General features: G+C 44.4%; 1 protein-coding gene and 1 long non-coding RNA gene across 3 annotated transcripts; one reads left to right on the top strand and one right to left on the bottom strand.

Annotated features, from left to right (window-relative positions):
* Positions 1-62,787: 62,787 nt before the first annotated feature.
* LOC310844227 lies at positions 62,788-128,958 on the bottom strand. Its single transcript, XR_014564015.1, has 3 exons — positions 128,841-128,958; positions 83,552-83,763; positions 62,788-62,960 (listed from the first exon to the last, which is right to left on the bottom strand). It is a non-coding gene; the product is annotated as an uncharacterized lncRNA (long non-coding RNA).
* Positions 128,959-129,210: 252 nt separating this feature from the next.
* LBX1 (ladybird homeobox 1) lies at positions 129,211-132,791 on the top strand. Of its 2 annotated transcripts, XR_014563998.1 has the most exons (3): positions 129,211-130,217; positions 131,026-131,937; positions 132,374-132,791. XR_014563998.1 is itself a non-coding variant. In XM_083738050.1 (2 exons), the coding sequence occupies exons 1-2, from the start codon at positions 129,893-129,895 to the stop codon at positions 131,511-131,513; spliced, it is 813 nt and encodes a 270-aa protein (XP_083594176.1). In that variant the 5' UTR covers positions 129,211-129,892; the 3' UTR covers positions 131,514-132,791. The 2 variants fall into 2 exon arrangements, 1 of the variants encoding a protein (XP_083594176.1); XM_083738050.1 differs by having other exon boundaries at positions 131,026-132,791.
* The last annotated feature ends 11,388 nt before the right edge of the window (positions 132,792-144,179 follow it).

Genomic DNA, 144,179 nt, shown 5'->3' with positions numbered 1-144,179 from the left:
ATAATTAAAGCAACCTTCAGCCACCCTTGGATTCTCCAGATGTTTTGGACTACAACTCCCATCAGCCCCAGCCAACCACACTTTGAAAGGTAATTTGGGCTAGATAGATTAGGCACTCAGCACTCAGACAGCTGAGAAGCACAAGGGGTGACCTTGGGTCAAGGAGAGCCCACGACACTACCTTGGCATCTGAAGATTTTACCCTATGGTGGTTTAAAAATATAATAATAAACTATGGCTGCAGTCCTAACCCCACTTACCTGGGAGTAAGCCCCATTGAATTCAATAGGACTTGCAGCACAATTCTATGTTATTAGCACTCCCAGACACAGCTCCTCCTGCCTGATGAGAAGGGCAGCCGTGCCTTGAGAGAGCAACCATCACTCGCAGAGAAGGAAAGCGAAAGAGAGATTGCAGAAGCCAGCACTTTGGAAGGGGGGAAAAAAGTCTAGAAGTCATCACTTAAGGGGAAAAAGCTTCACAGTTGGGCTTATCGACTCTGCCCTGCTGCTGTTCTGTCATCTCTAAGCTGGCTCCAGGTGAGATGTGCAGTGCTGGCAGATGACGCCCCTCTCTCCATCTGGGGCAGGTAAAAGCCGGAATAACTCTCTGGTGTTGCTGCGCGCTGCTGAGCTGTCATTAGTATGCAAAGAATGTGAGGGGAGTGAAAGAGAGAGAAAGTGAGAGAGAGAGGGAGCCAGTTGTTTTATTCATGGCTGGTGATATTACAGACTGAGTGAAAATCACATTATCGTAATGGGAAAGTTAGAGTTGCTGAGACGATGCCCTGAAGCCTGCACGCTGATTGGGGTGTGATTGCTATCTGTATTTATATGTAGAAAGCAAAGTTCACTCTCAGTTCAAGATGGTGGCGCCTGCTTCCCTTCATGCTACATAATTCTTTTGCAGGGAGAAGGCAAGAAGAGAGAGGAAACATGTGAGTGCCTAACCAGCCGTGTGTGTGTGTGTGTGTGTGTGTGTGTGTGTGTGTGAGAGAGAGAGAGAGAGAGAGAGAGAATTTCCAGAGTGCACAGCAAACCCCTCCCTTTCCTCCCCCCCTCCACCATTCCCTCCCCAGCCACCCCAGTTCAGGTATACTTGTTCAGGTATACACACCCACCCCAAGTGGTAGTGCAGATCATCCTTCAAGGCAGCAGATGGTAGAGGAATGCTGGAGAGAGAAGAGCAAAATTATTATACAGCAGTTCCTGGAGAGGTGTTTGGACACATTATATAGCTAGATGCAACTCTGAGGCAGGATGCAAGTGGTCTACCCTTGATACTTTCTCTGACAAGAGGGTCCTGCTCAAACTTCCACAAGGGGCATTATCGCAAATCAATATACAATGGAGACTTCATAGAGCCTTCTCTGCCATCGCCTAAAAGTCATCCATAGGTGTAACATTCCATACTGGCCACCTCTGAAACCAAGAACTGTCACCTGAAGCTAAGAGCCAGGAGAAGCAGCTCTGTTTTCTGTCCAGAAGAGGGCACTGTGGCACTAGGTAGTCAGGGTGTGGCCATATAAGAATAGCCCCTCACACAGAGGTGACAAAAGACTGACTAGCATCACAAGGTTTGTATGTGATGGAACTGAGAATGTGGTCTCTTGCTTCGGCTAGGACTTGCACTAGCAGTCCTGGTATTCCCCACAATACTGCTTTTGTTACCTTCAAGTTCAGGTAACACGCTGACTAGCATTTGTCCACCACTAAACACCCCACTGCTGCCTATTCCCACTTGTTAAAGGAATGCAGGGACGGTGAGAACACAAGGATGATGGAAATCAACCCAGGTTCATTTTCCTGCTGCTCCGGAGGAGAAGACCCAAACCAATGGATTCAACTGGCAAGAAAGGAGTTTCTGCCCAAACATTAGGAAAGACTTTCTGATGGTAAGAGTTGCTGGACAGTGTTAACAAAGTGCCTTGGAAGGTGGTGGACTCTCCTTCATTGGAGGTTTTTAAGGAGAGGTTGGGTGGCCATCTGTCATGGGTTGTTTAGCTGTGATTCCTGCATTGCAGGCGGTTGAATTACATGACCTTTGGGGTGTCTCCCAACTCCACAATTCTATAGGTCTTGCACGAGGCAGAAACATTTTCCCCTGAAAAGAATCCATATAGCCTCCTTGCAGTATGCCTAACACTACACTTTAGTGGTGAGGAAGGCAGCAACCGGCATCTGTACCCACAAACACCAGCTCTTTCACCAGATGGGTTTCTCACCCCTTGATAGTGCAGGTGCAGGGAGCCTGCAAACAACCACCCACATGGGCCCCTCTAGGTGTCTATTTCCGTGGTGTATCCATAATGATTTGTGATCATGATGTCCTAAGCAATGGGTAGTCCCAAGCAATGCCACTTTCAATATCGTTTGTGCCTGCAAAAGTTTCAGGGTGGACTTTCACGGGGGTATTTCATGCTAAATCACCCCTTTTGTGTGCAACCCATTTATACCATTGTTGGGGGGGGCAAGCCCTGAGCAAGTACAGGATCTCCAGATAAGGACATAAACAGAGCCCTGCTGAGAGCCAGTGTGGTGTAGTGGTTAAGAGCGGCGGACTCGTAATCTGGTGAACCAGGTTTGCGTCCCCGCTCCTCCACATGTAGCTGCTGGGTGACCTTGGGCTAGTCACACTTATTTGAAATCTCTCTGAAATCTCACAGAGTGTTTGTTGTGGGGGAGGAAGGGAAAGGAGAATGTTAGCCGCTTTGAGACTCCTTAGGGTAGTGATAAAGCAGGATATCAAATCCAAACTCTTCTTCTTCTGCTGCTGGGTCAGAACAAAGGCCCATCTAGTCCCGCATCCTGTTCTCACCGTGGTCATCCAAAGGCCTATGCGGAGTTTGCAAGAGGGACCTGAATGCAACAGCTCTCTCTCCTCTTGCGTTTTCCAGCAACTGGTTTATAGAGGTCTACAGGCACCAACAGTGGAGGCAGAACATAATCTTCATGGCTAGTGGCCATGGATAGCCCTGTTTTTCCATGAATTTGTCTAACCTCCTTTTGAAGCCATTCAAATTGCCAGCCGTCACGCCTCTTATGGGAGCAATTTTCATGGTTGCCCTGGGCGGAGAAGTACTTTCTTAAGTGTGTCCTGAATCTTCCAACATTCAGCTTCATCAGGTGGCCCCAGGTTCTAGTAGTATGAGAGAGGGAGAAAAACTCAGTTTCTATACATTTATAGTCCTAAAATGAGAGCATTGATGACTTAGCTTTTACAGTGAAAGCTGTTCCTATAGACACCACCTTGGGCATGTTATCCATTTCCGCAATGGTGCATTTCACACGGGCTGAAACCAGGTCCTGGAATCAGTTTGCTTTTGCACCAGCCAGTGGTAAATTTGTATCAGAACAAGCCAGGTGGGCAGTGTGCATTACGGCACAGGCAACCATGGGAAATCTGCATGACTGAACACATGGAAATGCATGCAAATTAGACATGGCTAAATACTTCCTCTCATCCCTCTCCCTCCCTCCCTGTAGGGTGGCAACCCTAGCTGTGTGCAGATGGGGGATAAATGTGGATAATGATTAACCCTGTCTGTGCTGGAATGTGTTAGCTCATATTAGTGCCTTGAGGTCTGCATTCTGTTAAAGCCTATAATCACATCTCCCTATCATAGACTATTTTAGCCATCGATCATGGACTTTTACTAACTTGCTCCTGAGCGCTCCATGCAATGTCTCTTTCTGATGGTTTCAGTCTTATGGTCAAAGTTGTACCAATTCATCTTCAAACCTTACTCTGCCTCTATGGTATGCAAGCAAGCAAGCAAGCAAGCAAGCAAGCAAGCAAGCAAGCAAAGAGAGACATGTGTCTGGCCACCACAGTATTGAACAGTGTAGATGTATCTGTGTGCACAAAGGTAGCAAAAAGCAGGGCATCCTGAGCCAGTCCCTTGGTATCCTAAAAGTGCGGAGGCGAAGAATGCAGCAGAGCATGGTGTGGCTCCAGTGGCTGACTTCTTCTTCTCCTGCTGTCGAGGAGAAGTGGGGTTGAAGCAGCCTCCCGCTGATGGCAGCACCAGAGGAGGCAGAGATGGAGCCAATGAAGCCATGTGGCCACCACCCCAGGCTCTGCCGCTGGCTCCTTCCAACATCCTGATATGCACGCAATGTTGTGCACAACATAGCCCTTGCAAGCTGGCATCTCTAGCACTCATTATACAGCAGTCAAACTTTAGAGGGACCATGTGAAAGTAAAAGGCAGATAAGAAAGGTGATGGAGAAATGAGAATGCAAGAAGTACAAAGCTATCGGAGGGAAACTGGTAGGCAGAGGAGAGCATGATGAAACTATACTGGGTTGTTTCACCAGAAAAACCATGGATCTCCAATGAATGGTGCCAGCTTTCTCATGCCAGTGAGGCACAGGTTTGCCTGCCCCAAACCACCTTGTGATTTTTCAATTGATCCAGGATCCAGGACAAAGTGCTGCCTTTTGGAAATTCCTCACAGCCATCAATTTCACCTTTGAAATCCTGGCCATGTCCTGGAAAATCCGGACATATGGCGGCTGTGGCTCGGGCTGCATCTACAGTAGACACATCAAAGAAGCATTTCACATTTTAAACTTGTACGAGAAATCGCATTGGCAAAAACAGAACTCCATAGCTCCATCTAGTATCACAGTGTTATAATGCATACACAACGCATGTAAAACACTTTTTCTTTACCAATCTAGCTGAGTCCTAGGACTCTCTGAGTGGAAGCAGTATGAGAAAGGGGATCAAATGATTGACTAAGTTAATGTGGCTCCTATGGTGGGAGGTAGTTCCATGCATAAGGAGCAGGGCAAGAGAAAGGGCAGAACCTGGAGGAAGAGGTCTTTAGAAAGTTCAGGCTGGCAGGGAAAGACGAGTGGAAGCCACAGGGAGAGGATGTGTTAGGACTGACCAATGCTTTTTAGAAGTGTATTATGGCATTAAGCTGTAAATAAATAGAGTGGAGAGTTAAGGCAAGTAAAGATGAGAAGCTTGTTCAGGACCTGGGGATATGAAGCCAGGGTAGTGATTTAAAATTACAGTACATATTATATACAGAGTAGCCAATGGAAAAAGAAAATACCTAGTTATGCATCATTTCAGCAAGGGCCCATTTCACCAGGCTACATTGGAGGAATTAAACTTGTGCTTGTACACATTACACTTTACATACGTGCACCATGCTAATTCACATACAAATTTAACAAAGAAGCAAAAGAAAATAGGAGTAGAGAGAGGAATGGAATAGAAAAACAAAACAAAACTCCAATCAGCTCACATTAAAAATATAATAACCACCAATACAGCCCTTTTAATTTAAACATATAAGTTGATTTAAGCCACCCACATGTTCCTATAGGTCATCAAAGCTTGATGTTTATATGAAATATGTTCAAATATAGCAAGGGTGTTAGTGCTTTGAACTATTGTGTAATAGATGGTGGGTGTTTATCCTTCCTACCATGCTAATTCCTGCCATGGATTATGTACCATCTGCATCTGTATTTTGTAATGTGCTAAGCTGCCCTCTGAACATATATCTTACTAAGCCCAAATACTACAGAAATATCCCAGCTATAACTGATTCAGAATAGGTGTTATGGTGAAGCAACAAGATGCACTGTAGCTCAGTGGCTCTGCCTTTCCCCAGCTTACCTTTCCAAACAGCCCATCCATAATGTTAAAGCAAAAACTGAAACAATTTACATGGAGTTTAAAAACCACAAAGCACTTTACGACCATTATCTCATCAGTCTTCACTCCTTTTGCCCCTTGGAGTATATAGTTGCCACCTGGCTGGTTTTAGGCTAGCCTGACTGAGTCTCTCCCCTCCCCTTTTTTTGTAATTAGACTTATTTTTTTAAATCACTGTCTGACTGCTAGGCCATGGGCAATTTTAAATGTGCATATGTTTAAAGGAAGTAGCATATACAAATGAGTTTGCAACCCTATTAAAAGCAGACTCCGGGTGCTTCCAGACGACCTGTTTATTGAACATTCATCTGGATTTGTTTGCAGGGAGATTAAATGAAGTTGGCTATTTAAGGAGCATTCACTCTTGCAAACAAATCAGTCTGCAGGAAGGCTAGATGGCTTTGTGGCAAAGCAAGTGCTGCTTTCTAGTGTATTTTTCCTGTCATTTACCTTAACACAAAAAGTCCTGATATTTGGGGAAACAGGTTTGTTGCCAAAGAGGGATGGAATGCCATGCGTTCTCCCAGGAAGGGGATTCAATCAGCCCATGGTGGTTGTTTTCCTTTGTCCCATGTGGCAACATTAAGATAGCAGTGTCTTGAACAAATGTGAGCACAAACTTCAGGCCACTTTCAGATCTGTTTAATTTTTTTCTAGGGAAGGGCCTATATCAGGGGTAGCCAATATGGTGCCCTATAGATATTGTTCAACTCCCAACATTCTCAAGTCTATCGGCCTCGCTGGTTGGGACTGATGGGATTTGGAGTTCAGCCACACCTGGAGAGCCCCACGTTGGCTATCCCTGCTTATACATTACAAACAGACTTGCTGCAAATCTTTATTTTTTTGTCACCACCTGCAGCTTTTAGAGGAAGATTGCTGCCCGCATGGTCCAGTTGAGGCAAAATAAGGTAAAGGGCACATTGCACTTCTGTGCCACAATGCACTTACAGTGGTACCTCAGGTTAAGTACTTAATTCGTTCCGGAGGTCTGTTCTTAACCTGAAACTGTTCGTAACCTGAAGCACCACTTTAGCTAATGGGGCCTCCTGCTGCCGCCGCGCCGCCAGAGTACAATTTCTGTTCTCAACCTGAAGGAAAGTTCTTAACCAGAGGTAATATTTCTGGGTTAGTGGAGTCTGTAACCTGAAGCGTATGTAACCTGAAGTGTATGTAACCCGAGGTACCACTGTATTTTTCAGACAACCTCACCCACATCTCCAGTTTGCTACTGGAGCACTGAAAGGCAAATTCCCCTGCAGATGTGCAACCGTGACGGCTTCAACTCAAGCCTCTGACTTTGCTCCGTCTTTTGCAGGGATCAACCAAACTCCCCCAGCTTAGCTCAGCGGGCACCCCCCTCCCCACTTCCCTTCTAACTTCTTCCCTGGTTTCCATGGTGTAACCAGACTCAGCAGCTTCTTACACCTGCTGCTACCTGCTTCGCTGACTCCGCTGGAGCCCACAGATGTGCGCACGTGATTAAATGTGAGAAATGTAAACTTAGTGGAGAAACGCCACTGAGGGGGCCCTTATGGTTGTGGAGCAAGCACTACAGCTGGAATGAGATTTCCCCCTGCTCTCCTCACTGATTTGCATGATCACTAGAGGGTTGGAGGAGGGAAGAGGGATATTAAAGAGGAAGATGCTAAGTCAACTTGGCATGAAAGAAAAAGACACAAACAAATGTTTTGCACTTTAGCAAAGGATGGCCTGAGTTATTCCAGGTCAGTGCAATATCCTGCAAGGAGTAGAACCTGGAAATTAAACTGTGCTGTGGAGGGAAAGAGCTGAAGTTAATAATTCCCAGACTCACTCATTAGCAAATAAGTCCTACTGAACGCAGTGGGACTTGACTTCTGCATAAACATGCTTATGATTGAGTTGCAACCAAAGGTTCCAAGAGAAATCTGTGTCCTGTTGTGGAACATTTGGCAGAGTGGGGATGGGGCTTTTAAAGACATTGTAAACTAAACTAAGGGGCTGTTGCCCCCCTGACTCTTGCAAGCTACACTACACTCATATACACAGTGACCTGCGAGTCCATCCCATTGAACTCAATGGGAATGTACATCAGAGTAGACATACCTAGGATTGCACTGCAATTATGCTTAACATTTAAAATTGCATTTAAGAACATTCAAATTGCACCACATAAATTACCTTGGTGCAGTTTGTACAACAACCCAGTATCCTCCTCTTGCTCCTAATGCTCTCAGAGAAGCTCACAAACAAGTAAAAGCAATAACATATATAAATCAATATAAAACTTAATACAAAGAGCACAACTGCAGCTGTTTTAATTTCTGAAGTTTTGTTTTTTTAAAAAATAGGCGGGAAATCTAAAATGTCTGGGTGAATAGAAATGTCCTTGCATGGCACCAAAAGGACATCCAATCTAGTGCATGACTAGCATCTCTGGAAAGTCAGGACACTCCGTGGAAAAGAACCAGTCATCACCTGCCTCGCCTTCAAAGACAGGTGCATTGGGGCAGGTTTGTGTGAACACCTTGCACATGGGAAGACAGAGGCTGAAAAAAGGTGTGTCTTACAAAAGACTTCATAAGCGAGCTCGTGACAGCGACAGAATTCATACTGGAGACTTCCAGATTTGTGCCTCAGCCTCTTAGGCTCAATGCTTCACCGTCTCTCTTAGCCACTGGCATCATTCTTTGTGACTGGTCCAATTGTGTTGTGCGGCACATGGTTCACCAGACAGCCAAAGAACGTGCTAAGCCTCAGCAATGTACATGGTGTGTCACAAGTAGGATGGAGCGCTGGTGGTGGTCAGAACCCATGTTTCTTCCGTGGGAAAGGTGATGGAAGGATGGAGAGGTAAGGGAGAGAGAAAGGTGCTAAAACAACAGAGAAATGGGAGGAACAGGAGAAGCAAGGGTAACAAGGTAATTGCCGCTTGCAAGAGGACTGGATAGCCAGTGGCTGCCACCAGCAGCCCCAGAGAGGAAGCAATAAATTGCAGAAATGATAAATAGTTTAATGTCCATATGTCTGTGAGCATATGGCTTCAGAATTCCCAATGCCACACACCTGCTCCCCCCCCCCAAGTCCTCTCCTTACCTCATTAGCAAAGGTTATGAGTGGGGGGTCAGGATTATGTATCAAAATTCAATAAGAGATTTTGAGGGTGGGGATTCAGACACGATCCCAGGCTCCCACACTCTTTCCCAACCACCTTGGGAAAGGCCATGAAACTGGCAGGTCCTCTATTAGGCTCATTCTGAGAGCCTCCCCCTCTTTCTTTTACTTATTTTATTTGGGAATGGTATGTGACATTCAGGTTCCCTTTTATTTCCACAATAATTAAAATGTCCATGTCATGTCATCACCTGACGAATATTTCAAAAACTGATTTGGTGATGATCTCTGTGCATGTACTTCTCCTCCAACATCACCCACGGTCCCTTCCGAAGAAAGTAAGCAGAGATCCTTTATAAGCAGCTGCCAATCTGTCATCTATCTGTACAATTACTGTAGTGAGATGTTTTCTTCTATTGGTTTCTTCCTCTCTTTAATCCCTGCAAACGCCCACACAAAGTCCTTCAATTTCCACTAGCTTCAGGTGCCCTTCTGCTTACACCTTTTAGCATGAAAAGTTATTAAGCTCTCTAATCTGCCTCCTCCTCTCATCTCCTATGTCCTGCATCTTCCCACCCTACCATAAATCTTAATTGCATCTGTGATTTCCCCCCCCTGCAGCATTAATTAATCATATTTAGGCCTTTTACCAGCTGTTGCTACAAACCAACCTCCCCCCAGCCCAAGGCAGGTGCCTATTACTTTGCATAAGCCCAATCAGTGTGTGTGTGTGGAGGGGGTGCACTCTCTCTCCCCCCCCCCCACTAATTCATCCACCTTACTTGTTAACATGCTGTCTTCTCTGTCTTGAGATGGGTCCTCTACCTTCAGTCTGTTCACTCAGGATTTCAGCTCATTTGACCCATTTGGAAAACACAGCAGTGGAAACAATACCTTTGTCATAAGAGCAAGTGCTCCAAATGATGGAAGCAAGGTTTTGAGTGGCACAGAACTCCTCTTCAGGTGTTCAAAGCAGATAAATAGGGCATGGGGGAAGGAGCTATCACATATTCAAACTAATGTTTACCTGGGTAAAGTGAAGGATTTAAAATGTTTTAATGTTTATAGCCAACAGAGTGCACAATCCATCTGGCTTTGCTGGAAGGAAAAGTTTACATCCTTTCACAAGGAAAGAAGGGAGCAAGCAATTTCAACAAGAAAATAGCACGAAAACAACCAGTTGAAACAACCACATCTGCTGAGAGTGAAGGCAGAAAGATTCCCAAGACTATAGATCTGTGCTTTGTTCCCTTTTCCATATATCCAGCTGGAAATTATTACAGCCTTAAAACCAGCCTTGAAATGTGTGTTGCTGTGATTGCAAAATCTAATGACTCCAGAACCCTGTGAATATCTTTCTTTTGGCCTGTAACTGTCCTGACTGTCCAGAAAGCCCTGAAACTACATGGTTGGTGCCTGCTAACATTGTAGAAACCAAAGAATGGGTAGTTGGGGGCAGCGGGGGCTTCAATAGTTGGAGAGTCTATCCTGATGACTCCAGTCCCTTGCAGCTATGCTCCTCTGCTCCTGAATATTTGGTAAACTTATAACTGCACTGAGATGCTGAACAGAGGGAGCTATGAGTGTTTGGGACTTTAAAAGGTAATGGAGGAAGGTGGGTTGAACAGATGGAAAAGCAATGTTCTTAAGCAGGGCTGGCCCACCCATGAGGCAAGGTAAGGCAACTGCCTTGGGCGGTAGGATCCACAGAGGTGGCAGTTCCAAGGAATGCATTGCCTACTGTCACCACACGCTCCTTGGAGGCCGGATCTTCCACCTCCACAGCATCCTCTCAGTGAATAGGAGGTGCTGCTGGTCTCACCCCACCCCTAGAGAATAAATGGCGGCGGCTGCCCTCTGGAGTCTCCTGGACTTGCCTTGCAGGATTCATAATGGGCACATTCCCCCCTGCAATGGCCTTCGATTCCCAGTTCAACCATTGGGTAAGGATGATTTGATTCCTTGCTTTTTCCTGATATAGATCTTCGCTTCCCCTTCTTCCCTGGCAAAAGGGGAGAGCTCCACTTTGTGGTTTGCCTCAGGTGCCAAAATGCATTGGGCCAGCTCTGTTCTTAAGTCACAACAACCTGTCTTTCCCGATTTGTAGTGTACCAATCCTTGGAAGAAATGATAAAGCCAAAGCTTTGGGGAAAAGGAGAAAATCCAAGTTTGTCTACTGGGACAAAACTTAGGAACAAACAACATTTGCACAATTTATTTTGGTGACACAGTTTGTAGTTTCCGACTGCCAAATGCAGAGGTTTGGACGAGGAATTTGACATCTAGTTAGAGATCTTCATATGAGTTTTCTGTGTACTAGACTCTTGTTGCATCCCTGGATTTAAATTCATAGCAGTTCACTCTGAGGCAGGCATGATATCCTGAAATGCATCCTGTTTACACCCCCGTCTAGCTCAGTGCATAATCCTTCCTGCTCTTGGCTGCTAATATGCTATAAGATATTTGTAGCCTGCTGTCATATCCCACACTGACTCATTGTTCCCATAAGCAGTACTTAAAAAATAAATAAGTCTATCTTTGTAAGTTATCCTCTCCAGCCCACTCATCCACTATATGATCTCTTCACTCCAGCATCTCTCACTGTGAAGGACACCAAACATTTGGCAAATCTGTACCTACCCTAGAAATGTGGAGAGTTGAGAAGTGGGTTGTGTGGGTTGAGAGCTATCTGTGAGCAAAAGGGATTTTTGAAAGGTAATTAAGGAAGGTGATTAGAGCTGTCAAAAGGATGGACAATCAATGGATGCTTTCCCTCAAAGCGAGTGGAGCCAGTAGTAATGCGCTGGCATCTTTCTGGTAAACAGCATGGAATGCAACCCAACATTCTAAGTTTAGCAACAGGGAGGCTTAGGGAGAGGCTGGGGAAACCCAGCCGGATGGGCGGGGTATAAATAATAAAATTATTATTATTATTATTAAAACAGTGTTTGTAACATATGTGTGGAATGCTCTCCCCAAGGAAGTTCGCCTGGCACCTTCATTATACACCTTTAGGTGCCAGGCAAAAACATTCCTCTTCAACCAGGCCTTTGGTTGATCTGATTTACATCCTACACCCTTTTAAAGTGTGCTTTTTTTGTAGGGGGAGATATTGTGTTGCTGTTTTTATTTTTATTATGTATTTTGTGGTTTTATATCTTGATATTATTCTGTGAACCGTCCTGAGACCCTTGGGTATAGGGCGGTATATATTCAAATAAATAATAATAATAATAATAATAATAATAATTATTATTATTAATAATAATAATAGCAACAACAACAACAATGTATTTTGCTTTAAAATTCTAGAGCAGCTCTTGTGCACTGCCTCCCTGTGTTTTGCTTCAAACATTAAATGTTTTATGGCTACATAGCAAAATGTTTTATGTGGTTCTACAAAACTGTAACCCATGCGCGTGACAAAGGTCTGTTCCCCACATGCCACCACGAGAGGTGGCTCTTAAAAAGTATGAATTAACACTGGTTAGAAATTTGTTGCTTTAGCTATAGGTCAGAGCATCAGAAAGCCAAAGAATACATGCTGCAAAATGCAAGATAGAAAGTACACAAATAGCAATAAGAGTCCTATCCATTAACGGTGGCTTGTTCTGTTCAATAGAGCTATTGAAGCTGTGAGTGCAGAGGAGGCAACATTAACATCATTTGGAAGGATAAAATACAAAGGCTGTTCACCAAGCGATGATTCACCATTCAAGCACTGAGGGCAGGAAGAGAGACAAATGGCTCTGCTGCTTTCTTTGAGAGCGAAAAATGGATGAAAAACCTCTTTTATTATTTTTTCCAGCACTGGCATGTACTCTTAGACATATACTTCCATGAGCACAACACTCAAAAGAGGGATCCTGAGAAGCAGAGAGATTGGCAGCTGAGTTCTTGGCAAGTCTTGGTTCCAGGGGTTTTGGACTTTATAGAGTGCAAATGGGAGCTTTGTGGTTAAGGCAGAGTAGATTTTTAGCGTTCTAGCATTACAGTAGTTTGAGTAAGCTTATTCCCTACAAAATCAAAATGCTCTATTCTACCAGTATGAAATCAGATAAGATGGTGGCATTTATTTATTTATTGATCACTTGATGTATATACTACATTTTAGCTGAACTCGAGCTATTAAAACATCAGCATTATATAACTACTCTACTGAGGCTTGGGGTCCCAGGGGAAGTGGCAATAATTGATTACAAAGACCTTGCCAAATCAGGACCTGGCATCTCCCGCTACCAGCTAGGTTAAGGGAGATGCTGTTCCATTTGGGGACCAGACCTATTTAAGGGTTTAAGCAGGCTGGCAGGGCCTTCTCTTCCAATGACTTCACCCCCTTAAAAGTCCTATAAGCAATACTTAAGGAGCCCATACCCTATTTTGCAGTAGGATGTGCCTGCACAGAAGTGGAGCAGGAGAGACTGAAGGGGACTCTGAAGATGATGGGGAAATTCTGTCTTCAGGCCAGGGCACCAGAGATGGTGATGCTAATGACTCCTCTCTTTAGTGCTGCAACTAGTGCATCATCTGAATGGGCTTTAAAGAAGACTGCAGTGCCTTCTGAAGATCAGTTTGGAGATGGAGACTCCTCTGGGTTGCACCAGTATGAATTGATGGGAGGAGGATGCTGTGTCGCTTGACTATTAAAGTTGAAGACGGTTTTCAACAGGTCTCTGAGCTTTAAATGAAGTGGATGTGCTGCCTGGAAGATGAATCTCATTTTTCAAGGTAGAAAGTGCCGTAATTTGAGTGTTGGGAAAATGCAGTATTCCTACATACAAAGTGTGACCTCAAAGGATTGATGTGGGGATTATGTGCAACAAATTGGTTGCAAGTGTTGTATAAAATGTCCCATGTGGAAAGGAGCCTGAGCAGGGTTCCACTCCAGCCCTTGAAACTGTGCCACACTTGGCCTCCTCCAGCCCCTCAACATTGAGGGGGCTTGGTCTCATGCCAGCAAATATTAAGGGGGGCCCTGCACCCCGAGGAGTTGGTGCGCCTAGTTCCCAGTAAACTCAGACAGGCCGGGAGAGTATCCTGTTGAGCCTCTCCCAATCTGTGCAGACAGTACTAAGCTAGATGGTCAAGTGGTCTGACTCTGTACAAGGCAGCTTACTAGGTTTCCTATGCAAGTGTGGTCAGGATTGCAGCCATGGCTGTCTTGTTTTTGTGTGTGTGTGTTTTGGAATATTTTATTAGTTGAATATAAGAACAACATATAATCAAATATAAGCAATCAAATACAGTTTTCCCCTACCCCCCCAAAAAAAACAGCCCCAGCTGTCTTGTTTTTAACTGTTTAACCAGCTAATTAAAATATTACAGCAGTTAAGCCAATTTGACATTCTGAGGCTGTTAAATAAAGGCTGCAGTTTCTCTTCACTACGTGACACATAAATTCGTTGTGTGAACAACCATCTTAAACTGTGTTGCCTGACTCAAGGTGCGAACCTAGTTTGTTTGTTTGTTTGTTTGTTTGTTTGTATACTACTGTGTCTGAATGGAAAAAACTTTTATTGGGGGCAAGTCGAATTAGAACCTGAATAAAACTGGCATTTTAAATTTGTGGTGAGTGTGTTTAATCAATAAATATCACTAGTGAATAAATAATTCGAGAAAGGTTCTGTCAGTTTCCATCCATATGACACATAGCTCTTCAATGCTGCTTGTGATAAAATATCCTGTTTCACATTATTCAAAGCATGCTGGCTATGATGACTATGCAACAATATCAAGTGCAGAACTTGGTGGGTACAAAACACCCAGGATAGGTTCTAAAGATGTGACAAACCAGAGTATCAATATCAACACAGCTGCCATTTTTGGATGAACTCTGAGGAACCAAGTCTGTTTGGCAAAGAGTTTTCAAGCCTACTTTGCTGGCAGAAGACAAAAGTTAGTGATCACACCCACCCACACCCCTTGCCTATTGTTTTTGTGTGTGAAAGTATAGCTATATTCTGGTCCTAATGTAGCTGTCATGTGTAGACATGGTTCATCTCTCCTAGAAACCTACAAATCACTGTCCTTGAATTCACCCTGAGGCAGTGAATCCTTTTAGCTAATTAACACAGAGTCTGAGAAAGTAAAACCTGCTAATTCACTTCATTTTTGTACAGAGATCTGCTCCTCAAAGAGCAGGGATCAATGGTTTTTGTTATGACCAGATACTCTTGAGTCTTTTTAGGCACAAGAACAGCAGAGAACAGGATGGGCATTGAACTGATCCAGCAGGTGCTTCTAATGTCCATATATTCTTAAGGAGAAGTTTGGGTCAGTAGGTGCTGTGGAGAAGGGACTCAGCCTGGATCTGTGCCACGGGACTGGAGTTTTAGGGGAGTGTTGAATCTCTGCTTATGGACACTGGAAGTATGGCCAGAGGCAGTCCCTTAGTCTACTGCCCCACCTTTAGCAGATTCTACATTTTCAGCTTGTTTCCTTCAACCAAATGTACTTTTCAAAAGAATGAAAGCAAGACATTCCTGCCTCTCTGAAGTGTACTACGCTCTGTGGTTGGAAGATTGATTCTGTGTTTCACGATGTGATTGCGCCAACATTTATTTCTAGATTTCCCTGCCAATAGTATCTTGAGGACAGGGCGATGTACAGATGGAATGGTGGCGGGGTGACTGATGACCTTCCCGACTTGACTTGTACCACTGTGGGCAAAAAGACAGGTGTGATGACAGGGAGCTTAGATGAGAGGGTGGCAGGGACATCAGAAAGGTAGGAGATGATAGACGCTGGTGTCATCACCAACTTTTCCTCTTAGCCTCTTGCTGAACCCAATTACCTTAACTGAAAGGAACGTGTTGTAATATGACAGAGTTTTCACTTTGATTAAAGACCTCCAGCCTCTTTTGCAGGTGGCACATCTCATAATTCATGGCGGAGATGGCTGAATTCTATAACCAATGAAAGGCTGGGTTTGTTCTCCTCTCATTCCCTCCCTCCCTCCTTCCCTCCCTCCCTCTCTTTCCCCTCCTTCATCCACTTTCCAGTCAAGACCAAACTGGGTTTAACTAGGCCTGAATAATTTAAGAGAGTTATTATGCTCCTGTGTTTTTCCCTTACTGTCAACTGTAAAATCCATACAGTAGCTTCAGGAAATGGGGGTAATTTGAATTGATAATAGGAAGCTCTAGAAAAAGTCATCTATTGCCGCGCAATGGTGGAGCAGATGCGTGCTAAATCTTGTATAATGAAAGAATATGCCGATGTCAATTATGTAAGAAAACGACTTTACAGTGGTTTGAGGCAATGGGTTAGCATTCTGCCTGATATTATCACATAAAGAAACACCCATCAAAACCTCTCATAAATATGGAACGGCAAGTAAGATTACATTATAAATTTGAATGTTATGAATGTGTATGAGCAAGACAGATAGAGGCAAGGAAGGAAGCCCACCTCACAACTGAATAGTAAAGGAGGGCTGTATTTCAGAATTTACATAGAGGCATTAAGAAGAGCACAGAGGAGACAGCAAAAACTCCAGTACTGCGATCTTCCAGCACTACCAAAATACATTGCTTAAAGTTGGCGTCTTTAAATAGACTGAAGTCGCACCTTGGTGGCACATGAGCAAAAAGTAGCAGGAAATTAACCTGGCGAGCACCATTGCTCAATTAGACGGATGTCTGAATCCGACTTCCACTGCTGGTGTTCCCTTTCTTTCATTTTAAAATGCTCTGACATCGCCTTTCATCACATTGGCAAATCGCTGAGGAACTTCTCTGTTGGTAGAACCAATCTTTCAATGCAGGAAGTTACTTTCCAGGAGGGAGAGGGACTGTGTACTGCTTGACGTAATGGCTGAATGTTAAACTGATGCTCTCGATGCTCTCGCGGTGCAATGCTGTGTAGGTTTTCCTGAGAAGTCAGTCCCACTGCATTCAATGAGGATTATTCCCTGGTAAATTTACATAGCACTGCAGCTTTAGGTTGCTGCAGTGTAGCCTCTTAAAGGTAAAGGTAAAGGTACCCCTGTCCGTACGGGCCAGTCTTGACAGACTCTAGGGTTGTGTGCCCATCTCACTCTATAGGTCGGGGGCCAGCGCTGTCCTCAGACACTTCTGGGGCACGTGGCCAGCGTGACAAGCTGCATCTGGCGAGCCAGCGCAGCACACGGAACGCCGTTTACCTTCCCGCTGATAAGCGGTCCCTATTTATCTACTTGCACCCGGGGGTGCTTTCGAACTGCTAGGTTGGCAGGCGCTGGGACCGAGCGACAGGAGCGCACCCCGTCGTGGGGATTCGAACCGCCGACCTTTCGATTGGCAAGTCCTAGGCGCTGAGGCTTTAACCCACAGCGCCACCCGCGTCTTACCCAAGAGTAAAACCCACTGAACTCAACTCGACTTAATTTTGAATAGACATGTGTAGGATTTGCTGCCAGAGTATTAGGAGAAGGTAGAGCCTAGGTGAAATGTTTTGGAAAATTGTTTGTTTGTTTGCATTAATAGCCAACGTCTTTCTCCAAGGAGCTCACGGTGGCATGTACATGGCCCTCCCCCACCTCACTCAATCCCCACAACTCTGTGAGGTAGGTTAGGCTGAGAGGCAGGGATTAGCCCAAGGTTGCTTGGTGAGCTTTATGGCTGAGTGGGGATTTGAACTCAGTTCTCCCCAGTCTTAGTCCAACACACTAAGCAGTACACTACACTGTGAACAAAAGATGGCAATTCCAGGCAAAACGGTTTGTGTAGAAGCAACCTTAGTCAGCCACCCAATCATATAGTTGTACAATCAGGTGTTATCTAGGGCAATAGCTAAAATCAGATTCGAGGGGAAGGCAAGTTTCTCTAGCAAGTACTTGTCATCTGCAATCAGATGGTCTCAGGTCACATGACACTAGATCAGGGTTAGCCCTTCAGTGATTGTTGGTTTTTAACTCCTGTTATTCCTCACCTTTGGCCATGCTGATGGGATTTGGAGTCCAGAAATATCTGGAGGGCAGCACGTTGGCTAGCCCTGATTTAGACACACTGAATTCTTGTGCCCTTCTAATGGCTGCAGTTTAAGGATTTTGCAATTGTAAATCTGGGAGTGTGAGATGACGGGACAACCTGACAGCTCGTCACACCTTTGAATGTTTTATGGCTTCAAATTGCAGCTGCCTTTATGAACATAGGGGGAGCATGGGGTGGGAGGAAGCTGTTTGCATCACAGCAGAAGGATATTTAGGGCTCTTCATACCTGGTTCTTAAACTGTGTACACAGCATCTATTCAATGCACCCCCAAGAATCCTGGGAACTATGGTTTGTTACGGATGTGGGGAATTGTACTGCTATAAGGGGTAAACTACAGCTGCCAGAATCCTTTTGGTGGGAGTGGGGAGAAATGTGCTTTTATTGTATGGCGTGTGTCCAGCCTTAGGTTCATTACAATAACAGTGTTTTCAGCTGCAATCCTAATTCCACTTACCTGGGAGTAAGACCCACCGAATTTGGTTAGGATTACAGCCTTAGAGTGAGTTAAAGAGTTCACTAAGAAATAATTTAGTTCAGTTCTCTTTTACTCTGGTTATAGACAGTTTGCCATAGGAGATTTCAGGCCTATCATCACAACAGGGGACTCATTGCTTATTAGTAAGTCCAGTGTGAGCAAGCACTTTAAGCCTTAAACCTAACTACTCAAAAGAGAAGCCCATTAGTCTATAGCTCTACAGACACTAAAGGTGGCAAAGGAAGTAGGACACAGGGGTGAGTTATTCTCTCGCTTACACACAAGTCTCCTGTCTGCTGTGGGACAGTGAGTCCTTAGGGTGCTTTCATACATTTTAAAGCCAAACACAGCAGTGACCTGGTCTAGAATATGTTGGATGGAACTGGTTACATGGCTCTCCTGAGCACACTACTCCATAAGCTGCTATCAGCAGTGACACTGACCCAGGTTGCTTTTAGGTTGGTTAAAGGTAACGCGATAACAAGATCCGAGCCAGGAATTAGTCTGTGAGACTGCTTCAAATGCCAGGACTCATTGCAGGGTAAAAATTTAATATTAAAGCTGGTTCCCGTCATTCTGTCCCACCTTGTCAGTGGTATGTCATGGCATGACCAAGAAACAGCACCCAGGAGATGCAGAAGGGGGGCAAACTGAACATGAGACTGGAAAAATTAGAATCGGAGAGAAACTGAAATTGCCTGATCTTTCCATTCTTAATGTAGAAGAGGGGACAGGATTGATGCTCAAGGAAGTCTAAGGGAGATCACCAAGCACCTCCCTAGAAGCCACCAGCTTCACCACACTAGATGGGGGCACATGGAGCAGGGGGTGGAATATAATTTTGCAATTTTTGTATGCTGCTATGGGCTGCTTTTGTGAGGAAAGCAACAAAGAAATAATAAGATAGATGATAGATGATAGATGATAGATAGATAGATAGATGATAGATGATAGATCGATAGATAGATAGATGATAGATAGATAGATAGATAGATAGATAGATAGATAGATAGATAGATAGATAGATGATAGATAGATATAGCTAAATGAGAAGAGAAGAGAAGCTTCACAACTGGTAGCTTTGAATTAAAGTATAGAGGGCTGGAGGGCAGAAGGGAGGAGGAGGGAAATGCTTTGAACTCCCAGCCAGGTTTTGTAATGCAGATTAATCTTCTGCTTGCTACCTGTTTTGGTAAATTCATTGTCTGTATCCCAGTCAAGATAATGCTGGCAGTGCTGCACAATGAATGACCTGCTTATGTTGTACTGATAGGCCAGCTTCTCTGTTTTGCTGCATTCGGGTTACCATGAGGTCTGTCTGGCCCTGCAGCCTTCTTCTTTATTCCATGAGGGGCAAACATAGGACATTCTATATAAAGACATTTTGGACTGACTTGGAAGATACCAAACATCATGTGGACTGCTATCATTAAATGGGAATGTAAACAGCTGTAAACACACAGTAAACTCTGGTGTGGAAAAGCCTGCGGAAGATAAATGTATGGCATTTCTTTTGGCACTGCTTTTGGGAATTGGCAGTTGTTGCACAACAGAGGATTGACAAAATGTGGTACTGATGCAGCCCAGCTGTGCCCAATAGAAAGTATCCAAAATCAACAAGAAACTCGAAATTTGGAACATGCATTTCCCAAGTCTTCCTGCTTTTATGTCTTCTACATCATTTACGTAAAGGTTGGGCTCTTCCGATGCAAAAGTTAACTGTCTCCCGTGATAAGTCCTCAGAATGAGCATCATTTCCTGGCTCCTGGAACCATGCAGCTTGTTTATGGGCTGAGTTTGCACATCTTCAGTAGCCACCCGTTCAAAGCAGGAGCCCTCCATTTCTCAGCAAGAGCCACCAGCTCTTCCAAGACCCAGCACCGGCCTGATTTGCAAGGCTGGCAAACTGTGGGGGACTTTAATCTTGGCTGTGACAAATGCAATAAAGGGAGCCATTTGATGATCAAACACAAGGAAGACACATTTACCAACCTGCAGCGGAAGGAAGGTTGGATGAGACTGTCAGAACGGCCGTGATTTGTGCCAGCGATTGGAAGGGGAAGAAAGACAGCTCTGGCTCCCTCTGGTCCTCTCCGGTCCCATGTCTCTCTCTTTTCTCAGATAAAACAAAGATGTTGGCTCTTAAATGTAGCTAACTTAGACGGAGAATGACAGCTTATCTGTCAGGCTAACATACGACCTTGTGTAGCAGTTATTGCCGGCAGCACAAAGCTGGATAATTTAATATTCTAATAGAATTCGAACGGCCCTTAAACTAACAGGGATAACAACTCTATTAGCTGGTACACTGAAAGGAGGGGAACAGCAAAAAGGCACTGGGAAATAACCAAGGATGCATCAAACTCTGACTTTGATCAAGGGGCTCCCCATCACTAAGTTTGTCCCCAACTCCTTTTCGCCAGTACTGTACCTAGAATCTATTCCTGGGAGAAAGGACAACCTTAATGAGTAAGTGCCTCAACACAGTTGCAAAATCAAGAGTCAATATTCTGGGTCCCTCAGGCAAAATGCAGATGTGGTGTAATACAGGTGAAACTTTTCAGACTTCAATTAAGTGGATGTTCTGAGCCCCACAATCCCAACTGTTCTGAGTTGGCAGCTGCTGTCTGATGATGAGGAAGGTGTGGAGGATGACAAAGATGAGGAGCCTGAGAGGGAGGGAGGGGCTCCCATACCTTTCCTTTGGAGATCAGGGAAGGGAAGACAGTCGCACAGGCTTTCTGTCCTACCCCATCGCCTAACTCAGTGGTTCCCAATTAGCCAATTACTGAGGATACCCTATTTTTCAAAAGCCAAGCCACGGACCCCCTACCTTTTGATAACTCTATGGTAGTTACCTCTGCAAAGCCGTTTTTTGAACAAAATGTGGGGTAGGCCCTAAGAAGCAAAGGATTTTAGGTATACTGTACTGCAAAACAGACTAGGGTTGAGTGATCTCTGGTTTTCAACACCGTGCTATATCAGCAGCTAAATATCGTGATATTCTGATATATCACAATGTCTGAAATTGGAGATTGGGCATGGGGATGAGGGAAGGAGCAGCCGTGGAGATTGGGCAGGTGGGGTAGGAAGAGGAAACAGCATGGTTTGAGTGGGAGGGGATGGGGGAATGGATCAAGCCACTGTCAGCAGGGCAGCCAGTTGTGGCAGCCAGTGAAGATGCGCCTCCACTCTGGCTGCTGCTGCTTTCCTGCTGACTGAGAAAAGCTGCTCTGCCTCAGTGCCAGGAGAAGGTAGTGCCATGGTGCCTTGAAATGAGGGCGATCAGCTCCCCTGGTCTCCCTCAGCATGAGGGAAGGCAGCTCAGAGCAGCAGCGTTATCGGCTGAGATCATCGTGTGATATTGGCAGTGCCTTGAAATTGGCTGCCCTGCTCTTCCTCACGTGTATTGCTGGGTCAAAATTGTTATCATGGTCTGATTTCAGAACCAGTTTTGGCCAGTATACTGAAAAATTGCACAACGCTAAAACAGACCATAAAATTTGTAACAATACCATGCAAAAATGGCAAAAATTACTTGGGGGCGGAGGCAAAGGATGGGGCCGCAGGCCCCCTGGGTGCATTCTGCAGAACCCCCAGGGGTCCCCAGACCCCCAACTGGGAACCACTGCCTTAACCAATAGGGGAGAATATTAAACAGCCAGGAGAGGCAGCTGGACCGATGGAGGATGAGGAGCCAGAGGAGCTCACCCCTTTCTTGCTGCTGAGAACTCAGAGCTGTTGGCAGAAGACCATACCCCTCAGAGAAGCATGTGCCTCCAAGAACACCAATCTCACAGGGAGAGAGAGTCTCATGAGTGTGTGTGCCTGTCCCACCTTTAAAAGCTGGTGGGAGGGGCATGACTCATCATTGAGGCATCTTTGTAGCTTTCATCTGGTTTTGTACCCCGGATATTGTTCTTGAACTCAGTAGCCATGCTTTGGTTAGGGTTTCCCAAAGTTGGATCTCCAACTCTTTTTGGACCACAGTTTCCATCATCCCTGACCACTGGTCCTGCTAGCCAGGCATCATAGGTGCTGTAGTCCAATGGCTGGAGACCCAAATTTTTGGAAACCCTGCCTCAGATGATCAGTACCTGTCATCTGACCCATACTGTTGCAAGCCTTGGATAAAGCGCAAGCGCACACGCGCGCGCACACACACAGGCCTCTGTCAGTGCTTTGGGATGGGAGTCTGAAGAGTGCTCCTTCTCAATAATACAGTAGCAGCAGAGGAGCGACCTGGGGAGCAGGTGGACAGGTGAGCGGGCTCCTAGCTACTCTAAGTCAAAGTGGAGAGGCACAATTTTTGCACATGCACACATGAGCCTGTACCCTTGGCAGGGGCCAACTTAGCCAACCCTAGGCCAGCCCCTGCAGCCAATGCATAGCAAGATGGACCAAGGGTGTGATTCAGTATAAGGCAGCTTCCTGCATTCCTATGATCACTATCTGGATGGCAGATCACATGCTGAATGCTTTGCCCTGTCTAGAGGAAAAAGCACGGTGTAGGGTTCTTACAGATGGAGACTTAATATTAGGAATTGGTTGCTGAGATATTGCAAGTGGCTTGTTGGCAACAGGTTTCTTTAATGTACTGGATTTTCTCCAGAAAGGGAAAATTCAGATTAAATGGGGTAGTGGTAGTGGAATACAACTGGAATTTTTATAACAACATTGTGTGGATTCTGCGAACAAACAAACTTTGCATGCACAAGGAGCACTGCTCCACCATTGAACTCCCATCTCAAAGCACCCATAATATATAAACAAACATATTTGTAATATTTCATATTTTGCCACGGAAGCATGAAATGTGCTGTCGAAGTTCCATTGTCAGAGAGAGAAAACAGACGGCATTTACTCACATTCCCCTCTGTATCACATGCTTCCATGCAAAAAGGAAGACTAGAAGTCCACATTGTATGGGAAACCCAATCAAAGAAGGAGCAGCATAAACCATACAAAATATAATTTTGCATAATATTCTTTTGACCCATGAATTTGGATTTATAGGTCACAGAATTTGGATTGGAGGTGGGGCTGTGGGCTGTCATTATGGAGGAAGAGGTGAATTAAAAGCTCTTTGCACCTGAATTTGCAAAGCAGGATGCTGCTGACAATATACTGTAAAGATGTGGTGTTCTTTTGCATAAAGAATAAAATTGTTAGCAATGTTAGCCACAGCGTCATAATCTCTGAGCATCTGTATTAACCCTATTATGGAGATGAATGGAGCAGCTTATGCCCAGAGATATTGCAACAGACTCTTTGAGGACACGCACATTCTAGGTCAAGCCCATTAAACTAAATCACCTCTTTTAGCTTTGGTTTGCAAGGTGCAAGTGATGGAGAATCTATTCCCTTGGCTGTGCCAACAGTTAATCAGTGTCCCTGAAAAAGAGAGACAGGAAGAAGAGTAGCCCATGCCATTTATTTGGCCAAATTCTCTTGGTGATCTTTTTTTTTCTTCCCAGTGCTTGGAATTTCACCAGACTTCATGGGAGTATTGTCAGACTCACACTGAGTTTCAATTAAAATCTATCCACTTTAACTTCCAGATCTTACTTCCTTCTATTTCAGTCCTCTATACCAGATGGTTGCCCCACCCCCACTACGGCTGGATCTAGACACATAAAAAAAAAAGTTTCAGGAAAATGCATTATAAAGCTCATAATGGGAAATCACGTTGCCAAAGGATTGAACTCTACAGCGCCATCTGGTGGCATGCTGTTATAACAAATTTAAAATGCTTAAAAAACACACAAGGGACGCGGGTGGCGCTGTGATCTAAACCACAGGGACTAGGGCTTGCCAATCAGAAGGTCGGCAGTTTGAATCCCTGCGACAGGGTGAGCTTCTGTTGCTCAGTCCCAGCTTCTGCCCACCTAGCAATTCAAAAGCACGTCAAAGTGCAAGTAGATAAATAGGTACCACTCCGGCGGGAAGGTAAACGGCGTTTTTATGCGCTGCTCTGGTTCGCCAGAAGCAGTTTAGTCATACTGGCCACATGACCCGGAAGCAGTACACCGGCTCCCTTGGTCAGTAAAGCGAGATGAGTACCACAACCCCAGAGTTGTTCACGACTGGACCTAATGGTCAGGGGTCCCTTTACCTTTATCTAAAAACAAAAACAAATACCTAATATAGCTGGGTCCTAAGTCATAAAATCATGTTTGAGTTTGGTCGTGCTTTTTCAGCTGCTCTTCAGCCTTCACGTCATTCCTATATTCAAGGAGTAGGGAATCTTTGGCTCTCCAGATGTTGCTGAACTACAATTCCCATCATCCTTGGCCATTGGGCATGCACACTGAGGCTGATGGGAACCGTAGCTTTGCATCAGGGCCCAGGGTTCCCCTCCCATTATATTTTCCTTGCCCCTCTCCAAATGTTCACAAAATACTATTCAAAAAACAGAACAAAATACTAACTGAGGAAACTATTCAATAGACTCTTACTGGTGCTATATGTAGAAAAGTCACTTCTTCTATGAATTCCTAGAATTATATTAGACCTCTCTGCTGTATTCTTTCACTAAGGCTTTGTGTTTGGCAATCCACCCATTAGAATACCAATCAAACAATCTTTATTGTGGTTGAATGCCCTAAGACAGGGATGGGGAAACCTGTGACCCTCCAACTGTTGTTGAACTCCAAGTCCCATCAGCCCCAGCCAGCACGGTAAATGGTTAGGGATGATGGGAGTTGTAGTCCAACAAGATCTGGAGGGCTACAGGCACCCTATCTTCACCCTAATGCCTTTTCAGGATCAGTGGGTTCTTAGATACAGCAGTTTCAGTTGTTTCACTCTGGGTTAATTTTTTTGTACTTAAATCCCAATTATGGGAACTAAAAAACTCACTAGAGTTCCCTAATGGACAGTGCAAAAAACAGAATCTTTAAAGAACTAGGAGGCAAGTGGTTCTTCATTGAGACCCTACAGCTTTGGAAGTCTTTGTCTTCATGGTCTGTTTGTATCCTGATCTTCTTGACCTTCAGAAGAATGTCAAAAGCTTTCTTAGAGTAGCTTGCACTATATAGTAGGGCAGGGAACCTGAGGCCCAAGGAGGTAGGCAGCCCTCTAGTCCTCTCCATCTGGCCCTCCCCATCCCTCCCCAGGGGCACCCCCTGCTGCCCTACGTCACATCTTCCTTAAGTGCTTTTGCCTGACTAAAATGTGTCTTTGAACTCTGATAATGCCTCTTGCATACCTGTCAACTGTCCTGGAAAAACCGGGACATCCCCTTTCCCCACCACGAGAGCACAGTGGCCATTTTGGGTGCTGCAATCTCACACAATTTTGCACTGGAATCTTGGTCCAAAAAGTGTTTTTTTTGGAAGTCGTGATCTCTCATGGGTCATGTGATTCACACAGGAGTGCAGCCCCAGAAGACAGCATCCTGTGTTTTGTTGCAACATGTTGAAGGGTATGCTCCTGGATCCCTGGCTGGAAGATGCAGAGAAGTGTGTGAGTGTATGTAGAAACTAGACTACTCTACAAAGGAAACATTTTCATTAATTGCTCCTCCCACTTTTCTTCTACATCCCCACCCACCATTGGCATGTGGCCCCCGGAAGATTGCCCAGAAGGGACTGTGGAAAGCATTCCCCACCCCTGCTGTAAGGGCTGGAGCTCTGTTATGAAGGTCATCTTTGATTTTCCATTATGCCATCATAAGGGTGCATGCATGAGAGATGGTGGAGGCAGCGGCAGCAACATCCATGGCCAAAAGAATCCTTTGAGCACAGCACAGGGTAGATAAATAACTGAAATAACCTAATTGAAACCACATGACTTTGGATTATGAATCAAAGCAGCTACAACAGAAGCAGCAAGTGAAGGTGAACAAGGTCCCCCAGCAGGTAGGTGGCAGAGCCAGGAAGAGAATCCAGTTGCTTAGTGTCGGAACCTCCTGTGCTGTTAATTGGACACCCACGGAGCTCCTCTTTGCTCCTTTACAGGCACAGCGAGTGCTTCTGCCTGCAGTTTGCAGTGCTGAAAATGCGATATGCCGGCTGAGGGTTAGAAGGATGCAAACCTGCACACAGACGGATCTCTAGGTGTGTGCACAGCACCCATAAATAAGGGGAATGCCACTGGATGTGATCATTGTTGTGCCCCAGGGAGGGAACGGCTATTAAAGCACTTACTGACATAGCAGTGTGTTACCTTGATAAGCCTGCTGGAGCTAGTGGTGGCTACAAGAACCAGAAAATTGCTGATTACTTCCTTCCCGCTGGGGCTGTTTGGAATTACCTGCCAATGCATCCTTGCAGTGCAGAGGGAGCGCTGCTCTGCATGGGGAAGGAGAGGTGTGGTGGAAGGAAAGTGTCTCACCACTCCTGTACTCCCGTGATGAATTGCAGGCGAAGATTCTCCCTTGCTAATACTTCTGTTGGCACCGCGGCGTCGCTTCCCCCCATAGGGCCATCGCAGCTCACCAGCTTTGGAGGAAAGGAGCGTGTCAGTGCTCACCTGAGGGGAGATGGGTGGGATCTTCCTAAGGGGCTTTCCTCATGATTACAAAAGAAAAAGACAGAAAGAAGGCCCAGCCAGGTGCTATTCCTAGTGTGATACTCCTGCAGGCCCCAATCTAGCAAAAATAGTACAATATCCTAGCCCCGTGTAATAGATGGAGAGAACAAAACTAATTACTCTGGGAGCTCAAATTCAATAAGTGGCTTTCAAGGAAAACATGCTTTCCAAAACCATTTCCTTGGTATGTGGATGTCTGATGGGGGTGGAAGAAGGATGTGCCATTGGTGTGGGTTACTGAGAAGTTCCTCCTAATTGATGGCACCCATTTTTACAGACTCCTTTGACACAAGGCCAGAACTAGATGTTGTGCTACTTACATAGCTACTGCCAAACAGAGCACGTAGTTCTTCTCCCCCTTTGTATTGTCACAAGGAGCTTAGCCATGTCCTGATCTTTGGTCATTGTGTGTTTCCCCACACCCAACATGTCATTGCTGAGGGCACAAAGCAGGCCACTCCTGAGGGGTTGCTAAGATTGCATGCATCACCAGCAAGACATACATAAGTGTCAGCTTGTACTTCAACACTGCTGTTAGAACAGCATCCGCCACGACACTGGAGAGCAGCAAGCTAGCTTAGGAGTTGCAGAACAAGCATCAAGAGAACTTGGGAAAAAACGAAGTGGCCTTACCTTGAGCCGCACCAATGGTCCATCTAGCTCAGTATTGTCTACACTGACTGTAGTGGAGGCTGGTCTGTTAAGGCAGATGAGGTATGGCCCCACTAACTTCAGGCTGCCTTTAGCCAGTCATGCACTTGCCTGCTTTCTTACAGCACCAGCCTCCTCATTAAAAGCAGTCAGTTCCCAAAAGCCTATTGCCAGCTCCAGCATCTGCCTCCTGTGGAGGCCACTTCCCTCTTCCTAATGGTAAGGCCAAACCTGGTACAAGAAAGCCCATAACTGCTTGACATCTGGAAATGGGTAAGTTGTAGTAGACGTTATTGAAAGCGAAGGGGAATGAGAAATATGGGCTTTGTTTTGATGGCAGCTGTACATATATATCATAGCATCTACTTGCAGCCTAAGTCTTTTTGAAATTCGCCCTGTCTCGGTGAACAAAATACTCTTGAGTGGGCCCTGCAGATACAAGACATAAGTTTTATGAACAGACAGGAGATAGCACAGGAGAAGGCGGAAAAATATTTCATTACTGCTTCATCTTGATACTACTGTATCCTGACAGACGGTCGGGGGAAGAGTTTGCTGCAAGGGCTAAGAAGAATGTACCAGCTGGGTCAGAAGGGAGTTTAGATTTGCCTGCCCATAGCTCAGAACTGAATGAACAGGTTCTTGGCAGGACACCTGGAAAGCAAAGAGTGTGCATGGTGGCAACAGAAACACCCTTGGCAGCAGGCTGCAGGTGTACAAATAGCTGGGCAGGGAAGCTGGTCTCAGTCTTGGAACTGGTATCCACAGGATAATAGATCTCGATGTGTGGCGTGGTCCCCTCCAGATGTTGCACTACAACTCCCATCAGCCCTGGTCTTTGGCCATGCTAGCTGGGGCTGATGGGAGTTGAAGCCCAGCATCACTTGGGGGACATCACACTGGCTTCTCCCATATAGAGTGATGGGCTGGGACCTGGGAGACCATGGTTCAATCCACGCTCAACCATGATGCTCCACTGGGTGATCTTGGGCCACTCACTGTCCCTCAGCCTAACCTACTTCACAGGCTTGTTGTAATCATGGGGAGAAGGAGAATCCTGGATGCCAGCTTGAGCTGCTTGGAGAACAGGTGGAATATAAATGTAATGATAATAACAACAACCATGATTAATAATATAGGGAATATTTACTGGTAAGCCTTGAAAGCTGCCCATAAAGGCCAAGGGAAATGATGGAAAGGCCATTCTGTGTCCAGGAGCAAAGAACTCCCCTCCCCTCCCTATCCACTGATAGAGCCAAGTGTCACTTTACAGGCTGCCTAATCCCTTTGGTCATGCTGCTCAAGTCAGGGGCCACTTGGGCCAAGACCAAGGTTTTGACAGCTCCTTGAGCGTCATGCACTGTGTGCATCAACCCCAGGGATGCCTGATTGACAGGGGCTTGGGGCGCCTGCACCTGGGAGTCTCTGAGTCCTGCCTCCTCTTTTCCAGATGGACGTTTTGATTTCTGTGTGTGGGTCACCCTCCACATTTCTCCTTCTTCCTTGTTCCAGGAAGGACAGCCTGATTTTTTTCCTGAACATCTTGCACTCTGACAGGTGTCATTCTCAGGTCCAGAGAGATTTTTTTGCCCGTGTGGGTGGCTTGTAAAAATAAAATATGCCCTGCCAAGTAAGCTCTTCTTTCTGTGGTTTTTGTTTTTTGTTTTGCCTCCACGCGTAAGCCATAATGTAGTTTGCTCCTTCCTTGTCTCTGGTACCACTCCTTGATCTGGCCCCTGACAGTGAGGGACAGCAGCTGCTCACATTTACCTATAGGAGGTAAAATCCAGCAGGAAATGCCATCGCACCAAGCCTTTATTGGGGACTTTACTAAACTACTGCACCCCGCAGCGACCAACGTAATACTGGCTTCACTTTCCCAGAGCCCAGCTGTGTGCTGTTGCCTAAGAACAGCCTCATTGCCCTATACGGAAGAACCTGGACCGCCAACCAGGCACGCTCAGAAATAGAAGCTGGTCTGGGTGGAGGGATTGAGTGACAGGCATCATTCTTGGCAGCTTGGGCAGCTGGTACCCCCAACTGCGCGGCGGCCGCCAGTCACATGCCTGCACATGATTCCCATAGAATTGGAGCTGGGCTGCAGGTTGCCATATGACACAAAACTTGTTTGACCTTGGTAGAAGAAAACAGAGCAAGAGTCACAGGTACTGGGCTGGAATGGATCCTCAAAGTGGCTGCCTCTTTCCAACAGGCATGCTATCGTCAGGAAAGAAGAGAGGTCAAAAGTTATAAATGCAATATGGGGGATTCCTGGGAAGGACACAATGTTTAGTAGCACTGCAGTGAAGAGTCCACCATAGTGGAAGTTCAGCAGAAGGTTGGAGTTGGTCACAAACTGAACACAATCTAATGCTGTTCTGGAGTGGAACCAAAGAGAGCACTGCATGAGTGGCTGCAGTGCATCATTTCAGTGGCTCCACTTTCATCAGCCATGGGTAAGCATCTGCCACACTTTCTGAGTCTTGGGCCCTGCCATTTGAAGAAGATGGGCTTTCAAGGGTCTACTTCAGAAGATGGTCCCAATGAGCATGCACTGTGTGGCAGCTGGACTCTCTTCCTTCAAGCTCCCATGTGAAGGCAATATTCACAAAGTGTGGCTGTTTAAAAGGGAAATGGAAAGTCTCAATTTTGTTACTATCGGGTAGCAGCCACAGTCTGTTCTTAATCCATGCCTTTCTCCATTTCTCATGGCACAGAAGATCACAGCCTGGATCCCAAAGGTAGACACTGAAATCCACGGGACTCATGTTTTTTGTTATTGTTCCTGATAGTGATTCACAAATTGGAATCGATAATTTATTGCAAAGTTTCAGGAAAGCTGTGGAGTGAGTCCATCATCTGGCCCACACAACCTGCTACAATGACCCTGTTTTGTCATAAGGACTTAAGAAGAGCCTGCTGCATCAGTCCAGTGGCCCATCTAGCCTGAGAAAAAGAAGAGTCTAGGCTTGCTCCCATTGGTGAATATGGTGAAATATGTGGAACTATGCATGGATCCACAGTCTTGTAGGGAGAGGTGAATTTTAACTGGGTGGCATACAATAGCTTAGCTATTTATTTAAAAGCACTTGTAAACCACCTAGTGTTCAAAAAAATATCCAAGTAGTGTGCAAGATAACAATAAACAATATCATTAAAATAAAAAGGGAAGCCTAAAGCCAGTATAACAGAAGTATAAAATCATAGTAAAAACAAATAAAAACAGGGCCTGATCTTATGGCTCCGAAAAGCCTGGGCAAAAAATAAAAAGTTTTCACAACACATCTGAAGCAATGGGTGCATTCTGCTTTATGAACGACAGAGGAAAGGACATTGCATAGTATAGGGGCAATAATGGAAAATGCCCATTTGGGGGTCAACCACCACCATTGTTTCTGTACAATGCATGAGTAGAATTTCTCCAGATGATCTGAGTGATCTTACAGGGCTGTACAGGAGAGGACAGCTTTTCAGTATGAGGTGGGGAATGCATGTTGAGCCAGCAACTGCTGTGGAAAAACTGAAGCCATGATCAGTTCTCCCAAATACATACAGTCCAGTTCATACCGACCTGCATTTCTATGCTGCCATCTATGCAACCACGTGGAGGAATTTAGCAGTGTGAACCAGCCCTCCGGAGCCCTTTCTTTCCTCCAACTAAAGCTGCTCAAGGAGGGGTCTTCGAATCTAGTAAAATTCTGATAATGTCAGGGAACTTGTCCAGTAGATGTCAAATGGAAAACATTAAGCTTTGCTGCTTGGTGTTGTTTTAAAACTGCACTCTTTCTTTCCCTTCCTAAGCAAATGCTGCTATTTAGTGCCCAATTCTGCCCTTGGTCTCTCTGCATTCCATCTGGAGTCATCACGGATTGTTAGGGAACCTCTCCTGCCTGCCTGTGCCTCCAGCTCCAGCCCTTCCAGAATTCCTGCCTTTTGACCTTCAGTGTCAATTGATCTCACAGCTGCCCAACATGGAAAATGTCAATTGTTTTTCCTGACCTGCTTTAAGCCTTCGGTGGAGAGATTGGAAGAAATTAATGAGCACAGACGTGAACTTTGCCAGGCGTAGATTGCTGAAGGACTGAACGAGGGAAAGCAAACAACAGGAGATGGGATGAAAGTCAGTTTCCTTCTCTTTGGAAGCCCTCCCTAGGTCTGGTACATGAGAGAAGCAGTTTTGGTAATCCCAGGAGCTTTTTGGAGATTCTAAGAGATTCTGAATGCTCTTTTGAGGTTCTTCGTCTTTCACCTCCCAGCTAGAGTGACTGTACGACATTTCCTGTGTGGCCCCTTCCAAGAAATTATGGAGACACTGCAGGATCAGGCCAATGGCTCTTCTAGCCCGACATCTTGGATCAAGATCCAGTATTCAGCCATGTGCACATCCCATAACTACCTCCATTGGCCTCCCACCACAAGCACCTACATAACTCTTGATTCCTCCTTGATACAACTGAGATCCTTTCTAGTATGTCTGCATTGATTGAGGAGACATGCCCCACGCCATCTCCTCTATGCTTGCCATCAGCGTCCGATCCAGGCCTTTGGGCGAGATACATTTTGTGCACCCCAGCTCTCCCAGTCAGTCCATTTCTCCAATGCAACAAGTTCAGGGAGGTCTTATCAATGGGGCCTCTCCTAGGATGTGTGGGCTTTGGACAGATGCCCAATACTGCAGAACCCTTGATGCCTGCCCTGCTTAGGCCTTGGTGTTTTGTTTATTTAAAGCAAGATAACATCGGCCTTCCAGCCGAGGGATGTTGAGCAGAGCTGAACAGGCACATGGACCTATCCGGGGCAACAGTGTTATTTTAAGTATGTGCCTCCACTACATCCCCAACATGAATATTTTAAAAACATTTTTAGAGGTTTTAAATGCTTTTAGATATATTTTTTTAAAAAATATGTTAAATATGTTTCTGTTTTATTTTAAATTGTATCATTTTAACATGTTGATGTTTGCCACTTAGGGCTTCTTTCTGATGATGAGCAGGATTCATAGTTAATGGATAAATACGTAAGTGTCTTAAGAAGTCAACATTCTGTTCCAGACATTTTGTGCCCTGAAGTGAGTACTGATACAGGCTTGGCTGTGGGAGAGAAATGCAGGGGCCTTCTCTGTTTAGGATTGCAAGCAACTGTGAAGAGTGTTTCCTAGTGGACGTGGGAAAGGATTGACAGTGTGAAAGGAGAGAACAGGGCAAGACAGACTGCTTTTGTTCTGTTCAAAAATTCTGGAAAACTCATTGACAAAGGATTAATTTAAGATTGAACGGTTTCAAACACGGGGCAGCAAGAAAATGAAAAATTAAGGCTGCAGTTCCATGCACTTACCTGTGAGAAAGCCTTGTTGAAATGAGGACGACTTACTTCTGAGGAGGCACACAAAGGGTTGTGCTGTCACCAAATTCTTAGTCAGTTGCTAGTGTTTAAGATCGGTAATCACCCCCCTGCCTATTGACTTTGCAAGAAACTACTTCCTGGTATGAATTATAAAGACTTATTAATATATTTTAGATCTCACAGTTTCTCCTAACTATCAGATTTTGTCGCAAGCTTTGTACTGTTGCACAACTTAAGCAAGCTTGTTTCCTGTACTGAAGATGGTGCAGCTCTGATTCCTTCCAGGAGGTGGCAGCAGTGGCATACTAAGACCTCCCAATAAGTCTGCATTGTGCCCCACAGTATGATACCTATGCCATCACAGTACCACCTTGTGGCAAGGCGATGAACTCGCTAAGAATGCCTCCATGGCTTTTGTGTTCTACTGCATTCAAGTAACACCAAGAGCTCCCATTGTGTTTGCAAATAGACAGAAGTGCATTATGAAAGCCGGCTGCATTCTGAAAAGCTGCTGTAGTACAAGTCAGTAAAGAAAAAGGGTAAGACAGAAAATGAGGGAGAGGCAGAAAGCGACCCTAATGAAACCTCAACACTAGAATCTGCCTCTTCCAAGGACCTGGCACAACATTTGAACCACTGGTGCTAAGCTAAACATAAATGGCGCCATCCAAACGTGTTTTAGCTGCAAGTAAAAGACCAGTTCACACGTCTTCCTGGCATGTAGGTTATACATATGACAGTGTATAGGAGCAAACCTCTGGGGTCATGCATTTCATGTATGTAACCTTCAATGTGAACTAAACTCTGCATGTAGAAATGTTTGTGTGTGAGTGGCAAAGGATTTACCTCCGGCAAAAATAGTGGGCAAGACCCTGCAAACAGACAGCCTAGGAACATAAGGAAGCTGCTTCCTGTTTGGATGTGAATAGATGCTAGTAGAGGATATATCTATTAGATTTTATCCTTCCTTCCTCATGCATGTGAGTTCAGCTGAGGGCCATTCCTTCGCAGCTTAAAGGGAAGCTTAGATAGGCTAGTTTTAGCCTTTTAGTTTAAGTAATCCAGGATGCTTTAAGGGAGACTGGATTCTTCTGGTATTTCCCTGTTTTCTCCCACTTAACAAGCTTAACAAGCAGTCTTGTAAAAGAAAAAAAATAATATTTACTCACTCAGAATAGTTGTTGAAGAGTAGCAGATACAGCAGCTTTGTTCAGGCAGACTTAAAATGGTTACAAAGACATACTTAGGTCTAGCTTGAAATGGTGTCTGAGCTTGGAGCTCAGACTTTGTAGATGTTCTCAAATTGCTGACAGAGCAGAAAGAGATGGCAAGAGGAGAGAATGTGCCTAGGCAGGTAAGAGAATATATAGCTGCACAGTGGGAGCATCTCTCACAGAGTCCTCTCTAGCAAGTTTACAGGAAAATTCTGTGAGCTTTAGCTCCTATCAGGTGCCTGTCTAGCAAAACATGAATTGTTGGTTTGACTGCGCTTTAAATATCCCACACTTCATACCAGGTCAAACTATTAGTCCATCCAGGCTAGTATTGCATACTTTGACTCAGTGGCGCGGAGAGCAGGCAGGGGTGTGGCTGACGCAAGTCCCGGGGGGGTGTGGTGTGCATCCTGGGGGCATGGCACATCGCCCATGGGAGCATGGCATGCGTCCTGGGGGCATGGAGCGCCACCTGTGGTGGTGTGGCACCCGGCACCGGGGGGGGGGGCTGCGTGTGTTGGGGGGCGGCTGCAATGGTACCCCTCTCCCCGATGGTGCCAGGGCGGTGCGCTCCCCCTGCCTCCCGTTTCTCTGCCCGCGCTTTGACTGTCAGTAGTTTTCCAGGCAGAGGTCTTCCATATCACCTACAACTGGGTCCTTTTCATGGGAAAGATCAGCAATTGGCTTAAATCTGGGGACCTACTGCTTTGGCTGCCCCCTCAACTGAACAGGCGCTGTTGTGTGTAGCCGGTTTGTGTGATGCAGTGATTCACATTTTTCCAGGGCTATGAAAGCATTCAGTTCTGGAGGATGGGCAAATAAATAGACAGTAACATCTGCTGTACACATCTGTGATGACCCAGTTAGGTACAAGCACAGGCCTGCGGGTAGTGAGTACTCTATGTGCGGGGGAAATATTCTGTAGAGCTTAGAAGTGGAATGGCCCACCAAGACCTTCCTTGGGACCTAAAGTGTCTCCTGCTTTTCCCACACTACTCCTACATGTAGGGTAAGGTTACCAGATTTCCCCCCCAGTAAATACGGGGACACTTTAAATAAATAAATAAATCACATTCAGGGCATTGATGCTGCAGCGATGGTGGTGGCAGAGTGGCAGCCACCGCCTTGACCTCAACCGCCACGTTTCCCCTTCCTCCAAGGCTTCTGTCTCCTTTCTCCATGAGCCTGGGCAGCCCCTGAGTTGTTGGCTCTTCGGTGGTGGTGGTGGGGAAGCAGTGTGCAGTGGGTCAGGCATGGAAGGCGGAGAAAGAAGGCGAGAGTGGTGGCGGCAGCGAGGCTCGGGCAGCACAATGCCTCCCTTCCCATTGGAGCAGCCCCAATCCCATTCCTACTTGCGTGCAAGCAGGAAGGGATGGGGATCGCCCAGCTGGGAAGGGAGGCTTCCCGTTGCCTAACTGAGAGATCCCTACCCCCTCCTGCTTTCATGCAAGCTCTGATAGGCAGTGTGAAGCCTCCCTTCACAGCTGGGAGATCCACACCCCACTCCTGCTTGCATGCAAGTAGGAGTTGGGAGGCTGCTCTGATAGGCAGCCTCCCTTCACAGCTCAGTTGCTGGGGTCAGGGAAGGTGGAGGCAGCCCGGAAGCTGCATCTTAGAGCCCCTGCACCACCATTGTATGGGGACTTCCAAGCAGCTCCTGAAGCCAGCCAGAGCCAACTGCTCTGGGCTCCTGAGTATGCTGCTGTTTCCCGGGGACATTAGATGAAATCCGGGGAAATTCCGGGGATGGAATATCTGGGGATATTCACAAATCTGGGGACTGATCCTGGGAAACAGGGATGTCTGGTAACCCTAATTTGGGGGGGGGGGTTGGGCGGAAGTTTTCTGTTGGGTGCATCACCCCACCCAAGGCAATCAGATTTGAAAACTGACTCCAATAGATGAGTCCCCCCCCCCCCCCGATTAATTGTTGCAGGGTGTGTGCTATACAGGGTGATTGCAAGTTAACTTTTCCCTTCCTAGCTGCACTCTCTAGGAAGTTCATATTCCCCACTCCACAATTAAGCTTTAAAAAAACACATTTTTGAAGCCTAATTCTTGTGGTGGGTGGAGAGTGAGCCTGTTGCATATATGCATGGCAGCAGCACATGCATGGTTGTGGTGCATGCATGTGGTACCCACAGCAGTTTTTCAGGTTCCCAAATGTGCCCACTGCTCCAAAAAGGCTGGAGAGCCATGGGACCATCATGCTAACAAGGGCACACCCTTGTATTCTACTCTGATTTCTCTGAAATAGCCTCCACCTTCTAAAGTGGAAACTGGGGCCTTCCAGATGTTGTTGGACTCCATTTCCCATCAGCCCCAACCAACACAGCCAATGATCAGGGATGATGGAAGCTGTAGTCCAGCAACATCTGCAGTATAGAGATGAGAACCCTCATATCATGCATAAGCAGGCATAGAAGGTCTAGGAAACATCCAGTCACCATTTAACTCCCTTGATTGTGGGCAAAGCAAAATGGGGATGCTGCCAGATTTCACCTGAATTTGAAGTAGACTGGTGTGGATTTGAGCCAGATGGACTTGGGTTTGAACCAGGAGCAGGCCTAACCAAAATGCTTCTGCAGAAGATCTAGCATGTTCCACTCTGGGAGCCCAGCTAGGCCTCTCTGCATGTGTGCAGAAGCACCTGGCACATAACCTTGCACAATGACTTCATTACACCGTGCGCATACATTGTTGAGGTGATGACTCTGCACATGCACAGATGATTGTAGTAAGGTGTGTAGTCAAGGACATCCTTCATGAGCAGTGCACAGGAAGCATGTGCATAAAAAGGCCTCTGTCTATGCCAGGGTCTGTTTCTGAGTCTGCATGCTCATTCAAGAGTTCCCGGGTTCTACAATTCAACTGAGATTTGAGAGGATAAAAACCCAGCTCCATCTAAATATTTCCTGTGTGGAACCCAGTAGTTCCATTCATAAAAAAAATTGAGCAAGGACTTTGAAGACCCCTGGAATCAGGCCTCAGTCTTAGCTTCATCCCATGAAGGCTGTGTGTGTATGTGTGTAGGGTGCCATGAGGCCTGCTTTACAGCCCAAGTCCAGTTTAAATATAAAGAACCGTAAGAAGGGTGAGCAGGGTTTCAGGCTGTCCATCAGCAGTTAGCACCTGGAGAGAAGACTGAGCTGACACACTGGTCATCTTTATGTATATCTATGCATATTAATTAATATACGTGAATATGGATCCTCTTTTGTCCCAGTGATGCATTTCTTCTTTTTTGGTGATGCTTAAGTGGCTACTCTGTGCGTGAGTGTGTGAATGGGCCAAAATGAGTGTGAATATTTCCTTGCCACTTGAAGAACGTCCCTCAGTTTGGGTGATTTTTTAGGGGAGTGCTTGAAAAGGTACAAAGGTGTCCATAGGTGAGAGAGGGAGTACGTTTCTGTTGTGTTTAGTCACCTGGGCAGATGCTCCTTGTTTTGCCATGCTACATAGTGCAGTGAAACAACTGCAGCACAATGCAGCAAGGCAAAACAGAGAGCATCAGCTTGGATGCACATCTGAGTGTATTATCCATCTATACCATGGGTAGGCAAACTAGGCCCGGGGGCCGGATCCGGCCCAATCGCCTTCTAAATCTGGCCCATGGACAGTCCAGGAATCAGCGTGTTTTTACATGAGTAGAATGTGTCCTTTTATTTAAAATACATCTCTGGGTTATTTATGGGGCCTGCCTGATGTTTTTAAATGAGTAGAATGTATGCTTTTATTTTAAATGCATCTCTGTGTTATTTGTTTGGCATAGGAATTTGTTCATTATTATTTTTCAAAATATAGTCTGGGCACAAGGTCTGAGGGTCTGAGGGACAGTGAACCGGCCCCCAGCTGAAAAAGTTTGCTGACCCCTGATCTATACCATCCTTTGCCAAAATGGCACCCTCCAGATATTTTGGACTACAACTCCCATCAGCCCCAGCTGATGCGAGTGAAGGCTGATCTGCACTATATTGTTGTCAATGGAATGTGTGTTTGAATGCACATTGTGCTGAACATCTAAATGTGCATATATCTTAATGAAACCACATCTGATTGCCTTTATGACCAATGATGTCATCACAATCACTATGGATTGACAGGGATCTTGTAGTGAAGGAAAATGTACTGTTCAGGTTTCAAAATGAAACAGCAGCAAATTGAGGGATCAATGCCTGTAAGCAGGTAGATTTGAGGGAGAGGGGTGGGTTTGTAACATACTTCTCACCTTGAAAATATTAAAAGGTGAACATTCAGCAGAGTTCTGTCACATAGCTCATATTTGCACTGCCAACTTCAGGCACCTGATGAAGTTGGCTGCGAAACCTCATGACACAATCAGTGTGTTAAGTTTTCAAGGGTTCTGCAAGACACTGTGTTTTTCGCTGCCACAGTCTTAACACAACTCCTTACCTAGAAGCGTGGTTGTTGCGTGTGCCTTGTTCTTATTTCATTTATACCGATCTTTGCTTTTTGCCATGGACTAGCTGGAGAGTGGTGAGAGTCACCTACAGACAGTCTCTTCACATGAGGCCAAGGCTGCCAAAGTGCATGTCAGAGATGATTTAATCAGCAAGAAAGTGATACGGGAGCCTCCAGAGCTGACATTAGGGGACAGGTAGAGGAGAACGAAAAAAGGGAGCGAAGAAAAGTCAATCCATGCTGGTTTACTTATTTATTTTATTATTTACACGCCACATTTAGGTTACTGCATCTAACACGGCTCACCATATATTAAAACCCAAATTATGGCAAACCATAAAATCATATAGAACATGTTCTGGTTGCACTCAGAAGTCTACATCTATTTCATTTAAAATGAGTCTCAGAAATCTTTCCTCCCGTTATATACAGTAATCTAGACACGTAAACATCATGAAAACTATGCATATATACAGCTGGATTATATGCATGATTGTCCCAACTCAGGAAAGGCAACTAAGGTGCCAATCCTACACTCACTAACTGGGATTAAGCCCTACTATACCCAGTGGGATTTATGATCAAGTAAACATGAACAGGATTGCACCTCTGAGAGTCATGAAAAACATCATCTCAAGGCTTTTCATGACATAGTCATTAGCAGGCAAAATGGAATGCCAGCTACTTGTTTGAAAAAGAGGAAAATATATAGATCACATCATAATATCAATCAATCACTCCTTTTATTTGTATTCCACTTTTCCAAAGTTAAAACCATGCTCAAGGTGGCTTACAACCTATAAAAAATTTACATAACTACAAACGTAACAGAAGTAGTCATAAACAATACACAAAATGTCAAAAAGTACACAACCAAACAGAACAATTTCCACATAAATAATAGGATCCAAAATAAAGATACAAAAAACACACATGTAAACAACAGCAATATGCCTCCCACAACAAAAACCCCTAACCAATACCCCAATCCAAGAGTCTGTTCAGCATCCTCAGCTTTTGTAGCTGGAGTCAGTCAGGGCCCCACCCTCACAGGCCAGGTTTGGGGGGGAAGGCCAGCAAGGCAGGGAGCAGGTCTTCCAGGACTCATAGTCAAGATGGTCTCCCTGATCTATACACCAATATATCTATTAACTGAGAGGCAAAGTTTGAAAAGGACTCTTAGCTGCTGCCGTGCAGGTGCTCTCTGAAACTCCTTCCAGAAGCATGTATGTTTATGAGGCAGTAGCAGCGGTAGCAGGCCTGTCGGTGGGTGGTGAGGCAAACAAATGGAGGGAGGAGGCAGTAGCATAACGTGGGGGGGCCACTGGGCCGGTTTCCCGGGGCGCAAAATTGTTAGGGGCACAAAATTTCAACACCTGGTGCTGGCTCAATACAACTGCACATTTCTGTTGCTGGCCTCCGTTGAAAATGGCTTCTCCATGCAAACTCTCCAGTCAACAGAACGACTCTTCCTTTCTTATCCCTGCGGCTGAAATCTCCTGGGTGATATGCAGGCCATTAGGCAGTTGAATGTCAAGAGCTAATGGCTAGATGGCCAAGACATTGGTCCTGTACTGAGGATAAACCTAAACATCTGTGTGGAAACAATGGTCAAGAGTTGAAGCTTTCTGTTTGTGATGTGGTCTGTTATTTACTTCTTTTCCATCTTCATCATGGTCACTCCTCCATTTATATTCCCCCTGTAGGAGGTTCAATAGTGGACGAGGTGGTCCATTGGTTTATCCCAGCAAGATCTGTTAAAACGCAGGAGGCCTGTGGCCAAATCTTCTGGGTGGTGGGACAGCAGAGAAAAACAGAGAGAAGAAATATGTCCAGAGCCCATTTGATGGGGACTCTACGCTTCCTCCTTTATTTTCTCTCCCCCTCCCACCTTTTGTTATTTCCTCCGGGAATGGGATCCCCACCCCACCCCCCTTCCATTTCTTTTTTATTCCAAGGGCAGGCTTAGTTGTGCGGCCTTGAGGAAGTTAACCTCCTTTAGCCTCCGATTTCTTTCTTTCTGTTTCTTTTTTTAAAAGCCGTGCGCGCACACAATGCACAACAAGCCAGAAATCCCCTGGAGGGCTGGCAGCGGGTGTATTAATCTCACCCAGGCACACCCGGGCGCGCTCACACGCGCAGGCTGCCTCTCTGTCAAGTCCCTTTTGTGCAGCTCTCACTCATCCTTACACCTCTTCTCTGTCTCCTTGCCTTTATTTATACTAAAACTGCTGCCAGAATAAAACATCCATGTAAAATCCAATTTCCTCTGAATCTCTCTCGGAGACGAAGCCTTCAGACTGAGTAGGTAACCTCTACAGTAATTGCCTGAACCACTCCTGTTTGCTGGAAAGGTGAGATCCATTTTTCAATTATCTATCTGCTGTGACAGCAGCCAGCCACCCAGCTAAGAAGAAAGGGAGAGAGAGCGAATCCAGCCAAACAAGAGCCGTCTGTGTCAATCCCAGCAAACGGGAGGTAGGATAGATGCGGTCACAGCTCCCACCATCAATATCCTCTAATATAAATGTCAGCGATGCCATTTTACCCACACTCATTTCCCACACTGCTGATTACATTATCGTCTAATAGAGGGGGCGCCAGTCTCACTGCTTTCTCTCCTAACCCTCCTCGCGGTAATGTGTCAATAGCCTGCCTCCATGAAACAAGTCAATTTTCTGCAGGCTTGGCAGAGGAATAAATCTGACGGATATCTGGAGAGCTGGAGATATTTATACACGCCTGCCTCTTGCTCCCTGTCTCTCTCTTTTTCTCCCCCACCACACACACCTCCGTGTGTGTGTGTGCGCGCGCGCGCGCAAACGCATATCTGTGTCCTCGGCAGAATTGAATGATTTTCAGCCCAGACTCAATAAGAAGAGAATTTAAAGCAGTCCCACAGCTTGGCTTCCAGTAACAGCCGTACACGTTTATTTTCTTTCGCTTAACAGGAAAGAGAGAATTATGGTGGGATTTATATGACAAGGGCGACGCTACCCAAACGCTTTTATCTGAGCGTTGCAGGAAAGGTGGGTGGGAAGGAGAGAGCCAGGAATGTATCGGACAGAGGGCAGCCAAGGAGGGTGGGCAGGGAATAGGGTAGGGAGGTGAAAGAATGTGTGTGTGCTGTGTTATTTTTGAAAAACAGATGTTTGCAAAAACATAGGGTGGAGAGGAGAGTGTGTGCCTTGTGATGAAACAAAAGCTAGTATCAAACCCAATGCAAGTTATGGATTATAGCCTTGACAAGGGCTTGATACATTCACAGGTTTTTATAGCTGGATGAGGTCAGAGATAATCTAGTTTAAAGCTGCAATGTGAAGATAGCTTTAAATCACCCCATGTGGCATCTGTTATCGTGTGTGTGTGTGCGTGTGTGTGTGTGAGAGTGAAGTGGTGGTTTGTGTGCAGTTTGAATGCCAGGACAGTTGGAGAGATTTTTCTCTATGCAAGTGCCAACATTTCAGTTTCGAAAGGTTTGCCTGTGGAGAAAATTGTCCTTCTGAGTGGGTGGTGGGTGGTGACACAGGGAGGTTTATCATAGCAGCAATGTGGAACAACTTAGAGAGGCCTTCACATGGTTGCATCCATTGACCCTAACTTTTCATCTGGCTTGTACATTTAGGAATCTTCCTGTTCTTACCGGAAGAAGCTTCTAAGCAAGTTGTGCCAAACTAGATTTGCCTTCTAGCTGGTTAACTGTAACACACCGTACAACTGAAACACGTAACTTCCCTTAAAGAGCTGGGAAACTGCAATTTCCCCCTCACAGAGCTGCAATTCCCAGCACCCTTAACAAACTAAAGTTCCCAGAGTTCTTTGAGGGAAGCCATGTGTTTTAAATGTACAGTTTTTATACAGCACCAGGCAACTGGTTCAACTAGTTCAACTAGTTCCAAATTGATCAGTGCAGCTTTTCTTTGTGGAGGGATTGTTCGCTGGGGCTGATGGGAGTTGTAGTTCAGCAAGATTGGAAGAGCCAAAGGTTCCTCATACCTGTTTTAAGTGAAGATGCCAGCGATTGATGCCTGGGATCTTTGGCGTGTAAAGCTGTGCTGTCCCATAGGTTATGGCCGTTCCTCTGCGCACATCCTTGATACCATCTTATCAGCATTTGTTAGTCTGTGGCCCAGACTAGAGGGATCAACTTGGGGGTGGTCTTTTTTCAAGGATGTCGGCAAGACAGGATAAATGTTGTTAAGATATGTGCTGATAAAGTTGTAAGCTATATCTTTGAAACGAGCAGGTACAGGCCACATGGACAATCAAGACAGAAGTGCACAAACTAGAGGGGTATAATCCTTTAATGTCATCACTGGGTCTCAGCCTGCAGGATGAATGCATTCTAATGAGGCTGGTGGAGTTTCTAGCCAAGTGACACCCCGGTAAGGGATGACAAAAGAGCTGGTCAGTGGGGCATGTTGATATGGTATGCATGTGCAGTCGTGGCTTGCAAGCATGCAGCTGTATTCTAAGCCTCTGCTCTGCATCTAACTCATAGATCTGCTCACAAACGAACCTGATGGTGGAAAAATACTAAGATGGATCATGTGTAACCAGCAAACAGCTGTTGTCATGGGTGTTTTCATATCTCCATTTTTAAAAATAATTTTGTATTTTTATAAAATTAAAAAAGATTTTCCAGATGCAGCTTTTTAAAGAAAAGGAAAGCAAAACCAGAGAAAGTAAGGAGAGTACCTGCTTTTAGGATATTTCTTCATTGATTTTTTTTTTTGGGGGGGGGCTTGTTTTCCACACATGCATTTCAATGACCTGCATTGAATATTGTTGTGATTACAGAAAGGAAGAAGCAATTGACCTCCCCACCAATAATGTCCAGGTCAAAGATGGCCAACTTTTGCCTGCTGCTCTGCAGTACCTTGTCACGCACAGAAAAAATGAGCCTAAAAGGCTCGTGGCAAAGATAAAAGGATAAATGCACACAAAGTGGCATGTGAAAGCAATAAGCTATCAATTAACAGTGATTGATCTCCCTAATCATAGATAAATATTAGCAAAGCTTGGCTGCCTAGTAATTCTGTGTTTATGTTTGTTCTGCTATGCTAGCAGAGAGCAGGCACTGTTTTAGCCAAGTGCTGACAAGCTGCCATTACATAAATCGGATTTCTCTTGACGTGGGAGCAACCGGCACAATGCAATGAGAGAACATGTGGCGAACGAGCAGTTGTGAAATAAGAAGAGATGTTTTCTTGCTTTCAGAAACATCTATTAGCTGCCGTTGGCACCATAGGGTAGGCTAGTAAGTTGGTGGTGGTGAAGGCATTCGTCCAATTTTTCAAAGGGTATCCGTTCCCGACATGGAACCTCAAGGCCGCTTCGTTCTTTGCTTTCTATTTTCACCGTATATGGAGATAATCTTTGTGTAGGAGAAGTCATGCGCTTCATCAAGTGTGAATTGGGGTGGGAGTATTTGCTTCACTGTCACAATATGGACCGGACAGCTGGTGCTGATCAGCTTTTTGGAGGGAAACTGCAGTGTAGGAAGAAGCCTACACAGATCAGCTTTTCGGAGCCATCCAGGACTACGGTTTGCATCAGCTTCCAGATTATGTGCACCACAATAAGGAAGCAAGTGTGAAGATCCACCATTGGCCTCTGAGGGCAGAATCAGAGGTACCTAAGGATGTACCATAGCCTTTATTCTCTCCAAGAGTTGTTTCGTCTATGACAGTTTTCTACCTGTGGGGAAAACAGCACACCCTGTCCTGTGAAGGTGCCCTCAGAATTTATGCAGAGGAAAGCAACATCTGATCATGAATGGTCCTCCATTTCAGTCTGCTAAAGATTTTGAGATTTTGATCTACAGAGATCCCTCAGGCGGCTACCTGAGTCTTGTTCTAAATGATCTGGGTTATTCTGATAGCATTGGGGATCAAGAAACAATTTTCTAGCACACCAGGCTGAGATTCTTCAAACTCCCCTGTGAAATATAGCACACTTAGCTACATGTGGCATGTCTTGATTATTTGCAGCATCTTGTAGCTACAGATCTTGGTCTCCCCTGCTCTCTTTTACTGTCCCACCACAATCCACATGGATCACAGATTACTTTCTCCATGGTTTGCACTGTATGGAACTAACTAGACTCACCAGCCCTACAAAAGAGGCTCCTCATGAGGCCGGAGGAACATTGCCCGGCTGTGAGGCGTCAAGGCCACTCCCTGCAAGGCCCTTTCCACCTGGCCTAGGGGGTGGGGCCCACACTCACCAGCTCTACAAAAGAGGCTTCTCATGAAGCCAGAGGAACATCGCCCAGCTATTGTTTTATTTGTTTTAATATGCTGTACACCACTTTGAGATTTTTATTAAAAATATAAAGCAGTATAGGGGAACTATTTTCCATCAACAGGCATCGAGATATGAGGATCTCAGTTCCATGATTAAACAGTTCTTCCAACGTGTGTGTGTGTGAATGTTGTCTCAGAAAACAAATTTACAGACCTACCTTTCTTCCTAGGCAGTTATATAACAACCTCAGAACAGGAATACATAATTGCATAAGTCAAGTCAGCAACTACAGTTTAAACTCCCAGCCATAGGTCGGTTACAGACATGACTTTTCCCCATTTTATGTCCCCTTTGTAAAGCTATGCATATTACCCTTCTGTGGTTCAACTGAGAGTTATGTGAATTTCCTGCAGTTCCGCTGATCACCTGACAAGTCACATGGTACTCTTCTAGATCATGACTAGCCTGGTGAAGGCAAAATAAGTCAAAACCCTTGTACCTTTAATTGTTGCATGGGGGGAGGGCATTTCAGCAGGTGTAACTTGCCTAGCAATTACGTTAAGCAGAGAAATGTGGGGTCCTCCAGAGGCCTTTGGACCCTGACTCCCATCACCACCAATGGGTGGGGGGTTATTGGAATTTTAAGTCCAAGAGAATCTCCAGGGCACTGCATTGGCTACTCCTAATGTAACAGTTCAAGAGCCCTGTTCTCTTTTTTAACCAGGCCAATCTAGTGCTGAGTAGCTTTGTATCTGCATTATCACGTGAACGTACACATGAATATTGCACAGGTTTATTTTTTGTCTTCCCATGAGGCATAGTGGCCCCACTAAGGATAAAGTTGTGTCCTCATGTTTCCTTTCTTTATCTACATAGGGATCAAGGTGCGAAAGTTCTTTCAATTGCATATTTGCCCTCTCACCTAAATGGGTGCAAAAATAACAAGGAACCTGTCCCCAACATGGGATTTTAAGGGTTTCCTTACTCATTTATTCCATCCCCAGTATAGTACATTGCTTAAGGGCAGATATGGGGAATGAGTGTTAGGCCTATCATTCATTCCACACACCTTGGCTGTGTCCACAGTGGCCAAAGGTGTGTTTGCAGTGGCTGAAAGGGCACAGCATGTTTATGGCAGTCCCAGCTGCCGGGGCAAGGATGGGTATTTTCGTGCTGGATTGATCCTGGTAGCGTTGCTCCTTCTGAAAGAGCAGGTGCTGCAGCTTCTCTGGGAGCCAGGGCAGTGGGCTTGCTGGCCCCCAGGCCAGTCTGGTCTGATCTGGTCTCTGTGTAGGAAGACAAGATTTTGAGCATTAAGGCAGAAGGCAACGATGACAGGAATCTGCCAGCTCCCCTTCCCCTGCCTCCCAGCACACAGAATGCTGACATCCCCTTTTTGTTTAGGCTGACAGCAAGCACCTGGCATGCTGTGTGCAATATTGCTGCTGCGGCTGCTATTCTCCCCCCACCGCCCCCCTCCCCAGCACACGCACACACATACACACAGGCGCACACACTTCCCCCGCAGGTTTAAATAAATGCAAACATATGCTGCCATTAATGGGAGAATCACTCCTGTAAACACGAGTTCCTTTTTATTCACGGCTTCCTCTCCTCTCCCCTGCCAACTCCTAGGGGAAAAGAGAGGTCAAGTAGGGACTATTCTCATCCTTTTATTTAAACCCTCCCTCCCCCTTCTCCGGCTCAGAACAGGCAAGAGGAAAAATGAATTAAGCTAATTGGTGCGAGGGGGAGCTGGGACAATAGCCGGCCGAGTCCTACTGGGGATTCTTTGGCTTTCAGGGGCTGCATCGATTCAGACACACACAGGATTTCAGTCTCACTTCCCTTTCCTTGACTGATTCTTTGAATTGCCTTTTGGATCTAAGGGATAAAGGGTAACAATCCACTGGGAAGTGCTCTAGCACAAGCACCATTAAAGGAAGTGGAATTGTGTGACACCACTGTCTGGCTCTCTCTCTCTCTCTCTCTCTCTCTCTCTCTCTCTCTCTCTCTGTGTGTGTGTGTGTGTTTGTTTGTGTGTCTTGCTCAGTTACCAGAAGCATTTGGTCATCATATGAATGAACTTTCTGAACTGGACCCCCATTGCCTCCCTACCCCTACTCCTTCCCCTAATTCCTTGTGTTGCTGGATCACTCAATATTGCAGCAGGAAGTATAAAGAAATTGATGGAATTTAAGCTGAGATTCACCGGTTCTGCTGAACTTTGCATAGTGAACATTGTATAGAGCTGAGTGGTTTTCATATGCAACAACAAGCAAGAATACTCATCGCGAAGTATTGGAAGACACAAGATCTACCCACCTTGGAAGAATGGCAGACGAAAGTGATAAACTATATGGAATTGGCGGAAATGACTGGCAGAATCCGAGACCAGGGAGAAGAGTTGGTGGAAGAAGATTGGAAGAAATTTAAAGACTATTTGCAGAAACACTGTAAAATTAATGAATCTTAAAATGATGTAGGATTGAAATGAGATGGCTTTAGTAACAAAGTTAAAAGAATATGTAAATAAGGATTGATAATTAGATGAAAATATGAAGTTCAATATGTTAAGATATATAATTAAGATAAAAACAAAGAGGGTAAGGATTTGCTGAATTAACTATGTAAACTGGAATACAAAAAAGGGAGGCGTGAGGAGGTCAAGAAAATATGTAAATGAAACTTAAGACATGAAAAGATTGATTTGTTTTTAATTGTGCTTTTTTTACTTATCATTTACTTTTTATGTATTTTGTATTTTTCATTTGTATTCTTGTATTTTTTCTATTTCTTATTTTTTTATTCTTTATTTTGTAACTTTTGTCTGTTTATAAAATCTTAATAAATATCTTATATATTAAAAAAAAAATAGAGCTGAGTGGTTTTCTAGCACTTTTGATGCTGGAATGGATGTGGAGACCCATTACAGTGGTATGTAAATGCCAAGAATTAATCTAGTTACCAATATGCTCAAGTCAAATCAGATGCCAGAAAATGCTACCTGGCATGCCCAGGTCTAAATCTGCCAAGCTAAAGATACTGCTGGCACCTTGACCATTGAGCCAAAGGATTCCCAACACCCACTTGCTAATCGTATCTGGGGTTGCTAGTGAAATGTGAAATTGCCATAATTCAGAAGCACATTCCGGAGGCCATTCCTTGTGGACTTGTATGGGGAACCTTTAAAGGTTTGGGGTTTGGGGCCGGGGATAGGGGGGGGGGAGAACCAAGGCCCCCTGCAAAAAACTCAACTATGAATGCACCCAGGTTAAGGATGTGCTGATAGCCTCATGAACCCACTCCTCACAAGGCAAAGTCATTGTCATAATTGCCCTCTCCTTCTTGACAACAGTCAGAGCTCAAGGGACCACCTGGGTAAAGCTTATTGCTGTGTGTGCCAATGAGAATCAGTGCTTTGCCAGATCTGGATCCAAGCCTAGCAAGGGCCAGCACATCATTGCCACTTTCCCTTTGTTTCAGCACACACACGGCCTTGCCTTTTGACCTGCATTCGCCTCCTTCACATCACAGTACCTAGGTCAGGCACCCACCCATCATCTCCCCTCTGTAGCAGTGGTGACAGGGACAACATCCCTGATGCTAGAGAATTCAGATGCTAGCATTCAGAAGCTAGAGAAATGTTGGTGATTGGATACAATGGTGAGAGGTAAAAAAATATGGTTGGTTGGGAGATGAAATTGTCAATTTCTCTTTCTCTCGGGTTGTTGTTTTTCAATTTTCTAGTCTTAAGTCAAGTTTGCCACATTTTCATATCAGTTTGTGAGTCTTTGTTTGAAAAATCCTCATAAATTCTTCTTTTTTAGTGTGCATTTCCCCCAATATGCATAGTCTTGTGTGCAATTCTGCCTGTTATACACATGCATGAACATTTCTCTAATATTTTTTTTTACAATATTTTTAATGATTTTCCAATTTTACAACAAAATAACATACAAACATCGACAAACAAAAACATACAAACAAGCATAATTTCATATCCTCATTTTCATAAGCCTTCTTCCTCAGACTTCCCCATACCTCACCCTCACTGCATCCTTGTTTTACACTTTTTCAGCAACCCTTTACTCCAATTAAATTATAACTTATTCTTTCTCAGTTTCATCTTAATTCATCAAACAGTTTCAGCTGTAATTCTGCATCTTCCTTTCCTTTGACATTTTAGCACTCATCAATTTTATACCAGTTCTTAAGATAAGCCTTAAATTTCTTCCAATCTTCCTCCACCGTCTCTTTCTCTTGGTCACGGATTCTGCCAGTCATTTCTGCCAATCCCATAAAGTCGATCACTTTCGTCTGCCGAACATTTCTCTAATACAATGTATTTTGGTATATTGTTTTCACTATTATTAAAAAAAATATGCATTTCCCCAAAATATACTTTTTGTACACATTTGTCAACTGGAGAAGTCTTTGCATACTTTGGAGAAGTGTGAATTTTGAAGGGTCACTGAATTTTGGTTTGTATATTGATTGAAGAAATGCAAATCAGGTAAGCTTGCATTAGAAAACAAAGCTGAACTTAATTCCTCTCTTCTTCCTACTGGAATATTTGGGGTGGTATTCAACATGGTTGAGATAGGTTTATTTATTTCGGTGGTTCCACTTTGAGTAAAACTTAGTTGCATCTGACCTAAGATGTTAGTCAAATATTTGGAAAAAATATAATGCAGGCCTCTGCACCAAAATACAAAGCCATTCTCACAGCTTTGTAAGTCACTATTAAACATCTCTGAGCCAAAGAGTTCATGATATATTGGTTAGTTAATTGGTAAGTGAGCCCCATAGTAACCCTTACTGCTGAGAGTCTGCCAAGAAGATACTTCTCTGTACCTTTTTGACACCTGAGATGTATATTTTCAGAACCCCCCCTATTTTTGTGATTGCATTTTTTGGTAATGGTATGTTTTTTAAAGCGTTTTTAGTGTTGTATTTTAAATTGTTTTAACACTCCCGGAGACCTTCAGGTGAAGGGTGCGTAAATAATAATAATAATAATAATAATAATAATAATAATAATAATAATAATAATAATAATGTTTCTCTCATTTTCTAATTTTCCCAACCTTAAGGTCAGTTCTTCAAATTTCCACATCAGTTCAATTCTTATATATATATAAGAATTTCTCCCTAATAAACATGTTTTTGTATGCCATTCTGCCTATTCTTATTTGCAAATGAATTTTCTGTAGCTTAATTTATTTTTGCGTCTTGTTTTTACAAATTTATGTGTTTTTGCACACATTGCTTAGCTGGAGAGCCGCACTGCAAAATTCGGAGAAGTGTGAATTTCAACGAATGGCTGTGTCTTGGTTCACAAATTGTTCCTGAAAGTGGGATTTGCATTTACATATGAACTGAATTGCATTTCTCCCCCTTCCTTACTCCCAAGTAAGTCTGCCTAGGATTGTAGCATTAGGCTGGAGGTAGCGGGACAAGTATGGAGAAGTGTGTTGAACTGCGGCATCCATTAACAGCCACTGATATTCCCGCATTCATAAATCTGTCTGGTCTTTTACTTAACCCAGTTATACAGCTGGCCATCACGTCATCCTATGGAAGTGAGCTCCAGAGAACAATGCTGGACTGTGCAAAGAAATGTTTGTTCATTTCAAAACTTGTTAGTATGTTAATTTTACCAGGTGCCTTCCGATGAGAGCTTCATGGGAAGCAAATGTTCCTCATTTGCTTTTTCTCAGCTAGTGGAGAGAAGTCTCCTCAGCTATTGTATTCCTCTGAGATTTTAATGTCTGCTCTTAGCTGCTCCTAGTTTATGTGCCTTTTACAACAGAATGGTGTGGTGGAAAGGGGTAGAGAATCAGTTAATTAATCCCACACTTTCTGCCCAAAAAAGGACAGAGCCATACACACCAAATCTATGCTGTGATAGCAGCTGCCAGAAGTGGAGCCAGAGAGAAGCTGTGGCCTCTTTCAAGAGCCCTCCTAGTTCAGATTGGCCGTTCATCTAGTTCCAACATACAGTTTCTAACAGTGGCTGGCCAGATAACTCATGACAAGCAGGGCAACAGCCACCACCCAACATATAGTCCCACCACTGAGTGTAACTGAAGGCTCTGTGTCAAGTTGAAATGATCTGTTGGTGTCATTTTTGGACAGGACTGCTGTTCTTTCTCAGTCTCCGAATATTTGCTAACTAGCAAACACATGAAATTTGTTTTAGCTTGTGCAGCTGCAAAACCTGGGAAACAGTTTGCAAAAGCGGATTCTCTTTTATAATTCTGGTGTGCCCTTTTATGTTGTTTTTGCATCAACCTATGTTGATAGCAATTTATAAAATTGTGCCTTGACATCTGCAAACAAACAAACTCCAATAAACCTCAGAGCATGCTGGCTAGTTCATTTCAGCAAGGAAAGTGAGCCCTGCAGTGGCCAAAATGGTACACTTCTTCTGTTATGTACCAACATGCAGACTTTTGCTTGCTGGGTCATTCTCATTTAGGGAACATTTGAGTGATGGGACAGGATAAAGGGGGTGGCTGGGATATGAGGTAGTGAATGTGAACACAGGGGTAAGTGCATGGAAAATATTTTCAGCCCCACAATATAGGGATCCTATGCCCTTTAATCCGGCCCTGATGCACCCTCAGACTTCTGTATCAAAGATGGCTGAAATACGTCCCCAAGCCTGGGACCATTGACATACAGCCTGGATGTGATGGAGAGGAAATGCCACTTTTCCTTTCGGGGAATGTGGTGTTTGCTTCCACACACTGCTGTTTACTGCTACTTTTAAGCAGACTCTCACCCCCCTCCTTTCATCCTCCGCTGAGAGCCCTCCTTTAGTCTCTCATCTCCAGACCTGCAGGCCTGTCAGCCTGCGATGCCTAACTCCAGCTGTGAGCATTTGGAAGGGCAGCCTATCAGAGGGCGCTCAGATGCATAACTCCAGATCCTAAATGACACTTTGGCACCATTTCCCTGATGTTCTGCCTTCTCCTTCCCTGGGTTCTTATAATGTGCCTTTGCTCTACTCGTTGCTGGTAATGAGGCCCCGCCTAATTGCCATTCAGTAAACTCCAGTTAAATTAACAGCTTCATCAGATGAGTGTCAACAGCTGCTCTGTGACAGCCACAGCTCTCCCTGATCTCCCAGTCCTAATGCCCATGACATTCAAGTCATTGACTGACAGCCAACAAATCAAAATCTGGTGCTGCTCTCTATGGCCTGAACTGTCACCCAATGGCCAGTGCGTCCCTGTGTCCATGCATATAAATATACATGCAAGTACATGCATGTGGGGGGGGCGAGGAGAGAAAGATTGTAGGTGCATTTTAAGGTGACTGCATGAATGCCAGTAGAATGGAAGATATGGCTATGGGAAACACAGCACAGGTGTGCAGGTGGAAAGCATGTAACTTTAAAAAATAATAATTGTATGATCCAGTTGATGGAATTGTTTTCCATGACATATCTCAAAGCCATTTTGCAATAAAAACATCGACAATAGAAAAAGACTATTCTATATGAAAAACAGTAATAACAATTCAGTCTGTAAAAACAGCTAAAAACAATTTTGTACATAACTAATTTTACATCTAATGCAGGTACAGAGCAGAATAAAGATCTCCACTTAAAAGGCTTGTTGATGAAGGTATTCCATAGGTGCCAAAAAGACAATAGATACACACACACACACACACACACACACACACACACACTGTAAGGGAACTGTCACCTTACAAAAGACCCAATTCCTACATCATATGGAACAGATCTCCTGATAAGATGGTATCTGAAAGATGCCTGCAGATACCTTTTTCTGGAATGCATTGATTGGGTATATAAAGGGTGAGATTATTCTGGTTCCAAGCTGATTATGGTTTTGTACACCACAACCAATGCCTTGACCTTAGCTTGGTGGTGCAATTCTTTCAGCAGTGGCATAATATGGTGGTGATACTTGATCCCCTAAGCAGTTGAGCCACTGCATGTCGCACTAGCTGCAGCTTCTGGGCCGACTTCAAGGGCAGCCCTACATAGAGTGCATTGAAGTAATCCAACCTGGAGATATCCAGATTTATATGAGATCAATCACCTGTAGATTCCCCCCAGTGATTTCCCTTTAACAACAACATCATCAAAAGCAACCCAAAAGCAGCCTGTAACGACTGCAATTCTGTGGGAAGGGGAAGTTTGAAGGGTCAGCAGCAAGGGCCTATGATCTTTTTAGCTCACAATCACCACCACCCCTCTCAGGTGGTACCTTTCCTGCAGAGAAAAATGTGGATAAGTTCTACCACCCCACAAGTAGAAAAGTAGCAGAGTGAGTAATTTCCAGCAGAAAAAGGCAGGACTAGAAAGGGTTAGGCAACACCCCCATCTCTGTTTCTCTGTGCAAAATAACAGCTTCATCAGACTGCATTTATAGTTTTTTTCAGTGTGGTAAGGAAGATGAAATGTTTTAATGCCACATCTCATTAGAGCATTAATGACATCACCTGGCATCCTTTGGCTGCCGCAAGTGCCTCAGCACCCTGGCACAGCCCACTGGCAATGGCCCCTATCCAAGGCTGTGGGTTTTTCTGATGGCAGTAGTGTCCCATTGGGGGCAGCCATTTTAATTTCCCACAGAGCAATGCTATTTCAGGCTGTAGGTAGGGAGGTTAACAGTAGGTGGAGCCAGAGGCAATGATAGGCAAAGTCAACTAGTTATAATATTTTCCCAGTCCTCCTCCCACAAGGGCTATAACACTGAGGGCTTATCCTTGGAGAAAGCCACTCTTTAGCACTCAGTTGGAGCAAAGGGCAATTCAGGCTTTCTGTGAATTGCCATCTGTTCTGGTTTAGAGCTAAAGAGCAGGTTTTCCCTGGGAAAAGAGTGGGGCAAGGGGGAAAACACTCAGACCCATGCTTTCTAGGTATGGAACAAGAGGAGGTGTAGACGAGCCCTGAGACTAAGGAGGAAGCTGACAGCCCACCCCATGGACAGGTTGTAAGTACGAAGGAAGGCAGGTGGAGCCTGGCTGAAGGCAGACTGAGCTTACTGGGGCAGTTGCCAATTGGTTTCATTGGGCCAGCCACCACTGCCTGCTGCTGCCTTTCCTCCAGGAGGAATATTCCCACTCTCAAGCCATGTGGGAATATTCTAGAGCTTGAATGAGAAACAAAAGGAAATCAAGCCCGACACAAAACTGCAACCTAAGGAACAACCAAGTTGGGATCTGCAATATTCAAGAAATAGGAGGCTGCATATATGACTAATACACCGTAAAGATTACTGTAATACATTTCAGAACGACAAAATAAAAACAAGCAGCCTAATGAATGGTCACTCGGAGACAGGTTTACAGATATCATTTCTTATAAAACCTACAACCACAAACAGCCCTCTCAGGGCAAATTAACACAGGTCACTTCTATATAACAAACAACCAAATGTGCTTTTACCATATGCTTTTCTTCTGCTGTTTAATAAGGTCTTAATAATCCCAATTCTCCCATAAGCTAAAAACCAATAAGACCTTGCCTTTCAGCCCCGCATTTGCCAAAAACAATAAAACAACATTAGTATCTTGGTTCTGTGCCACCTACAAAATAGACAAAAATTAATTATAAAAATCATTATAATTCTTAAAAGTTCAGTTCCCTCCCCGTAAAATACCCCAAACTCACCACTTGAGAAACAACTTCCGATCCTTAACAAGGGCAAGAGGAAAAAGCAAGCAGAAACCTGTCCCTAGGAGAAAAGATAAAAGCAAAAGAAATGATGGCCACAATGAATTGTATGCCCAAGGATAGTTGGGACTGCGCCATTAGAGAAACCTTGCATGAGCTGGTCCTCAGTGCTGCATTCCCCATCCCTCAGAACATGAAAAGTGGAACACTTTAATTGCAATGGCACGTTCCACATATTGGTAAATAAACTCTAGCTAATATTAAGAGAGAGCTTTGTGCATGGGAAGGCCACCGCAAGCCATTTGAAAAGGTCACCTACATTATCAACTCCAAATCTAATTAGTTAATGCTTATCTGTAATGAAGGCTTCTTCCCACAGAGCAATCTGGAAGGCTAGAGTGTTGTGAAGCGCCGTGAAAGGAGTTTCCCGAAGTCCAGGAAGAAAGCCGAATTGGATTCTGCAATTCCAAAAGCCGATCTTTACAGAAGAGCTCTTTTTTCAGAAGCAGGGACTTCTGTATTTATTCAGTTGCATATTTAAACCTTTTCCTTCCTTCCTTTTTTAAAAAAAGGATAAACATAATTTGGCTTTTAGCCAAACAATTAGCATATGACAACTGTCCTTTTCAGCAGCAGCCAGCTTGGACTCACAATCTGAAAGTTTCAGGTCGCAATCTTAACTATACTTACCCAAATGTCCAGCTGAACTCGGGGAGAAATCTTTTTCCGCAACCTGCAAATACAAAAGCACAGTTATTCCTACAGATATGTAAATACTTGTCTTTTTATTCTTCTTATTCTTCTTATTCTTCTTTCTGCATTGAAAACTTGCCATGAGAAAAACAAATCAAATAGTATGGCATGTTTGATGGGGCTCTGATCTTCAGGAGGATGCAGCAAATCACACGAATGTTGAGTGGGTGAGGGGGTGATTGACGAAAGAGAGGCAGGCATGTCCGGGACCACCCAGGGAGCTCTGTGGCTCAGTGGGGATTTGGACTCAGTCCAAGGCCTCAATAGCATTGCTTAGCCGAGCAGAGTGTTTTCAGCACTATAAGTACCAACTGTGAAGCCATGGGAAGCAGGACAGAAGGAAAAGCCTTTACTGAGAGCAAACAAAATCAACACTGCAGCTGGGATATGACCATGGTAGGGAGAAAGGACAATTTCATTCCAGCATCTCTCCCTTAGGGTGGCCCTATGCTCTTCTAACTGATGCTGTCCTCTGTTTGAAGGACTGCCACGTCTGGTTCAAAGATCTGAAAAAGAGAAAGTAGGAGCTGGAAGATGCTCTTCAAAAGTTATCACCCGGGTGGCAGCAGAGTTTTTCCAAGAAGACATTTCACCTGTACAACTTCCCTCTCAGGCACCCCACTCTAAAGAACCCCCCACCAAAAAAACCCCCTGAATGAAGCAAGTGCCATGTTACTTGCTTATCAGAGGCAGTTTCTCAATGGGAATCTGTAGTTCTTATTGGCTGTACAGTGATGATTCATTTATGAATCTGCCTTAGTTAAGAAACTTACAGGCACAAAACTAGAAGTGCTTGAAGAGTATTTACAAAGATGCAATGAAGCCTTACTTGCCCAAAATGAAGGTAAAGAGGAGGAGGTTCCAGCCAAAATGAAGGGGCTTTAATATGTTTTGGGCAGTTTGCTTTAAGCATAGAAACCGAGCACATTCTTCCCTGATTTACGGTAATTTATGTGCATGCTGTCCCTGCCATTGCCTGATGTTTAAGTCCTTAATTAATAAAGGTAAAGGTAATAATAATAATAATAATAATAATAATAATAATAATAATAATTTATCATTTATACCCCGCCCATCTGGCTGAGTTTTCCCCAGCCACTCTGGGCGGCTCCCAATCAGTGTTAAAAACCGTACAGCATTACATATTAAAAACTTCCCTGAACAGGGCTGCCTTAAGATGTCTTCTGAACGTCAGGTAATTCTTTATCTCTTTGACATCTGATGGGTAAAGGTAAAGGTACCCCTGCCCGTACGGGCCAGTCTTGACAGACTCTGGGGTTGTGCGCCCATCTCACTTAAGAGGCCAGGGGCCAGCGCTGTCCGGAGACACTTCCGGGTCACGTGGCCAGCGTGACATCGCTGCTCTGGCGAGCCAGAGCCGCACACGGAAACGCCGTTTACCTTCCCGCTGGTAAACGGTCCCTATTTATCTACTTGCACCTGGAGGTGCTTTCGAACTGCTAGGTTGGCAGGCGCTGGGACCGAGCAGCGGGAGCGCACCCCGCCGCAGGGATTCGAACCGCCGACCTTTCGATCGGCAAGTCCTAGGCGCTGAGGCTTTAACCCACAGCGCCACCTGCGTCCCCCTTTATATACCTATGGTGAGATACGTTGTATAATCTCTGTTTAAATTGTAGTAACAATGTTCCAACTTCTATCCATACATATAAATTACCATATTCAAGTTTTATGTCCAAATCTGTGTCTTCTTTGGGGTGGTGGTGGTTGTGCATAAGTGGCCACCCTACTGCCAATTTACAAATACAGCACTGCTTGTGTGCCTGAAGGCCTTTCTCCCCTGGCCTACAGTTTAGGGCTAAATACACACCATACATTTAAAGCACCTTCCCAAAGAATCCTGGGAATTGTAGTTTTTAAGTATGTTGGCAATTAAAGCTTTGTGAAGGGCAAATGACAATTTCTGGAATTTTTGCTTTAAATTTATGGTGTGGAAAGCATCTTTGGATTCTCAAGACAATTGAACTGCAACCTTCAGACTCCTTCAAGTTACCGTATTTTTCCGTGTATAAGGTGATGCTTTTTGCTAAAAAAAACTAGGCAAAAATTGGATGTCGTCTTATACACGGATAGTGAATGCGGGGGACGGCGACGTGTGATTAACGATAGCAGCAAGCAGGAGATTGGCAGCGGAGATTGGGTGGGTGATTGGTGGCTGTGGCAAGGCCTGCTGGCGATTGGCTGTAGCTGTGGCAATTGGGCAGGCGATTGGCAGCTGCGGCGAGTGGGCGAGTGGGCTGTTGGTGGTGGCGAGCAGGCAGACAATTGGTGGCTGTGGTGAGGTGTGTGATCAGCAGTGGCTGTGGAAAGCGATCGGCAGTGGTGGGCAGGCAGGTGAGCAATTGGCGGAAGTGACCTTCCCCACCCCCCAAAAAGCTAAACTACTTAATTTCTTAATTTGGTGTTAAAAAAAAATAGGGGTTGTCTTATACATGGGGCCATCTTATACATGGAAAAATGCGGTATACTGATCTCTCCTCCTATCTGGTCAGCTCATGCTGCCCAGTAAGAACGGGAGGCAAAATAAACATTTTCCATACTTAGACGCACACACACCCTGACTCTGCCCCATACTCTCCCTTGTCTCCTCCCCCCCACTTCAGGGGGTGAAAGGGGGGACACCTCCCCATTTTCAGTCCTCCTCCTCAGTGGGATAATTTACAATACAGGTTAAATTCTCTTAGTGAGCTCACGCGCCAAACTCCCCTGTTCTTTGTTTCCCATAGCAGGTGGCATTACCACGAACAGGGAACATGCTTCAGTCTCTCACATGGTGTTTTACAATCTCCCATCTGTGGCAAGACACAGGTGGACAGCTTTGCGATAACGTGCTGTGCAGCCCTATGGATTTTCACAGCAATCCATTTCTCTGTATTCCAAAAGGCTGCAATGGGATTTTTGCTTGTAGCATCTGCCTTCAAGAAAGGAAGGATACACTTTCCGAAGCACGCCCATCAATCCTCAGAGCTGCCGGTTCACCTGGGAGCAGCTGGGAGATATTCACTTTCTGTATTAGAAGGGGAGCATGAGCAGGATAAGGGGGAAGGTAGAAGGGGATGAGCTTGCTTGCCTGATGTGACAGCTTAGGGACATTCATCCTTGGAAGCTGCCTTAGACTTGGGGCTCATCCTGGCCCTGCTGCTTTCCCCTGGGGAAATGCGCGGTTCAGTGCTAAATCAAAACAAACAGCAATCGGATTTTCTGTGGATTGCCGTTTGTTCCTATTTAGTGCTAAATAGCAGGTTTTCCAGGGGAAAGCAGTTGGGTAAAAGCAAAACCGTTTGGGCCCATGCCTTGAAAGCATGGGACAAGCAGAAAACCACTAGTCCCCATGCTTTCTAGGCTCCGGACAAGTGGGAGTATGGGCAAGCCCTAGATCAGATTGTTTGGCCATGAAATCCAGCATTGTCTTCTTTGACTGGCAATAGTTCTACATGGTCCCAGGCAGAGGTCTTTCCCATCATCTGCTGCTTGATCTTGTTCATTGGGGATGACCCAGATTGAACCTGGGACCTTCTACATGCAAAGCATGGGCTCTGCCAGTGAGCTATAGCAGTGCACATTTTGCCTCAGAGATCTTGGGTTCTAAGCACCTTGACCTGGGCAGGGAGGGAGAACCATTTACTGATTTTCCTTGGTCAGCACAGTATCTTGAGCCAGCCCTGCAGGCAAAAGAAAGAAAGAAAAAGAAATCTCATGCTCAATGTAATATCCATCCTGGATGTTATTCAAAGTTCATGCACGCTCAGCAACAGAAATGAAATGAATAACTGTGTCCAATTTGTCTTTCTGCACAAAATATTTCCTTTTCAAAGTATATTTATGTGTGTGAGAGTATTTCTTGATTCTCACACTTCTCTTTGCACTTTGAATCTTCTAAGAAAGTGGGACTAAATTTGTTGGTCCTTTTAGAAAGTTTTGAAAACAAAAATTTGCATTTTTTTTTTTAAAAAGTCTAATTTAAAAGTGGGGTCTTGCATTCCCTTACTCATTCTTTCTAAAAAAAAAAATCACTCCTCTTACTCCTTCAGTTTACTTGTACTTGAATGGCGAGTGGAGGAGAGCCAGAGTCACCCCTTTTGGGCCAACCCAATGCCAAAGCACAGCCATGAAGCATTTTCACTTGTAAAACAAGAGACAGAGGAGGCAGTGTTGGTAAATAGCCCATTAACACACTGTGTCACTCCATTAACTTCAAAGAGTAAACATCTCCTTTATTTTCCCTCCCACTCTCAGAGTGGAGATTGTGAGATTCTGTAGTGTCCGGGGCCAGTCATGATGGCTTGCGGAGGAGTAGAAATAAAATCCGCATCTCAAGATTTCAAAATTTAAGGCCCTCTTTATGCCACATGAAATTCAAGGCCCAAAATTTTCAAGTAAAACCCAACATTAGTAGTCCATTAAGTTGGAATGCTTGGATCTGAAATTGGTTTCTCTCACTCCAATGCACCACACCAAAACACATGCAGGCATTGCCAAAGCACCACTCTGATTATTATTATAAATAATTATTATTTGTTTAATACCCACCCTTCACCCTAAGGTCCCAGGGTGGGTTACAGCATTAACAAAAATATTAAAAACACTTTTAAACAACTTAGTAGCTTTGTGGGCAATTCCACTAAAATGCTTTCTTGAGCTGTTCTTGACCTAACCACCGCAGGTGGCTATTAGGTATATATAGTTGATGTATTTATTTATTTATAGAGGTTTTTAATATCTACTAGCCCATGTAAAAATATGAAGTTGCCATACAATATACAGTAGTATATGATAAAACATGAAACACCAGGGGGGGGGGGGATAGCTTTTAAAATATATATATATATAAAATGACTGGCTAATCGAAACAATTTAAATAGTTGAATAGGTTAATAGTGAGGATATCTGCTGGAAGAGTGCCCCACAACATGGAGTCAGCAACTTGACTTCCTGTTCGTTTGTTTAATTGGTATACCACCCCTCATCCATAGATCTCAGGGTGGTTCAAAACAAAAAGATACAATATAAAAAAAACAAAACACGCAACAAAAAATATTTTAAAAACCCCACAAGCCAATAAACACCCTCTCCGCTCCCAGCTCCCATTACAAAATTTTATTTCATAAAATTTGTGCTTGATTTTTTTTTTAAAAACCCACCTGAAAGTGGCAGTTGAGGCCTCTGTAACACAATGGACAAAGAACTGTGCTTCACCAGATAATCTCCAGATGATCTGGATGATGTATGCTGGAAGTAGCTGAAGAACTATTCTTTCAAACCACTCAGCCACAGAATGAGATTTCCCATCCGTCCTACAAATCCTGCACTCATTCTCCTGACACTAGTTTGGATTAGATAGTAACACTCCATGCCAACTGTCCACATAGTTTCTGGTAGGCTACACTATATACACATGCCCGTGACAGAACTCAACACTCTTCGAGTGTCTTTCTTCAGGACTGGCTTTATTTCATTCATTTCTTGTGCGTTCTGCTTTTCCGCTACGGAACTCCTAGAATGTGTACCTAGGGTTTCCAGGCAGCCTCCTATCCAGCCATTGACTGCAGCCAGACCTGCTTAGCTTCAGCAAGATGACTGCATGATGCGCTTTCAGCCTGTGCCATAAGGCTTTGAGAATTATCAGCTCGGGCAGCACTCTGGAGCGCCACCCGAGCCTGAGAGCAAAGAATGGCAGCAGCTCATTGTGGCAGCCCTCTCATCCAAACCACCGCACTCAGCACCCTCTGTGGCAGTGGGACAGCTGCGGAAGATGGAGTCTAGACTGCCCAACTCTGTTCACCTGGATGGCTCGGTTACAAATGGCAATTGAGCAGAAGCCATGATGCTGCACCACAGTCAAAGAGGGAAGGAGATGTTGCGAACATCTCATTTTACAAAAAATTGCACTATCCTCACAGCTTCTCCTTTGCCAGTGACATCTGGCTGCCTCTCCAGGCTAAGCTCCTCTCCCATACAGCTGGAAAGTCTAACATTTGCAGAAATGACAGAACGTGGAATCAGGCGCATGGCCTTGGATGCAGAAAGACCTGCTGTTGGACTTGGAGAAGCAGAGAGGAAAGAAACATGTCTTTGATGTGAACAATACAAGCTCTTAATTGTGATTCCTTTGAAACAGCAAAAAGGGCCGCATTCCACACTGTCCATGACAGGACATAAAACACCATCCCTGATTTCTTTCTCTTTTATTTCTTGTGCAAAGTGTTTGAGAACCTGATCTGAGGCTTCGGTTTCATGACTTCCCTCAGCAAACGTGACTTTTCACAGGGAAAGTGGCAAAATCCCACTTCCCCTTTGTTTCTGTGGGAATTGGCTCATGCTCGCAGCCTCTCTCATGCCTTATGCCTGTTATCGGATCCGACACGAATGCCTGCAGCTCGACCATTTGATCCCTTCCTATATGGCTAATTTCTCCACCCCTGCCTCCCTCTGCTTGGTCAAATTCACAGGTTGTGACTGTTTTATTAAAACTTTGAATGTTAGACCATGGTGGAAGTATTGTTAGAAGTCATCAGTCTGAGTCAAAATAAAATTGAGGAGGGTTCAGAATACAGAACCCATTAAAAAAGTGGAAGTCAAGAGGAAAAGAACAGAAGTCAGACACGCTGTTATTCAAGGGGTGGGGAACATATGAACAAGAGATACATGAAAGCAATTCTCAGATCCATAGCTGTCAATGTTTCCCTTTTTTTAAGGGAAAGTCCCATATTCCGAATAGGATTCCTCCCAAGAAAAGGGAAAAGTTGACAGCTATGCTCAGATCTATAGATAAAACTTTCAGGTTTTCCCCGTGAACCTTGATATTTTGTTGATAATGCTCTCAGAATCATCACACCAAAGCTCAGAATAGGATATTTCAACCAGGTCCACACTTAATTTAAGGGGTGGGGAACATATGAACAAGAGATACATGAAAGCAACTCTCAGATTCATAGCTGTCAACGTTTCCCTTTTTTAAAGGGAAATTCCCTTATTCTGAATAGGATTCCTCGCAAGAAAAGGGAAAAGTTGACAGCTATGCTCAGATCTATAGATAAAACTTTCAGGTTTTCCCCATGAACCTTGACATTTTGTTTATAATGCTCTCAGAATCATCACACCGAAGCTCAGAATAGGATATATCAATGAGGTCCCCAAACATGGTATTAATTATGGCCTCACCCACACTTACATTTCCTTTGCTCTTTCCAGGCACAGTCCACGATTTAAAGCTCTGTGTTCAAGCACCCCCTTTTTTATTTTTTGCTTCAGAACTTTCCCTGAGAAAACTCGCTCTTTAAAGCTCAATTGGAGCAAACACCATTCCATGGAATACCCAAATTGACTCAAATTGGTATTTGCTCTTATTCAGCAAAAACTAAAAACCCAGGGTCAGATGATGAGCATATTAGCCCTGCTTTGCTTCTACAGTTTACCTGAAAGGTCTTATATTTGGTTCCTTTGGATTGGCAGGACTCCTCAGGCCTAACCACCCACCACAGATGTTTATCCAGTCTGCTTTCATTCAGATTAACTGATGTCCTCCTTTTCAAGATAACTCACTGCGAACCTTACATTGGATTATGGAAAATGCAGCTGAGACGAAATATACCTTTGAAAGCAAGTGGGGAGGAACTCGGTGATCACAACAATCAAGTGTAAAGGCACAGCTGCTTTTATTCATGAGTGTTAATAAGTTGAGAAAACAGGCAGAGGTGGAAGGCAAGCTATGAGATCACAGGAGCGTGACTATGCTGAGACATCTCAAGAGCTCTTGATAGGAATTAGGAGGATGCTGACTCCCAGCAGTCCTGTATCCTGAGGTGGTTTGGAGGATACATCTTCTTGCCCTACCTCTTCAATCAAAAGCTGAGGATCCTTTCTCCTCCTGGTTTTCTGATGGAGTGTTGCTCTAAAATTAGGAGACAAAATGCAGCTGTCAGAACAAAAAGCTCAAGCGATGATGGATGGGCACCAAGATGACTCTGGCTGCTCGTTATCCCCTGCCCTGCCTTGGCGCTCGACAAGGGGATGATGCAGTGGATTGCTACAAGCCACGGAGGCGGATACCAGGGAGAGAGACAACAGGAGCAACGCACACTGGTCGAAAACGTTTGCTTGACAATCTAAACAGAGGAATTCACTTTTAAATTGTCCAAGTCCTAAGGGGCACAGGGGATCAGGCAGTGTTTGCATGGGAGGCACTCTGCACAAGAGGTAACTCAGAAAGGTTCCAAAGCATTTGGCAAAAATCCTTAGATCTTTATGCAGAGCAGACACTAATGTCCTGCTCCAAATTTCTTTGCACAGGTCTGTTTTAGAAACGGCACATCGTTCCAGTGGGTGAGCTAAGATTAACCTGTGTCCTGGCACCTTTGTGGTTGCTGGATGGATAGAATTGCAATACAAAATTTCTGCTTTGACTGGCAAAGCAGCCAGCCTAGTACTTTTCTACATACACTTGATGTCATACACACATAATAACTATGTGTGATGTTTATTTTAGCTTACTTTGAGCCTTGGAGATGTGCTGTGGCTGGATTTGGTTAAAATAAGGATAGGCATTTTTGTGCCTTAGGTCCAGTATGGTGCAAATGGTTGCAGAATGTAGACTCTCGCTGTTGTAAGGATAGCACAAAGCTCTAGATTGCAACTTTATTCTAGATAACAAACAGGAACTTTCATTTTTTTGTTCTGGCCTCCAAAAAAGTGCTATTCTTTCCCCAGTGCACCAACGGAGAGTTCTTTTGGTGTCTAAGCATGAATAGTATTTCCCCCACCCCACCACAAGGCAAGATCTTCCCCCAGACAGAAGAGTTATGTTGTGCAGTCCTCATTGCTGTTGAACCCAATAAACATTCATACTACTGTATATGCATCAAAACAGGTGCTTTTGTTTGCAGTTAGTCATTTCTCAAGGTTGCCTTCCAGCATATGAGTTCACATTTTGATAAAGATTTGAGCAGAATAATCTCCAACTGTGTATGTCATATACTTACAACATGAATGGTTGCTTCTTTCTTCAAGTACAGTACTGACAGGCTAAATTCTCAAGACAAATGGACAGGCGCAAAAAGGTGCAAGGGAGAAACTGTGATTCAGGTGTTACAGTTCTGATAACAACTGTCGATGCCCCCTTCCTAGATGGTCCAAGAAATAACAACAACAACAACAACAACAACAACAACAACAACAACAACACAATTTTTAGGAATATAAATTCCCCTCTTGTTTTTTGATGTCTCTTTTTTTTAAAAAATAAATAAATTTTATTAGAGTTTATAAAGAAAAATACAAAGACTATTGTCAAATATATTTTTTGGGTCCAAACTAAAACATTAATCCAGAGGCAAAAAGGAGAAAGAAAGAAAGAAAGAAAGAAAGAAAGAAAGAGGAAGAGATAAAGAAAAAGAAAAAGGAATAGAAAAGGAATTAAAAGAGAGAAAGTGAAAAGAGAGACAGAAAAGAGAAAAGAGAGTGAGAAAAAGTTAAGAAGCTAAGGAACTTCCTATTCTTCATCTATCCACTATATACAGTGGTACCTCAGGTTACATACGCATCAGGTTACATACGCTTCAGGTTACAGACTCCGCTAACCCAGAAATAGTGCTTCAGGTTAAGAACTTTGCTTCAGGATGAGAACAGAAATCGTGCTCCGGCGGCACAGCAGCAGCAGGAGGCCCCATTAGCTAAAGTGGTGCTTCAGGTTAAGAACAGTTTCAGGTTAAATATGGACCTCCAGAATGAATTAAGTACTTAACCCGAGGTATCACTATATAAACATTATTCACTTCATCCACTTCAGTATTACACCTAATAAAGCCATTTTTTTTTGATGTCTCATATTGAAAGGAACTTGAAAATCAGAAGAATCTAGAAGATATTGGGAAAATATTCTCTTAAAATGGGTTGTGTCTTGAAAGTGGCATTGCTACCTCTGTTCTCTGTGACTGCAGAAGCATAGAATCAGAAGCCATGTGTATTTCAGATATTTATAGGAAATCCTTAGCAATTATTTGGTTCCTTGAGCCCATCTGCAAGAAGCAATATCTTCAAAGAAGAAATGGGTGCCATAGGGAGCAAGGGTAGGCCCATATTTGCAATCTGCCTGCTTTTCAAATAAGAGGAGCAATGCCCTTATGCCCTGGTGTGACAACTGAAGGGCATTCTGTGTCCTATTAGTCTGCACCCTGCAATAAGGCTGGGCTACCTTGCTGGCAGTGTCCCAACCTAGCCTGCCTTGCTGATTATTACTGAGTGGCAGCACAGCAGGAGATCCGTGCAGCAGGAAAGTTTGTCTCTTGAGCTATCAAACATCTCATGTGTGGAAGTCCTGGCATCCTGGACACCTTCCAGATTGGGAAATTACCTTCTGCCTCCCTGACTACCCCCTGCAGTTTAAATGGGAAACAGTCTTCTCCCTTCTGCCTCTTCCAATTGCTCCAGAGGGTTTTTGTGAACTGTAAAACAGCTGCCGTCAGAGGTGGGAAAGGCAGTGAGTTGCTGGGGCCATAGGACTGACTTAGTGAAGACTTAGATGACTGTCACCTGTTGACTTGTCAACACCATTCCCCATAACGCCTTGGCACAGGATGCCTTCCAGGGCTAATATTGACCTGGTCTGGCAAATGCATTCAGATCTGCTGGGATCAGGGCGTACAGACCAATGTTCAGTCATATTAGATGTGCAGAGTAAATGGGTTGTCTTCTGTCCTCTGTTTCATTATAACAGTTTCAGCTTTAAAGCAAAATTGCCTCCTCAGTAGAGCAGAAAAAATATGGCAAATATCATATTCATGTTGGATAACATTTACTGAGGGAGCAGGATGGTAGATTTTAATGTCCTACTCAATGTGATGTCAACAAAATCACTGCTGAATATTACCAGTGCAGACTTAGTGCATGTTTACACAGAAGTAAGTCGCACTATACGGTCCACAATGTTCACTGGCGCTTACGCCCTAGTAAATGGGCTTAGGATTTCAGCCTCACTGTTGACCACTGTATACCCAGGATCTTGAAAACTGGAGAAGATGCAGTGAAGAGCTACAAGCATGAATTAGTGGATGGAGGACAAGCATGACCAAGAGATGCTAAAGAATATTGACCTGTTTATCACTAAAAATATGATGAGATTGTTGAAGTGTCTTCCCAATAGATATTTGCTTGAGTTTTCTGCTGTGTTCCCTGATAGGTAAGAGGGTGGAAATTAAATGGTGGCTCATACCCAACCATTGCACACGTAGAATGACTTCCTGGAGTGCAATGGAACTTCTGGGTTTTCCCTGAACCTTCCAGAGAGGATATGGGGGAACCACAGGGCTTGGGGAAAGAGACATTATGTTGGACTTTTGGAAGTTGTTCTGTGTGTGCAACCCAATGTGTGGGAATAAAAATTAAAATAAAACCATATCTTTTATGCATATCTCTGAGTGATTGGGCACTCAGATGATATTTCCAGTTGAATTCTTAAACAATTTGCATAACCCGCAGAGTGACTTTGTCAAGAATGTTCCTTACTTGAGTGTTAACAAAATATTGTTTTAATGGTCTGGTTTTGTTATAACTGGGGGAAAGTAAATTTGGTTAGTGCTATGTTGACTCTGGGGTCACGCTACAATCTCTCAGAGATTCATTTTGATGTTCAAATGAGGTGCTATGCTACTTTGCAGGCATGGGTAAGGAACTGCAGAGACTGGGCTGCTGTAGTATCATTGATGGCAATGCACATGGGAATGTTTACTCAGAAGTATGACCCACAGTATTCAGCGAGGCTCACGCCCAAGTAAATGCATGTAGGATTTCAGTTTAAGAGGAGGATCAACAATTCTTCAGTGTCTACGCAGAAAGGGGTAAAAGAAGAGTTCTTTCATCATCCGGTGAGTAAATGAGCTCCAATCAATGGGGCCCTCAATTTAAACCACATGAACATGTTGGAATATACAATCTAGGTTCCTTCATCTTTTTTTGTAAACCAGAAAAAGTATCTGTACTGGAGTAAATTATTAGTTTGTTGTCTGTGTTTTAGCTATTTATTTGTGCCTTGGTCTTGTGTTCTTATCTTGTGAACCATCCAGAGTTCTTTTGATGAAGGGCAGTATATAAATCTAATAAAATAAAATAAAACAAAGAACATTAAGAAAAGGGACTGTAAAGCATTTAAAACATTATACACTTTCCACTGCCAGTAGTTTAGTGATGGTCAGAAATTTGCAGTCTCTGGCCCTCTTTGATGCACTTATCCTCACTGATTTTGAGCCCAGTTATATTATAAAAAGCCAGAATGACTAATGTTAAGCTACTGGAAAATTTTGTAATGGAAATTAAACCTTCTGCCAACATTTTCCAACATCCAAATGACAGATTTGAGCTGAATGTTGCAAGAGAGGAGAGGAACAGAAGAAACCTACTGTTCATACTATAGGGGTCAGTCAAACAGCCTTGAGTCTTTGGGTGCTTCCAGAACATCATTATTTTAAGGTGGGATTCAGTTACAACCTTGGCAAATTCAGGTTGTGTAATGGAGGTCTGGCACAACAAACCTGCTTCCCCAAAAGATCAGACTTTCTGCAATAAGGAACACGATGGGGAACTGCATTGGATTGTGTGGGGTGGCACTTGCTTTCTCCAGTCTACCCCACCCAGATGGGGCCATACCACTACCTGAGCTATTATGATGCCTCTGGGACTCCCCTGCATTTTTCATCTGAAGCACAAGGTGTGTCAGAGAACCCAGGTGAGTCTTTACTGTCTCCCTTGGGATTATGAATACTGATATATTGATTGACTGGGGTGGGGGTGTGGGGAATGGACAATGCATGTGACTCTGTTGCACCAGAGGGTATGAACCTAATTCAAATTATAAGACATTTGGCCCACAAGGCCAATCCTGTTAAGGAAAGGTTCCCTACTCCTGTGTTAAAGGTTTTTAACAGATGCTGGATGGCATAGGAGCCAACTCCTAGGGGCCAAGGTCCCTTAGGCGCCGCCCCCAATAAAATATTTGAGGAGGCCACCCCCCCTCAAGTTGATTCTCAGTAGTGGCACCCGCCCTGTGGAACGCCCTCCCACCAGATGTCAAAGAGAAAAACAACTACCAGACTTTTAGAAGAGGTCTGAAGGCAGCCCTGTTTAGGGAAGCTTTTAATGTTTGACAGACTATTTTATTTTAATATTTTGTTGGAAGCCGCCCACAGTGGTTGGGGAAACCCAGCCAGATGGGTGGGGTATAAATAATAACTTATTGTTATATTATTCAAATGAAATGGTGTGCATGTGCTGCATCTTGTGATTGATTATGTAGGGCAGGGCTTTCTTGTTGTCCCCCCTCCCCCAATATTCTATTCAATATTAGCATGTTGGCAACCCTGCTGGATGGCCGTTCGTAGCAGCAGATACCTGACATTGGCCAGAGAGTTGGACCAGATACCTTTGAAAGTTGGAGCACCATGGGAGCGTAAGTAATCAAGGGGTCTACTAAACATGGCAGGTTTGATGTGGTAGGGTACCCTTTTCTTAGCAATAGGAACAAAAGTTAGAAACTTCACTGGCCTCCAAACAAGGAAGGAGGGGATATGTGTACTTTTGAACACAAGGTTGCTGTGGCTATCATGGCGTATTTACCTGGCCATAAGCAACACCTCTGTACCTTCTTGAGTTTATTATCTGTTATTTGTTGAAAAATCAATAAAAATATTTCATGGGGGAAATAATTATAGGATATTCCCCCTCTCTCCCCCCAGCACATCTTTGCCCCTTTTGGGGGCACAAAGTTTGGGGATCACAAGCCAAGGCATCCAGCCCAGGAGGAACCTCTTTCATAGCCAATCATTGCTGAGATGGTGCCTATGTAGGAATTAGGTTCTTTCCATGCTATCAAGAGCAAGCAAGCTACAAGCCAAAATGAATAAGCCTTTCCACTACATAGAGAAATGTGCTCTTGTCTCCCCTGTGCTGGCAGAACAATGCAGCCACCAGCCTGACATTCCACTATGACACGTGAGCCAAAATGGAAAGGCAGACCATTGACTGGGAGTGATTTGTGGGTGATGTGTATTCTAAAACAAGAGAGAGCACATTGTCTGGTTTTATTGAAGTTATATTTGGGGTAGAGTAAGAAATAAAAAGGGGAACGCGGGTGGCGCTTTGGTCTAAACCACAGAGCCTAGGGCTTGCCGATCCGAAGGTCAGCAGTTTGAATCCCCATGATGGGGTGAGCTCCTGTTGTTCGGTCCCAGCTCCTGCCCATCTAGCAGTTCGAAAGCACATCAAGTGCAAGTAGATAAATAGGTACCGCTCTGGTGGGAAGGTAAATTGCTCTGGTTTGCCAGAAGCAGCTTAGTCATGCTGGCCACATGACCCAGAAGCTGTCTGCGGACAAACGCCGGCTCCCTCAGCCAGTAAAGCGAGATGAGCACCGCAACCCCAGAGTTGTCCGTGACTGGACCTAATGGTCAGGGGTACCTTTACCTTTAAGAAATAAAAAATAAAAATCAAGATTGGTTTATTATTATTATTATTATTATTATTATTATTATTACTACTACTACTACTACTTTTTATGATCAACAAAAATGCAACCGCAACTAACACTTTCTAAAACCAATAACAAAATACAACCGACACTTTAAAACTAAGCAAATTACAAACCTAGTAGTAGCAAGAATTTTTTTAAAAAACAAACAAACCCTGCAGTAAAACTAGCAACAACGGATCTAGATGTTACACATGAAAAGCCTGGTGAGATAAAAGTTTCTTCTATTTCTAGCAAAAGACACAGGAAGTTCAAGGGTGTTCTGGAATGGCATCACCAACACAGAGAAGCCCCTGTCTCTTGTGCTCCCTCGCCAAATCTCCTTGCACTTAGAGCAAGGCTTCTGACATTGATCTTCATTTCTGGGCAGACCAGTGGGATAAGTGGTCCCCAATAATAGTGACTGGTGGTCAGTGGACCTGGCAGAGCTGCTAGTGAATCATGGGACCCTGGCCAATGAGATCACAGGGATGTGGACCATTGTCATTTTCTCCCCATCCTCCTCCCTTGCAAAGATGCTGTGGAAGCCTCAACAAATGCTTAGCACCTTAAGTGTCTTATTGTGGTTCAGAAGGGGTCCCTGCTGTCAAGTGGTGGCTGGAAGGGCAGAGGTCAGAGAGGCCAACAGTAAATGGAGGAAGAGCCAGCTAATTCTATATTTGTCTCCATCCTCCTCCCTGTTGAGTAGTACAAGGGCAATACTGACATGAAGCAGAAGGAAGCTGACAGCCAGTGGCACACTGGATGCAAGTAAGATGGCAGGCAGGTGGCAGCTGGAGGCAGGCCGAGACTGGTGGGGCGATGGACCAGTCTCCACTGCATCCAGTCTGAAAGTAGCCAAAGCATGAATGACTGAAGCCAAGTCCACTTTCTCCAGGTAAGCCAAAGCTTGTAAAAGGCACTCCTCCTAGCAACTGTGGCCATCTGAGCATCTGGAGAAAGTGATGGATCATTGAATACTCTGGAGCTTAAATACCACCTACCTGAAGAGCAGTGCAACCTCATCCAGGTTGAACCACCTCACCTAGATCAGCAGCGTTCTTGACTCACAGTTCCTCTGTTTTGTCTGGATTTATCTTCAGTTTCGTAAGCTCCACATTCTACTCCTGAACTGACCTCAGATTGCTTGCCTTGAAAACAGAAAACTTCATTTCGCTTCTTCCTCCTCAAAAATTGTACTTCCTCTGCATACTGTCAGGTTATACTCTATCTTCTCTCAACGAATCATCACAGACAGATGAGGATCAGTGCAGATGTCAAACGCAGCTCTGGCACAGCCTCTGTGTTCGGATTTGCTCCCTTCTCCCTGTTCTTCTTCCCTCTCTGCCTCTGCTGCAGGATGACACTCATCCATCATCAGCATTTTAAATACAAGCACATCACTGAGTTTCTCATCCCCCTTTCTCCCCCCCCCCCCCGCTCATTGCAGGGCTTGGCCTCACTCAACCGCCTCCTCACTTTCCACTGCCTGCTGAAGTTGTGTAATCCTCTATTTGGTTTAGTTCCACATGGCTTCCTTGTGCATGGATGAAAGAATCCAATGGGAGACGAGTGAATTACACTAAATAATAACAGGCGGTTTGCTCTGATAATTTTCATAATGGCACAGGCATACACACAGACTCACATGCATTTATTCATAAATACGCATCCATCTGAACAGTTACAAGCACCAGAAGTAAAAGTGGAGCAGACCCATAGAAAACAGTAAACCATTGTGTTTTTTACCGGCAGGCGGCGAATCTTAAGAAATTGATCACTATAAATACGTATGTATTCAGATTATCAGATCACTATTTTCCAAAGGTAGCCCATTCCATTCCTTGTCATGTTCATCTTCACAGCAATCCTGTTTAAAAGGACACAATTTGCCAAGGGAAAAATGAGTCATATGACACCACACATTTAAAGCACATGGGTTCTCCCCCAATAATCCAGGGAGCTGTAGTTTGTGAAGGGTGTTGGGAATTGTAGCTCTGTAAGGGGTAACCTACAATTCCCAGGATTCCTTGGGGGGAGCCATGTGTGGTGGGGGTGTGGCATTAGCAACAGCAGCTTGCCTATGGTCAGCCTATGAACTCATGGCTGAAGTGGGACCAGTCTAGCACTTCAGCCACTGGATCGCTCTAGTCTAGTGGATTCTGGTCTGCATATCAGAACATGAGCACTTAGGCTAGTTGTAATTATGAAGGGTCATAGCTTGGTGGTAGAGCACATACATTGCAATCAAAATGCCCAGCTTCAATCCTCAGCATCTCTAGGTGGGGATAGATAAGATTTCAGTCTGAGACCCTGGAGATTGTTTCCAGTCAGTGCAAATGAAGACTAGATGGACCAGTAATCTGGCTCAGCATCAGGCAGATTCCTATGTTCCTGTGACCTGAACCCATTGGAATGGACTCTCAGGTTCTAATCTCAGTCAAACTAGGGGTAAACAAAGAGGAAAAACCAACTGAAACTGTTTGGTTTACATAGGAGCAATTTTTGGCTGTGGTTCCACCATATATTTAGTGGCTGTTGATGTTTTTGGGTGATGCCATGGCCTCTTGCTAGAGCAACAAAAGTTTATGATGATGACAACTGGGAACAATCAGACTAAGAGAACCTGAGACGCAAACTTTAATCTGCTACAAGCTATGCTAGGTCTAGACCCATTGATCTAAAAGGGACCTGACACCCAGATTCTGTTCTCCAACACACCATGCCTCGTTTTAGAGTGACCTCCCTTTTGAAAGCTCTAGTCCTGGATCTCAGATTCCAAATCCTCATTACACCAGGTGTAAATCCAAAATAACTCCACTGACTCCTTTGGAATCACTCTGGATTTATGAGGGGTGAAACCGAGCTTGCTATCTGTCCTGACTGATTTACGGGTGTAACTGATCTCTGAAATCCTGGCCCAGTATCTTTCCTAGCTGCATATGGAGAACGGCAGACGAAGAGAGGGTTGTTTCGGAAAGTTGGAGCAGAATGCCAGGGACAAGTCATGTCATTGCCTCACTATCCATTTACCAAGGGAGCAGCATTTTGTTGAGCTCCATCGATATTTCATCTCGTCAAATAACTGCGGCTCCATGTCAAAGGAGTTCTTCAGAAAATAAATGGCGGGGGCTGAGGGAAAGAAAGGGAAATGGACATCTCTTATCCAGGAAACTCTTCCCCATAACCTTTCTAGCCTCGCTACCCATATCACTTGTTGGAGGGAAACTCTCCCTTCCTTGAAATAGCTCGATACTTGTTAAAAGAAAGAAAAGAAACCTTGCTGTGGTGGTGGTGGGGACACAGTAGATTTTATCATCAAAGCAAAATGAGCTGGAGCACAGCCTCTGTTGCACACATGACTCCTAACTTCTGATATGTCATGCATGGCTGCTCAGATTTAAACAGAGTGGCTTATTTTAGCTGCAGTTTATCTTCTCTGCGTGCCCTGTTCAAGAGAAAAGGGAGGGAGAGGGTTATTTAAAGGGAAGCCCCTGAAGTGGCAGACCTGAACACTACTAATTATAGAAAGCAGAAGGTGCATTGAAGCTAAAGGAGGGAAACTGTTTTTCTCAGCTAGTGGTCGGGATTGGCATTCTGCGTAGGCAGTGCCTCATTTAAGCTACATGAGGCCTAATGGAAAAGGAGAGGATTGGCCATGTTGGGATAGAAGTCAGGCCTATGGAGAATCATCCTTAACCGCTGGCAGGATGGCAGATCCATGGAGGGCCTGAGGCCTTGGGCTGAGGAGAGCCAGTCAGTTATGTAAATTGAAGCTAATGAAATCCAACCCAGGTGGCATCATTAATTAGAGTAAATCAGCCTGTGTTGCCCTGGTGCCAAAAGACGGAAGAGATAGTGGGGAGAGTGGGCGGGGGGTGGGCACGGGACAGGAGGACTGAAGAGAAAAGCTTCAAGGAAGCCTGTGTGCCAGCATGCCGTGAGCCTACGGGTATCCATTCAAAATTTAATAGACGTGGTGGTTGTTTCAGGGAATTCTATGGAGCTGCTTTCTGGAAATAAAGGGTGCCCATTACATTTTATGAAACACTGATGTTCTGAAATATAGGACATCTCTTAAAATAAGGGACATCAGGCAACTCAACAGGGGTTGGATTGGGGAGATGCCAGCATTAGGTTCATCCAAGGCCTGGATAGGAGTGGAGGGGGCAGAATGAAGGGCTTTGGTAGGCCAAAGGGGAGGGAAGTAGAGCACTCAGCTTGGCCAAGACTGTTCAGCAGCTCTGCTGAAGCCTTGATAGGTGAGAATGAAGGGGCAGTGGAGGGCATGGGCAAGTCCCCGTTTGCCTCTGAAGCTCACTGGACGGCCTGGGCAAGATGTTATCATTCACCGACAGGTCGCTTTGAGACTTAAAAGCAAACATAAATCAGAAATGCCTGGGTTTTTTTAGGGGAGAAAGATAAATCGATGAAATTGTTGCACAGTCATAGATCTCGAAAGAAGCTATTTTAATTTCAGCAGACATGTGAGTTTTGTTTCATTTTGGAAAATAAGTTTTTATTTTATGGTTTAGTATTCTTTTTATTTTGAATGACATATGGGGGGGGGACATAATCTTTTCAGAGTTTAGGGCCTCTAACGTTCTTAATCTGGCCCAGTCGATTAAGCATTGACACACAGCTGATGCAAAAGGAACCCTCAGCACAGATACTATGCAGTGGCTGTGCATCAGTGATGAGCCACTATGAAAGAAGCTGGTGGACATGCACCTATAGAGCTATAGTTCTTCAGGAGGTTTCTCCATCCTGTTTTTGCTCTTCATAGTTTATTTCCCAAAATTAAGGCTGTCGAACATTCGGATTTTCCAAGACTTTATCGGGATTTCAAAGGCTGGTTTGTTTTTTTAAAAAAACACACTAAAAAACCCACAACTCAGCTATTTCAGTGGTTTCCTAAACCCTATCGAAATGAGAATCCATGAGCTATAGGCTTCATCTGCTAATGTCCATAATAGCCACTGGAGGCTCTGGTGGTAAATGCCAAACTGAAGATAGATTCTAGCTTCTCCAAGACAGATGGAGAAAATGGTGGTGGCCGCATCTACAGAGGTGGGTGAAGGAGACCAGGCTCTTTTTCTCCTGGTATGCTACAGAGCTGGTAGCCATTTGCTCCCTCCCTCCCTCCTGTGTTCCCAGTTCCCCACAGCTTTTACATATCTCCAGTCTTCCTTGTTTTACTCTCAGGACTATTATATGTCACTTACTTTGAAGAAATGTCCTTATTTCAGAACCCTCGAGCTCCACGGAGACTCATAAAGCAAATACCCCCTCTCACACAGAGCACCAAAAGTGTCTTATGTTTGGGGGATTTCTGCCTGCTAAATCTTGCTTGCTCTCCTCCCTCTCCGCCCACCCAATGCGGCTGGATAGGCTTGCATATGCTGACACTGGCCAAACAGATGGAGGGGGGAGCTAATGTGTGTGTACATCAGCTGCATCCAGCCCAGACGCTGATCTATAAACTAATCCCACCCTGATCTATAGCCTAATTCACCTAAAACACAATTACAATCTGGAGGAGAAAAATATTGATTTCAAAATTGCTTTGCAGCTGGTGGAATGGAATGGAGGGTGGGGGCACAGAATGGCAGGGGAAAGGGAACGACAGGCAAACAGCAAATACCCAGGAGACTGCAAACGTTCTGGAGGAAGAACAAATTTGTGAGGTAGAGCCATGGCTGTCTAGCCTAAGGAACAATGAGGAGAGTAAGATGGGTGTCGTTTCCTCAGGAATCAGGAATCAACAGCTGGAGGTCCCTGGGCCAAATCTGGTCATTGTGTGTGGAGGGAATGAGAGACTCATCATGAGAGCACCAGATGGATCAATGAACCCCTTTCCCAGCTATGGTCCAAGTTGGCCAAGGACAAATAGTTATAGCTTGGTGTGGTGATGAGCTGGAAGCAACAATGCTTCCGAGTACCAGTTGCTGGAAACCACAGGAGGAGAGAGGGTTCTTGTGCTCATGTTCTTCTCCCCTGTTTCCCACAGGCATCTGGTTGTTTTCTGTGATGAAAGGATGCTGGGCTAGAGGGGACATGAGCCTGTTCCAGCAGGATATTCTTAAATTCTTACGAGAGGAGGCTGCCGATAAGAAGAGAAGAACTGCCGTGAGTTGCGATCAAAAGGTAGAGTGGCAGTTCATGCAGATGGAGGCTCAGCTGGTTGCTTTGAAGGCAGGGACTTCAGGAGGATGACTCTCGTACATTCTGGAGATCCGTCAGTTGGTAGAGCATGTGACTCTTATTCTCAGGGTCGTGGGTTCAAGCCCCATGTTGGGTGAAAGTTTCCTGCACTGCAGGAGATTAGACTAGATTATCATTGTGGCCCCTTCCAACTCTATGATTCAGAGGGAGGGGGTGTTGCTAAATCTGGGATGCATCCATTGCAGCGCCAAATTCTACTCATTGCAAGCAGACCAAGTAGCCATTTTTTACTCATTCTGATAATTTGCTAGGGGCCTTGGTAAAGGTCATTACTTCACTATGTCCCCCTGATATACAGCCCCAGATCTGAATCATGTGCAAAGGAACGTAACAAAGGTGCCAAGAAATACAACAGAGCCAACCTATGCTTTAAAGTGAAAAGCAGAACTGAGGTCAGACTGAGACAAATCATGGGTCTGACTTATTTAATCACCCCAAGTTTGATTGTTTAAAACAGGCATAGGCAAACTCCAGCCCTCCAGATGTTTGGGACTACAATTCTCATCATCCCTAGCTAACAGGACCAGTGGTCAGGGATGATGGGAATTGTAATCCCAAACATCTGGAGGGCCAGAGCATGCCTATGCCTGGTTTAAAACCATGCAACATTCATCTTCACACAGTGCAATTTTGTGTACATTTTTCTCTGAATGAAGTTCCAAATTCTTCGATTGAGCTTCCTCCCTAGTTCAGTACTGCAGCCTTAGACTCTTGCTCGTTCCTCTGTAAGGCTACATCAGCTATAACTTTACCTGGTATATATGGAGGGTGCTATGATGACACATATATTTATAAATTCCCCATTTCCCCATAGATTTTCTTCACGTTTGTGTGGCTCAATGGATCTCACCAAGACCAAAAAACAAACAAAAATGGGAATGCATGTATACTAACATTTACAGTAATGAGGCTTGCCTTAAATTGGAGAAGTAGGCTTAGGTTTTAGTACTGCCATAGTCTTCCACAGTTGTACCACCAGGGGCACAGGAGGTCCCCAAATGCAGCCAGTCTGGCTTACTACAGGTTGAAAGAAATGAAGTAAAGACCATCTAAAGAGCGCAGCACACACAAACACATACACTATTGGAGGACAGCTGCATGGAGCATAATATCCCCCACATACTTCCAAATCTTTCTGACCCTGCTCCGTTGGGTAATCCATCTCGGTGTGCAATTTATAAGTGACTTATTCAAAGATTTCTAATAATGTGGAATCTGAAACAAAACAAAAAAAAAACTTGTGCTTTATGTATTGCTGCTAGATTCTGTCAACAAGGACATCATTATCATTAACAAATCAAGTTATTTTGCAAGACTTGAAAGCTGCTCTGCTGTCAGCCAACTCCAGGCTGAGTCCCCTTTCCTGGCAGCAGCGTTTGAAAGGATGATATATGGCACGCAAAGGGAGGAAGGATATGTTTAATGGCAGATGGAAGTGTTCTATTGATTACACAGACAAGACATGAAATACTGACATAGGTGGCCTGTTATAGAATTTACTAAACATTTATGGAGAGCAGTGGAACACTCAGTGGCTCAACACTCAAAATGCTTTCTCTCTCCCCAGGAAGGCATTGAGGATGAAGACATTCCTTCTTGTTCCAGACTGCTTGGCACAGTTCAGCTTCTGATTTGTCCAGCCTGGGTATTAGAGGGCTGCACTATAGCCAGGGATCAGTGGCGTAGCGTGGGTTGTCAGCACCTGGGGCAAGGCAAGTAATTTGTGCCCCCTAACCTTTGGATTTGCGCCCCCTAACCCGTGGATTTGCGCCCCCTAACCCGTGGATTTGCACCCCCTAGCCCTAACCCCCAGATGTTGTGCCTGGTGCGGCCGGCCTCCCCTGCACCCCCCATGCTACGCCACTGCCAGGGATAAAATGCTGCTCCTATCCCCACCTCAAACGTTCTTCACCTGCACATTTCCTTTTAAGCTTCAGAAATCTTTTCCAAGTTCCAAACACCAGATTTTTGTATTGCTTGCTCACTCTGGCATGCTAGCGGGTTTTAGTTTTATCATTTGTGTAATCATTTATGTAATATTTATTCTCAGTTCATAACAATATAATAAATATAATAAATATGAATCCCCAAGGATGTGCTCTACAAGGAGCTAGCTTCAGGCACAGGACTCATGGGTAGACCAACTCTGCGTTACAAAGATGTCTGCAAAGGTGACATGAAGGCTGGCAACATCAACCCCACTGTGTGGAAATCCCTTGCAGAAGATCACAGTACCTGGAGACAGTCAGGTCGCGCATCCATAGCAGTGAGCAGAGGAGAAATGACTGCTGGGAGCAGAGATGGATTATGGGGAATGCAACAAGTTCAATTGCACTGGGCACAGAGGCTTGGGGGCACCACAGGGGTGCCAGAACTATGATGTAGAATGGAAGGCGAGAGGTGAGTGGCACCAAATTATGGCATCACACAGGGGCTGCTGAAATTTGAGGCCCCAAGGTCCACCACTGCTGGGAGTAGCACAGAGAGAAGAAAGGCCACAGTACATCTGTATCAGCACAAACAGATGCCTTCATTTGCCCTAGCTACATTAAAACATGTCTCTCCCATATCAGTCCCTACAGCTACAGCAGGTGCTGTAACTCTCCAATGGTTTGACTTCACCCCCAAAGGCGCACTCCTCCATTTTCTCCCGAGACAGACGGATGCCAACAACTGAATAAATATGTTATACTAATTATCTGTGCAAGCATTTTATGAACTCTAGTTATTCTACCAATGTTCACAATGTGCCTTAATGTGCATTGAGTTCCACAGGACAACCACAAATCACATCTATTGACTCCTTGGTATCTTGCTGCTAAATTCATCACAGAAGTCCTAATTCTTGCATTATGGCAGCGAGTAAATAACATAACCAGGATAACTTGGTTCATTCTATTTGTGATCTGATGCAGCATCATTTACTAAGTGAGACAGGCTCAGTAACCCACATATGCTGCCAGGTGAAGCTGCTGGTGGGTTTTATTTCTTATCATGCTTCTGGTTGTCTTAACCTTCTTATCATGCCCATCAGTGTGGTATCAGTTCATTTGGCACAGAGATTGAAATCTGGAGGAAAAAGTAGCACAAAGGTGGCAGCTGGTAAGACAACAGCATCAGATGCATATAATTTCTTTCAAAATTAGATTTATTGAAGTCCTGTCTAGTGGAAATCACTGTAGCATGGAACACTCAGCATATGGATTTGATCATTGACTTATGCCTGACTACATTTTTCATTAGGGGAAATATTGGCTGTGAATGTTTTGACCTCATAATCTCTGTATTTTAAACAATAACCAGTGGAAAACCAAACTAGAGCAGGGAGCTAGACATTTTGTCTCAAGTACTCTATTGTGCTTAGGAATGAGTACCTGTAAAAATAAAATAGAAACCAGACATTGCTTAAAGAAATGAGTTCTTTCTCTGCCTTATCACGGACAAGTATAGAGAACAGGTGGCAATCCCATTTTCTTCAATGGCTAAATGAAGGATGCTCCTGCTTCCAAGTTGTGTGTGTGTGTGTGTGTGTGTGTGTGTATATATATATATATAAACTGCTTCATCAGAACAGTTTTGCAAAGGAGCTATAGGCCTCTGTGTGCATTGGGGAGGGACAGAATGGTATAAAGCATGGTTAGGGAGGCAGATTCCAAACCCCACCCTCAAATGGCAAATAAATGATCATTGGGACATGTTTTCAATGCCTGTGGAGATGAAACTACCGAAAGGCCACATAAAAAAAGGGCAGTCTGAGGTCTGCCATGTCTAACCCTCGGAGAGGGATTTAAGATGGTGAGGCCACCAGAAACACAGCCAAAGGATTTGAAGTCCAAGCATTGAACACACCAGGGGATTTGATTGATTTGATTGTGGGAGACTCATATTTAATCCTGACAAAGATCTGAGGGTCTTTCACTGAACTTGTAGTACCAGCTGAAGAAAAGACCAAGGTCAACATTTCTGGTTCAGGGCCCAAATGACCATGACTGAATACCACCATTTTTATAGCATCAGGAGGAAGTGAGATAAAGATCACGCACTTCATTTTGCCACACCCAAACATGTAGCAGACAGTTTTATAGCAATGGCACTAGACTTAATAAAACTTGCTTTGTATCATTTTAGAACTTTCTTTGTGAGCATTCATTTTCTAGCGCTGGAAGGAATCCTCAACCTGCGTCTCATTTTTGGACAATTTTGATTTGATTTCCAGGTTTTGACATAGCCATTAGTTATTAAGAGAAATTATTTCTATTGTTGTTGTTGGATCATTTTTTAAAAATTAGCTCCAGGCAGCATCACAGAACAAAGAAACAGAATACCCGTGAACAGAGTTAATCACAAATGGCTAATTATTTCACCCCATCTCTCCCTCCCGAAATCATGAAATATTATCCCCATGAAAAAAGGAAAAGGTATCTTCACTCATTATCTCTTCATGGATTTTATGCACCTAATTCATCAAACTAGAAACACTTCCTGCTTGTCTCCTATCAGTTTTGGAATAAAGCTGGTGACCCCACGGATTCTAACTGCTGGAGGTGACACTTCTAATTTATATCTCCCAGGAAATGCCCCAAACTTATAGTCCTTCCAGCTGTGGACAGAACTTTGTGGAACATTCCCAAATTGAGGCGCATGTTAACATTGCCAGTTTGAATGATTTTCTGTGAGAACAAAGGCATTTAGCTTTGAAAGGTGTTGCTGTGTCTTTAACAACTGCACAGCAGCACAATCTTTAAGCAGACCTCTGCTTAATGCCACCTCTGCTACATTCTTCACCAGTTAAGAAACATTTCAAAAACAAAGAAACGTAGGACCCAGGAATGCACTACAAGTTCATCATGTCCTTATTTCTGAATGGAATTGTTTCAACAAACATGAAATAGTCAGCAGAATTCATCATCTCCTCAAACTTTGGTGATTCTTGTCACAATATGTTAAGAAGACGCTGCTGGATCAGACCAAAGATTTGTCCTGTTCTCACAGTGGCCAACCAGAGGTCTGTGGAGAGCTTGCAAGCAGGCCTGGACCACAAGAGCACTCTTCCCTCCTGCAGTTTCCAGCCATTTATTTATTGCATTTATATGCCATCTTTGCATCCAAGGAGCTTAAGGTGGCATGTACATGGTTCTCCCCCTTCCTATTTGAAGCCCCACAACAACCCTGTGAGGTACGTAGGTTATGCTGAGAGGTAGTGACTGACCCAAGGTCACCCAGTGAGCTTCTTCGGCTAGTGGAGGTTTGAACCCTGGTCTCTCCCAGGTGCTATTCTGACACTCTGACCTCAGGGGCTCTCAAATTAATTTTCTGCAGGAATAGCCAATCAGCAAACACATAGGAAGCTGTTTTGTTATGAGTCAAATCAATGGTCTATGTTGGTCAGTATTTTCTTCTACACTTCAGGTCAAGCAATTTGTTCATTCACGCCAGTACTGTCTATTGTGACCGACAACAGCTCTCCAGGGCCTTAGTCCTTCCCATTACCTGGCTGCCACCAGATTTCTTGAGATATCACCCTTTCTCTTAGATAACCAGTAGGTTCACTGTGTTTTGCAGCATAATTTCTCATTGGAGTTCCTAAAACATAAGAACTCCAGAGCAACTCAGAGCAGGGCTTTTGATGGGCCTGCCTCTGTTTTCTGGAACAACATTCCTGTTGATATAAAGAATTCCTAAAAGTGCCCACTATCTGTACTTTCTGGAAACAAGTGAGGACATTTTTGTTTTGATAAGCTTTACCAGCTGGTCTTTGCCTTGGATCCTTATTTTGCTTTGTTTTCAAACTCATTTTTAGTTTTTTTATACAGTTTTAAAATTACAGTGGTACCTCGGGTTACAGACACTTCAGGTTACTCACGCTTCAGGTTACAGACTCCGCTAACCCAGAAATAGTACCTCGGGTTAAGAACTTGGCTTCAGGATGAGAACAGAAATCGTGCTCCGGCAGCGCGGCAGCAGTGGAAGGCCCCATTAGCTAGAGTGGTACCTCAGGTTAAGAACAGTTTCAGGTTAAGAATGGACCTCCAGAACGAATTAAGTTCTTAACCTGAGGTACCACTGTATATGTGTGCATGTGGATAGAAAATGCTAATAATGATAATGATAACAATAATAATTTTATTATTTCTACCCCATCCACTCTGGCTAGCTTCCAACACATACAAAAGCATAAGACAGATAGAAAATAGATAGAATGTATGTACATTGCCTTGAGGCTAATGTGAAAAGTAATTAATTAATAATACATTGTTGCTGTTTTTTTTAAAATGGGGATTGAACCTGGGACCTTCTGCATGGGTGTAGCCAAGGGGGGCAGGGGGGCAGCTGCCCCCTCTAAATCAAGTAAATCAGTACAAAATACTTAACTAACTGAGGTTCTGTCTCACTAACATAAAGCCTGGCTACTCCCATGGCTTTGGTTCCTCCCACACATACAGTGGTACCTCAGGTTACATACGCTTCAGGTTGCATACGCTTCAGTTTACAGACTCCGCTAACCCAGAAATACTGCTTCAGGTTAAGAACTTTACTTCAGGATGAGAACAGAAATTGTGCTCCAGCGGCGCAGCAGCAGCAGGAGGCTCCATTAGCTAAAGTGGTGCTTCAGGTTAAGAACAGTTTCAGGTTAAGTACAGATCTCTGGAACAAATTAAGTACTTAACCCGATGTACCACTGTATAGCATTATAATATTGAGTTGAATTCTGAACCAGGTCCTGGTTAAGCAAACACTTGACTATAATGACCATGTACCAAAGTCTTGGGAGACACCTGCTAAACTCTGTGTAATCCACTTTGCAAAGAAGCTCAGTGTGACTCAGTCTTTTGTCTCAATCCCAGCTACTGAAGTAAAGGCGGAAATCCTGAACTTGGAGCAAAATCACACACTGAAGATAAAAAACCCTGGATCCAAACACAGCCCAGCATACTGTTTCCACTGAGCTGTGCGATGGCCCTGGGCAGACTTGTAAGCAGAGCATGAAGAGGACAGCTTTTTCCTGTTGTGTTGTTTATCTCAGTTATCTAATACTAAGTGGTATGCTGTCTCTGTATATGGGGATGTGATTTAACAGTATGGATTGACTCCCCAATCCTCTATGAATTGTCTAATTTTCATTTAAAAGACCCAACTAAGCTGGGAACCACCAACATTTCCTTTGCAAAAAAATTCTATACTGCCAACATTAAGGGGGAGAAACTATCATGATGGTAAGCAGGATAAAACCAGCAATAAAATTACATCCGTCGAAGAAATACAAAATACATCACAAATTGCTACCATCCTTGTGGTAGCAAACTCCATGAATTCATTTTTTAAAAGTTAGACGAATTGTTAGAAATTGTACATCACCTTGGACACTTTGTGGAAGCAACACAATTAATAACATTAATTTGTTAACTGAATGGGTGTTGTCTTCGGAAAGATGGCTATCCAACACTCTGAAAGGAAGAGGGGTTAGGGTTACAAGGGGGAGTGCCAAGCTTTGTGTAAGCCAAAATCATGATATCACATCAAAATGATGCTTGGAGAATAAATGTTTTAAAAGGAAGCGCCAATATAGAAAGGTTTACTGCAGGAAATTTAGCAAGCCTGGCAAAGAGCTACAGCCCAGGAAACGAGCACTAGAATGTCAATACAGTGGCATTTTAACAGCTTTTATTAATGTTTGAAAGCAAACAGCAGGTGTGGAATGGGCCAGGAAAAGCAATTGTATCAACAGAATCATAGCTTGTCATCTGCATACCTATAACCCAACTGACCTTTGGGGTTTCTTTCTGCATTCAAGAGTCATGTTCTCATTTATTTGTTCCATTCTGCATTCAAAACATGGTCTTAAAAGGGGAGGGGAGAGAATCCAGTCGCATGAAAACTTGTGGGGCAGAGTCCTGCCGGATTTCAGAGCAAAGCCTTGTTATATATTGCTTCCAGCACAAGCCTTTTCCGTAAAAAAGCAAATGCAAAAGGGGACCATCTGGGGGAATGAAAACACATTTGAATCAATAGGATAAAGTTAACAGAATAAAAATAAAATAAAATAGAATGAACCAAATGGGATAAAAATTCCTGTGGATATATTAACGCTGAATACCAGATTTCAGGGCAGCTGTGGAATCATAACATTGGGCCAAAACCTCTTATGGTGTAACCCTGTACAGCTTTCATCAATGATGTGTTGCACCTGGTTGGATTTTGAAGAGTTTTTTAAGGAGATAGTTAAAAATTGGGATAATGCAAGCCTCCAAGTCCTTCCCAGGTCTTGATGGTGGGGGAAAGAGCCAGGCCCAATCCTGGCTGAAAGTTATCCTTGCCCTCCAGAGCAGAAGAACCCATACTACTAAAATTACTGGAGACATGTTTATATCCTGGCTGGCTGCTTTGGGATGAGATGGGAGAATGTGGGACTTCAAAGGCCTCCTGGGAACTTTGGGAAGCCAATAAGATGGAGTATTCCAGTCAATGCAAGCATGAGAACCTGCACTTTCCAGTTCATGTGCCCCAAATGTAACTGTGTTAGTTCCCTGCTCTGTTCTGAAGTTCAGGCACAAACATAACATTAACTACCAAAAGCCAGGAGCTCAGTTTGACACCCTCCCTTAAGTGTTCCCAGTGGTTAGGAAATAAAGAGCTTCTGTCAAATCAGATGTGCCACGGGAGTTCTATGAATGGATTTCACAATTTATTTATTTTTTTCAATTTGCAAAACCAGTTGTAGAGACTTGGACTGGGGCTGTGAGGAGGTTAACCTTCCCCAGCCGACACACATGATTTCCCTGTTGAAAATCACACCGACACACCACAAAGCTGCTATTTAGAAGAACACAGTCAGCACACAGTGTTATGCCTGCAAGTTTTTTTTTTCTAATTGAGGCTAATAGCATCTTCAGAGAAATGATTCTCCATGGAAAAAGATAGCAGGGGCAAACCTCTTACACAGTCCTCACCTCCGTACAGAGAGAGGGCTTGCAGCTCCTTCAGACCCTGACCAAAATGGTCATTGGCAATGGTGGGTGGTACCCTGTGGGGCTTGTAGGGTGAAAGGAAGGTCAGCAGTAGATGGAGCCAGAGCCAATGGCTGGCAGCATGGGGGTAGCCAAGGTGGAGCAGGGGGGCAGCTTCCCCCTTAAATAAATAAATCAATCAATAAAAATAACTAACTGTGGTTCTGCCTGCCCCCTCCCCGCCCCCACAGCAAAAATCCTGGCTACACCCATGGCTGGCAGAGCTCATCTTCCTCTTTCCATCTTCTGGGTGGCAACAATGAGCAGGGCCTTTTTAGCTATAGCACCTCACCGCTACACCACTCTTCTCCCTCCTCCCTTCATTCACCAAATCCCATCCCTAATTATCTTTAGAATGAGACTGAAAGCATTCTCCTCAGCTCCTAACGCAGTTTAATTTTCCTGCCGTGTCTTTTTGCCAGATTTAATTTTTGACTTTTCATTTTATCCTTTCATAGTGATGTTTACCTTGACATCTGCCTCATGAATCTGTATGATTAATAGGCAGGTCTGTATTCTATTAACCATAGACTTGTGTTTTAAGAATTTTGTCCTGAGCAGGAGCCAGTAGCTGAAGAGAGAGGGGGCAAGAGGAAAATAATAGAAGCAGAAAACATTTTTTTAATTCAAATACTGTAAATACTGAGAATGTGATTGGATGTCCTCAATAAGAATCTCCTTAAAAATCATTAGAATCTCTTTCTGGTGGATAAAGGAGTAAATAGAAAAGGAGGGAATACATATTTCCAATAGATACATAAATAAATGAGGCAGAAGTTAAGAATAGCAAGGTAACTATATTTGAACCAGAAGCATAGGGGACTCTTACTAATCCACAGTCCCATTTCCTGCTGCCCTGAGGGTGTTCCCACCCTAATACTGACCTGAGAACATGACCACTTAGCTTTAGAGACAGGCTTGGTAGAATGGCTGCCAGCCATCAGCTAAAATACTTACTTGTCAGCATCTCCTTTGTCCAGAAAATACTTTGACATACTATACTGCAACAGCTTCAATGGGGATATTTTTATACAATGATTTGATAGCTGATGTGTGATATTTCCTTTTACCTGCCCTCACTTCTTTCCTTCCTAGACGTTGTCCAGAGCTGAAAGCATTCACCAGTTAATCCATATGATTAAATGACAGACTTGATAATCACAGCCATTTAAATATTAAAAGGTGAATTTTAAATCAGGCTTTAATAGGACTTCTTCTGTCCATGTGTGAGGGATCAGGATGGAAAGCGTTGTTATAAACAATTGATCACATTTACTCATTCAGAGAATGACTTGCCAGACAATCATTTGCCAGACAATGAATGACTTGCCTGTGGAACTATTTCCATCAAAGATCTTGAGATGATATCACGTTCACTGAAATGCTGTATCAAATTTTTCAAATAATAAATCAAAATCAGGACTATTAATTGACCCAGATCCTTCATTTGGGTGACACCTCTGGTATTCTGTTTGTCTTCACCTTGCAATTCTCCCTGCTTTCTCCCCCAATGCCCAATGACAATGATGTTTGTTCCCCCCAATGACAATGATGTCCCCCCAATAACATTGATGTTAACAATCTCTCAAAATAGTAGCCAACGAGAATCTACATTTCCGTCATTCGCATGCCATGAAAACTTAAATGCTGCTATTTTCCACAGCACATCAAAGGAATGGAGCAGCTTTGGGGATAATATGGATTAACATAAACTCCCTCAGATCACGTGCCTTGCTGGGCTTGCAAAGTGGGATTCCATAATCAGATTTCAGTTGGGCTTGCTCTCAGAGAGAGGGTGCTGAGTTCCATTGTATAGAAATGGATACTGTATTGGGCAACAGCGTGTAGATGTGTTGACTGAGCAGTTGACTGGGGAAATCTCTCCTGTAGGGCCTGGATTTCCAGCAAATTTATACCTATTGTATAATATCTGAGGTGGCTTTCTCCAAAGAATCCTGGGAGCTGTAGGTTGGTATGGATGCTGGGGAGCCTCTCTCAGAGTTCCCCAGCCCCCCTCATAAAACTACAACTCCCAGCATCCCCTGGAGAGGTGGAATGACCAAGTGGTTTTGTCTGCAGGGTAGATGATCACATGCCCCTTGTCTTCTTTCTAGATAGTTCAACAGCAACTTTGTTTTCAACCTCAAGAGAGGGAGGTCATATTTTCAGGTGATGGGGAGGACATGTTTCCATAGAGCTTGCCCATCATCTATCTGAGTCTGTGTTTCTCCAACTGTTGGGAAAGCATCCCAAGGTGGATGTTGGCAGTTGCTAGGGGGGACACAACTCTGTCTTCACTGATTCTCCCCTATCCCATATTTTATGTCTGCCTTGCCTGGGCCTGAAGGCAGAATGTTGGCTGGCACTTTCTCCCCGCAACCCAATCAGTGTAGCACAAGTGGTTGTGTGCTGTATTAGCTGGGAAAGAGAAGACATTTTGCCTTAGGTCAGAGAGACAAGCGTGCCTTGGCTGTTCTCACTTTCCCTGCCTGGCAAGCAGCACAGTGAGCTCTCTTGGGCCATCTGGAAGTGTCTTCTCCAAATGCATTTCTTGCCTTTCAAATGCTTCTGACATTGGTCATGTCATCAGTCCCTATGCCCCTTCCTCCCCTTCTGGTCTATGGCACACCATACAATCTCCATATACTCAGATATTGTATGTGTATCCATGTGCACATGATTTTCATGGGTGGGCAGTGGTGGAGCAGCAACACACTCGCTACACTTTGGGTGGGCATGCAAAGTTTCAGATCAGATAAATCCTGTTTTTTCCTGTTTGCAGCCAAAGAGCAGTGCTGGTTGGTAGCCCTTTGACAATCTTGAAGCCACCTCCCCTTCCCTTGGAGAAGTTACCTAAAACATTTAAGTGTTATTCTTATACTACTAATAATAGGCTAGACAAATGCTTAATCAGACAAACGGACAAAGCACTTTGGGGCAGGGGAAACAATTAGAAAGACAGACTGCTGTCCCAGTGGAAGAGTGGCAAAGAGGAGAAGAAAGAAAGCAGCCTTGGATGAAGCAAGTCTGTGTTATCAAAGAGCCATGTTGGAAGAAAGGTAAGCTCACGCCACGGAAGAAAATAACCCAAAGTGACATCTGTGCACAGGGAGCCTGAATGCAGCCACTGAAGCTTCATTTATCTGCTATCTGTTAATTGCTTTGAGATATTTTCATAGGAGGCAATTCATAAATTAAATAAATGTATCCATAAATTAAATGCATAAATCTGAACTAATATTTTAGAAATATTTGGAAATGGCATGTCCTACCATCGAATGTAGCCATAATATGTAAGAAATGACCCATATCTTTCAAATCCATTATTTTGATGGAACAATCCCACATTGGTTATGGGTACTGTATATTATTCAATACTAGATATTGTTAAATGGCATATTGGCAAGTTTTATTCAAATATGTACTGTATATATTTCAGTGATATATATTGCAGTGATATATAATGTCTCCAAGTGCAATTCAAAGTGTTGGTGCTGACCTTTAAAGCCATAAACAGCCTTGGCCCAGTATACCTGAAGGAGCATCTCTTCCCCCATCATTCAGCCTGGACCCTGAGGTCCAGCACCGAGGGCCATCTGGCGGTTCCCTCACTGCGAGAAGTGAGGTTTACAGGGAACCAGACAGAGGGCCTTCTCAGTAGTGGCCCCTTCCCTGTGGAACACCCTCCTGTCAGATGTCAAGGAAATAAACAACTATCCGACTTTTAGAAGACATCTGAAGGCATCCCCATTTAGGGAAGTTTTTAATGCTTGATGTTTTATTCTGTTTTTAATGTTCTGTTGAAAGCTGTCCAGAGTGGCTGGGGAAACCTAGCCAGATGGGCAAGGTAGAAATAATAGGTTGTTGTTGTTGTTTTAATATTATAATTTTATTACATATTATGGCTACTGTACTATTATCATATTTATTCATTTTCTGTAAACCACTTTGAGTGCAATGTCTTTGTGGTAAAGACAGCATGCAAACAAACTGGCTGTAAGGTTTGTGCTACTGCAGCTGAAGTGTACTGGGGAAGTAACAGAGGAACTATCCAACTCTGCTCAGTTGCCTGATTAAACCAGCCTTGACTGCACAAACTCCAGGGTAAAGGAATGTGTCCACAATCCTCCTCAATGGCCTCTCCAAAGTCAATGAAACATCCTTCTTCCTCACCACAGCAAACACTTCCATGACTGGGGCTGCAGAGCTGGGAGTCTCTGTGGTTAGAATTGAACTGAAATGAATTTTCGTGAAAGTATGTCCTATTGATATTCGTTTAATACGAAGGTCCAAACAGACATGCTATGAGAGAATGGTGATTGGCTCTTCTGACCTTCTCAATTGGCAGGGGATCCCGTTCTGAACGGAGCAGAGTCACTGTAGGGAGGTGGAGGGATATGCTTAATCTTTTCCCTAAAAAAAGAGTCAGAAACAATGCAGTCTTTCCTCCCAGCAGGGCTAATATCACCTTTCAATCCTTGTTTGCATGATCTTGAATAGGGAAACGTTGCAGGCAGAATTGGCTTCAAATACCCCCACCTCCCAGAAATCTTGTTCCAATCTAAATCAGAGAGCCCCACAATGGCTTTATTTTTTATTTATTTTTAAATGAGGAGATCTAATCAACATCGTGTTTGTTTTGGTCCTTAGTTCCAGGTCCTTCTCTTACTTTGGTCCTTCTCAGGCCTACAACTCTATTAAATGAGTTAAACCAACAAGGTAAGTGTAACCTGGAACTTAGGAACTGGGATTGCATAAATCCTTCTGCTTTTGCTTTTGCTCCTCACTTCTCTCCCCACGTCTCATCCCTCCAAGAGGAGCACCAGCAGGCTGTGTTCATTGCCCAAAATGTCAGCGAGTCCCTGTCCTTCCAGTTAGAGGTGAATTGTTACTCTGAAAATATTTCATCCTTAATGCCTGCTGCATGAGCCGGAGCATGCATCTCCGTGGGGTTATGCTCTTTCTAATTTATCTGCTGTCCCAGTGTCCAGGTCAGATGTCTCCATTGCTCTCCACCCCCTGCCCTCCTCTCAGTTTTCAGAGACACTCCGTCTCCACTTACGCTCTCTCTCTTTTCTTTTCTCTCCCATCAGCAGAACATTACTCAGCCAATTGATAAATGAGGTCAGAAGTGGCCTGACAGCCATGTTGAATTTGGAAGCCTAATCTAGGCAGAAACTTGAAAATTGGGGGGCATGCTTCTCAAATGATCTTCAACTCAATGGGATGACAGTCCATCATGTGCCAGTGCTCCCCTGCCCCACTCCCCTATTTTAAGAATGGGGCCGTGTTGCTTAAAGGGCTGAAAAGTACCAAATCAAGAATCATGCAAGTGGGATTACTGTGTGTGCCCACAACAGTTTTATGTACATACAGTTTTTAAATGTCTCTGGGTTTGATATTATTCAAGACAGTGAGATCCAGCACTTAAGAATTTAGCTGTTGATATATGTGTGTTAATACACATTAGACATGCTGCCTTAATCAGGTGTGTTTTTAATTTGCGAGTAGAAATCAGGAAGTGGTTCTGGAGCCATTGTAAAACCGGAAAAACTGGGAGGGGAATGTCATCAGAAAGGTAGGATGATTAAGAAACCAAACATTGTGCATTTAATACGCCTAATGCCCCTAAATAGATATCCATTCATTTGAATAGTCTGTATGCTACACTTGATCTTAGCCAAAAGGCCGAGAAGCGAAACTTTTTTTAAGTACCAAAAAGAGGAATGAAAATGAGTAGTGACAGTGAAAGGGGTTCCTTATGGTGGGAGATTTAAAAGGCTTATAGCGCAGTCCACAAATCAATTAAGACAGACTTTAAACTGATGGGAGCCCCACTGTAATTAGTTGAAACTGATTTAAGGCAATTTACATCTGCTCAATTACCTTGTGGACCGATCTTTATTTGTTCACTTTTTAAACTGTGTAAGTCGGTTACAATCCCAAGGCAGTTTACACTCAGTCTTTGATGCTGATGGTCACTGAGATATTGTATATTTTCATTACTGCTACTGTTATTCTTACTATCCACCCTTCACCAGCAGATCTCAGGGTGGGTTGCAACAATTTTGAAAATCTGAATTAAAAACAGTTGCAGTGTTACATACATATCTCAGGTGTCAAAGGGCAGTGTAAAGATGTGCACCTTTAGCATTTACTGTGCGGACAGAATTCCACAACTTGGGGCTGCCACAGAGAATCCTCTCTCCCAAGCCACCCCACGGAAAACCTCTGAGGAAGGTGCAAGTACCAAGTGAGTCCCCTCAGGGTGATCTGAAGGAAAGGAAGTGGTCTTTCAGATACTTGGCTGCCAAAACCACATGACACCTGTCCTGAAAGACCTACATTGGCTCCCAGTATGTTTCCAAGCACAATTCAAAGTGTTGGTGCTGACCTTTAAAGCCCTAAACAGCCTCGGTCCAGTATACCTGAAGGAACGTCTCCACCCCCATCATTCAGCCCAGACACTGAGGTCCAACTCTGGCAGTTCCCTCCCTGCGAGAAGTGAAGTTACAGAGAACCTGGCAAAGGGCCTTCTCGGTAGTGGCGCCCACCCTGTGGAAGACCCTCCCATCAGATGTCAAGGAAATAAACAACTATCTGACTTTTGTTTATGGGAGTTTTTAATGTTTTATGTTTTATTGTATTTTTAAATATTTTGTTGGAAGCCTCCCAGAGTGGCTGGGGAAACCCAGCCAGATAGGTGGGGTATAAACAATAAATCATTATTGCTGTTGTTGTTGCTGTTGCCTAAGCCGTTTAGGTCTTTGAACACTAATATGAGCCGCTTGAATTGGGTCTGGAAACAAACCTAGTAAGCAATGCAGGGGTTTCAGAATGGGTGTTATATGAGTTCTAAAAGCAACCAAAGCCAGTAATCTTTTCCGCAAGTGCCCACTAAAGGACAAAATCAGAATGTCTCTTGATGTCTGAAAATACAGCAAAATTAGATATTAAGTATGATGCTGGGCCAAGTCAGAATTCTGGTGAAAGGTGTATAACAATTTCAACCTACCTGATAACAGCATAAGCAAGGAGCAACCCAGTTGCACCATAGATTGCTATGTTTAAATACCAGCATTGTCTAGAAGTTGATATTATTCAAATTAGTTACTTCCTGCTGAGAAGAGCTCCTAACCAATAAAGCTTAATCTGATGCCAACAGTTGCTCTGGAAAGGAGAATTTCTCATGTTTCATTGAAGCCTGATTATGTTTTTTTGGCACAAGAAAAACCAAGGATCTTGCACATTATCTTTTGACACACTCCTTTCGCATATCAGTTAGAATCAAATTTCTTCCCCAGCTGTTGACAGATAAGGAAAATTGGTCAGATCTTCAAAAGACAGACTTTCTATTAGCAAATAGATGTTAAGGGCTATTACATAACCAGCCATTTATTCCTTCGAATTATCTAAATCTCATGCTGCTTTTGTTGTGAATGGCTAGCATGATCATTGTAATGACAATTAATTGTAGTTGACCTACCTCTTGCCATTTGTAATCATTCGTAAGATATGAGTCCCATCGTTAAACGTTTTATATATTGTAACTTGCATTTATTTAATGACCTGTGTTCAACATGGAAATAAAACTGGGGAGAACTACACTAAACTGAAAATCAGAACAAGCGAGTGAACACTGGTGATCTTTCCAGAACTGTCCTGTTTCTTGGATATTTCCTCTGTAGCATCTGATTAGGCATAAGCAATTCTATCAATTTTGATTTCACTCAGTTTCACATTTTTCCAATCTTAAATTCAATTCTCCATTTTTCTGTGTTAGTTTGTAGATGATGCATTAGTTGATGAAAATTCATCAACATTTTAATGCAAATTTCTCTTAATATATATGTGTTTGTCCTAACATACGCATTTTTGAAAAACAAATTTCCCAAATATAACACATTTTTTGCATGTTAATTTCACTAGTATTTGCATGTTTAGGCACACTAAATCCGACCTAGGATATATATTTTTGTATGCATTTCTTGGCTGAAGAACTGCCTTGCAAAATTCAGAGAAGTGCAAGTGTCAAAGAACGGTTGTGTTTCAGTTCATGTTTGTTTCAGAGAGTGCAAATTTGGTAAGTTTGCCTTTAAATGCCAACAGAATCAAATTTCTCCCACTTCCCTGCATCTGATTTAAGTAATAGCTGAAGACAAGATACTGGGATGGAGCCTGGATAGCTCAGTTGGTTAGAGCATAGTGCTGATAACGCCAAGGTTGAGGGTTCAATCCCCATATCGGACAGCTGCATACGAGTTGCGGTTGATTTATGGAGACATAAGAATGCAGTTGTTTCCCCATGTAGTGACAACAGGGATTCCACCTCCATCAACAAGGACAGTTCCAGGTTTGAGCAACATGCTTTCTGGTTGGCTCCCTCCTGTGTCAGTGCCCCCTCTGGTGGGTTTACCTGGTGCAGCTGCAACATCAGGTTGCAGCATTGCAGCAAACAGTGTTGGGCACCTGGGTCTCTGAATTGCCCTTTTAATTTCCCATAATTCCCCCGAGTGACACTGTTGCAGAGGCATTGTGGGAAATGCAGATGGTGGCTCCAAGACCCAACTGCCAGGCACTAACCGAAGCACAGTTCTGGAAAGCAACTTGTTGAAAGGGCAGCCCAGGGCAAACAGCTGTATTGAGCTCTGCTGGTGCCCAGGCTAAGGATGCTGGATGCTGGCACTGGGTCTGTCTGGCAGCAGGCAGTACAGGTTGCTTCCAAGGAGATGGGAGGGAGAAATGACTCACTTACGGGTTACATCATCTCTTAACAGATTCCAGCAATTCCAAGGAATATTATTTCAGACTTGCCTAACTCTTTATCATATCCAACAAGGCCCAGTGATGACAACAGACAAATATAAAAAGGAAGGGCAGTTAAATGGTTAGGTTAGACTGCAAAAGCAGCCCTGTAATGATAGTAGGAATCAAAGTGTTGCAGGAGTAAGTGCCCTGTGCATGGGGGAACTCTAGCAGAGGAATGAAACCCAGGGCAGTTGCAAGTTGCACAACTGTTGTAGTAAGAATTGCTGGGTTAAGTAAAGTTTGTTTGTTCCACGCTACAGAATTTGCAAACTGAAAGTGAAACTATGATGCAAAACAAAACAAAACTCCAGGAAATGTTGCCGAGAACTGGTAAGGACTATTTGATTTGTACTAAGAGTGGACCAGGTAAGAAAGATGGGCGACTTCATCATGCAGCACTGATTCTTCATGTGGCAGAGGACGAATGCAAATAAGTATTTTAATATTTTCTACTTTGTTAACTTTGTTACTTTGTTAATAGGGGAAATCAAGTTTCAGTTGATAAGTTTGAAGCTATGCATTCTTCACTTAAACTCAGATAGAAGGAGGATTTATATAGCCCCATAAGTGACTGATTTAAGGCTGTTGGCATGATCATGAGAATGTGGGGTGCTGTGTCAATTACATATTAAAGATCACATAGCAAGAGGCATAAACTTTGACACTGATTGCTTGAGAGTCATGTTACTGAGAGGCCCTCTGCATGCTGCTGGCCTCAGCTTCCAGCTCAAGCAACTCAACTCTGAAACTAGATGTGGCCTCCGACAACTGAGCCTGACCATGTCACATGTTCAATTCATGACCCACCAAGCCAAATGCAGTCTAGCCACAGGGCTGGTTGAGAAATTCAGTTTCTATGAATTCCAGCATGAACTGACTTGATCTGGACTAATGTGCAGAGCAGACAGTAACTATCCTTTGGATTTTGCTCTTTGTTGAATTTTGCAATACACTTTTTGGCTCAATTTTTTTTACCAGAATTCATTGATTTTAGAATAAAATAACATTCATTTATTTTAGGATAAAATACATTTAGAAATGTGTAAATTGAAATAAAATACATATTTAAACAGGCATTTTTATGCAGAGATTTAAAAAATGAATTACAAAACCAGAATAAGATAGACTTATGAATGAGCACATGCAAAATTTGCATGGGGTAGAAATAGACTGGCCTGTTCCTTCCTTCCTACCAGTTAACTACTAGGGCCTTTGAAGCCTGGTGATAAATCCCTCTTCTCCATTTTTTAAATCCCAGGCAATCAATCTCTTGGTGTTCTGCTTGTGGGTCAGAACCTGGAAAGCCCATATAAACCTTTACTAATTTCTGGCTCATCGTTACTTGCCTTCCTCCACCAACTCCGTCTGCATCAAGACTGTCCAGTCCTCCATAGGTTTTTCATGCAATTTAAAACTCACAAGTCATGCTGATGAAAACATTTCATTGGTGCAGAATTTATAAAGAAGAAAAAGAATAAGCTTCCCTCAAATCGAGAGGGGTGGGGTAAAGAGATCTACCCATTGATGCTCAGGGCATCTGCTGAAAGATCTGAATGAATTTGACCCAGTTCCAAAAAGTTATGATCTTGCAGACAGGCAGACAAAGAGATGTGGAGAGGAGGGCCCTGTTTTGCTCTGCCAATTCACAGGAAAGGCTGGCTCCAGCAGCCCTGTGCAGATGCTTAAGCATTTAAAAGGCCAAGACAACCTGCTACAGCCATTTTGTGCAACATCAAATTTTTACTCCTCTATTGGCAGCTCTCTTCTCATAAAGCAGTTAATTTCCCTTCCCCTTATGCCTGCCAGTTTAAAATGATCGGGTGTTAATGGTACAGGCCAAAGCACATTTTTTAATTTTCCAAATTGTGCCTGCTCTCCCCTCTCTTCCCAGCCATTATTCCTGACCAAAGCCCAGCATGAGGTTGTTTGCGTTGATGTATTTTTAATCCCATCCTCCTTGTTTCCCCAGTTTCACATGGCAGCCGACCACATTAGCCTGTGTAAAAGCTTTTCCTCTGGATTGCTGGCAGCCAGACTTCCAAGCCCAGCTTGCAGTTTTCCCCCAGAGTGGCTGGATTGATTGGCTACAGGCAGAATGGGCACGGTTCTCCACTGCTTGGACTGAAACGGAACCATCTGTTACACCTCTAGTTAAAAGTACATAAAGTTGAGCATTTGCGTGTAGACAATACCACCCCTGATACACTCCCCACCGCACATCTCACTCGCACTTTGGCAGAATCTCACACCATGATGGGGCCCAGTACAGGAAATCCGGCACTTCAGCTCTGCTGGAATGAGGCAGAGCAGAGACTCCAGTGCATAAATCAAGCCTTGCTTGTTTCATTACGATCCTTGCCGCTGACAGGCCCACTGAATAGGGGGTGGTTGCGGGTTTGGTATCAGTTGAGTGGAGCACATTGATTGGTTGAACTCTGCACCATGGCACTTAGCCAGTCACAGTTGTATTCCCAGGTTGGTTTTGGATGCATAAATGGAGCCATGTTGAAGCATTTGTTCAACTTTCATTTGTGTTGCTTAGATTGTCCCTATATCTGTTCCTGAGAGCCACTATGCAGGTCTTGTTTATTAAATAATTGTTCAATAACTACCTAAACTTATCATTTAAGTTTCACTGAAAAGGATTAAGAAAGTGCTAAAAACTCTCTCGTTGAAATCAGTTGGACTTCTTTGCCAGGGTGATGCCCACTGGTTTTTTAAGGCAAAAAAAAGATGCTCCTGGGATCATCTAGATGAGTAGCATTTCAATAGTGGCTCATATTCCTATGGTATGTCTTGGATCACATAGGTGCTGTCCATCTTTGTTCAGTCTTAGTTATGCTAGTTTCAACAAGACTGCAAGTTACTTTTATGTCAATAAATGATTGGGCACTGTTGTCTATACGCTGCACAATTATTGTTTTCTTAAATCAACACCTAGCAGAAAAGTAACCCAAATTCTGAAGGAAGAACTGCTCAGTTATAATCAGTCTAAATAATGTCAGTAAATTACATCATTTAACTACAGGTGTCACTAAAAAAATGTACATGTACGTGCTTAGTTTTCATAATTTATTCTGTTTCAGACAACCATTTGGAAGAATGAAAGGTGTGGGTCACTGGAGCTTTGCCTTGGGACTACTGGAAATCCTACTGAGCCCCAGCCTTGGCTTCAGAAGCACTGCCTTCACATTCTCAAGGCTCTCTTTGACCCAGTCAGGAGATTTGTATTAATTTGCTTGATGTGAAACATTTTAAAATCAAATTGGTTTCAATGGGAGAGATTTAAATAAGTGCTTAAATCTATGAGATGAGGCAAAGAATCTTGTACTCCAGGTCCAGAGATTACTGGCAAAATGCTTCCTGAATTCTATACATCAGCCTCCAACTGTGGCCTTACAGATGTTTTGGACTAGAATCCCCACAAGCCCTAGGCAGCATGGCCTCTTTTTGGGCAGGGATGATGCCCAAAACATCTGGAGGGCATCACATTGAGGAAGACTGCTGTACATGCCCAAGCCAGGAAGGAGAACAATTAAACTCAATGGAAACAAAATATAAAAACAATGAGAAAATGACAGACACAAGCCATCCACCCATGGAGTCAGCCAATGAATTTGTGACAATTGAGACATGCCCTCTGCAGAACCCCTGCATCTCCACACACATACACACACACACGGCACAGTGATGCCAGAGTACTCCCTCAGCCCCAGTTGCACAGCTAGCAACAATCCCAGTGCTGTCGGTCCCCAGGCATTGTGATGGCCTTGTGCTCTTCACAACCACTGTTTCAGAGAACAAGATGAAAAAGCAAGGCAAGAGAAGACATATAACACGGTGCCCACATAGCACCCCAGACCCACAAAGACAACAGGCACATGCACACAGCCCTCTCTGGGATAAGGGTTGAAGACATATCATCTAGGGACTAGAAAGCATGAACAGAGCATGAAAACCTCATCCCCAGAATTGAGACCCATACCCACCATGTCAGCAAATCAACACCAGTAATGAACCTGGAGGGAATCCACATAGAGAAGGAGGAAGTGCTAGGCTGTAAGCTAGAGGCCTGCCTCTTCAAGGCCAACATCCCAATGAATGATCTAGACCTCCAGGCATAAAAGGTCCCAGTCCTGTCCCAGACACTCTTAGAACAAAATGCTCACTAGGGAGCTGTCCTTGGTGCTGATTACCCTTGCTCTATTGTGCACTGTGGTTTCCTCATTGGGACTAACCCCTGAGCCAATCAGGAGGAGTACTGCATGGGCCAACCCACCCTTTTGGCCCACCCCTGGCAACCCATGTGACCAATCTACCCCCCCCCCCGCTGTTTTTTTGTCTGAAAGTGCAACCCTACTAGGTAGCATGGCAGCTGGACTATCAGGGTTCCTTCCAACTCTACAATGCAAGAGCAAATAATAGTGTAGGGAAGCAATAAGAACCTTCTTCTTTGTTCAGGAGTTGCAGAAGTCCTCATAGGTTTGAAACCATCTCTGTGAGCACAGATCATTTTCGAGGCTTTGATATAATACCATCAGCCCCCAATTTCCTCTTTGAATATGAGCTTTTATCTCCCGGTGCTATACAACACACATCTGCCTGGCTAGGCCACGAACCCAACCAATGTGTGAGTCCAAGGCTAATTGCTTTCTTGTGGATGCTGACACATGTTCCCCCCTGTGATTGCTCTACTATTGTATCTGAGTGACAGCTACACACACTGGCCCAGGAACCTACAGTAGGATTTCAATCTCACCTTTTTGCTCTCCAAACACTGTGATTTCTTTGAGCCGCTTTACTTTGGTTTCATATGTGCTGCTATAGGTCACAGGGAGGGGAGGTCATGGGCTTGAATTTTAGTAAGCCTCAATGGCACTTGCTTCTTTCTCTTTCCATTGTGTCCTAGACAGCTCATCCCTTTCTCTCGAATAAAGCCACCGTTCAAGCTTTACACACGCTTTTTTCCATTTGCACTCTGCACATTTACCAAAGAGGATAGAATTTTATTACAGTTCCTGGAGTTTTGTCCAGTCATTCCTTGTTCTTATGCCAGCTGCTATGCCAGTGGGCTCCATTTCTGATTGGGACTCTTCGTCTGCTGCTGTTTACAGCTCCATTTTTCCCCCTGACGTGTTCAGTGCTTTCTGTTATATGTTCTGTGCTATTGCTTGCAGCAGGCATGTATATCTGACATATGTCCCTGGCTTAGTTCTGTTTTAGGAGACTTGTATGACATATTCAGATGGTACAGGATGCATATTTACAGTGTGATCTAGCAGACAGCATTTTGGATATGGACCCAAAAACCTAAGCTTTGAATTCATAAGAAAGTCTTGGGCAAGCATTATGCCACCATCTCAGTTCCACCGTGGTAAAACAGAATTATCTTCATCAAAGGGTTGTAAAAAGAAAGAAGATAATCCTTATACAGTGGTACCTCAGGTTAAGTACTTAATTCGTTCTGCAGGTCCGTACTTAACCTGAAACTGTTCTTAACCTGAAGCACCACTTTAGATAATGGGGCCTCCTGCTGCCGCCGCGCCGCCAGAGCCCAATTTCTGTTCTTATCCTGAAGCAAAGTTCTTAACCTGAAGCACTATTTCTGGGTTAGCAGAGTGTGTAACCTGAAGCGTATGTAACCTGAAGCGTATGTAACCTGAGGTACCACTGTATGGTAAAAGCATAATAGATGTGATATTTCTCTTTAAACTGCAAAATATATTTTCCACTTCTGGTAACTGGAAATAAATGTGCAGATATCAGCTGAGCTTTGTGGGATCTGCTTCCTATGGATAGTCTTTAACTGATGAACATTGGACCTGTGTGATTTGCATGGAACTGCATTACAACAAGATTGTAGACTTCCTTTGCAGTGCTGTGAACACTCAGGACTACTATCCCTAGTGAATTATTACCTGGCTGCCCTGTTTAACCAGTTGCACTTCAGAACTGTGACAGATAGTGACATGCATTTGTTTTTCCTGCTACCATACAGGTGGGAGTATGATGAATGTGCCCTGCAGATAAGACCTAAGTTTTCCAAATGCATTAAGCATTAGCTTAAGCCATGTCTGCAAGTGCATACATGTTCTCCCCCAACTCTCTTGCAGCAGGAAGTGGGAGGACCGATTATGGAGTGAGCAGACTTGAAGCTTGTGCGATCAATTTTTATTTTTAGTAGAACTCCAAGATCAACTGACCACAGCCTGTTGCAAAAGACATACTCTTAGCATTAAGTAATTATGAGCCCAGGAATTTGTTTCGACAATCAGAACTGAACAGAGCTCACAGTCCTTCCACACAAAATTCCACCCCTGGTTAGCCTAAGCTTTCTTTATTTCAGCACTATAATTTTGGGCAGCAGAGGGGTTGCTGCTATTGTTAAACAATGGGACATCAGCCAACTCCCTGGTGATCACCCTGATCTGCCAGTAGCTTCATATCAACTTTCTTCACACCCCTGTACCTGGTGGGTTGGCAGAAGATGACCCTGGCCGTAGCATCAACCATATGCACCAGGGTATCATACCATTTCAGTGAGCCTACCAAGCTATTATTTAGACATTCCAACTCAGACCTGCAGGTAATGTGTACCGTATGGAGTGCTGAAAAGGACAGGTATTTATTTCATTTGGTAGACTGAACTTCAAGACCCATCATCCCTGGCCACTGGTCATGCTTGTTAGAGGTGATGGCAGTTGTAGTTCAACAACATCTGGAGGACCAAAGGTCCCTCACTCCTGCCTTAATTTGCCTAGGTGTGATGGCCTGGGATTTGGATTCGGATGCTGAACCTGAGGAATCCCAGCCTGCACAAGATTCCCCGCCTCCAGAACCAGCCAAGCCGGGGCTGGGGCATGAGCCTGAAGGGTCCTCACCTGTGCTGGAGCCTCAGGTGCAGGCACCAGCTGAGTCTGCTCTGGCTCCTGAGGGGGTAGAGGACCCATTGCCTGCAGGTGCTCCACTCTCAGCCCCATCAGGGGAAGCTGAGGTTGCCTCTGGGTCCGGTAACCCTCCAGCTTCTCCTGAGCTGCAGAGGCTCAGGGCAGAGAGGTGGAGGGAACTAAGTTCCCGCAGGAGGAGTGCTTGCCTCCAGGTCAGGAGAGGCGAGTCACCTGAGGATCAGGGCCACCCTGTGCCTCGGGGCAGATAAAAGCCAGCCAGCCTCAGTCCCAAGTTGTGGGAGCAACTTTGTTGGTTGTCAGTTGCTGCCTGAACCCTGTCCTGCTATCCTGCCGGAGCTCCTGACCTCACCCGACTACCTGTCCTGCATCCAGCTTCAACTCTTACGGACTGCCTCCATACTGCACATTTGACCTCGGACTGGACTCGGACCTCGCCTCTCGGTTAGCCCATGGGACCAACACACTAGTCCTTTTTAGACCTGCTCTTTTGTTATCTGTGTCACCATGTGGCATGGTAGCATAAAGAGCTGTGCAATCTTTTTTTTAAAAAAAGGTAACTTTAAGATTTCTCTTCCCATCCAAGGATCACTCTTGAGCACCAAAATAATCAAGGGAAAGAGCAGCAGAGATAGTCATCTGCACCAGCAGAGATTTTAATCATAAGACATCCGTAAATCTATACTATGCTGCACATGCCCTTATTTATCAGCATGGCTCTTTTTCTGACCCATGCTAGCTTTGGCCAGTGCAGTCACAAGCCATTTTTAATAGGAACATTCACTTAAGAATAGCTAACTGTACAGCTCCTGGCTGTGGGGAAGCAGCATTTTATTAAATGCTTCACACAGATTTTTTTTTTCCTTTGCATAATAAAGATGAATATATTATATCCTCCTCCTCTCCAAGAGTGAAACAATAATAGGAATGTAAAATAAAAACACCCACCCAACCACAAACAAACAAACAAACAAACAATAAAGTGAAGCATAAATAGAACATAATGGCTGTAGTGGTGAACTGAACTGACGATATAACATCTGCCTTGTGAACGTAAGCATGAGTTCCTGCAAAGAAGAATGTTTATTAGCCTAACTTTTCTCCTTTACCCCCACAGAAAACAATCAGTATTGGTACCCTAACGAGTCTGCTTTTGAGTACAAAGGATGACTTGCAAAGTATTTCTGTAGAACCCATTCCATTTCCCATTAACTTAATTTGCTGAGTCATTGTCACAGGCAGTTGCCAGCTTTTTCTTTTCTTTTTTGCCTGTCTCCCAGTGTTTGGATCCTTGCTACAGCCTGCACATCAGTAGCGAGGAACCTTGGGCCATCCAGATGTCCTTGAACTCCTATTCCCATCAGCCCTATCCAGCATGCCCAATAGTCAGGGATGTTGGGAGCTGTAGTCCAGCATTGTTTTGGAAAGCCAGACTTTCTCCACTCTACCATACATATAACTTTTAGTATGGCCTGTGGGCAGTAAATTACCCAGAATGCATAAGGCTGTTGTGCTGGAAGATGTCATATGCAGAGAAGAAACAGTGTGTAAGTAGCAGATGAGATGTCAGACTAGGACAGGGGAGACCCAGGTTCAAACCTCTGCTCGCCTATGAATCTTACTGAATGGTTTTCAAGCAACAGTTATGCCTCAGCCTAATTGCACCTCATAGGGCTGTTGTTAAGAAGCAATGGAGGAAACCCTAGGTATGTTGTTTTGATATCCTTGAGAAGGGTGGAATACACATATAATTAAATCATAGGCAGTAGCGGTTATTGGAGCAGAGTGGCCTGAGATTGCTTACCTGACTTCCCAACGTGAAGGTCACTGCCGGTAACCAAAAGGCAGGGGGCAAGACAGTGATGAGGTTGGCATGGGCAAGGCAGTGGGGGCATTGGATTGGCTCCATCACTGTACCTGCAGTTACTGGCAGTGACCTCTACATTGGGAGGGCAGGGAAGCAACACCACTCCACCCTGCTTTGCCCTTGCAGCCACCACTGATAATAGAAATGTGGGCAGTGGGGGTGGAGAGGAATCCATAAGACCAGATGGATTGTGTCTCTAGAACATGGCCAGTGGTCAGGGGTAATGGAAGTTGTAGTTCAGAAACACCTGGAGGGCCACAGGTTCCCCATTCTCTGCTTTAGCTTATCTGAGATGCAGGACTGAGCCTACCATTAGGTCCAGCCAGGCCTCAGGCAGATGATCTTGGGTGTCATGAAAGGGCAGGAAATTGCTAATGATTTAATTTATTATTCTCATGTGCATCTTGATATGGGGTGGGGGAAGTGGGGTGCCATTAGAAAATGCTGGACTCAGGCAGCAAAAAAAAAAAAGAAAGAAAGAAAGAAAAGAAAAGAAAAGAAAAGAAAAGAAAAGAAAGAAAAGAAAAAGAGGGGGGGAAAGGGGGGAGGCATGGGACAGCCCGGAGTTGTGTTTTATAAAACGTGATCCCTGCCCGATAGGATCTATGTGGTATTTACACTTTCTGAGAATGGTCATTCCCTTTGATTAGCATCAGATAAATAATTTAACTTGTTGTTTGTTGTTTCAGCCTTTCATAATATGTCACTGTGGTCATTAAATAGTTAGAAGCACTGCAGCCCGTATCATATGGCCCAAGATTGTGCCATATCAACATTATCATCACAAGTTAGGAAGTTACAAATTAGTAGGACAATTAGTTTTGTAAGCCTAGCTCAGGATGGGCTGCTCCAGTGTCTACAATTTCACATTGCAAAATATTCCACAGATATTTCTCTCCAAAGCTTTCGCAATCTAATCAAGCAGCTCATCTGTGAGGGGCAATAGGCGTGTTCAAATTAGCTGGTGAGTTTCATTTCATGGAGCTGAGTTGGTAGATCACACCACTGCTCAAGGCAACATTAGATAGACAGGTTTTAGTATGAAATCTGAAGCTACCTCTTTGTTTCCAGATCATTCCCATCTCTAGCACCACATTGCAGAATTGGATCCATGCCTTATGCATATAGGAAATGCATGGCAAGTGTTGGCAATCAAATGAAGATGTTGCACTATGGTAGTGTTGTGCGCTAGTAGGGTCTAACTACAGTTTAGCAGTCAAAACCTGCATTATAAAGCAATCAGCCTTAACTGGACTTCATAAACCTAAAACCATCCCCATGTTGGTTTTGCAATAACAGTCCAGGTAGGGCCAATTGCCGTACAAAGTAGATTTTGACTACTTGGTTAGACCCACTTGGTTTTTATTGTGCAAATTAATTATACAGAGCTGGATTATTTGTCCTTAACCATTCGCTTAGGGAAACTGTCACCATTCTGTGGTGTTCTGTCAAGTTCTGAAAGACCCTCATTGTTCTGACACAATGGGTCTGGCTGTTAACCAGAAGGTTGGTAAATCGAGCCCACCCAGGGATGGCTGTGGGCAGGATTCTGGCATTTCAAGGGTTTAGGCTAGATGACCCTTGGGGTCCCTTCCAACTCTACAGCTCTATGGATTTATGGCAGCTTCTCTGATTTGTCTTGTAACCCACATGTCTGCTAGTTGGTGGTAGAGATGCTACATATATACACTCTCTGAATTTAGTAAAGAGGGGGGCGGACTGGGGATTGGCTTTGGTGTGAAGATTGAAAATGCTTTAGTAAAATGCCTTTATCATAGGGATTTGACAACTGCTCACATTTTCACCTCCCTCATTTGTCATTTTCCTTGGGAACTCTTGATCCCTGCTTGTAGGTTTATTTGTGCAGTAAATTGTGCATATTGTTAATTAGATGTGTGAAGTCCCAAGGGGGTTTTGGCCATAGGGTGTCTAGTATTTATTATTCATTATTTCTTCTTATTAATTATTATTTATGATCATGATTAATTTTGCAAACAGCCCTCTGCCTGGAGTGATAGGGATACTGTTTTGAGGAGTACAGTTCCGAGGACAGAGCTCCCAGGGAAATCAGTGGGGCATGTTTTCTCCCTTTTTGAGTGACTGGAAATTAGTGGCTGAGCTGTTGGAGGCAGAATTCTGAAAAAGCAGTGATGTTCTGCAGAAGGCTCTAGCTGTAGTGGTGGCACTTGGGAACTCAATGAGTTGTCCCAAGGTGGCACTTGGGACCTCAGATCCTAGAATTTTCCATTAAGCAGTGAGTGTTTGGGTCATGACTTCCAAAGGCCCTCTAGCACCACAGAGTACAGTGGTACCTCAGGTTACATACGCTTCAGGTTACAGACTCTGCTAACCCAGAAATAGTACTTCAGGTTAAGAACTTTGCTTCAGGATGAGAACAGAAATTGCGTGGCAGCAGCAGGAGGCCCCATTAGCTAAAGTGGTTCTCAGGTTAAGAACAGTTTCAGGTTAAGAACGGACCTCCAGAACGAATTAAGTTCTTAACCCAAGGTACCACTGTACTAGAGTTTCTGATGGCACAGAAAATCTGACAATTGTAGGACCTTTAGGCAGTGTGTGTGTCCCTGCTTTCTGCCAGCAAGCTATGTGCATATATGAAAAAGACAGGAAGTTGAAACTGTGCAGGCAGTGTTTTCCTCATTGGTTGTTGCGTTGAATGATAGCACTAGAGGCCAATGGGACACAGATTAACACACGCGTGAACCTTTCTATTCTCTGTTCCCAAATGCAGGATAAAAGCGATGGCTGCCAAATGAGCTCCCCATCTTTAATTTGTCTTTGTTATCCTTGGGGAAACTTGTATAGCTATCTCCACCCCCAAGAATTAGAACCTCTGTTTCAGTTTGTCTTCTGCTCTGCCATTAAACCAGAAAAGTATGAGAGTTTAACATAATACCAGTGGGAGAACGAAACTCTGCAAATTAAGGTCAAAGCTAAATCCTGCAGGTAATGAGATGTCAATATGAGGAGGACATGCTGCAGAGGGATGCAAGGCAGTCTCATTATTTGGCTGCTTAAAAGGAAATTAATAATAAGCCAAACATATACAAAGGAGAATAACCACAAAAGCCTGCATCTTACTGTAAAGCAATGGTGCTTCTTAATCTATTATATCAAGTGGTGGAAAAGACAAAAGCAACACAAAATACAACACAGAGGCAGTGAAATACTGCTGAATGTGACTGTGTAGCTGCAAAATAATAATAATGAATATAGCAATTTATGTATTGAATTCTGTACTGCTTTGTCTTTCGAATAATTCAAAGCACTTTTCATCCTGAAAAAGTTTGAGTCACATGCCAATACAAAAAAGTACAATCCTAAATATGTTTACTCAGAAGTCAGTGCAAGTGAGTCCAATGGGGCTTACTCCCTATTAAGTGTGCTTAGATTGCTGCCTTAATCCCCTAAAGATCACAAACATCATAATCACAGCTGCTATAAGAATCCAACACAGAGTTAAGCATGCTTGTTGTTGTCAGAGTGTTTATGCACGTATAACCTTGTGTTGAAGTATGACTGATAAAATCTGCATCAGAAGTCTTCGTATAAAATAAACATACAGTACACATCTCACTTTACAAAGTAATGGGGATTCATTAAATATGTTCTGCTGTTTTCTGAAACTCAGCAGGGTCACGGCATGTGAAATTTCAGTAGGGTTAGGGGAAGGATTAAAAGGGGCTGAGGCCACAACAGAGAATCCCTGTGTTCCTACCCTCACTCCCACCCCATACCACAAAAATACATTCTTTGGAAAGGGGATCTAGAGCAAAACTCTGCAATGATCTCACTAGGTATAACAGCTCATATAGAGTGAAAGGAATCTATTCCTTCTCAGCAAATCAGATCCTGGATCACCTAGGAAACTGGTCATTACAGTCTATTTTTAGTTGGCGCAATGAAAGCCGTAGCAAAATAGTAGACTATGCATGCTTATTTAGAAGTAAGTTAAATTACATCAAATGGGATGTGGCCCAGGATTGCCTCTCTAGCAAAGCAACCGTATTAGTTACACTTGTTTTCAGCAGGGTGTTGAATCAGATGAGCTTTTATTTGTTTTGTTTGTTAAGGGTACTTATGACTCACCCTTCATTACATGATCCCAGTACAATAAAAAAATAAAATGCAACCAACACAATTGCAGTATAGTTACAAGAGCAGGTAAAAACCTCATAACAAAACTTTAAAATTATGATTCATTTTTTAAAAAGGAAATTACCCACAGTCTCCTTCGTTGCAACCACACACTAATACTGTACTGAATTTCCATGAAATATGACCCCATCATTTTATGAAATATTAACTGTGCAATTGTAGAAATGCTTTTAATTGTTCTTAGTTGATCAAGACTGTGTAGTTTATATATTTTTTCTTATTTTATCTAATTTTACACCATTCCAATAGCTTTGTGATGTGAATGGTTTAGACATCTGCAATATAAATAGAAATACCCAACCCAGGCAAACAGGTGGGTCTTGACCTTGTGCCAAAATGACAGCGGTATTGGCAATTGAATGGATGTCCTTGGAGAAAAGATAGGATAAAAATGTGACAAATAAGGTAAGATAAGAATGCTAGAATATCCCTTCTGGATTAGACCAAAGGCCTACCTAGTCTCACATTCTGCTCCCACAGAAGCTAACCAGATACCTATGGGAAGCCCAGAAGTAGGACAGCAGAACAATAGCACTCTCTCACTCACATTTTTCAGCAACTGGAGTCACATCCACACCATACATTTTAAGCACATAGCTTTCCCTAAAGAATTCTGGGAACTGTAGTTTGTTAAGGGTGCTGGAAATTATAGCAATGCAGGGGTGAACTACAGTTCCCAGGATCTTTTGGTTGGGGATCCATGTGCTTTAAATGGTGTTCAGAGGCATACTGTCTCTGATAGTGGATTGGAACGCAGAAACATCATGACTAGAAGCCATTGATCTCCATTAATTGTCTTGGATTATATTGCAGTAAACACCATGGCAAGACAGAAACAATCTACTCATAATTATCTACAAATACAGAAGTTCAAAGAATGACTTTTGCAATTACTCTTTTGCTTCTTGGTATGAGTTTTGGGAGAAAAACAACAACCCTCAAAGTGTAAGAAAACTCAAAATCATTTTTTTTTATTTGGGCTAGCAAATAAACAACATAGGGCACCATAACAACCCCTGATTATCAGTTTGCATCTTTTGCTATCTGGAACTGGGTTCCAGCTCATAAGAAGATAAGAAGAGTCCTGCTGCATCTGAGCAAAGACCTATCTCCTAGAAGATCAGGCTTCCCACAATGTCCAACCACAATGTCCAACCAGATGCATAAACAGGACCTGGAGCCAATAGCCATGACTTGGTTTTCACATTTTCTGCCTTTAGGACACCCTTTCCACACCTATTTTCCTGCTATGGAATTCCTGCACCTTGGAAAAGTTTTTGGAGTATACATATTTTGAGGTGACACGAGATGCTGGTGAGACCTCTTGGTGCACCCAACATACCCTGGCTTAGCTGAACCTTGTTGGGCAGAGGGAATAACAGTGCTTGTGGGCAATCTATCTTTCAGGGAAACTTGTCTGCCGTTTCTGATCTTCTAACTCAGGAGTCCCTGATTCCTCTCACATGGAGTGTTCTTTTTCTTCAGTTCATGAACCACATTGTCATCACTGCATTCTATCAACAATTGGATCAAAAGGATCATCCTAGCATGAGAAGAAACTGTCCGTAATGCTTAATCGCAGTTGGACTGCAGCTGAAATTTTTACATGTCTGACTGCTGGGGAAGATGCTTCAGATATCAAGTGCTTAGAAGGAAGCCACCCAGGGAATATTTATTGATGGGCAGGTATATACATAAAAATAAAAATAAAATGACCCCCAAAATAACTCACCTGGATTTTCCTTCATCACCTACCTGTGACGAAGCCTAAAACCTGGGCCTTTAAGGTTATCCTGCGATGGGTCTAGTTGTGAGGAGACCCATTTGCATGCATTCTTGTCTGACTGCCCTTCTTAACTCCAAATCTCTGTCAACATTATCTATGTCCAAAGTCAATAACAATTGACTCAGTCCTTCCAGAGGAGATTAGCAACAGCTGTATTTTTCTTTAAGGGGGTAACTTTATCAAAGGAGGGGGAAAGAGGTAAACTTTTTTAAAGGGAGAAACTAGACCCTTTCCTTAATTCCTGCACTCAGAAATATGGTCTGGCTTCTTTTTCATATAAAAACCTCAAGATGTGACTGTCTTTTCTCTTAACATTTAAGATAAAAGGAGAGAGATGCATAATTTGAAACCAATTGTTTAAAAGTATTTGTTTTATTCCTGCATTCGTTTGCATGTATAAACATAAGGGGTGATTTCATAAAATCTTGAAACAAGTGTGTTTTTTTAAATTGAGAAAACTAGCAGTGGTTCTAGAAAAACATGAACTCAGGATCCTGAATGTTCATGCAAAGTATACACAAAGTGTGTTCATTCAAATATTTTTAAAACAGCAGAACTTAAGATTCTAAGAACTGCAGAATGTTAATTTATTCACAGGAATATGAGGGGTTACAAAAGATTTTACCTCCCAGATTTATATCAGAGATCTCTTTGCTCTTTCTTTTTCAGTTTAAAAATGGCAAATCAGGTGGATTTCAAATCCATCAGATCACATTATTTTAATGGTCCAGGAGGTGCATGGATAAGTCTGAAGAATTACTTTTTTGCATCTTATTTTGGAGATACTAGTCATAAATCTCTCTTTACTTTTTCATGAAGTGTGAGAGGCAAACTTAAATATGGGCATACCGTATTTTTTGCTCTATAACACGCACCCGACCATAACATGCAAGTAGTTTTTAGAGGAGGAAAATCCGTAGGCATGCCACCCGTAGGCATTCCCTCCATAACACACACAGACATTTCCCCTTACTTTTTAGGCGGAAAAAAGTGAGTGTTATGGTGCAATAAATACGGTATATAATTATATAGATAATGCACGCTCTTGAAGGTAGATGTTCAGAAGCCATTTAGGGACCATATTTGTGTAAATAGCCGCTGCATTTAATCATTAGAATTTTATTCCTATCCTAAACACACTTACATCTAAGTAAATATTGTTAGGGCCCAGTTGCGCAAAATCTACATCATCTTATGTGATTCCTGTCATTACATTCACACTCCAGATACTTGGTGGATTTGAAGAATATTGTGGAATTGCAATGGAAAAGACAATGCATATGTGTGCTTTTAAAACCTCAGCACATTCCTAAAATGTAAAAGTGGTGAGACCCCCATTCAAGTGTGATTGTTCTCTTTTTTGGAGTAGAGAAGAGGGGAGGAATAGCTTCTATGCCAGCCTGGACTGTTGGCCACCTAAATGGAACACTGCTAGAGGATAAAGTATTCTCTCCCTTCAGTTGTGTGCTAATTACCAATCACCCAGCTTTTAATTATACACATATGTAAGTCCAGAGGCCTTCAGCGACATCTCCAGAAGAAAACTTAAGACCCCATTTAAATTATTTGTGATTAAATACTTGAGGTTCTAAATTTTTGAAACTTAATTTTAATTTTTGCATATTGTATATTTTATTGTGGAGCGCTTCTTTGAAAAATTGTGAAATGTAGGATATAAATTTTTGAACGAAGGAATGACTATTTAGCCCAGCAAAGTTTGTGTTTTGGAATGAGCTCCATGTGGTTTGGTAATTTTAGACACTGGACTTAATGGAACTCTTTAGATGGAATTTCCTGTGCATATACTTCAATTTCCTTACTATGGTAAGCCAGCCCTCCTGCGTATGGGAGTTCTCCACCTACGCCTCCTGTAAGCACCTCCTTAAGAATCAATGCCAGCAACAGTGTAATCCAAGCCATGCTTACTCAGAAGTAAGACTCACTGCAGTGGGAAGTATTCCCAGGTAAATCGGTTTAGGAACTGCCACCTCAACACAGGGGATTACTTGTGCCTAAGGGCTTTTGGAAAGCTAGACAGCCAAAGGGGAATAGCTTTGACCGGACTGTTTCTTCACTTGTCACGAAGTTGTTGCTTCGTCGCCAAATGCTTCTCAAGGAAGACATCTTGTCCCTGTTTTCGAGTTACTGTTTTACTGGCGATGATAATACCCTATTCGGGGGAAAGGGGCTTTAATTGGTTATATTTGGCAAACATTTTTTTTATTTTTTTTACACCTGGCTGCAAAAATAGATTATTGGAGGAGGGAATGAAAGAAGAAGGAACGAGCAAGAAGGGGAACGATCCAAGTTCTCTTTTTCTTGGCCATAGAATCCAGAAAGTTTTATCATTATTATTATTATTATTATTATTAAATCCGGAGCAAATGTTGAGAGTTAATTCTATTTCCACCGCCTCGCTTTTATTTCAGCGAGAGGGGGGGGGAATATTACTTTTTCATTAATTTCATCACTGGAGTTCTTAGAACTGCAAAAAGAAAATTAACGTGCAGGGGGGGCGGGAAGAACCTCGCCTTCCAAGTGAGCAATACCGAAACCTATCTGAAGCGAGAACTTTTTCCTAGGATAATTTATTGGAAGGTGAAATAAAATATTATTGCCCTGTCTGTCCGGATTGCCGCTGAAATGCATCAATTCTCATATTGCGATATAATCCAATGATTTGTTTATTTCGGAGTCTTGAATTATTAAAGCTAACTGTTTTATTATAAGAAGCTTTGGCGGGATTATTTCTTTGATTTCCTCCCCCCCCCCTCCCCTGGTTATTAAGTTTCCATTGATTTCAAGCACATCTTCCTGCCCCCTAAAAGAGAAGGAAATGAATAAAAACCAGAGTATTCCGCAAACTCTTTAATTTCTTCAAGAAATGCTAGTTGCATTTGGCACCCGGAATAAATTATTCACGGGTGCACTCAGCCGCCCAAGGAAGCAGATATTAAAGGTCTCAGAAATGAAATGATCATTTTGCATTTCGATCTGTATTAGCATAACCATGCTGAAGCCAGCAGCATTCCCTCCCCGGGAAAATAAATGAATGATTTTAAAAAAAAACAACAAAAAACAAAACTGTCATCCTGGCACCCTTCAAACAACAGCAAGTCCAAGGTGGAAGGCGCGATTCCTGTTCTCTTGCTCGCTCCAGGGTCAGGGCTAACTTCACTAGAATGGTATGTTCTTCCATGGTATGTTCTTCCAGGGAGAAGAGATAAGCCTGCCGAGAGCACATTTGCAACTTTCAAAGTATGATCTCCGCTATTGCCCCATTGCCCACCCATGGCTTGTCTCCCATGCACGCACCCCTTCCCATAAATAAGTTCACACGTTTATTGGTCTGATGGTCTAAGGAAGAGGAGTAAAAGCAAAATATTACATTCGGAACAACAACAACAAAATCACCAGGATTTGTGGCTTGCAACGTTTGTAAAGAGAAAGTTAAACTGGCCCGCCTTAGCTTTTCCGAGTTGGGTGGTTGGGAAGTCGTTAAAAAGGCGTTGGATGCGAGTCAACAAGCAGCCTCTAATCTGTTGAGATCAAGAAACTTATCCAGCTTGGAAGGAATATGACGACCCACTGAAATCTCTCTCTGTCTCTCTCTCACACACACACAGGCTATGGGTGGGTGTTCCTCTCGCCTGGAGGGTTACTAACACTTTCCAAGTCCTGGCAAAACAAAGAACTAGCAGAATAGGCTTTTGCGCTGCGTTTTAGCACCCGTGCCCTAATGTGAATCTTTTTTCTCATTTTAACAAGGATTACTCAAAGTCCCAAAGCAGCCAAATTAATGGAGGAATAAATAAATGGCTAATTTCTTAATACAGGCCACGAAAAGAAGGGCCAGGACGTTAGCTTTTGCGTTCAGATCCGTAGCTTTAGATGTTTAGCTTCCACTTCAATATGCTTCAAACTAAAACAATATTTATACGGGAGTTTAGTGCCGCTGGAATCCTTAACCAGCCTAAGCTCCAATCGCAAATATAACTCATTGAGAAATAAATTGCGATGAAATCACTGGGGTTTTTTGGGGGGGGCGGGGGAATCGGGCTGTAAATATGTTTAACGTATTTAACAACTCAAAATAACTCCATTCCCACATACATTGATGGGTTTTAAAGTTGTACTACAATCAACTCAAAGATAAGGCCCATTGTGGTCTTAGGGTGTATTGTTTACAAGAAAGTGTTTCTTGTAACAATGCAATTTAAGCAGCATATTCTGAAAAAGTTCCCCTGCACAGATCTATTCAAATGATGAGGAGTTGCACAAAATCGCTTTGTGCAACTCCTCATCATTTGACTCTTTGGGGTTAAGTTTAGGGGAACTAATTCGTTTGATTTGGAAATGTTGTAAGACAGTGTTATGCGAGAAGAGGAGGATGTGTCTATGAATGTTGTTTTCTCATAATTTAGCAACATCCTTTCAATGGAAAATGATAGAAAAGCCAGCTGTTCCACTAAGAAGTGATATCCAACTCAGAGTAGACCCCCTGAAATCAATGCAGTTAAAGTGCATATTGCTAACATTTGCCAATCACCCAACAAGAATAATTGATTGTGATTATTTTGATACCTTTTTTTTAAAAAAAAAAAGTTTTAAGATTTCGGAAGCATTAAGTGCTATTCCATGGAAGTTAGCATATTTAAATTTCATTGCTCTCAACAGATGTGGCTGGACTGTGCTCATGGCTTTCAACACTAAACATTATGGAATGTTGGGTTCTACATCAAAAGCTTTATGTTGCAAATAAATATGGCTTCAGATCTGTCATGGGACTCCATCTATTAACTGATGAAGTGCCTTGCTTTTCACCCACTAGTCAAAGGATTCATGTTTCTAGTCAGAATCCAGTGTATTTCAAAACAGTTGATAAAGATGGCTTCAGTTTAAACTTTAATCTCCTTTTTTGCTTACCAAACTCGGTAACCAGCCATATGCCCTGTATGTATAACAGCATATCAATGGTTTTATGGCCATGATTATTAATGATAATAATTAAAGTAAGTAACACAAAAATAATTTATTGCCGAGAGAAAATTTTAAGCTCCTTCCTTGAATCAGTAAATGTAAGACAGCTGCTTATAGCTATGATGCCACGACTGGTATCAGAATGTCCAAATCCACCATTGCTCTGTCATAATAATAATAATAATAATAATAATAATAATAATAATAATAATAATAATGTTTTTATTTATACCCCACCCTCCCCGGCCAGAGCCGGGCTCAGGGCAGCTAACACCAAATATAAATTACAATAAAACGTAATGGGGGGGGGAGTTAATTAAAATATGGCTTAAAATGCAGCTTAAAATGCAGCCTCATTTTAGTAGTAGCCCATAAATCAAGACCATAAAGAGAGGAAACATCAGATATTAACCCGAGCTGGCTATCCATGCTGGTCCTACATGGGCCAGCAAAAAAGCCAAGGGAAATTTTATATACCAAATCCCATATAAGGGGTCAGAGTGAGTCCAAGCCGAAGGCCAGGAGGAACAGCTTCATCTTGCAGGCCCTGCAGAAAGATGTCAATCCCACAGGGCCCTGGTCTCTTGTGACAGAGCATTCCACCAAGTCGGGGCCAGTGCTGAAAAGGCCCTGGCCCTAGTTGAGACCAATCTAACCTCCTTGAGGCTCAGGACCTCCAAAATGTTGTTATTTATGGACCTTAAGGCCCACCGCGGTGCATACCAGGAGAGGCTGTCCCATAGGTATGAGGGTCCTAATTGCACCAATTAACCAGTGAAGACCACACACTCACTGGTTTCAATGGGGCTTGCACATTGGAGAACTGTGGACTTCAATGCTCTCACCTCTATAGCACATGTCAACAAACTTCAAAACTCTTAGCAAACTTTGGTTAAAATCTCTTAGGCAAACATTTAGCCTCCTAAGATATTAAGAGATGGGGTGGCTGGAGCAGAAGAGCCTTCTTATGAGATAGATAATTTCAAGACTGGATCTACAAGTGCAAGTTTTAAAATGGAAGATAATATTTTCATAACAAAAGTGAACAAGCCAAAAATGAGGTAAAGTGCCTGCTGTTGCATCTTTGCTGAAAGACACACAACAAAACCCTGGGCATGTCTACTCAAAAGTAATTCACTTAATTTGATGGGTCTACTCCCAGGTAACTGTATATAGCAGGTGTGGGAAGCCTTTTTCAGTCTGAGAGCCACATTACTGTCTGGACAACTTTCTGGGAACCACAGGCCAGAGGCAAAAGTGAGCAGGGTAATAATGTCAATATTAAAGGTAAACGGTAAAGGGACCCCTGACCATTAGGTCCAGTCGTGGCCGACTCTGGGGTTGCTGCGCTCATCTCACTCTATAGGCCGAGGGAGCCAGGGTTTGTCCGCAGACAGCTTCCAGGTCATGTGGCCAGCATGACTAAGCCACTTCTGGCAAACCAGAGCAGCACACGGAAACACCATTTACCTTCCCGCCGGAGCAGTACCTATTTATCTACTTGCACTTTGACGTGCTTTCGAACTGCTAGGTGGGCAGGAGTTGGGACTGAGCAACGGGAGCTCACCCCATCATGGGGATTCAAACCGCCGACCTTCTGATCAGCAAGTCCTAGGCTCTGTGGTTTAACCCACAGCGCCACCCGCGTACCTGACTTCTATAAATGCTTACAGGCCCCTCTCTATCCTCCAGCCAGACAAAAACATTCAAGGTGAGTGTGGAGCAAGACTAGTGAAGGGCTGTGGTCTAGGGAAAACCTAAAGGGACAGACAGAGAGGACTGAAGGGTTGCATGTGGACCCTAACAAGTGTAATTGTGGCATAAGCTTTCATGGGCTTGAGCTTTCTCCATCAGATGTGCAATCTGAAATCCATGGCCAACATTTAACTAGATTTCAGCTACCTGGTACATAGCCTTGAAGCATGAGCTCAGAACTCCCAAGGAGCCTCGTAGCCCCAGTCTCTCCATCTGCAATATGGGGTTTGCCTGACTTACCTTACAAGATTGTTGTAAGAGTTAAAGCTAGATAATGCATGGGAAGCACTTTGAACAAATTTGCATTGATTTGTTCTTACAAGATGTTAAGAATGTCCTTCTTAATCTGCTGTATCAAAAATGGCAAGAAACTCATGGCACTATGAAGTATAAAAAGTGGTATTTGTGACATAAGCTTTCGTGGGTTTGTGCCTTCTTCATCAGACGCAAACTCTGAAGTCCTTAGCAAACGTCTGTCTATATTGCAGCTACCTAGCTTGGAAATCCCAACTTTAAGCATACCCCCACTGATTGAGTGTGTATACCTGGAGATAAAGTGTAGCATTGAGATATTTCTTTTCTTAGTGGTCCATCTTCAAGTTGTTTCGACTTTGCTTCGTCTTCTACACCCCCGGATCTTATCCCCCATTTCTTGGAAGAAGTGGGGCTTCGGTATCTTCACAGGCCCTTGCGCTGTTCATTGGGATTAAGCAGTACAGCACGGGAGTGGAGTAAGCCGTGCCCGGGAGGGTCAAGCAGCCCAGTAACAATGCGTCCAAGGCTAGAATACTGGCGTGTGAAATCAGAGCTTGGGATAAAAATTGCTGTTGTTTTGCCTAGAGAGGAAATTCCAGAGCATTAATGACCAGGACGGGTTTTTAAGTTCCTACTGCAGAATTTCGTCAGTCATCCCGAAAACTGAGTCAAAACTTATGGGAAAAGACAAAGAGAAAAGTAAGTGGAGGAGCGGGGTGTCCTTCTTCCTCAGTACTCAGCCAAAAGCAAAACTTCAAGTTTGCTCTCTCTCTCTCGGCAATCCCGGATGTCTCCCATCCCCGCTTTTCTTGGCCCCGGGAGGACTCGACGTCGCTCACGTTTGTCCGCAGCTGCCTCCTGAAAAGTTGTCCTTCCAGTGGAAGCGAAGAGAAAGGCTACCAAGACGACCCGGTGGCGACCTGGAGGCGCGCTAAGAGAGGAAACCAGCTGCTGTTTCCAAGTCAGGACGCCGAGGAGTTTCTTCGCTGCTCCTTCGCCACTTGCGACGCTGCGTCGCTCCAACCAGATTCCTTCCTTCCTTCCTTCACTCCAAAATCCAAAAGCATCAGTTCATTTTTCTTTTCCCTGGATCACCACTGCGCGCCCAAGGGCAACGTTAGTTTTCCTAGCGTAGAGAAAAGAAAGAGCCGGCATTACGAGAGAAAAAGGGGGAAGCGGATCACCTGGCGGTGCCTCTTGAACGGAGTTGGGCCCTTCTTGGGAAGGGCAAGCAAGGTCGAGGATGCTGCCACGTGCACGGCCTTTTTCTTTTCCCATAGCTGCATTTCTCTGCTTGCAATCGTCACCCCCCCCCCCAATCCATGTAACTCAGGATAACTCTTCATGTATCTGATGCAAGTGGACTGCTGTCCAGGAAAGCTTGCGCCTTAGTAAAGTTGTTAGTATTTTAGTCGACGCCACTTGTTGGTTTTGCTGCAAGAGACTACCAGGGCTACTCCTCTCGGGGTTTCTTTTTAAAGTTACCTTCTCCCTCCCCGCGGCCTCTTGAAGAAGCAGCTGAAGTATGTAAACTCCCCTTGAGACTATTCCTGGCGGCCTCCGTTGCAAGGGACAGGAGCTTGAGAACAGCAGTGCCCTTGGGAATAGTCGTAGTAGAAGTAACGATAATAGCAACCCAGATATAAGTGTGCTTGTTATTTCTCCGTGGCCCAAGGATATGTTTTATACCTACAGCGCAAAAGTGCATCCTTTCGCTTCCTTCGCACAAATTTCTCACGCCTTAAGAAATCTTACTTGCCCAAGAAGATAAGACGCGTCTCGCCGAATCTGACCTAAATTCAACCAATCCGGAATTTTTCAAGAAGCACAGATGCTGACACACACAAGAAATGGACCAGTGGTTCTCCGGGTCACCCTAGAAATAATGAAATAATAGAATGGCAAAAGAGACCCATTCTCCCGCTTCACAAATTTGGGAGGACATCCTGCTGCTTTCGGTGGGATTTATTTTCAAACAAGTGGCAAAGTGTGCGCTAGCGCGCTTAGGTACGTAACCCTGAACACAACACCCCTGTAAACAGGCATTGAAAAGAGAGGGCCGGATGGACAGAGGCTTTGATTTGTGATTTTGTTCCAAAGAGGTGTTGCTTCGGACTCTGGCGGATTTGCCTTTGATCCCCACCCCCAATTTGGAGATGAAGAGCCCAGACAAAAGATTTTGGACAACTTTAGTCTGTTTCAGCTTTCTGCCAGATTCCAATCCTGCTATGCCTGTTCGGAACCCCCCTCCCCAAGTGAACTATTTATGCGGTGTATACTGCTCCTATATGAACCGAATTAACTCTCCAGCGCAATGCTAACCATGCTTACTCAGAAATAAGTGCCCCACCCCAAGTCCAGTGGGTCTTACTAACCTGTAGGAAGGTGGATTTAGGACTGCAGCCAAACTCATTACTCCGTTGAACACCTAAGTGCTTGCTTAACATTGATTTTAGTTGGACTTACTCCCAGGCAAGAGTACACTGCAATGCAATCCAGTGAACGCTTCCCTGGGAGTAAGTCTCACTAAAATCTCTATTTGGTGTCTCTATCTTTCTCTGGAAGGAACTCATGGACTAATGTCTGACGCCGATTATGGAAAATATCTGGGGAATAGGAAATTAAAGTAAATGCCTTTCCTATCTTTCTGCAGTTTGCAAACATAAGAGATACTTACAAAGGACAAGCGGGTGGTGGTGGTGCTTTTTTTACTTTCTCTTCCTGCCAGATGTTACTCATCCTCGGCTTTTGCAACTGTTTCCCCCCTCTCTTCTACATTGCTGTAGGAATGGGATTGTAAGGTTTATTACAAACCGTGTTGACGGAGAACTCAGTTGCGCGTTTGCACCGGTTGGCTTCCTTTGTATTTAAAGGACTTGTGCCGTCCAGCTGACATTGACAAAGATACCTCTGTTAGAGCCCATAAGTTTCGTTAAGAGTAAAACATTGTAGCCGTGAAAACCGGGCAGCTGAGCCGACGTAGTTCGGATAGACCTTTTTGAAAGTTGATATTTGGCCTAGCTAAAAATCGATCCTGGTCATTTGAAAAGGTCAAGATGTAAACATTTCTCTTGTACCCTGCTCTTGTTTTCTACAGCACAGAAATGTTTCGCTGGGAAAGGTGACTTAAGAAACAACAACAGTGCCGTTGTTCTGTTTTTTTTTTTAATCCATAGCGGAGTTGCATTCCATACGATCCTGCGCAGGTCTCGTTGCGATGAAGGGGGGACGAAAATGTTTTTGTACAGATTCCCTTCGTCTCAATGGAGCTTGGGCGGGAGAATGTATAGCTGAACTGGACTCCTTTCCACGTACGCTTCCTTAGGAACTGTAAGATCATATTATTTACACAACACTCTGCTTTCCAATGAATCTGCATTAGGTCTTTTGTAGTCTCTTTCATGGCAGGTATAAAGAAACGGGTTGCCCAGCTGTTGAAAAAGGAAACTATACTGATCAGAACTTTTAACCTCCTCTTACAAAACAGGCAAAAGTTGATCCGGTCTGTGCATTACGTGTTTTCTCCTTTTTAAATAAAGTGCTAAACATTACGAAGGAATAATTTGGAATACTCTGGAGTGACTCTTTTAAGGGGAGGAAACATCATTGTGGGCCCAAAGTATAGGAAAAGTATTATTCTGCTTTGCCTAAAGCTAAAAATCCTCTGCATGCTTACAGGGAAATATGCTCGACTACTGAATAAACATGCACAGGATTGTGCCCCACGACTGTAAGCCTTGGAGCACCTATTTGGGAGTAAGTCCCACGGAAATCAGCAAGTCTTCACAGGGGGAGTCTTGGCGTGAAATCCTAATTCAGTTCACAGGAATACTGAGTGTGTCTAGACAGACTTCCTTCTTTTGATTCCAGAGATCATAGAATTGTAGAAATGGAAGGGACCATCAGGGTCATCTAAGTCCAACCCCATGCAATACAGTAATTTTCGCCCAACGTGGGGCTCGAAACCACGACCCTGAAATTAAGAGTCTCATGCTCTACCGACTGCGCTATCCATTGGTCTTAATTCTTGATTCTATGGGCCTAAATTTCGTAATTGATTTTACTGTGTTTTAATTGCCTTGCTGTAAGCTACTACTATATTATGTGCAGAACATTGGGACTTCTTATTGTTATCGCGGCCACCACCACAATCACCACCATCTTATTCAGGGAAGGTATTTGGCCTACTCCGTTGTATGGTAACTCACTGAGCAGCTCCACTGACGGAGCTCGTTTAGAAGGTTATATCTGGGTTTTCTCCGAAAATGAACCTCCAGAGATAACCAAGGCAGTGTCCTTCAGAAGTGTTGCACTAAAACGCCACTCATCCCCGACCATTGGCCATGTTAGCTGGGGACAATGGAAGCTGTAGGCCAAAACACCTGGCTACCTTCCCTAGAAGAAGCCAATCACACACACAGACACCCCAACCCACTTCTGTGGCACCTTCATGACCAACAGATTTAATGCTGCATAAGGTTTGGTGCACAAGAACCCAGGTGGTTCTTAACAGGAATCACTGTTGAGAGGGAAAACGCAGAGGAGATTAATAAGATGGGACAGGAAAAGATAGTTGATCAATTGATGGGTGGGGCAGAGGTGATTATTAGATCAAACCTATCCATTCTTATCAGATATGCAGATGATACAACCTTGATGGCAGAAAGTGAGGAGGAATTAAAGAACCTCTTAATAAGGGTGAAAGAGGAGAGCACAAAATACAGCTTGAAGCTCAACATCAAAAAAACTAAGATCATGGCCACTGGTCCCATCACCTTCTGGCAAATAGAAGGGAAAGAAATGGAGACAGTGAGAGACTTTACTTTCTTGGGCTCCATGCAGTTGGTGACAGCAGTCACAAAATTAAAAGACACCTGTTTCTTGGGAGAAAAGCCTAGACAGCATCTTAAAAAGCAGAGACATCACCTTGCCAACACAGGTCCGTATAGTAAAAGCTATGGTTTTCCCAGTAGTGATGTATGGAAGTGAGAGTTGGACCATAAAGAAGACTGATATCCAAAGAATTGACGCTTTAGAATAATTGTGCTGGAGGAAACTCTTGAGAGTCCCATGGACTGCAAGAAGATCAAACCTATCCATTCTGAAGGAAATCAGCCCTGAGTGCTCACTGGAAGGACAGATCCTGAAGCTGAGGCTGCAATACTTTGGCCACCTCATGAGAAGAGAAGACTCCCTGGAAAAGACCCTGACGTTGGGAAAGATGGAGGGCACAAGGAGAAGGGGACGACAGAGGACGAGATGGTTGGATAGTGTTCTCGAAGCTACCAGCATGAGTTTGACCAAACTGCGGGAGGCAGTGGAAGACAGGAGTGCCTGGCATGCTCTGGTCCATGGGGTCACGAAGACTTGGACACGACTAAACGACTAAACAACAACAACATTTAGATTACGTCCACCCCCATGATTCTGAAGAGGCAGGGAAGAGTTCACAAAGATGAGTAAAAATCTGAGAAAGTCGGTGAGTTTAAACGCACACAATACAACGTATCAATACACAGCCACACTCTGGAATATACCATGCTGCATTTGTACAAAGGGAAATGCCAGGACCTGAGCCTCCCTGGAGGCGACGCCTTCTGACCTGGACTCTTTGGCCTTGATCCCCTTTGGGAAAGGCTTGGTTGCCTAGTGGCGAGTGAGAGGCATTCTACGCATGGTCAAAAACACCTCTTCCTTGGTAGATCATGATCACATGCTTTAGCCACAGAGAATTAATTCCTGGGGAAGCTGAGACAGGCTAGTGGGGAATGACATTGAGGTGCTCTTTCTCTCCCCCATGCCTCTTCCTCGTGGCTCTGCCTTCTCTCTGCCCGTTATTTGTCCCCTTCTGGGACCGGCTGGCCTTTCTGGAAAACACAGGACAGGGATCTGCGTTTCTAAAGGTTTGATATTGCCGCTTGTCTCCGCGCTGTCCTCAGGAGAAGTCAAAACATGTTTGGGTGGCTCAACGAGGCAGACATAACTAACTGAGAGACAGGCAGGGATCAGCTATGCCGGGAAAAGGAGGTGTCACTTGTACGCAGTCACTTTGGTGATCAACACTTGGATGATTTATGCCTTCGACTTTAATTATATTTCTGTGACAGGTGGCACTTCCCTGGACAAAAGTTAGCAGAGGTCAGCCAAGACGAAGTGTCCCTTTATCAGTCCTGAAATACAACGGAACAAGATGCAACGTCCAGGCAGACAGCCCACAACATTAACTTAGCCTCCTGGATACATGAAGTGACAGACAGTGGCCCAGGATCGGAGATGAGGAAGATCAAGGTAAAATTTTGTCACACCTTTGAAAATAAATGCAATCTTTCTTCCTCCTTCCCACTCCAACCCAGACTGGGTTCTTGCATGGTTACTAAGAGCTGAAAAAACATGTCATTGACTCCCTTCAACAGAAAGACCTTGGGAATACAAAGCAAAACAAACATAACTTTGAGGGCTAACTGCTTGTTAGCTTCAGTTCAAGGAAAATCTGTTCTGCAGAAGAAGGCAGTGGGTGGGGGAGAAGTCAGTTCCTCAGGCTCCTTAAATTCAGTTGACTTATAGTTGTCAACCTAACCTATGGTCCAGTTACTAAGGAAATTCATACATTTAATTTAAGCATGTCCCACTGAAGTCAATGGAGGAGAACTGAGATTTGGATCTAGGTATTTAAAACTACCCAGTAGGGCTTGGTGAACCTTAGCCAGTCCAGAGAGGACCATGGTATCTCCAACCCATTTAATATCAATGCCATCAAAGACTTACTCTTCTTATACCTGACAGAGGGGTCTCTGAAAATCAGCAATTTGGAATGGCATTTAAAAATGGAACAGAATCCATCCAAATTCCAAGTGGCTACTGGAAACTGCTCAGGACACAGCATGTATTTAAAGAACAGGTGTTTTTAAATGTGTTTGTAAGTAATGTATTTGTTCTGTTGGGAACATGGCTTGTTCTTCCCTCCCACCTAGCCTAAGGTTACCAGATTTTTTCCAATGAATCTGGGGACACTTATTGTTTGCTATGTACATGTGAATGCTGAGAAAGCTGTAAATCCAGGGACTGTCCCCAGGAAACGGGGACATCTGATAACCTTAACCTAGCCTCAGTTTTCCTCCCACATTTCAGCTGCTTTGTCCTGCTTTCTTGGGGTTTATCTCACTTTCTTTGTACCATAAAGCGTGATCTGATCTCAAAAGTTATACACAGATGGAAACCTTCTTTGGGATGGGATATCATGGACAGCACACTCATTATTGTCATGACTCACTGAGGTCATTGGAGTGTTACGTGCAGGGCGCTTCTGATTCTTGGTGGTTGTGACCTTGACCTGTCATTTGTGGTGAGTAAGTTGACCTCTAGGCCAGGGCTGGGGAATCTGTGACCCTCCAGCTGTTATTGAACTCTCAATCAACCCCAGCCAGCATGGCCAGTGGTCAGGGACAGTGGGACTTGCAGCCCTGAAGCTTCTGGAGGGCTACCGGTTCCCTCAGCCTTGCTGTACCCAGAAAAGAACTTTGTGGGCAAAAGTCAAGGATGCAAATCAGCAGAATGAGTCAGAGGGACTTGCATATTTACTATGATATTTTAAAGAGATGATAGCATTTATGACCATTCAGTCTATAGTCCAAAATTGCATAACTGCACCATTGTCTCTAAGAAAAAAGATGTTAGGAGAACCAGGCAGAGGGTCTTCTTGGTAGTGACACCCACCCTGTGGAATGCCCTGCCATCAGATATCAAGGAGATAAATAACTATATAACTTTAGAAGACATCTGAAGGCAACCCTGTATAAGGAAGCTTTTAACGTTTGGTGTGTTATTATGCTTTTATATTTGTTGGAAGCTGCCCAGAGTGGCTAGGGCAGGCTTCCTCAAACTCGGCCCTCCAGATGTTTTGAGACTACAATCCCCATCATCCCTGACCACTGGCCCTGCTAGCTAGGGATGATGGGAGTTGTAGGCCAAAAACATCTGGATGGCTGAGTTTGAGGAAGCCTGGTCTGGGGCAACCCAGTCAGATGAGTGGGCTATAATAATAATAATAATAATAATAATAATAATAATAATTAGCATTAGCATTTCAACCATCAACCCCCCAGCAAAATGAAACTGCTAGAAACAAGAAGAGCTTCCTTCCACATCAGGACCAGGAAAGTCAGATAGAAAGATACTCAGGCCATTACATCTTGGATTTCAAGGTGCAGTCCTACAAAAGTGATGATGGAACAGAGGCTGAGCAATGAAACTTTCCCTGGCCAATGCACAATATACTTCTGGGGTTTCCTTGACTCAAAATCCCCACCATATGCACGAAATGCCTTGAGATCCCAGCTCTTTGGACATCTTCTATTTTGCACCCAATTGATTCTACTCTTCTTGATTCCTGTGGTTTCCACTCCCTTATTTTTAATGGTCAGTACTGCAAGAAAATATTGAAGTTCTGATCCATTATTTACTGGAATTTTGTCTTTGGCTTAAAGAGGAAGGAAGAGAATTGGCACCTCTAATTCCATGATACGTATTTATTTTTGAAGTCCTATTGATTTCAGTAGAAGTTATCTCCAAGACATTGTTCTTGGTATGATTGTAAATACATTCCCACTGAGTTTACAAAGTTTTCTCTCAAGTACGTATGCATATGATATCCTCTTTAAATAGTGCCCCTGAGGCAGTTACTACAATCCAGGACTTTACAATCAATGGATATTTTACCATTGGCTTCAATGGGATGCAGATTGAAGCCATAGGCTAGCTCATTTCCAAGGTGCTTTAGTGATACTTGTTTAGAATCAGTAATTTAATAGTACAACACTATCTATAAATTTATCCCAGTCCCAATATGCTTACTTAAAAGTAAGTTTCATTAATATCCTCTTTAAGTACACCACCCCTCCTTTTTTAACAACTGATTCCACTTTCGGGGAAACTCCAGAACAAACTACCTCAATTCTGATGCACAATGGCTTTAGAATCTAGCTGTTCGTGTTTCTCTTTTGCTTCGTTCTAATGCAGATGCTGGCATTATTGAAGGAGACTCTAGGTTGCGTTGGAAGATACTAAACATTAAATCAACCTCTGGCCCTTCCGACACTTTCAGATCTCGTTCTTACACTTCCAAATCCCCATCTGTAGTTTCTGGATCACTCACTTGCCTTTACTTCGAATTAATGAACTCCGGATTAAAAGAGCAAACGTGAACGTTGTGTTCGCAAAGGCTTTTAAAGAAAACCTCGGGACACCCGGAGTCTGGAGCAACTCCAGAGAGCCCACCTATCCCATTTCAACCACTTCTCTTTGCGGAACGCACCAGTCTCGCCTCCCAGCAAAAAGAGACTCCTGTAAGAACACAGGAGATTCCTTAGCCCCCGCAAGATCTCGATCCCCACCCTCCACACACACACACACACACACACACACACACACACACACACACACACACCCTTCAGACATTAAGGAGTTAAAATAAATGATGGAAGTGGTCAGCATGTGTTCTTCTTTTCCCGGAACTCCCAATATCGCCAGTATTTAAACTTAAACCGGATGCTGGAGTAGCTAGGCCTTTGGTTTGCTCAACCAAGGCTCCTATCATCATCATCATCTTCACTCCCCCACCCCATTTCTCCCTTCTTGACCATTTTGACCACTGGTTCAAGGCAACTATGGAGCTGGGAAACGAGTAAGGGGGGCGGAAGTATAGTCCAAACAATTCCAGAACTTTAAAGGGTGGGAAATGTTTAAATGTTTAAATTCCTTGCCTTGCTCGGCTAATAGCAGGGCGTTGATACAGTGACGTAGTCAATAGTGCTTGCCCAGATAACAGTGGAGATGATCCACCAGGAGAGGAGAGTCGGGACCTACTTTATTTCGTGTGACTGCTCTTTTCAATCTTATTCCAAGGCGACTTCACCGGTGCGCACATTTCGCGCGCATGGGCGAGCTGTGGCGAGCCCTTGCAAAGAGGACTCGCGAGAATGAAACGCAAGCACGCTTATTAAGCAATATTCTAAACACGTGTGCAAATCTTTTAAGGGTCTGTGTGAGTGAAATGGTATGCATTCGTTTGTTTGTTTTCTTTTTCATTTATCTGGGTCGTTTTCTTTTAAGGGCAGGCCACCAGTATCCAAGGATTCCTCTGAGGCGCGTGTAGAAAAAGTTGATCTGTTTATTTCAAACGCAGGGGACAAAGCCAATTGGCCGATCTGATCCTAAGCACGCTTAAGTTGAAGTAAATTGCTTAGATACGTCGGTTGTGAAAGGTCTCTAGCCCACTGAGCTGATGTGATTAAGACGCAGCACCAGCCCCAGCCGCCTCTAAGGTGCAGGGGGGAAGAGGATGTGAGTCTCCTCGACAGCTTCTCGGCTTGTCCTGGGAGGGACAGGCCTCCCCCGACGCCCTCTTGTTTGAATTGGGGTGAGCTGCAGCGCGCTCAGTATACATTCCCCAACCCAAAGTGACTCCAGACCGAGAGAGAACACCAGCCTGGACCGGCGTTTTATGGGTGTACCTCACCCGGCACCCCACCATTGTTGTCTCGGTTTAAAACCGAGCTTCCGAGACATCCTACCTCAAAGCTCTCAGGCCGATCAAATCTCAGCAGGCATCTCATGATCTGCTTAAAGATGCCCGCTGAACCTCTGTGTCAAAGCACACTTGTTCCAAAGGAAACTGCCATTGATTACAACGAGCTGCTGCTCCTCTCTCTGTGTGTGTCTCGTGATGGAGAGACTCCAATCATTTATCAAAGCAGGAAGCCAAAAGAAAGGAAACCACCCCTCTCGGCAAAGCCAAGGCAAGGAACCTAACGATTTAGATTCAGGGTAATTTCTCCCCTCCCCTAATCTCCTCGCAGTATTTGATATGATGAATAACCCAATATAGGCCTTTAAAAATAGGTCACTGCATAAAGAGACTCCCAGAGAGCAATAAAAAAAAGAGGGGGAAGGAGGGCGCTTTAAGGAGAGAAGCCCTTTGACTTCCTCTCGGTGTTTGTTGCCAGCATCCGCGCGCAGAGGACAAACAAACGGAGGGAGTTTGTCTCTGGATGGGAGTCAAGGTGGGGGTGAGGCGACTCCAGAGTCCCCCGACTCCAGAGGTTCCCCTGTGGTCTGAAGGAAGACCTGAGTGCTCATGGTGGGAGGTGGAGAAAGGCATTCAATCTCCCCTTCCCATATCCTGTCTATATGCGCAGGGCGGGGGAACTAGCCACGGATCTAAGACGCCCTCTTTACACCGCGATACTTAATCCAGAATAACGGCAGCGGCATGTTTCGTAAGCAGAGTCCCCGACACACTCCCGCACCTTCGTCCACAGCCAGGAACGAGCTACAGGACTATACATCTGTAGAGCTGGAAGGGAACCCAAAGAATCATCTAGCCCAACCCCGGCGACGAATAACTTTCTCGTTTTCGTCGCTTTTGTAACCGCTCTGTTTGCGAGGTTACACGAAGCAAACTAATCCGCTTCTTTCTACCCGCGAGCCTTTGGATTTCACCGCAAACGCGGGTTGTTTCCTCTCTCTCACCCTCTTTTATTTTGTGTGTGTTTGTTCAGTTTCTTTGTTCCCCCTGGAACGATACCGTGGTTTATAGGAGTAGTTAAATATTTGCTCTTTCGGTGGTTGACTACAGAGCGGGGATCCGAACTCCCTTCTCCATAGGAGCGGCGGCGTTAAAATATGGTGCCTCTGGTTTTTGCTCGTGTTGGTAACGGGAGGCGTCGGAGAGATTTATGGAATTTTAGCTTTACAGACATGAAGTTTCGGGGACAGATAATAAATAAGAGGGGAGGGGATTGGGGAACGGTTTATTTCCTCTCACTAGAGGCTATGAGAGGAATATGGGGGGGGGGGGCGAGGCAGTGGGAGGGGAGGCACGGTGATCCCAGGTAATCATTTGTGGAAAGGCTCACAAGAGCTCCTAGCGCTGGAAATGTAGGCGGAAGAGTCACGTCCCCAGTTCGCGGGGACTCTATTCCACCGGCTCATCCCGTCTCTATTTCCACAGCATCATCACCAACAACAACACTTGACTTTAACCGAGCCTAGAGCCAGCCTGGCTACACTGATTTCAGAGGAGGGGCGCGTGAGAAGGAGGGAGGGATCAGGATCCTAGTTTATGTAACTGGTTTCCACCGAAATAACTGGAGGGTTCCTCTGTTTATAAACAAAGGGCCTTCGGAAAGCTGCATCTCTCTCTCTCCACCCCCACCCCGCCTTCCTTTCCCTCGTTCCCCCCTCTTGAAAAGGGCTCGCTCCTTTCTACAGATCTCATAAAGGGCTTGGGGATGTTGCAAGATCGCCTGCCGAATAATATCCTCATCATAACCGGAAACGTGATGCTGTAATCATATTTTCATCTCGTTCCAAAGGGAGAACCAAAATGGTTTCTTCTTTAACCGCCACTACTACCACCCCCTGGTTAAAACAAAAAACCCTCCTCAAGGACAAGGATCCTCAAAGATTCTCGGCGACCCTCTGCCCTGCTCCCAGACACTCAGGGAGCCTTTCTGGGGCGAGGGGAGGAGAGGGCAGGAAAAGCCTCCACCTCGCGGGTCCCCAAGCCTTTCAGCACCGTCACCACCAAAGAGCCGTATTTCTGCTCAGTTTTTGAGTGAAGCCATACGAGGGTGGTGTAGGGAAAGTGGGGAGGAGAAAAGAGAGGGTAGGGGGAATCCTCCTTGTCAGAATCATCTGGAGTTTTTAAGGGAAATGAAATATATCCCTTCCGTCTTTGGTGGCCCTTTGCACTTGAATTATAGCAGAGAAGGATTTAGCTAGAACTATAGGGGGACTGAGCGCTCTCGTTCGCTCTCCCTCTGCTGTCCTCTAGGTATTACCAGGGATGATATATTTACCGAAAGTCTATGCACAGCTCTGTGATCGCACTACCCTCTTTGACATGTAGAGATGATGGTGATGATGATGATGATGATGATGATTAATAATAATAATAATAATAATAATATGCTTGAGCCCAAAGAGATCACCCATATTACAAATACTGGAAAGAAACTAGTCTCAGCAGGAACTAACAACAGCTACTGCGTATTTGGTTATCCTGATCTCAAAGGCAGGAGGTCGCCATGTTACTTGGATCAAGGTGAAAACTCCTACACCAATACATCAAACAATATGTCAATATTTTCTTTATTTTATTTTTTAGAAAAACAATAACCTGACATAAATGGCTACAGAATTAGTACAACAGCGCACGCAAAGGCAGAGACGCTGTAGATAGATAGATAACACATAATAATTATTTCTTCCAAAGCATGCTGAAAGGAAAGGCAGTACAAAAAGTTTATGTGGTAGGTCTTTGCCGCCTGCTAACCAGACGGATATTTATTTATTTTTTAAGACATCAGCCACAACCATTTAAGTACCGAATTAAAGGTACGGAATTACAACTTCGAAAAATAAAGTGCATATTATTTTTTTTGGGGGGGGGGAGAGGAAAAAAACCAAAAAAACACAGAAAAGATTAGAATAAGCTTTTGAACGAAAGATTTCCCTTACCTGGTGATCTGTTCGTTCCTTCTGCCTCTGGTTAGAAATAATATTTAAAAAAGAAAAAAAAAGATTAATCATAATCATAATCGAAGTCGGGAGGGGGGAATCTGGAAAGGAAATATTGATGGGATTCTGGAGGGTTATTTAATTTTTCCTCCAAGCACACTGTATTATCCTGATGCAATAAAGCCTGGCTGTAATGTAATTTTAAAATACATACGTCCAAGCAAATAGTGGGGACAGAATATGACAAGTGTATTTCGACATTATAATTCAAGTGGGCTCCACCTACCATCCGCCTCCCAATTAATGGCCTAACCAAGTTGCAAGAGCCTGCATTGGCCAGACTTGAGAGAGGGAGCTAGAAAGAGACAGGCAGAGCGAGAGGGGGCGAAAAGTGTCATTGAGGCGAAGGGATCGCCTCCCAATCAACAATAACTTGTTAGCAAGAGTCAATTACCTCGCCTCTGCCTCTCGCCGTCTTTTTTTCTCCCCCCAGCCCGAGGAAAAGAGGCTCTCCGGCGCCTCTCGCTCTCCCCTCGCTCTGGAGGAGCCCCCCCTCCGGATTTCGCTGGGGGAAGAGGGCGAGCTGGGGGGGCGAAAGACAGATCTGGGACGATTTGGGGGGTGTCTCCTAAAATAGCAGCTGGGAAGGAAAGCGAGAGGCGAGAGAAATAAAGTGGGACAGGAGCGCCTCGGCCACCTCTTTCCCAGCCAGGACTGCGGACCCTGCCTGGCCGTCCAAGGACGGCTTTCCACCGCCCTCCTTGGCCCCGTCCTCCCTCTTCTCTCTCCAGGGCCAGCAGACCTGCCTCCTGGTGGAGTTGAGGACCTGAAGTTTTGGGGAGTCTTTTTGGAGGGGGGCTGTTCTGTTTTAATTTTTCTCCTCGGTTTCTTTTTTTGCTCCCCGCCTCCTTTTCGGTTGCTCTGCGTTGGCGACTGCAGAAAAGCGAGGGAGGTCATTTCAGGCAAAGAGCGAGAGCGAGAGAGAGAGTAGGAAGGGGGCACAGGGGGTGCTGCGGTGGGGAAGGAGCCGGAATCCCCGACGCCCGCCAAGCATGACTTCCAAAGACGACGGCAAAGCCGCCTCGGTGGAGGAGCGCCGGAGAAGCCCGCTGGACCACTTGCCTCCGCCGGCCAACTCCAACAAGCCCCTGACGCCCTTCAGCATCGAGGACATCCTCAACAAGCCCTCGGTGCGGAGAAGTTACACCATCTGCGGGACTGCCCACCTGCTCTCGGCCGCCGAGAAGCACCCTCCGGCCGCCCTGCCGCTCTCCAGCCGGGCGCTGCTCTCGCAAACGTCGCCTCTGTGCGCCCTCGAGGAGCTGGCCAGCAAGACCTTCAAGGGGCTGGAAGTCAGCGTCCTGCAAGCCGCCGAAGGTAAGACCCGCCGCACGCAGCTCGGGCTGATCGGGGGCTCGCTGCCTGCCCCCTTTCCCTGCCTGCCTTCTAGCTGGGGGGGGGGGTGTTGTGAGGGGAGAGAGATGGTGGCGCGTTTGTGGAGAGCATCGGCGGAGAACTTGGCGCTTGGAGGATGGAGGCGCGGCGGGGGCTTAGGGAGGACCACAGGTGCGGGTTCTGGTCTGGACAAGAAGGGGCAGCCCCATCTCTGGCCCCCACAGCCACGCCGGGCCGTTTGGAGAGGAATCCCGCAAACGCTCTGCGGTTTCTTGCCCTCCCCCCTCCCCCAGGCGCAAACTATGTCTTTAGAGAGGAGGCAGCCCACGCGTGAAATCGGTGTGACTACTGCAGCCTGGTTTGTGCACCCAGTCGGTTTCCGCTCCCCCTTCCACCCACCCGCCCGCCCAAATTATCCTTCTTCCCTCCGGCCTCGATCAAGTCCCCTTGGCCATTAAGATGCTGGGGGCGAATAGTAGAGGCCTACTTTCCTTCTTCTGGGCTGGGATTCGAGAGTCCTCCTGGCTGAATCGGTGGTTTGTTTTGCTTTTAAATTCCCTTCTTCCAATGCAGTTAAGGGAACCCCCAGAGTAAGGAGAGGGGAGGAGGAGGAAGATGGCAAGAGGGGCCTGCTGGTGTTTTTGGGGGTGCCGGATGGCTTCCTATGGCTTTGTGGCCTGGGAGAGAGCAAGCGAGAGAGAGAGAGCGAGAGAGACTGGATAAGTCTCGTTGGGCTGCCTGTGTGGGGGGTGAGCGTGAGACTGAAAAGCCTTATTCTGCCTATTTTCAGGAAGGGATGGGATGACTATATTTGGCCAGAGGCAAACCCCCAAGAAAAGGAGGAAGTCTAGGACGGCCTTTACAAACCACCAGATCTACGAACTGGAAAAGCGTTTTTTGTACCAGAAATACTTGTCCCCCGCGGACCGAGACCAGATAGCGCAGCAGCTGGGCTTGACCAATGCGCAGGTGATAACGTGGTTTCAGAATCGCAGGGCCAAGCTCAAGCGGGACCTGGAAGAGATGAAAGCAGACGTGGAGTCTGCCAAGAAACTGGGACCCAGCACCCAGGTGGATCTGGTAGCCATTGCCGAGCTGGAGTCGACCCCCGAAGGGAGAGCGAAGTCGCGCTCCCTTTCGCCTGCCCTCCCCAAGCATGGACTGGAAGGCAGCAACAGCCACCTCCAGCTCTCCCCCGGCTCTCCGCTCACGGACCAGCCGGGCAGCAGCAAGGACTGCTCGGAAGACGAAGACGTGGAAATTGACGTGGATGACTGAGGGGTGGTGGTGGTTGCTTCTTCTTCTTCCTCTCCTCCTCCTCTTCCTCCCCCTCTTCTCTCCCGCCCTCCTTTTGCCCCGCAAACAAAAACAAACGAAGAAATTGACAAATCTCTCCCTCCCCGCCTTCCTCCTCCTCGCGTTCCCTTCCACCAAGACACAAGGAGAGAAAGTGTCCGCTCCTGCGCCCTCCTCATCACCCGGGGATAAAAAATAATAATAAACAGAACAGAACAAAAACAAACAAACAAACAAAAACAAAACCCACGCCGGACTTTAGGGGGAACTGCAAATCAGCTTCCTTGGCGACTCAGTAAAGGCGGTTTCTTTTCAACAAAAGCAATAAGCAATATAAAAGAATCACAATTATTGTTAATTATTATTATTAAAGTAGGAAACAATATCCCAACGGCTGCCAAACCAGGTAGCTATCACTTTTTTTCTTTTTCTTTTTTGGAACGGTGCAATTATGGATAGCTTCTGTATAAATATTTAAGCATATCTATTGGGTATTTTCTTTTTTTGAGGGTTTGCCTTTTTTAAAAAAGAATAATAATAACGATATACTTTTTTGTTGTTTATAAAAGGACTCTTAACCTTGGAGTAAATGCCACCTCTTTGATGCTCGGTTAGACGGTTGTTTTGAAAGGTTTTCAAAATCCACTTTATGTGAGAATTAAGTTAAACCGTAGTTCCCTTTGCTCGCATGCTCCCTATATGCACGTTTCTTCCCCACCCCCTTTTCTTTGGCATTTTTGTTAGGTTGTTTAATTCTCAATTATTATTATTTTTTCTGGGATATCGTGGGGGTTTGGGTTCTATCGCAAGTTTAAAATATATACTTTCTTTCCCACCCCCAGCGCCTAGGACTCGGTCTCCAATGAGATTTCTGCCTCGTTTTACCAATTAAAAGCTATTTTTACCATTTATTGCTATTGTTGTGCTTTTATTAAAAAGGAAAAAGAAAGCTACCTTTCGTATTTTTATATGAAGGTAGTTTTAAGAAAAGAATCTAGACTTATTTTTTACTCTTTTTTAGAATTCTTTTGCATGCTACCGAAATAATAAGACTAATACCGCTGCTCAAAATGATAATATCAACAATAATGAAGAACAGATCTAGCCATCAACAGATGGGAATATTAACGCTATAAATACAAATGTACAGGTTTGAAATGTTTTTCTTTGATCTGTAAAAATAATTTTTTTAAGGCCTGCTTATTTAAGTTACAACAGGGACGGTGTTGCTTTATATCTTGTCTCTTAGAGTTGTACAGACAAGTCTTTTTCCGACACAATAAAACCTTTACAATTTTAATATACACTTTTTAAGGTTTTCTTTGGGAATGAAAGTTTTTAGATATCCCGTTTATCCGTTGTTATGTATAAAAAATGTTCCTTTCGTCACTTTGGCGAGTGATACAAATGTGTTTCAGCTTTGGGTGTCACCAAGTTGGCAGTATTTTGAGGTGGCTGAACTGACAGCAGGAAATCTGCATTTCATACAGGCTACACGTAGAAATCTACTTAGAACTGAAACTGTGTTTCTTTTTTTTGGGTGGGGGCGTTATCTTAAAGTAATAAGGCTGGTGAGGCATGCAAGTCACCAAATTCAGAAGCATCCGTAGGTATAAAAATAATGGCTTATAAAGCCGTGTGTGTGTCTCCACACATACACCATACACTTCCATTCCAAAATATAGTCTAAATAGAAAACACGGTTAAGCAGCAATACATCCGTGTTTTGCATATATACGCATTTCATACGTAGCACACATAGATAAGAGCCCTTCCCTCAGTTTGCATCCAACAACATTAAAAAACAAACAAACACATAATTGAGAACTATCCCTAAATAATGGCGGAATCGTCCAGTGTTCATAAAGACAATTAAAGTAACATGTTAGAATCGCTTGTTTTAAGGGGGCGCGGGCGGGGACTGCAAAGGAAAACGGGGGATTAAAGACAAAACGGGGATTATTATTTTTTTCCTGCAGAGCTGCCAAAAAAAAAAAAAAAAAACCAAACACACACCTTCAGGTAAATTTTGCTTTCTTTACTATCGCGTATGTACCAAATGCTAATTTAATTTACAGCTCCCCCTTTATGTCTTTCTAAACGTGTATCTCCCTCCCCCGCCCCCCAAATACCGCGCCCTGCCTTTTTGACCCACCAAAGTGGTGTTTCCCTATTCTTGGTAAAATTTATGTGAGAAGCACAAATCTGGTGTACATAGTGGCCTAGTTAAAAGAGCTGGGGGGGAGGTGGGGTTGGGAGAAGGAACTGGGTTCCGGCGACGAGAGGGGGGACAGCGTGGCTGGGAGGGGAGGGGAGACAGAAGATCGTTTTTGGGGGGCCAGTTTCTCCGAGGCGAAATCAATCTTTCTCCTCTTTGAAAATGGATGGCGTTGTAATTTTTAGCGTAAAGCATGAAAACTGGGGACAAATGAGGCCTCTTCTGTGAAGTGACAAGCGACAATGGAGCATGCTCTGCCTCCTGCGGCTCGCCGTGCTGAAACAAGCGTGCGCCTCCGTCGCGAAAAGGACCGAACCGCTTGGAGACCATATGGTTTTTGAATTTTCCTCACAATTTCCAGACAATTTGATGGATTAGGTTAACCCTCCCTTCCACTGTTTAACTCCACAATAATGGGAGTGGAGCTCCCTTTCCTCCCTCCGCCCCCCACTTCCATCGCCCCCTCCTCCCCTGCGCTGGGGCATCTGCGCCTTTAGACGGGCCGCCCATTCTTCTCCTTTCTCTCTTGGCATTTGGAACAAGTCTATGAATTACAATGAAAGGCACTTTCTTTAGTATTATTTGGGAGAGCACTTGTCTCCCGCCCCCGCCCCCCTTTCCCCTTTAAAGGGGAATGAGGGGGTCTGTTTGCAATGGATTTGTTTGACTTCTGTCCAGATATCACGCGAAGCCTTCAATCTTGTCCTTAAGTGTTTTTATGCTAAGCAGGCAAATCGTAAAAGGCTGAGAAACTGTGACATTTATGTGAAGATCTAGTTAAAGGACTTTATTTGTTTTCTTTATTTGCTCTTACCCTCCCCTCCCCCTCCGGATTTTCTTTCTCTTCTCTCTCCCCCCCCCCGCCCCACCTCCCAAGCTTTTTATCCTTTTGTCTTCGAATAGATTTAATGAGGCTGCAAAAACCGATGCAAGTCAATGTAAGCAAGGAAATGTGGTTTTGTTTTGTTTTCGAATAGAGAGATTGAGGGCTGAAGAGGGGAGAGGAGAGGAGAGAGAGAGAGAGAGAGATTGAGAGAGAGAGAGGAGGTGTGGGGTTGGGGAGAGGGTAGGATAACACCGGAGTTCATTTGGACTTGTGAGCTATTGACTCCAGTGTTCAAACGCGAGAGATGAATGGAGACAGAGAAGCACCACACAAGTTTGCCACACGTGGCATTACAAGCCAGAGAGCTGCTTTCTTTAGCTTGGGGTTTTTTTCCCCTCCCCTTTCTTGCAGCATGTTAATTTGGCCAGAAAAGACAGGGCCGATTGTTGACTGCAGATCGCTTTGCTGGGTTTGTCAACAACCTTTCAAAGCGCGACACACGAGCCCCCGGAAGCCCCACCGCGTCCAGTGGGGGACAGATTCCCGCCTGACCAGGTTAGGGGTCGAGAGAGGGAAGAGCCCGGGCAAGGTTCTCCATTCTTTTCTCGCGAATGGGAATTTCAAGCTTCCTGGTTTTCAGACTGTTATTCCTAGCTTAGATGGAATCAGACTTTTCAGAGCTCAGACGGTTAGAGCAAGGGATTGATCTTCTTGCTATATGGTATTTTTCACCCCGCGTTCTGCTTTTAATGTAAAGGGTTGATTTAAAAATCATGATGATGGAGGGACACGATGGTTAAATACATGCCGAATTTGAATCGATGCCACTTCGGATCAAACCGGTCGTCGTGGCCCTTCGGTGGAAGGGAGCCCTGCCTGCTCTCCCTTGTCTCCTCGCAGTTGTTACTCTTGAGACTTCATCCTGCAAACCGGGAGGAAAAATTATAACCAGACAAAAGCGATACATGTTTCCTTCTCAGGGTATATTGTATCTCTTTTTCTCTCCGGTAGCCCCAACTTGGAGCTTGATAGGTTGTATATTTTCCGAGACAGACGGAGTTTTGTGGAAAGGGGTGTTCCAGGCGAAACAAGAGACATCTTGACACCCAGACGTGCCAAAGCTGAGTGGACATTTGATGAAATCACCACTCGACACAAAAGCCCCGAGCAAGGGAGACTGTTATCTCTCGCCAAAAGAGGGACGGCGGGGAAAGAGGGCGGTGGGGAGGGGGGGGGAGAGGAAGACGAGCGGCGGGGCGATCCGGCATTTAAAAAAACCCCAAACAAAACTCGGTCATATTTTGCTGGATGTCTGTTTTTAGAAAGAATTTGTACACGTCTAACGGAATAGGTATCTCTCTGATTAAGAAGAGCGGAAGCCGGGTTTCACTATTAGCACGAATAAAACTTGGCAGTCTTGGAATTGCAGAGAGACCCAATGTCTTCCTCTTCTTCTAATAGGAGATTCTCAGAAATGAGAGACTCCGTCGTGCGGGCGGTGGGAGCGGTGAGCTTTAGGCTGGATCCCTTTGGGCGATTACTAGGGAGTAAGCCCCATTCGGGTAAGTTGGGCAGACTTCTGAATGATCAGGGCGGGGGTGCTTTTTGATGGCACCTCTCCGTGGAATAAAGTATTTGAAACCAAGCAAGTCTGACAGCAGGACCCTAAACCTTCCAAGTGTCTGCCTGGCGCTGCAGTCTTGCAAGCTGGCTCCTTTGTGTCTTCACTCAGAACTAACTTAGCCCGACTTTGTCCAAAGGAGGACTTGCTGAGCGACGGTGCAAACGACTGAATTCTTAAAGTCATACGCAACTCTACTTCCTATGCAATGTTGCATAGCCAGGAGCAACTATTATTTGCAGGAAAAATAAGCCTGTCAAAAAATTAATTCCGGAGGGGCGCAACTGTGTGGCTGGGACCTCCCTCCCTCTTTAATTCCCTCCCCCTTTACCGCCCCCCTGTTATCCCTATGCCATTGATCCTACTGTAATTTCTCTGAAGTTTCCAGACCGCTGGGTCTGAGCTAGTCTCCCTCTAGCTGTCTGTTTGTCATGTAAATTCCCCCACTCCGAATTTTTTATTTTAGGGGTGCTGTCCTGTCCTGTCCTGAGCCCTGGGGGCGCGAGGCGGGACAAGAGGCCTGCTGCGCGAGTGTCATCTGGATCCGCGCTTTCCCCCTTGCGTCGCGCCGCTCGGCGAAGCGGCAGGCTGGGGGGTCATTTGCGCTTGTAGGACGCGCTAGATTAGCTGCCGATTCCGTGTTGGGAGCGCGTGTTTAGCCAACGGAATCCGCGTTGGGTGTTGTTTGTCACCAGCAGGTGCGCTTTTCCGAGCTGGCGCCGGGTTCGCCCTACTGCCTTGGTGGGAGTGTGGGGGACGGGGCGGCGGTGCTGGGTGCGAATCCGGAGAGATAATCAAACAAAGAAACCCTCCAGCTGGATCCCAACCCCAGTTTTATTCTGACCCCTTTCCATAACCTATGAGAATCGCGTGCCTTCCCATAATTATTCTTCCGCCATCACCAACATTTTGCCTGGTTCTTTAAACTCGTTCGTGTGTGCGCTCGCACGTGGGGCGACAAATGTTTGCCGGAAACGCCCCCGTGTTTTGCTGAAACTGTCCAATCCCCTCCTGGCCCCGGAAATGTGCAGATCTGATCCCACTGCAGCAGGGCTCGTTCCCCCCCCCTTTTTTTTTGCAGGAGGAGATGCGCTGGAGCGCCCCGCCCCTCACCTCCCTTACACAAACACACACACACCTCAGCCTTAATTTAGGACCATCCTTAGCCCCCCTCCTCCTTCCTGCACTTTGGGATCCGAGGGAAGACCCGAATTTGCCTCCTGCTGTCTTAAAGGCTCGCCTTTGTTGGTTGGCTTCGCATTGGGCTCCCAAAGGTAACAGTGAGGACCCCCCCCCCTCACTTCTCCCCGCGTCCCTCCCTTCTGGCGGGGCTGAGGGAGACGGTTGAGTCAGTGAAATTCAGTTCCTTATTTTATGAGGTGTCAGGGTTGATGTCAGACGTGGCAACGATAACTAATACTACCGTCTGAGAGACCAGAACGTGGTAATTAATCCCAAAGACTTAAGTGTATTTTAGTTCAGGAGGAAAAAAAATCACTAATTCAATCGTCCGGAAAATTGAAGTTTGATGCATGAGTCCCTGTTGAAAGGGAAGGCGCTTTTTTTCTTCTTCTTCTCCTTCCCTCATTCGGATTCTGGGGTTGAAGCTGAAGTCGCATCTCTCCTCTTTCCTGTTGTAGTTCTGTACACACACACACACAGAGAGAGAGAGAGAGAGAGAGAGAGAGAGCGCGAGAGCGAGCGCCTATCTAAATCACACACTGTTTAATTCACACCTAGGTAGCTGGATCAGTAGCAAAGGCATAAACGTTGCACTCCTACGCATATTTAAGTTCCCACCACTCCAAATGTACTTCGGAGTTAAGATAATTTAGAGATTCGTTGCAGGGCTGCAATCCTATGGAAATATCTCCAGATGAATTTGAATGGGATTGTGCTGATAGCTGTGCCCGCAGGCATGTGTGCGAGATATGCGCACACACTCTCACACATATATGTACACGTGTGTGTATATATACATCCACTGTTACAAACATTATATACATGCATTACATCCAAGTGTTAGGACTTAGTGCGCATCTCTCTCAGAACGCGCGCCCCACACTTTCATAAATACATAGCTGTAGCCGCACCGTTAGAAAACAGTGTCACCATACATACCCACCCACAATAAATCCCCTGTTACGGTACCTACGCACGTGGCCTGCGCACCAACGTTTGCACCAACGTTTGCACACAGCTTCACGGAAGACAATGTTACCACACACCCCACACTGCCAGCACCCACAATCTCAAGACCCTCCTAGGGAACACCTGCAGCGGTCCTTAGAAAATCACGCCACGCTTGTGGGGTAGAGCCACACATACTTTTACACCCCCACGGTCGCGCTTCCAAAGCGGTCCTCATGGCCAATATTGGACGCTTCCTTTGGGTCGTTACATAATCTGACCCCCGACCCCTCTCCCCTTAATGGCTGATGCCTGTAAGCAGATGCACAGGTTCCACGGCGTAACCTTTTACATCTGTTTCAGTACATCAAAGGTATCATTTTTTGTGATGGAGATATTTGGCGTGCCTGCTGTTGCTATTTGGGCTGCTGAAGCAAGAGTAGATGGAGAGGGGGAATCAAGTTACTTAGGGCTCCTTAATCCTTGCCTTCTCTCTCCTTCTTTGATAGATGGGCTCGGTTGTTTGTGCTTTGGACGCGCGGGGCAAGTGTGCGTCTCCGCAGGAATGCCTTTTGTGTCTGGAGAGGGAGGCGCCCCGGCCGCACGGAAATATACCAGGCAGGTAAAAGTCAACTAAGCACGCAAGGGCCACGTGCCTTGGAACGGCGGCGTTTTTGGTCTAGTCAATCCGGTTCAATCAGCGGGAGACAGCAGTTCGGATCCTGCCTCTGCCATGGATTTATTGGGCAGCTTGGAACAATTTCCAGAAGGGTGGGTCGTCTTAGTCTGTTGTAGCAAAAACAAACTAACAGAAAACAGTACAGAGTCTTGTAGCGAAAGCTTTTTGCGGACAACAGTACACGTCTAAGTTTCCAAAACAAGCGTTGGGCAACACACTCCCCGCCCCCAAGACTCAGTTCCACAAGCAGCAGTATCATGTGAAATAGCTTTCCCTGGTCAGGGCTGTACCACTTCGCCTGGATGCTGGCATATTTGCATGCTCGCAAAGGCATGGCTTCTCCTACTCCTTGGGAGGGAAGTGATGATGGCTTTTCATCCACCTTCTCGACTCTTCAGAGGTAGATGGAAGGAAGGTATTAGAAAACACATGAGAGACTGGAGAACCTTATTGTTTTTGTTTTTTTTTTTGATGAAGGAGCATTCACGTGCGTGAGCGCCCACTTGCAGTCTGAAGTGGTACAGCCTCAACACAAATTTGCCATCTCAGTGAGAGCCTAGTCTAGATTGAATCAGCTCGTGGATTGCGGTGAGCATGAACTGAAAGGGCAATAAAGATAAACAAGGATTACATGGGAGTAGAACGCGACTATGCCTTACCATAGCCTTCCACAAACGCTGATAAACTGAGCGGGGTTGGCTGACCGCGTTTTGAAGGGAGTGAAGTAATGCCTAAAACTATTAAGCCCAGATTCGTCCAGATTCTAAAATGACCCAACTGAACCAATGAAGGATTTTGTTTACACCTGTGACAACACCGATAGATCATTCCTATGATTAGCTAATATATCACCGACAGACAGACAGATTTTTAAAAACGAAGTTGTTTAGTTGTAAATAATCTCTCTCTCGGTACTTTTATAAGGAATTTAAGGAAGATTTTCCCTATGAACACGTGATATGCCCGTACCGTTTAGACCAGCGGTCCTTATCTTCGCTGAGATCCTAGGGTATTTTAATCGGTCAGTGAAATGGCTCATCTTCTAAAAAATATTAGATCACTTGTCAACCCTACTCAGATTTTATCTGAAGCTTCTAAAGATCACCCCTCACCGCCTCTTAACTTCTTCTCAACGCTTCTCAATCATTAGCGAATTTCTAGTAGCAGTGTTTAAGCAAATCTCCATCACTGAGATTCTGTCATGGATACCATTTATTTTGACCACCCCAAATCTGTACCTCTTACCAGGCAACAGCGGCCATTTGATACTCCTGGGAAGTGAACTTCTCGTCCAGGACTGCTTAGTATATCTTTCTGGCCCCAATCCTATGACTTCAACAGGAGTCGGAGACTAAGACATAAAATCGTCGAGGCCTTCCGGGTCATTTTATCTCCATCCCACGAGTTTCATATTTGTGGGTCAGCACTGCTATTCAAGACATAGCAGTAGGACCAGGAAAGCGATGGCAGTGCTACTTCCAAGCGCCAAGAAGTGGCCCAAACAAGTGAGAGCCAGGGATGTGTAGTGGACCGACTGTTGGATCTGGGAGACCGGAGTCCAAATCCCCACTCAACCACAAGGACACAAGGAGAACCTGCTGGATCATGCCAATGGCTCATCTAGTTCAGCATCTTGTTCTCTCAGTGGTCAACCAAGATGCCTATGAGAAACTCGCAAGAAGGACATTCTCCCCGCCTTCGGTTTCCAGCAACTGGTTTCCAGAAGCTTCCTGCCTCCAATCATGAAGCTCCCTGGGTGACCTTGGGCCAGCCACTGTCTCTAGGCCTAACCTGCCCTGCAGGTTTGTTGTGAAGATAAAATAGGGGAGCATCATGAATGCCACCTTGGGCTCCTTGGAGGAAGGACGGGATCAATAAATGCGAGAGCTTCGCAGTAGAAATTTGGCATATGGTGCTTCTCTCAGTTTCAGCGGTGAGAGAAGAAGGCTGAGTGCGCCCCATGCATTTAAAGCACCCACCCCAAAGAACCCTGGGGGATGTAGCTTACCCACTACAGAGCTACAGTTTCCAGCACCCTTAACAAACGAAAGCTCCCAGGATTCTCTGGAGGCGGGAGAAGCGCTTTCAATGTATAGTGTGGACGCAGCCCAAGCCACACCTGCCTGCTCCGTGGTTATTTAAGGCTCCAGGCTCCTGTTGACAGGAGAGTCCTTAAAAAGGCAGGTGATGGCAGACTAAGCGCCCAGGAAAAGTGATGCAGAGGGAATGATTTCATGCCAGGTGTGCAGGAAGGAAGATTTAGTTGGCTGAAAGAAATCCCGAGTTTATCGACGTCAGTATGAAAACAAACCCTGAATTTAAACGGAACAGTCTTTAATCCCAATTCAGAGCGGGCCGAATAGTACTATAAGGAATTGAGCAAAATGGCTCAGAGGCGGTACCTGGTTCTGCCTTGGCAATGCAACCTCTGCGGGACTCGTGAATGAAGCCCTGCCTGGAATTCAGCTACTGGCAATTGGGGGAAGGTAAGAACCAGAAGTGATGCCCTGTCCGTCCGTCGGTTGGTCCAGTCTCTTCCACCTAGACAAGCAAGTCAGCAAGCGGAACGGGCAGCATTCATTCTGCCAGAGCCTCTCTGCTTACAATAGCCTGGTGACTGTCCGAAATTCAGAGGATTTCAGGCAGCCTATGCATTCCCAACCATCGTCATCCAACTGATTGGTTTCAAAGTAGTTGGGTGGGTTTCTGGTGTGTGAAGTTTAGTAGAATGCTTGAATGTGTGTCAGCTAACACACCCATGCTAAATAAGTTCACTGGGACAGAAGTATGTTACATTGACTTTCAGGGACTGTTAGAAGTTCGCCATGTGATCTTTCTAAATAAATTTATTTCGGGTGATTTGGAAGTGATGGGGAATTAACATGTCTCGGTTTATGACGATTAATTTTTGATCAAGCTTATTCAAACAGTTAACAGAGTTTTATCTAGGGCTTTACTTTAATAATACAAGTGATTCTGGTGACAATAATGGTTTTTGTAACCCTTTGAAAGACTGTCTTGCCTGAATCAGGACATCCATTTCCCTAGAAAATCGCACATTTGCGATTAAAAAGCTTACATTTTGCAAGTGCAAGTTTAGGCATGTCTCTTCAGAAGTAAGTCCCGTTCAGTTAAAGGAGACTTGGTCCCAATAAAATGTCTGTAGGATAGCACGCTTAATCAGCTGCGAATGAACTAATCCATTGTCCAAAGCTCTCAGCTGTCCATAGGACTATGTATTGCAATCTCTTTTAATTAAAGACAGTAAGGTGCACATTTCTGTATGGATTGAAGATAACTCCCCGCCTTTCATTACGGTATGTAGAAGTAAAACAATCCCCTTCCGTATGTTGTTTAGCATTCTTCGTGTGAATTATCGTTCTTCACACATTTTTTTCCAGGTGTATGTAGCTTCCCACCCTCTGTTGAAAATGGAGGGAATTCATGCAGGGGTTCTTCCAATTGTTCCAACCGCAACCCGCACCCCCATCCAAAAAATCCAGGATTTCTACTTGAAGGCGAGTGGAGACTGGCACAGGCACTGTGCTAATCTACATCAAATTATTGAACGTGTGTTGCTTTATAGCCTCGTGCTTTTCTTCCCCACCGTCCTTGTGAGGACAAGTGCGCACTCTTAGAAGCAAGGCTTCTCCAGGTCCATATGCAATTTGTAGGACTTTTCTGGTTCTTTTCCTCCCGTAAGTTCACCGCAGAGAGACGGCTGCTTTGTTCTGAAGGTCAGAAAGCGAGGGGTGTGCTTAAAATGCGCGAGACTTATCGAAAGCAAACGTTCGTTGGATTGCCGCATCTTCAAAATCAAGACCAGGGCTGTGCCTTCAAAGCGCTTTCTTTTCCTCTCCAGGAATTCTGGGCTTTGTAGTTGAGGGGGGGGGGGGGCTAAACAGCAACACTTTGCAAACTACAGTGCCCAGAATTCGGGGGGGGGGGGAGGAGAGCTTAAAGGTACAGGTATAGTGCGTTCACAGCTCTAAAATGATAAAATATCACCACTTTGACTAATTTGCACCCTAATTTTAAGTTTTGTCTTGTTTGAAAAGTGAGGATCTGATGAAAGAAGAACCTGGTCAGAAGTTCACGGACTACCTTTGATGGAGAATCCTAATATCTTGAACCCCTCCCCCCATCATGGATATGATTTAGAGCTCCCTACCTGACGTCGTTAGAGGAGTTATTGTGCGTAGTTTGCCAGGCAGCTAGCTAGCTGGGGGAGTTGGGGAGGGAGCGAAAATTACTGCCCGATCCTGAAAATCGGAGAACATTTCATTGATGGACCGTCTTAGTAACGCGCTGCGGAACCGTCGCTTTGATTACTGGCCTGCTTTGGTTCCAACGTCGCAGACCCTTCCTCTTATTACAACAATAAGGCGTGCAAATATAGCCGGGCCCTGTTTGAAGTAGTGCTGCACTGGTTACGTCTACAGCCCTCTCCTTGCCGGGGTCCGGCGAAGCTTTTCCAGCTAATAAAACTAGGCAGGGAACGCATTCCGGGTAAACTGAAAACGAGATGAGGAACAAAGCCCTGAGACATTTGGAGCAAATGGAGGCATGGAGCTTCCGCGAGCCCGCGAAGAACTCTCCACTGTGGACCTCCAAGATCTATGGGGCGGGTTTCTTCTTGCCCTGCTTCGGCCGTTCAAGCTGGGACTGACCCTGGGACGTCCTGTATAGAAAGCACGCGCTCTACTCTGGAACTTTGGTCCCTTCCCGAACTGAATGTTTAGCTTACTCTTTGCATGTCCTGGTTTATTTTTTTGCTGGCTCCACCACAAAGGGTGAAGGCAGCTGTGCATTAACTTTGTGGACTGACCACTTTAGGCATAGCTGTCAACGTTTCCCTTTTTTAAAGCGAAATTCCCTTATTCCGAATAGGATTCCTTGCAAGAAAAGGGAAAAGTTGACAGCTATGCTTTAGGATATCTTCGTATGTGTTTCATAGCTGTTCCTGCTTCCACAGTTGTTTTCTATAGGCAACATTTTTTTACTGGCGCCATCTGTGTTTGTATCTGGCACCGCCCCCATCCCCCAAATCAACCCACAGCTTCAAACTCTTCTCTTTTTTTTCTTTTCTATACATATTTATTTATAGTTTTAAAAAACTAGACAGCCTTTCACAAAATCTTAAGGCAGTGTACAGAGTTAATATAATAAAAGCG

This window comes from Podarcis gaigeae, assembly GCF_964106915.1.
Source record: "Podarcis gaigeae genome assembly, chromosome: 5".
Classification (NCBI taxonomy): domain Eukaryota; kingdom Metazoa; phylum Chordata; class Lepidosauria; order Squamata; family Lacertidae; genus Podarcis; species Podarcis gaigeae.
The sequence above is the reverse complement of the archived record's forward strand: the minus strand, read 5'-3'. Positions and strand labels throughout refer to the sequence as shown.

What these genes read in the sequence shown, in the direction of transcription:
- LBX1 (XM_083738050.1), top strand. Translation starts at nt 129,893, where the DNA reads ATGACTTCCAAAGACGACGGCAAAGCCGCCTCGGTGGAGGAGCGCCGG. An exon ending in CGTCCTGCAAGCCGCCGAAG is followed by an intron (nt 130,218 to 131,025) that starts GTAAGACCCGCC and finishes GCCTATTTTCAG; the next exon opens with GAAGGGATGGGATGACTATA.